The 144,179-nt window shown below is 36.5% G+C and overlaps 4 protein-coding genes across 10 annotated transcripts in view; 1 reads left to right on the top strand and 3 right to left on the bottom strand.

The window, feature by feature from the left end:
- Positions 1-22,117, bottom strand: part of LOC149776398 (uncharacterized) — a 48,127-nt gene extending 26,010 nt beyond the window's left edge. The window contains exons 1-6 of the mRNA XM_089940775.1: positions 21,974-22,117; positions 15,961-16,055; positions 12,456-12,537; positions 5,775-5,839; positions 4,910-5,061; positions 1,453-1,556 (exon numbers count right to left, since the gene is read on the bottom strand). Of these exons, the coding sequence (XP_089796901.1) occupies positions 1,453-1,556; positions 4,910-5,061; positions 5,775-5,839; positions 12,456-12,537; positions 15,961-16,055; positions 21,974-22,045 (570 nt within the window). The 5' untranslated portion in view covers positions 22,046-22,117. The remainder of the gene's footprint in view (positions 1-1,452; positions 1,557-4,909; positions 5,062-5,774; positions 5,840-12,455; positions 12,538-15,960; positions 16,056-21,973) is intronic.
- A 36,986-nt stretch (positions 22,118-59,103) lies between these two features.
- Positions 59,104-104,829, top strand: LOC149776396 (oxidoreductase NAD-binding domain-containing protein 1-like). 5 transcript variants are annotated; one of them, XM_089940771.1, is made up of 7 exons: positions 59,104-59,204; positions 62,436-62,505; positions 74,144-74,250; positions 76,262-76,403; positions 90,075-90,299; positions 96,899-96,989; positions 102,929-104,829. In XM_089940771.1, exons 2-7 carry the CDS (start codon positions 62,452-62,454, stop codon positions 103,093-103,095), a joined length of 786 nt encoding a protein of 261 aa, XP_089796897.1. In that variant the 5' UTR covers positions 59,104-59,204; positions 62,436-62,451; the 3' UTR covers positions 103,096-104,829. The 5 variants fall into 5 exon arrangements, with proteins under 5 accessions (XP_089796897.1, XP_089796895.1, XP_089796900.1 ...); XM_089940769.1 differs by lacking the exon at positions 59,104-59,204 and adding an exon at positions 59,211-59,342; XM_089940772.1 differs by lacking the exon at positions 59,104-59,204 and adding an exon at positions 59,406-59,428.
- Positions 77,314-85,759, bottom strand: LOC149776397 (uncharacterized). 2 transcript variants are annotated; one of them, XR_016416033.1, is made up of 2 exons: positions 78,687-85,759; positions 77,314-77,884 (listed from the first exon to the last, which is right to left on the bottom strand). XR_016416033.1 is itself a non-coding variant. In XM_089940766.1 (2 exons), exon 2 carries the CDS (start codon positions 83,601-83,603, stop codon positions 79,344-79,346), a length of 4,260 nt encoding a protein of 1,419 aa, XP_089796892.1. In that variant the 5' UTR covers positions 83,604-84,500; positions 85,303-85,759; the 3' UTR covers positions 77,314-79,343. The 2 variants fall into 2 exon arrangements, 1 of the variants encoding a protein (XP_089796892.1); XM_089940766.1 differs by having other exon boundaries at positions 77,314-84,500; positions 85,303-85,759.
- Positions 104,830-107,221: 2,392 nt separating the features above from the next.
- LOC149776395 (mitochondrial protein C2orf69 homolog) lies at positions 107,222-120,658 on the bottom strand. 2 transcript variants are annotated; one of them, XM_089940767.1, is made up of 2 exons: positions 120,317-120,658; positions 107,222-111,719 (listed from the first exon to the last, which is right to left on the bottom strand). In XM_089940767.1, the coding sequence occupies exons 1-2, from the start codon at positions 120,506-120,508 to the stop codon at positions 110,949-110,951; spliced, it is 963 nt and encodes a 320-aa protein (XP_089796893.1). In that variant the 5' UTR covers positions 120,509-120,658; the 3' UTR covers positions 107,222-110,948. The 2 variants fall into 2 exon arrangements, with proteins under 2 accessions (XP_089796893.1, XP_089796894.1); XM_089940768.1 differs by lacking the exon at positions 120,317-120,658 and adding an exon at positions 115,064-115,197.
- Between the last annotated feature and the right edge of the window lie 23,521 nt (positions 120,659-144,179).

Here is a 144,179-nt window from a genome sequence, read left to right as displayed (position 1 = left end):
AGGTCTGAAAATAAGTAGAGGTATATCTTTGAATTTTAAGTAGAAATATTTCACAAGTGAAATGAAGACACTGTATTGTCATAAGTGGCAAAGCCACAAGTGACAATATTAATGTTTCTACTTCAAGTTAAATATTTCCATATACCTATAAAAGTTGTTCATCTGCATGAATTGGTTTTCTCCACTCTATAATTGTGATTAATGGCTGAATTACTACATCATTAGAAAGACTTTTTTTAATTTAGCAATCTTTTTAGGACAGCAACTTTTTTTAATACAAATTTAGCTCTATCATATAATTATTCAAATTATTATTTTATCAAATTAATGATTGTTTTCATATGCAAATGGTAGATTTTTTTCTTCCATCAAAATATTTATTTTGTGTGTGGATTGATACAGTAAAATTCATTCAGGTGGGGTACTGTAGAAGCCTGACAAAGTATTATATCCAGCTGACTTAAGACCAAAACAAAGTCAAACAAAATGATAGTAAGTGTCTTCCACTCATGGTGGGTGGGGAGAAACATAGCTTTAAACAAGTTATGCTACAAATCTTGCTGCACTGATAGCTCATTACAAGGAAAAGTTTAGTAGCTCAAGTAGATTTCATGGACATAAGAGATCTACTGTAAATTTTAAAAAAAATCAAGCCTGGATGATTACTATTTACAATAAACTGCATCATGCATAATCAAAAGCAGAGTCAACACACCATCACCCAATTAAGATTATCATATATATTGGTAGGTTGGATACAACTCTACACAGCACCAATTGAGTATTAATCAGTAGAACACACACCACTGACCCAGATGCTGTGTGTGTGATTTGCATTTTTAATGTAGCTTTAACAAGTTTTTAGTTATATTGCTATGTCTGCAGTGTGGCAGTTTATAGTGATGTCTAGCACTGGGGCATCATGCTGCAGACATGTAGCATGATGTCCCACCCAGTCACATTATCCTGACACAAGGCCGACCAGTTCTAACACTAACCTCTTAACGCTGAGCGCCAAGCGAGGCAACTGCTAGCACCATTTTGTAAATCTTTGGTATGACTCGACCAGGTAACGAATACATGACCTCCTGCATCTGAGGCAGACACTTGAACCATTAGGCCACTGAAACGGTGACCCAGATGCTGTTTTGCAGTTTGATCTGACTTTTATGTAAATCAATATGGTACTTAGTGGGGTGGGGAAAATAGTAGTCATCACTTAGAGTTGGATTTCATTGGAAAATTTTGATCATCAAGTCAGCAAAACTTCTGACCATCAAGTCAACAGGAGTGGCCAAGCACAGTTGCTATGGAGGGGTAGTCTTACTTTTGGGGATTATTGCAAGGATGCTTTAGTGAGTATTTTTTAATGAAGTTTTTACTTTCCATCTCCCCCACTCTTCTAAAACATATGCTGAAGATAAATAAATGTACACAGCTAAACTGTAATACCTCATTAGCTGCTGTTGGATCAGACATTTTTCCCAGAACGCTTTGCTTTATTGTGAAGCCATCCTCTCTCATTGCTTCCAGCAATGAGGATGCACTTGATTTGGCTGTAATAATAAGAAAGATCAATTAAGACATCCCAGTATGCTATTTCTATGCAGCTGGGACTCATTAATGAAACATTCCTCTACTATGTACCTTGTGAAGTCGGAATAAATACTGAGGGATATACTGTTTTCTTAAACTCTGAATGACAGGAACATTTTTTTTTTTAGTATTACTGTGAAAAGCATTACCTGCTAATAATAATAACAACAGACAAAAAATGGCATCACTGTATTAAATAAGATTTGAAACTGAAGTGAAAATTAAACTGAAAGATGAAGGCAAGAAAAACAAGTCTACAAGGTTATAAAAATGAATGGTAGGTTTATCAGTCAACTCCTAAACCCGAGACCTTACCCAATCTGGTCCTAAAGCTTTTAGATTTTACCATTTCATTTCAAATGCATTGTTGGCTCTGGAAGTGCAGAAGTGTTATTGTTTAGCAAGGAAATTCTTGAAACTGATGTCCCAACAAATTTAATCTGGCTTCATCAATATCGAGTTGCACACCAAATCTGAATGAAATCTAGATAAAAAAAATATTTTATGGAAACAAATATGGGTGCGTCTGACAAGCAGGGGCTATAACTATGCTAAACAACAACATGGATCCTGACAAAATGAACTCAGCCAAGGGTTTGACAGAGTCAAGCTGCATACAAAATGTACTTGAAATATAATAATTAAGGGAATTATTGAATGGAAACAAATGTACGTGGATCCAACAATATCAGGTCATAACTCTGCTTAATGATAACAGAGTGAGAATCAAATTAAACCAAGGTATCATCAAATACCTAGCTACTTGCCAAATTTATTGTGCTAAAATAAAATCTGGATGGATGGAAGGAAGGATGTATGGCTTAATTTAATAACTTAATGTTCTCCCCATTTGTATAAAATGTGAGTGGGTGATTTTTTTTGGGGTGGGGAAAGGAGATAAGAAGTTGTTTACATCTCCCTTACAGCCAAATGCAAGGCCAGTTGGCCATTACTTCTGGGCCAGTAATATGAGATTTCTTTCAATAATGTTGATAACAAATGATATAAAAAAAACCCCAGTTATTTCAAGCTTTATATGTGCCATCCATATCTAAAAGCACATCAGCATCATTTGTCTAATATTGAAAGGTCTTTAAAGCCATGTTGGTTTCTACCAAAGTTTGCTGATTGGTTTCTTCAGATAAAGTTTTTTAAATGCGTATCTATTTTAAGTAATGGTGACTGTATTTGATGGCAGATCATCAACATATGTGCAAACGTGTAGGTTTTACATACAATGACATTTTCTATCAAATTTGGTCCAGTTCTGACAAGTGATTTTTTTTCTTTGTGTTTGTAACGGTGGTCATTTCTAAGCAGACCAGGGTCATCTAAATAAAAATCAATGCCCTTCATGACAGGATGATTCTGGTAAATTTTGTAAAATTTCCTTCACAGGTTTCTGAGAAGACATCAAAGTGTTTTAATTTTTTAGTAATGGTGGCTATATCTGATGGTGCATCGTTTGTACAAACTTCAAAAACCTTTATGCAAGGATGCTTCCTGTGGAATTTGGTTAAAAAGCTGTTTATCTTATTTTAGCAACACTAAACTAATAGGATGGCAAATTATTATTTGTGTAAAATTTTAAAGCCATATGTCAATGTGTTTTCTCTAGAATTTGATAAAAATTTCATTCAGCAGTTTTTTTTAGAAATGATCCTTCGAAAATTAATATTTTATGTAATGGTGGATATATCCGAAAGCTAACTGTTGCAATTTGTATAAATGTAAATGGTCTTCATAAATCATTTTATGTCAAGATGCTTTCTGTCCAATTGAGTTAAATTCTGCAAAGATGCTTTTTTAGAAGATGCTATATAAATCGTATTTCTATTTTTAGCAATTGTGGCCACATTTGACGGTTGATCAGCTTCATTTATATAATTTTAAAGCCCTTTATGCTAGGACACTTATGGTCCAGTTAGGTGAAATTCTGCTCACTGGTTTTTTAAGGAAGTTTTTCTTCTACTTTTAGTTTTTGTTTTATTTTTACTCATCCTGGCCATTATGTGGTCTAACAAATTTGGTTAAAACTGGTTCAGTGGTGTCAGAGAAGTTGAGAAATAGCAACTGTTGATGGACAGATGATGCACAATGCACTGTGGATGATACATGATGGATGCAGGGCCAAAACATAAGCTCACTTGGCCTTACAGTGAGGATGAGCTAAAGCCAAAAGATAATAACATGATATTGAGACAGTTCATGAGCAATGATGTGAACCTTGGATACTGCAAGCACTTGGGGATGTCTGATAACTAAAATGTGTAAAAACATACCTGCTGTTTTAGAAAACTTTTACAGCCAAAAAATATGTACAAATTAACTTTTCTTTACTTCTGGTAGTATATATGTATTAGATTTATAATATCCACACTTAAATGTGTTCATGGAAGAGAGATGATCTGCCATTTTCTCACAGCTGATCTAACAGAAACACCATGGGTGTCAAACAAATGGCTTGCTAGACTCATTAGTATACATATGGCTCAAGAGTGAAGTTAATATACTTATATCAAATCTGCCATTATAGCAAATTAGTCTGACACCCCTATGTAACACTATATACCCAATTAATATCAGTGGAGCAAGAAAAGAGCTTACTGGCTATACAAATTATGCATACTTTTTACTTCATTATTTGAAGATTTTGACAGTTTCCCATCTATAAATTCCAAACTACCCCAAATTTGCATACCTAGAAGCCAGTAAGAATTAAAAAGGAGTCATGTACCTGATGATGGTATCCTTACTAACTACCACATATACTAGCCTATAAGTCAAATTCAACTTCAAACAATACAAACTCTGATCTGCTGTAGCACAGTGTTAGCAGATCAGGGTCTATGCTGTTTGTTGGAGCATAGTGTGATTGCAGATCTGAGTCTATGCCAGTTTGACTCCACTTATAAGCAAGTATACGTGGTATTTTACTTAGTCCCAGGGCCCCAAGTGGTCTAAAGCATGCTCCGTTATGGATCAATGCCATCTCACCTCTGTCTGCGTGGGTTCGAGTCTCAGATTCGGTCAATGTGGGTATGTGAGAAAGCTTGCCAGTAGCTTCTCGAGGTCGGTGGTCCTTTCCAGGGATTTCCCGGGTTCTTCCTCCACCATTAATACTGGCCACCATGTATAGTCTATCGTGTGCTAAAAAACTGCATTAAACACTACGTCAGCAACAACAACAACTTAGTATCCCTTTATAAACAAAGAATCTGCATGATTATTATTAGTAGTAGTATTGATCTGACCTTTAATATCATTGTTTTGTTGTCAGATAATATCTAAATATAGCTAAATGAAAACTCACGCTGTGGTGGTTCAGCAGTCAGGTCCTTTCCAAATAATGGACATGTTTTATCTGTGTTGACATGACCCCACTTTCTACATTTGATGCAACGAACATTCCTGACTTCGATACCAAATGGCTGATCCTGAATTGCGTCATCATTTTTAGCATACCTAAAAATAAAGTAGCTTGATATATTCTAATATCAACACTAACCAAAAATTTTAATTGTATCTTTATTTATACTTTTCTTTCTATCTATATGTTTGCTGATTAAAGTATTTAGATAATAAGAAAAGGTTGAAAATAAACAATAAAGATTAATAACAAGTTATTACATGAAACTGGCTGCAAGAAATTCAGTAAAACTTCCATATATCAAATATCAATAACTTGCTAAGTCCAAGCGTTATGCGGAGTCTTGTCTCAAATCTCAAACACTTCATACAACTACCACCACAGTGCAACCCCACCCCATGGGGTCTGAAGCACTCTTTACTTCGAAATTGTACTGTAATTATGTATTTGAAAAATTAAATCTACATGTTAACAATAGGTTGATATTTTTTCAAACACATTCTCTCATATGGGTATTCCTATGAAATATAATCATACTAAATTGTAACAGTTTCACACAACAATTTATTTAAAATTTCCATTATCACTATAAGAAAAGTCACTCACTATCATAATGTTTCTTCATGGCTGAGAAGAAATTCAATGTTTCCTTTTTATCCTGATTCATGTTACCCTACTGAAGGACAACTTTGCGTAAAATAAACATATGCCATATTTTCCAATGAAGTCCAATGAAGTCGAAAGAAAAGAAACATCACTATATAAAACTGTGAAATGAATGGTTATTATGATCACAGTGGCTACTTACGCCTCTCTTGGAGCATTGTATTTCCTCTGCCATTCAAACTTGTATTCAGGCTCTCCCTCTTCTTTCTACAACACAAAAAAAAGTTTATTATCAATGTACAAATAACACTATAGTTTTTCTTCATTCCCAAACATGAAACGGTTACCACAAGAAAATTTATTAGTGTTTCACTGGCATATTGCTGTACATGTATCATGCAATCAACCATTATACTGACTTGCAGCATGTACACTGGAAAATAAATTATAATGTAGCATCCATCTAGCATGTAAATTTAATTCCTCCTTTTTTTATACTGCATTCTCAAATCATGAACTCAGTGTCCAAGGGCTACCAGAATTCTGGATCTAAAATACAAAATGTTCAATTCAGTTAGCCTGGTGCCCATGGGCTAGCAGAATACTGGGTCTGGACAACCAAATGTTTAATTCTGTTAGCCCAGTTTCCAGGGGGAATATGAAAGCCGCATCTGGACTACCAAACTGAAATCATACAGATTAGACGACAACACAATGATGGATCTGAACGATCAAATGTTTACATCAATTAAAACATTGCTCGGGATCCATCAGAATGTCAGACTTGGACAACCAAATGATGAATTCAGTAGCCAGGTGCCCAGGGCTACCCAAATACTGGATCTGAACTACCACACATTGAAATCAGTTATCCCAGTTTCCAGAGGCTACAAAAATGCTGAGTGTGGATTATCAAATGTTGAATTCAGTTAACCTGGATATTACAACCTGTAGCTCCACCACTGGATAATCTATCTCCAGATCAGGGTCACTGCTTGATGTATGCTATGCACAGGTCAATCAAAGGTCTCTTGATAAAATTAAATTCTTGTACTCATTGGTCTGGAACTAATTGGGTTTTGCTCAATTTCAATAATGCTCTGTATGAACAAAAACAAAAATTTATGATACCTGGCTTAGTCTCAATGATCAATATCTTTGTCATAACTGTGAGAATGCATCAAGCAGTTTAGTGACCAAAACTAAATCAGGGTGAACTTGTTTATATGGCCCTGTCTGATGAGTGTTCTCAATGTAATGAAGTACAGATATTTATAGGGCTCCAGGTGACCGAGTGGTCTAAGGTGCTCACCTTTACCAATCACTACCATCTAACTTCTGTCCATGTGGATTCACGTTTTGGGCATGGCCAATGTGGGTATGTGAGAAAGCTGCCAGTAATTTCCCATGAGTCAGTGGTTCTTCATGGGTTTTCCTGAGTTCTTCCTCCACCAATTACACTGACCACTGTATATAGCCTTTCTTACACTGAGAAATGGCATCAAACCAAAAAAACAACAACAAATATTTCAAAATACAACATCAGGATAGATTTTGACTAGATGCTTAAAACAAAATCGACTTGAAGTAGTAGCAGTCATACATATGCTAGTAGTAGCAGTCACACATGTTATTAGTAGCAGTCATACATTTTAGTTGTAGCAGTCATACATGTTAGTTGTAGCAGTCATATGTATGTTAATAGCAGTCACACATGTTAGTTGTAGCAGTGATACATGTTAGAAGCAGCAGTCACACATATGTTATTAGTAGCAGTCATACATGTTAGCAGTAGCAGTCATACATAGGTTAGCAGTAGCAGTCACACATATGCTAGTAGTAGCAGTCACACATGTTAAAAGTAAAAGTCATACATATGTTAGTAGTAACAGTCATACATATATTAGCAGTAGCAGTCATACATGTTAGTGGTAGCAGTCATACTTTTGTTAGTAGTAGCAGTCACACATATGTTAAAAGTAGCAGTCATACATATGTTAGTAGTAGCAGTCACACATATGTTAAAAGTAGCAGTCATACATATGTTAGTAGAAGCAGTCACACATGTTAGTAGTAGCAGTGATACATGTTAGAAGTAGCAGTCACACATGTTAGTAGCAGTCATACATGTTAGCAGTAGCAGTCATACATATGTTAGTAGTAGTAGTCATACAAATGTTAGTAGTAGCAGTCACACATATGCTAGTAGTAGCAGTCACACATATGTTAGTAGCAGTCACACATGTTAGAAGTAAAAGTCATACATTTGTTAGTAGTAGCAGTCACACATGTTAGTAGTAGCAGTCACACATGTTAGTTGTAGCAGTCATACATATGTTAGTAGTAGCAGTCACACATATGCTAGTAGTAGCAGTCACACATGTTAGAAGTAAAAGTCATATATGTTAGTAGTAGCAGTCATACATATATTAGTAGTAGCAGTCATACATGTTAGTAGTAGCAGTCATACTTTTGTTACTAGTAGCAGTCACACATGTTAGTAGTGAGTCATACATATGTTAAAAGTAGTAGTCATACATATATTAGTAGTAGCAGTCATACATGTTAGTAGTAGCAGTCATACATATGTTAGTAGTAGCAGTCACACAGATGTTAGTAGTAGCAGTCACACATATGTTAGTAGTAGCAGTCACACATGTTAGTAGTAGCAGGCATACATGCGTTAGTAGTAGTGTTTAACTATACCTCAATGCAATAGTAATTATAAGGTGTCAGCTAACAGTACAATTTGAAAAATGTAAAAAGGAAAAATTGCACAAAAACCCTTGAATGATAAATCCTTCAAAATAAATGTAAACATAAAATATAATAAGTTAGAATAAAAATTATAAAGATGTTAAAATTCAGTAAAAGGTATATAAAAGATAAAAGCAGCATACATACAAATCTGAAAACATCCTGTCAACATTTTTATACAAGCCACATTTCCTCAAAAAGCCCTAAATTTTCATGGTGGTACATAATTATACAATATCTTCATCGTGTACACATCAAAATAATTCTGTCTCAAAAAGCAAAAGTTGACACACTGGACATAAATGTTACACTGTAAGTGGACACACTCTTGTCAAGGCTCAACCTTCAGTAGGTGTGCACAAGTCACGTATATGTCTTATACACAACCACCACAATACAGCCTCATCCAGCCACAAAAAAAACAATGTAAAAATGACAAAATAAGAACTTACGGTTTAAAGAATTAAATCCAAAAATAATCCAAGAATAATCCACGAATTAAATTTTAGAACTCCTAGTAATTAAATGTTCTAATAAATTCAAGTTCGAGTTCCGACGAAAAATCCAAAATGGAAGGCAATGACGTATACTGTAGTCAATATGGCACTGTAGTATCTACAATTCTTTGTTATTCCACAGACAATAATATTCTGGTGTTTGAATTTCCGAACAAAATTTTAAGAAATGTCTTTGTCCAAGAATTCTGTATGAGCATTCAAATATTTCCAGGAAAAAGAATTAACCCAACTGAATCCAAATAATTTGAATAAAAATTAAAATCTAACTCCAAAGTGGTCACAAACAAACTCTTTCCAGTGTAGTTGTTGTTGTTGTGGGGTTTAATGCCATTTTTCAGCACATGATAGACTATGCATGGCGGCTAGTATTAATGGTGGAGGAAGAACCCGGGAAAACCCCGAGAAGCTACTGGCAAACTTTCTCACATACCCACATTGGCCAAATCCTAGACTCGAACCCATGCAGACACAGGTGAGATGGCAGTGATCCATAACGAAGGCACTTTAGACCACTCGGCCAATCGGGGCCCCCATTCCAGTGTAAAGTAAAAGCCCAAACAGATTATTTCTATATAGGCAAAGGTTATAGAGTCAAATAATGCGCAAAACAGATACCCGTATGAGAGTCAGGTGATCACATTCCAGAACAGTTTAAAAGGTATCTACATGTCTAAGGTCACGTATTCCAGCACAGCCAATTTCACTATCATCATTCACACATTAAAAATGTATTAAAAAAAGAAGTTGTTTACTTGATACTCAATCATGGCCAAGAACTAGGTCAGCAAAAAATACAATGTTTGGTGTTTACGACTGAAAGTCATGTCAAAGTGATTTCTGGAAAATATCATATTCGAAGTAAACAAAATTTCATTACTTTGCCATGTAATGAAATGAAAATAAAAGATTTTAAAATTTACAAACAATTAAAGTAAATCAAATATAAATTAAATAAAATATACTCAACAGTTTAATGTTCTAAAGTTTGTGGAGTGTTCATTCCACATATTATGCAAAGTATGAAGAACATGCTGATTTATGAGATATATGAAGTCAGCACATGGAATTTTCCATTCAGAAATAAAGGACTGGCTGGGCAGCTTTGGCTGCTTTATCATTAGGCCTTATACCAAAATGGCTAGACAGCCATTGGTACAGAATAGAGAAATTAATTAGTTGTCTGATATAAGGTTTTGCTATACTCTCAGCGTGTAAAGGAATAAAGGAAAACTGAAAAGATGAAATTTGTTTCTTGTGAGATCTCAATGTAGCTTTGAGTATCGTTGTAACATTTAAAGTAAAATTTAGATTTTATCCGGTAACCAGTTTGAGTTGGTACCACATACAGTGTGACCCAGCTATAGCGCGCTCCATTATAACGCGAATTCGGATATAACGCGGTCGTGGTGTGGCTCCCGAAATTTCATATACATGTATTTTTCGTGTACACAAAAAAATTCTTTCTTAAAAGTACAAGAAAAAAAGCGTAAAAAGTTTATTATCATTTTGGGGAAGAGATCGTGTATGAATAATACAAGACGATCATGGCGTGGCTCCTGAAATTTTGTTTGTATTTTTCTCGTACACGAAAAAGTAGTTTTTTTCTTCTTAAAAGTGCGAAAAATAACACATAAAAAGTTTATTCTGGGATCGTGTAGGTCTTCGCCAATGTCGCAAATTTGGATTGTTTTTCCTTATTGGCTGCAAAATATACCATGTGGCGAGGTTGTTGGCTGTTTAAACTTTAATATACAACCATTGGTTTAGAGTGCAGAAATTCAGAGGCCCCATGAAAGGAAGCCGCAAACTGGATATAAAATGCACTAAAATTTATCTATTGCTACATAAACAAATTCTTTGTCCATATTGACAAACCATTTAAACAGTGCATTGTTATATCATAATCCGCTTATCATGACATCTAGCATGAGTACTGTATGTTGTGAAATATCCGCTTTTTTGTTGCTGACATTACTTGTAATGGAGATCAACCGGACAAGGTATTATCTCGAAATCTATCTTTCTTTGGATTTTCGGCCGCTTGCTAGTAATTAATATATTTACAAAGACTGACATTTGTATGTGGATGGTAAGTAAAATTCCTATTCTTTTCACTCAGAATTAAATCCTTCAGAACACCACATTTTCTGTAATAATCCCAGTCATCAAACCAGAACACCTGCGTCTCTATTGTCGGTTGACCCTTTGTTAATTTTCAGACGCAATCGTGAAAGGCACCACAAAGGTAAAATAAAAATATTAAAAAAAATAAATAAAAACTACATCTTACTTATTGGTTTATTCAGTAGGCATGGAGGGTCAGTAACTAGAATAGCATAAATGACGGCCAATTCCTTTTTAAAAACGTACCCAGATAAAATAGTTTGCTGAAATTTCAAAGGAAACAGATTACCTTTGAAGTACCAATTGTTATGAAAATGTACTTGGAAAAAAATTGGTCTCGATCATGCATACAATTATTTGAAGATGCTGCTGCACTAAGAAATGGGCATTTGTTTGGTTCTCCAAGGCTATCCTTTAGCGGTGACTTCAATAACTCATGCACCCTTCATCAAAGAAAGATGACTACAATCTTTCAATAAAACAAAGAACTTTTCATCAAAGAAATCTGTACCAGACTTAAATGAAAGTGATGGAATCTGATGGATTTTTGCATTTTCCAATATGACTGGAACACGTCAACTGTGTCGTGAAAGTTTTCTTTTTGTAGGGAAAAAGTTTATGCTTATGAACACTACCAACAGCGGCTTAAAACGCAAACTAACTTTTACCAACTTTGGACGTACTGAAAAGTAAATGTGCTTCGTCATTCATTACGTGATTGTGTTACATTTTCCCAATGAATTCAGACCAATACGACCTGTGACAAAATTATTGAATATTTTAAAGATGTGTGTGTGCATATTTACAATGGAATCACTTGTATTGTGGATTCAATGTATATGATGAGGTTCGCGGGTGAGTACACGGTGTTGATACTATTTATGCTATACATTAGACATGTATATATAAACAGTATTCACGTATATATACCAATTCGTGGTTCTCTAAAATAAACTATTATATATGTCTTCTCTGTTTTCACTACAGGTGTATTTCTCATTTAATATGCATCGATTTAAGATGGTAACTGTGCCGTTGAAGCATGTATTTTACCGCCCGTATTTATTACCTACACCCCCTCCCCACGATTTTTTTGGGGGTACATGCATAATTTTCTTCAGCTAACTGACCTGGTTGCCTATAACACAGTTCGGTCTATAACGCAGTCGGGTTCTATGGCTCCCAAATACCGTGTTATAGTGGGGTCACACTGTATTGATGCAATGACAATTATAACATGTCTCCTTCTTTAAAGCCATCTGTATACAGGGACATATGGCTATGAAAGGAGGCCATGATTTCATTGAATTTATTCTGAATTACTCTGAACAAGAACAGGATTTGTTGAAAACTTTTTGAATTGGCAATTATCAAATATAGTCAAACCAGTCCTAACGGTCTCCTTGTCACAATGGCCATTCTAAGGATATACAAGAAATTTATGTTTATTATTTCCAAAGAAAAGAACTGATACGAGTTTGTACCTCCTTTTCTTTCTTCATACCAGGTGGAGCATCATACATAAAACTAAGTCCCATCTTGGCCTTCTCATCTCCCAATAATGCCCTGAAAAAGAAGGAAGTGGATTAAATATTTTGTCAATGTATGCATAGGCATGCTGAGTCATGATAAATATCACTTTTGTGTCAGTCACATCATATTCATCACCATTAAGGTGCTAAAGATTTTGCAAGACAGATATAGGTGATGGGAATACAGATGAGTACAGATACAGGGGACACAATGAACTGTACAGAACAAGTTATTTCCCTTGTATCATCAATGTTATTTATTCAAGACTGCTCCTTTTTGACACTCTCTCATCATGGACACAGTAGTTGTGTCTATTTTAATAAACTAGCCCCTAACACCAAACAACAACTAATCATCCAATTCAACTACAAAACACCTGTTTTAAAAGAACAATTAACATACAATTTTAAAACTAGATTATGTTCATTTTAAAACGGATGGAATATACATGACACAAAGTGAATGAAATTAATTATTTTTCCAATCAATTCTGTATTAATCAGTTTCTTGGCAAATCATTTGACCTTAATATTTTACTAAAAGAAGTTTTGAGAGTAATAAAATGAAAATACCCTACCTATGCCCCATATGCCTATATCTGTTTTAAACCAATATTCAGGATCAGAATCTGTAATTTTTATCACAGAAAATTACTCTTGTCTTTGAGTCAACTGATTCTATGAAAATGATAAACAAAAAATGTGTTTATGGAAAATTGGATGCCCCACCAGAATACCTGAAATGACCAAAATGCAATTTAACTTAACCATGGTGTGATGGATGGACATGTGGTCAAATAGATATGATTAACTATACAAGTCTACCACTTTTGTGGTGAGGCATACAAGGAAAAGTCTCTGTAATGGTAGATTTGAACATTTCCATGAGTGACCTTAACTTATGCATGGTTCTCCTTAGGAATTCAGAACAGGTCTGAAATACTCTTGGTTGTCAAAAGGTGAGGGCAAATTACACTGGACAACAAATTTTTACAAAAGTCATGTTACTGAAATAAAATTAGTCAATTCTTATCAATTTTTATGTGCTGAACACGAATATGACAGTCAAATTGCAAAATTGGCTCTAGTTTTTTTTGTAATCTTCAAGAAATTAATGTTTACATAACGAAATGCATTCCAATAGTAAAAGGTCAACTGTAATAGCCTACCTATAAAAAATCAAGTCATTGACTACATCTTAGATTTCTTCGCCTGTCTCTTGTACAGCTGTTCGGGAGCATCTCTGAGGAGTGTCCAGCAGTAGTCAGCCAGCATTGTAGTGGACCATTTTCCCTGGTATCTTTGTTCCATTGTTGCGATATCTTGATGAAAACGTTCGCCGTGTTCATCACTAACAATACCACAGTTGCTAGGAAAGAAATCCAAATGGGAATGAAGGAAGTGAATCTTTAGAGACATATTGCAGCCAAGTTTCTTATACTTCATCAACATGTCTTCTACTAGTTCCTTATAGTTTTCTGCCCTAACATTTCCGAGGAAGTTTGTAGAAACTAGGCGAAAAGCATTCCATGCTTGTTTCGCGTCACCTTCCAGCAAGTTGTTGAACCGGTCATCTTTGAAAAGCTCTCGAATCTGAGGACCCACAAAAACTCCCTCTTTAATCTTTGCTTCGCTGAGTCGAGGGAATTTTTCATGCAGGTATCGGAATGCTGGCAAAGTCCGGTCAATGGCTTTCACGAAGTTCTTCATCAAACCTAGTTTGATGTGAAGGGGTGGTAGCAAGATTTTCTGAGCCTCAACCAGAGCTGGGTGTTGGATATTCTTCTCTCCAATGGCTACATTCTGCCTGTGAGTCCATTCCTTCCTCATGTAGTGCATTTCCCTTGCTCGGCTATCCCACTCGCATAAGAAACACATGTATTTTGTATATCCTTGCTGCAGTCCCATTAAAAGGGCAACTACCTTCAAATCACCACAGAGGTGCCAGCTGTACTTGTTATACTCAATGGAATTCAGTAGCTGCCTTAAGTTATCGTATGTCTCTTTCATGTGGACAGCATACGCTACTGGAATAGATGGAAGAATGTTTCCATTGTGCAAAAGCACAGCCTTGAGACTCAGTTTCGAAGAGTCCACAAATAGTCTCCATTCTTGTGGGTCATGAGTGATTTTTAAAGCATTCATGAGGCCCTCAATATCGGAACAGAATATCAGATTACTTTCCTTTCTGAAGAAAGGCTCCAATTGCTGGTGGCGCTTTCGATATGCAGTAATTGTGACATCTTCTTCTAGAAGATTCCATTGTTGGAGTCTTGATCCTAGCAATTCTGCCTTGTTCTTTGATAAGTCCAAATCACGAATCAGGTCATTTAGTTCTTCCTGTGTTATTCTGTGTGGGGTTGATGATGCACCACAGTGAAAATCTGGATCACTGCATGCTGATGGACCAGGAGAAGAATAGGTCGACTCACCTTTGTCTTCGTCAGATGAATCAAGAGAATATTCTGCTGGAGGTTCTGGAATAGGAAGTCCCTCACCATGTGGAACTGGTCTCAATGCAGACGGAATGTTTGGGTAGACTATTCTCGACTTCTTTCGCTTCGTTATTCCGCCGGAAAGAGGAGGAACCAAGCAGAAGTAACAGTCATTTAGGTGGTTGCTTGGCTCTCTCCACACCATTGGGACTGCAAACGGCATTGATGACCTTTTGCAATTCAACCACTGTGAAAGCTGTGTTGTACATGTAGCACAGCATATATGCGGAGCCCAAGGCTTGTCTTGGTCACCAACCTTGCATCTGAAGTAAAGATGATATGCCTTCTTCACTTGAGAATTGATACTTTTCTTCTGGTTGGCAAATGTCACTTCCCCACAAATATAGCAAAAATTGTCCGCGGTATTAACACACTTTCGAGGCATTACTGTTCTTTATTGTACGTAAATGGATAAAATAATAAGTTTTATGTAACAGTAGCTTGAACTGTCTCGCACAACGTCTAAAATATTTTAAATGCTGAACCTATCTGATTGGGCTTTATATAGTACACTGCTTACGTCAGCTTCAGCAGCCGCCTGGCATTAGTATAATAGGCCTACACATGTATAGTACACTGCTGACGTCAACTTACTTCAGCAGCCGCATGGCATTAGTATTGCATTGCATCAGAAAATGATGCAATCAACTGTGGATGATGTGAGCATGATGGTATTATGCAATGTTACATCATTATTCCGGATGTTGTTGCAGTCCTACTGGAGAAATTTACACAGTGAAACATAGAAAATGAGGTATATGAATATCTTCAAAACGAGAGCCAATACAAATTTTTCACGGTTATATTCGTGTTCGGCACACCAAAATACTACAGATTAGGGCCTTTTCAAGTCAGTAATGATTTCACTGTTGACCAGTGATTTCTATTGTCTATTAATCCTTGACCAACTTTACTGATCATGGGCCAATGAATATATAAAGCAATAAAAGCTGATTACACACCTGTTGCCATACATCTCCTGTTCTTTCTGATACTGTGCTAGCAGATCTTCCTGCTTTTTCTTATTAAAGGCTGCTTTCTGTTCTGCCATCCATACCTGCAAAAAAAATTCTAACATCCATAGCTGGACAAAGACTGGACATAAGTAACTATCAATTGAAATTTATTAGTACTCTGATACTGAGCATCTAATTGCATGGCATCCTTCTTTAAAGTGTTGAACTCACGGCATCTATATGGTGTATATAATTTAAATACAGTTAACAATTTTGTTTAAATTGACATAATATTATCACCAGACTGTGGCATTTAGTTCTGACACAGACTGTATGAGGTATTCCGCAAAATGACTTGGTTAAGTAACAAGGAATATCTGATGCAATTTCTGTGGAAAATTTGCCTGCCCACCCCTAAACAGCCATTGCTAATGTAAGTAGTTCAGTCCATTAATAACTGACATCTATGACAAACAAATAAAGCTGAAGTTATTTCTCATCAAAATGACATACAGTGTACAACACAAATGATTTTCTGGGCCAGAGTAGCTCAGTTGGTAGAGTGTCAGACTCATAATTTCAAGAGTTACAGGTTTGATACACACCAAGAACAGTCCAGGTCATATGCCTTGGTTTGTCCTTGGTAAAGCACTTAGCTTGCATTTTTTCAACATGATATAGCTTAAGCCAATAATGAGTTAAAAGTGCTGTCAAAATCAACATCAACATACTCTGTTCATTTGAAATTCTGTGCATCCCCAAAATTTGGCAGACAGGGGACACAATGTACCCTGTTTTTGTGATCCTACATGTAATTTTTACTTTCCAACATCAATTTTAAATTGCAAATGCAACAGGTTTACTCAAAATCTGGAGCACTAATGTCTATGCAAAAGTCAATTTTAGTTATCTGAAAGTTGGGTGGCTAAAGGAAAATACTATAATTTTCCAAAAGCAACTAGCGACTTTAGCATCTACAGCATCAACACATACACATGTACTAGTCAAGACACAAATAACAAGTTACATTTGTTTTTTAAGGCTAATTCATATTATAAACACTGTCCATATTCTGCCCTCAAATCTCTATGGAAAGAAACCTTTAACTGTAAAAGCATACAGTAGCTAAAAGGTATACTGAAGCAGATGTCTCAAAAACATGTAATCATGCATATTTGGATTTTTTTATCTGGGACGCAGAAAATCACTGCTTTGTGGGAATATGTGTTGATCAATTAGTTGTGCTGATATTTACAATGACAGAATTCAGTAGCTTGATGTACATGTTGCCAATATAAGAGGACATCAAAAGAACATGATGCAATAGCTGGGCAGCAAGTTCAAAGGTTCTGACTGGCGGCCGGATGGGAAGATGTACTGATACATGTATTTACAGCGACTGAATTCATAGGCATTAAGACCCAGAGATGTACATGTGGTCATTTATAAGAGTACATCAATAAACAACTTTAGCTTTCAATATTGTGTTCATTTCCAAATGTAGTGGAATAATCAGTGCATGCGACCTCAGAATCAAGACATGCTGACTCTTAGACGAGAGGCCCCGAGTGGCCGAGTGGTCTAAAGCGTTCTCCGTTACGGATCACTGCCGTCTCACCTCTGTCTGCGTGGGTTCAAGTCTAGGATTCGGCCAATGTGGGTATGTGAGAAAGCTTGCCAGTAGCTTCTTGTGGGTCAGTGGTTCTTCCTCCACCATTAATACTGGCCACCATGCATAGCCTATCACGTACTGAAAAATGGCATTAAACCCCACAACAACTCTTAGACGAAATGTCATTCACAAATTTGGATACCTAAGTATTTTGGAGTTAAATGGCAAACTTATGAAGATTATAACAAGATTCAGAAGAGTGCTAAAGCTGCTAGAATTTATAGTTAGGATAGGACACTAAATAAGTGTAAGAAAGTGTGTGATGCCTAGCTTAGTGTTTTGAATAAGTCCTTACTTGGATTGACCAAATCTGATGGACAAACAAGAGCTATCTGTGTTATAAACACTGTAGAAATTACACTCAATGGCAACCAATAGTTGTTCTAATTTCCATAGGTTTTTTGGGTGGGCAAGGGGTCACGCTACTAGATTAAGTCGCTTAAAAAATGTAAACTTTACCTTCTTCTGTTAGGAAAGCGAAAACGACTTCACTGTCAATTTTTAAGAGGTATATTGATTGACCTCACTTTTTGAGATGCTTCCTCAACTTAGCCTGGTTAGTTCTAGTGTTGTAGCAAAATGTATTCATCAAGACATCAGTAGCAAGGCCTAGTTTTTATGTCAATTATGTTGACAAACTCTTGTCCATTCACAAGCATGTGTTTTGATAGCTGATTGATCATTAATTCTTTCCTGAGTAAGGTAGCAACTATCACTGCCCAATCTCCACATGCTATCCTTTGATGTTAAAGCATACAAACTTGTGTTTTGAAACTGTAACAATAGTGTATAAGTAGCAATTTGTGTTTTAAGATCAGAATCGGTGATCTGGATATATACTGCCTCTTGTACACTATTTCATCATAAAAATTAGTTTCAAACCAAAACTGAACCAGTAGGTCTAACAGGAAATAATGGCGGACATTGTGAATACAATATTGTTTATTAGAGATTTACCATTGTTAATAATGATGATGACAGAGATGAAGGCAAGAGAAGAGAAACAAGTTTCACTGTTTAATGCCTTGCTCGTGCCAGTGATATAAAGATTTGTACCGAAATCGTAATAGTTCATCTAATACCTGAAGAATTTCTTTCAAAGGTCCAGTAAGGTTACAATATTCAATCTTCAAAACTTCCCCCCTCCCCTCTCTCCCTCTCAAATACACACGTATGTATGTATGTATGTATGTATATATATATGTATGTATATATATACATGTATGTATGTATATATGTATGCATGTATATATGTATATATGTATGTATGCATGTATGTATGTATGCATGCATATATATATATATATATATATATATGTATGTATGCATGTATATATATGTATGTATGTATATATGTATGTATGCATGTATATATATATGCATGTATGCATGTATATATGCATGTATGTATGTATGGATGCATGTATGTATGTATGTATGCATGTATATATGTATGTATCAGGGATCGTCCTGGGCTTCGCCAATGTCGCAAATTGCGATTTTTTATCCTTATTGGCGACAAAAATATCCCATCTGGCGATTTTTTTGGCGACAGACTTTTTGGTTATTTAATTTGTACATACAATCATGGATTTGGACTGGATAAATTAAAAGGGAGAATGAAAGGAAGCCACAAACTTGACTAAGCAATGCATTGGAATCAATCTGTTACACAAACAATCCTTTGTTCGTATTGACAACCCCATCTTTACCATGCATTGTTACATCATAATCTGCTTTTGCTGACATCTGGGCTGAGTACTGTATGCTGTGATACAGTCAATCATGCTACCGAACTATACCTACAACTGACCGACTTCTGAAGACGCGAATAGAACAGATACAATTAATTGAATGGCTAATCCTTCTGTTGTTTCTTTTTGTTGTTGTTGACATATACCAATACAATAGTTTTGCTGAACCTTCATAGAAAACTGATAACCTTTGAAGTACCGACTACTGCGTATAAATACAAAGCAAATGGAAAAAATCTCAGTCACAATTATATCCGTCGCCAGCGCAGCATTTTACTCATTGATCTTTTCCTTTTGCCATCAATCCGTGTTACAGCTGCAGAGACTTAAACTCCGCAACAAGAAATAGCAAAAAAACACAGTTTTGCATAATTAATAATAATTATTTATTTCTCAAAATACAGGAGTGAAAGAATCCCTAAATTGGGTGTGAATTTATGCTTATATATACGGTCCAATATTGCCAGGTGTTGACTCATGTAAGTTTCATTCGTGGGAATGGAGATCCTATTTTGCTTGTCGAGAAAATTTATACAGCATTCAGTGATCATTCTTGGGATTTAGGAAGCAATTCACTACAAGCTTTGTGAAGCTAGCCATAAAGTGGGTGGGGGGGCTGCTGAGAGACTACTGGTGTCACCTGTCAGCACTGTAGATTGTGAACGTGGATTCAGTAAGATGAACCTCATAAAAACTGACATCAGAAATAAACTCTGCATCTCATCTCTCAAGAATTTAATGAGAATCAGCATGTACAGATGTGAAAAATTAGACTTTAAAACTGCATTCAACAAGTGGGCAGCCCTAAAATCACGACGGATCTTCATGCAACACTTTGTAACCTTTTGTTAATGCTTGTTGTAATTAGAGTATTAACTAACTCATCTTTTGTAATTTTCATTGCCTGTTACATTAACAGACTAAATTAACACTTGAAAAAATGTACACTACTTGTTCTGGTGACACTTTTTGAAAATTGGCGACAAAATATTGAGGTTGGCGATTTTCTTGGCGACAGCTTTTTAAAAGCCAGGACTATCCCTGATGTATATATGTATGTATGTATATATGTATGTATGTATGCATGTATATATGTATGTATGTATGTATGTATGCATGTATGTGCTGAGTGAGAGCATTTTATTTACAACTTTTGAAAATAGTAGTAATAGAAATATAACCTGCAAATAACATTTTCATCATGCATTCATTATTCTAAGCAAATTCAACTAATCCACTTATACCACGTTATTAAATTTCCTAAGTATTATAAGATAACACAGATTCTGTGCCGTGTTCAGTACAATTATTAGAGCCCAACACATATTTACTGCAGGGTAGAAACTGGTAGAATGGGCTACTTCCATCTGGTGGATTCTGATAGAAAGGGTTTGTGACCGTAATGGTGAAAATAAAGGTTAATTCATCGGATTGAATCCATGCAATGGTCGTCCGAGAGTTATGTGTTGGTATGTCCGTGTCTTTTGAATGTATATGTGTGGTTTTTCAGTCTTCTTGCGATTCTGAAGCCATAAAAGACATGTGAGAAAAGTCAAATCGAGCAGAGGGTTGTGGTCACACTTGCACTCGTGTTCATTGATATTACCGATAAGTAGTCCTACATGTAAGACATAGCATATGTTGATTTTGTTTAGGTGCTATGTCTTACTATCCAAATAATGGCCTTGTATGGCGTGTTCCAATGTCGTTGACATTGGAATGAGTAATCAAAGTTTCAGGAACATCTCACACGCCTGGCAGCCTATATCAACAATCTTCCACTAATTTATGTGTAATTAATATACTTACTGTGCTGTCTTTATCCTGGCAGAATGAAGATATTGTACTAGCAAATGGACGCATTTTCACGTTCAGTTGACATATATTTGAATTTGTTGCAATACAGCAGTCGAGGTATGCTGAAGTAAGTTCAAGTAGGTATATGTTGGAGATAAGTTTACTTACTGTTCCAATAGGCATAATTTATTTGTATTCGTTTCATTAAAGAAATATATTTCAACTTAACCCGATTTCAGCATTCCCAACTTTCGTTGCTTTCCAGCCAACTGAAATATAGGCCAACAAAACTTGAAAATAGGACCATTTCTTTAGTGAGAATTTGAATTTCTTAGAAAAATGACATCAGAGTAAGTAAAGTCGGACTAAAACATCATGACTTTACTTTGTAGAAAAGCGTCGTTATTTTAGCTGTCAGTTCTTTGAAATATTCCTGAAAACTGACTTTCGTAACGATGTTAGTCGACATCAAAACACGCTACACAGCGCCGTTAGTTAGGCTGTAAGACCCTGACGCCCACAACATAAATATCAGCGTCAGGTCTTACATGTAGGACTAACCGATAAGGTGATTTCATGTTGTCAGAAATTTCGCCGTACTTTATTTATAAAACGTCAGAATCCTGTGAGTATATACACTGTAAAAAATATGCTAACTTTCTGAAGAATTATTTTTTGCAGTGTTATGAGCAAAAACCATGAAAATTTGGCCTGTTTAAGTGTTTTCCCTAACCAATGAACTGCATCACACAAAGTCCACTTCAAAATCACAACAAAAATATTTTATCAGTCTCACCCGCTTGATGTTCTCTTTACTGGAAGGATGGAAGAACTTTTTGGTCATATAATTATTAAACCCTTTCCCCATTTTCAGCAGCTAACTGGTAAATTATATAAGAAAAACGCTCCACCAACGGATACACCGGAAGTTAAGCATATACTGATAGATTCGGAGCAAAGAAGACAAATAAATGTACGGTGGGGCTCTATAGTTTCGTATTTTGCATCTGAAGGGTTAGAATTTTAAAGAAAAATAATTTGCCGGGGTTTCCTCACTGGTTATACCGTCTTTTAGAAAGACCTTGTATATCTTATGTATAGTTCAAAGAACCTTTAATTCCCCTTATTTTGGTGTATGATTGATGGGTGTAATATGGGTTATAGAGTATACAGATTGGCCTTACTCTAGATGTGCATCTTTCAAAAACGTGCTAGCTCTACTTGGTCATTTTCACTTCCTGAACTTCAATTGGTAATTCATTCATTGCACTTTCAGAAGCTGGCATTGTCTAGTCTGGCAAAATTCATTTTCCCTATTGTAATAGTTGCTACGGATGATGTACTTTGGACTAATTCAGGCTGATTTTTTTTTTAGCACAAGGGAGCAGTCATTTTAGTTAACAGCGTACTTAGAACATGCACAATTTCCAAAAGTACAATATATCCTAAGAAATGTAAGCCACAATAAAACAGCTTAGCGGTATGCCAACATTCTCTCCACTGTGCATATTTCAGATGCAAACAACTTCACCTTACATAATTCGCTCTATCAAAAGTACATAATAACTGGTAAAAAGCAAATAATAATAATAATAACAAACGCAAAATAATATATGTTTAATACCATTTGTGTTTTTCTGCAACTTTTGTGGTCTCTTTGATAAAAGAATCAATGAAAGACCAGAAAAAGAAAAAAAGAAAAAAAAAAAAGAAGAAAAAAAAAAAAAAAACACGGACGAGACTTACTTGATGATTTGGCCTGGATTCGTCCCAGATGACAGGCAGATTAGGACCATGCGAAATATTACAAAATTTCTTAACAATGGGATCATCTGATCTTTAACTGGCAAAGCTGTTATAATTCAAACACTTTTGGTGTCATTTACCAATTTACTGAGTTTAATACCATTCTAGAACAAAATTTATTGTCGAATAGAAATAACTGTTAAACTGATGTGTTATTGTATTATATATGTATTAATAAAATCAAATATCTATTCAGAAATCAATATTTGTTGGATGTAATGTGTGATTTCAATTAAATATTTTCATATGTTTTAGAGATTAAAATGAAAACAAGTGGTTTGAGATTTTCTCAAAAGACGGGGAGAGAAATAAAAGAGAACGAAATATCAAAACTCATGCACAAAACAAAAAATAAAACACTTAAGTAAGCATATAAAGAACCACGAAGACTTTATTCAGTGTAGATTCGTTTCAAAGGATATAAGAATGGGTTTTACAAAAGTAGCGATTGTAACTTCATGGGAACATCATAAAAGGGACCAAAAAAAATAACTCATAAAATAGAACTCGGGGCAGATGACTATCAGAAACTCAGAAAACGATAGGGAAAATACATAACACCAGAAAAAGGGAGGGCAGGGATAATAACACATACAGACATTAAATTTAGATCAATGAGGTGGCATCCCATAAACTCTATCCAGTCCTATGTTTTGGGGTGGGGCTGTGAGGTGTCCACAAAAAAAGAGCATTTTACTCAAAAGAGACAATTTCACCGATAACATTAAATTACATTGTACTGTTATGTTAATTATCAATAACTCTTTATAACAGTTATTTCGTTTGTATGGTGGGGGATATATCGCGAAGAAAGCACGATTTGCATGAGAGAAAGAAAAAAGGCATAGGTAAATTTATATGCAGTATTCTTTGATAGTGTTAATAGTCGCCATCCTGGTCTGATTTATGACGCATTTCTAAATGCTTTTAAAATATATTCTTTCAAATAATAACTTTACATTTTCTCTACTGTAAATATTCAAAAGTTATTTCAGTTACAAAATCTAAATGCTATAGCTCATGTCTATTTTGCTCTGAATTCGGCAAAAACATTGCTAAAAACTGTTTTATGTAAATGTAAGAACTGAAACTCAGCCTTTAGATTATCTTAGTATGTTTGTGAAAACAGTAAGAACTGCTAAAATAAAGTAACAGGCTGCTTCGGACAACGGTTGATTCTGACCAGGATTATTTGGCCCAAATTACGGGCCGATTTGGCCCAGATTTAGGTCTGACTGGCCCAAATGCCCTGCTGATAAGAACTGTGTGAAATATTGAGTTTCGTCCGAGATTTAAATGTGACATTTATATTTTTATAAATCATGATATTTCTCGTTATTTCCCAAGTACGTTGACCAGTTCAAATATGCGTTTAAGAAAACAAATCCCAGATAGTACACAAGATAATGGGGTTATAATAATAATAATAATAATAATAATAATAATGAGGACTTTGTATAGCACCTAATCTTTAGAAGCTCTAAGCGCTTTACAACATTAGACAACACCTATAAGATAAGAAACATAATATTATTACAAAAACAAACAACACGAAATTAGAAAAACATTTTTAAAAATATATAAAAAAACATGCTGAGAATATTTCAGGTAGGAAACATTATTAGGTCTTTAAGTTTGTTCTTGCAGTCGAAATAAGTGAGTTTTGAAAGCCCTCTTGAATGTGATCACTGTGTCTTTGTGTCTAAGTTCAGTGGGCAATTCATTCCACGTTGCTGGGCCCTGGTATGCAAAAGAACGCTGTCCATATGACTTTGTTTTCATAGTGGGAATAATGAGTATACATAATGAAATGAAATAACATAAGACAGTTTATAGTGTATCAGCAACATAGTAGTGAGGTATTTTTAAAGTAGCTCATTCACCTTTGTGCAAATTTAAATGGTCGCATTCGGTCAGCATTTGACAAAAACAGTCTACAAAATTGTTAAGCTACGTTAAAAATCCGAATTATACGCACACACACACACACACACACACACACACACCAAAATAGAACGAGGAGACCTTCAATGTTTTCGCACACGAGACTATGATCTAGTATATCGTATGAATATTTTTACCATTATTTCCATCTTTGTCTTTGTCTATTTGTACATTTTGACAATTAGGATTTTATTGATACTGTATGTTAATCCTTGTCCGATTTAATTTTACTATGAAGGCTCTAATTTCCTAACGACCATTAACTGGCCACATTGTCTGAATAGATTTCATTATATAGAGATCATTTAGTGTAAATCAATATTTTACATTTGTCATTTATGTTAAAAAAATATGGTGGGTTTCAATTTATGTCGTTAAAGAAGCAGCAGAGAGGGCGAATCCCACAAACTATTTCGCTTAACAGAGCCTTCTATCGAGAACATTTTAGATAGAGCGGTTCTTTTCACAAAATAAACCCTTCAAGTCAGTAAACATGACAAAATAGGCTTTCTCCGCTGACTTGAAGGGTTATCTCATGAAAATATCTACCTATACAACTATTTCTGCTAATACAAGGGTCTATCTTGCGAAAACACTCGGTGTTGTTCAGTCCTCTCTGCTGCTCTCTAGAGAGGTCGCCGCCTACAACTGCCAAACGTTGAAATAGCCCTTTATAAAACGCATTGATGCTGTAAACATAATTGTCGCCGTTGTTGCTGCGTTTTTGTTGTCGTATTCGTCAGAAGGGTTTCCCTACAACTTCACTGACTTTGTCGCCGTAATAGTGAGTTTTGTAAACACAATTGTCGCCGTTGTTGTTGTCGTCGCCCTCTTTGCTGCTCTGAATTAAAAATTTAATTTAACAATAATGGCCAACATTGGAGAAGCACATTCCGCTAGACTAGCTCGAGAGCGACTAGAAGCAATAAAAAAAAAATTCTTCCTGTGAGAGATTCTGTAAGACAAAAACTTCAAGAACGGCAGCAAGCACAAGCTGAATTTGCAACAGGTGCAGAAGAATTATTTAAACCCGTTACAACAGCTACTGAGAAAGCTGCGATAACCACCGAAAAAGCTGCGATGGTCACCGAAAGAGCTTTACTGGGAGATCCTAAGGATGATATTGAGGAGGAAAAGGAACGAAGAATGGGTATTCTTCCAGTGTTACAAAAAATCGCTAAGCGAGCCAAACAAACAAAAAAGATTCTACGAGGTCTTCCAACTAATATAGCTGCGACAATACCGCCCAAAGAAGAAGTTTTTGAAGATGCTCCAGAAGTAATACAAGAAACAGCTCCAGAAGTAATACAAGAAATAGAACCAGCTAAGGTTAAGGTTGATTTGGTTGATAAATTTATAACGGGTGCTGTTGATGGTTTAAGAAAAATGCCATAAAATCAGTTAGGTCCAATGGCTTATGTACTTTTTGATAAGCGAGATAAATTTTTAAAACCCAAGTATGTAAAGAAAATGGGTCGTGATGATTGGTATAAAGGTATTTTTCGTGGGTGTTATGATGCTAATCAGGTTAGACAAGGAGATCCTAGATGGTCCTATTTTATTGACGGTATTAACAAGTATCTTGCGGGGTCTTCTCAACAACAACAACAACAAGAGCAAGATGTTCTTGTAGATCTTGGGCTTATTGATCCTCCTAAAAGTCTAACGCCATTAAAAACATCTCCGATAGTAACACAACCGACTAGCATAAAAAAAAAAACATCCGGCAAAGGTTTGGAAAGTAATTTTATCCCTTGTCCTAACAATATCATCAATGATGTATCGCGGCTTGAAGTTCTCATCGGAGGAAGACGTGCCGGAAACAACTCACCAGAAATAATTAATGAAGCGGCTGATATCTGTTAGCGATTATTTCGCGGCGGCATCATGGATGCTAGTATATACCGAGAACTTATTGATGAACTCACGGACAGCGTGAATCCTGAACAAATAAAGACAAGTTTGGTGGCGGTAAGTGGTCTTCGTTTTAGACGATAAGTTCGATAATAAAATGTTTAAACGGGAATCTGACCCAGCATTCGACATGGACGAACCGGTTTTTAAAAATGAATCAGTGCGTGATTATCAGTATTATTCTTATGACGCACGAGAACCAAATAAACGAGGACAAATCGAATTACAGGTTCAAGATACAAGTAGATATTTCCTGCCCGCTGAAGCATTTATTGAAGTAAAAGGTGAAATTATAAAAACAGATGATACAGCATACGGGGATGCGGTTAAAATTGGTTTTGTCAATAACGGAATTATGGCCTTGTTTGATAGTGCTATTTACATGATTGATGGAAAAAATATTGAATCGATTCAGAAGGATGTCGATGTTGCTACAACAATAATTGGCCTAGCAAGATATTCTGATGATTATACAAGATCAGCTGGTCCATCAATGATGTTTGCCAAGGACGCTTCTAACTATCCTAACAGTGATCAGTTCATTGATAGACGACCAAAAAACCGTGCTGCCCCTAATCCTGCTGATATCGACGTGGAGGACATGATTATTAGCGCTAATACAGAATTTAATTTAGGTTTCGCTGCACGTAGACAAATGTTGAAAGGTAATCGTAGAAATTTTTCATGTGATATTCCGCTGTCGCACATCTTTGGATTTTGCAGAGATGTCAGAAAGGTAATTTTTGGAGCAAAACATACGGTCGTGCTTGTTAGAAAAGCCAACGACAATGATGCTTTATGGCGACCTCTAGGTGACGCTGGTAAGGTAAACATAACAAAACTATCACTGTGGATGCCGATAATGACTCCTGCAATTACTGAAGAACAGCGACTGCTTTCTTTTATGGATCAAGGTGGTAAATTGCTGTTATCGTGGCTTACAACAACTATAGATAGTATTCAAAGTGCCAATAACGGTTTATTTACATGGCATATAGCATCACAGCAGGGGGTTTCCACGCCGCGACATATTTTTATTGCTTTTCAGGATGCTGCACGAGTAGGTAATGAAACACGTTCGCATATGATATTTGATCAACTTGGTATCACTGACGTTTCTCTGAGAATAAACGGACATCAAGAACCGTCTGAGAACATACTGTTAAATTTTGGTAATAATCATGTTGCACGTGCATATCAACGATTGACGATATATCTTGCGCGTGATCTAAATATCGATACTGGTTTGCAAATATCACAATTGGATTTTAGATCTCATTATCCAATCTATTACTTCTCGTTAGAGCATCTTGATTTAACCAGACAGTCTGTCGTAGATATACACTTTCGGGCTACCGTGAATAGAGACCTAGGAGCTATAGCTAATTACAGAGCAATCGCGGTCATACTTTCCGATAAAGCAATGTTACTTGAAGGTGCTGGCGGCCGAATGAGATTCGTTGATGCACCAGTGGAAAACTTGTAGTTTTCCGACATTGTTAAAACAATGTGTAGACAATTAGATCAATCGTAAAGTTATAAGAAATGTCATACAGTCACGTTAATGTCACTCTGACTCCTGGTCAAGTGAAAAAATTACAATCGAAAAACGCGAGCGCATGAGGGACAACGATAACGCTAAAACATGATCAAATCTCTGGCGGTGGTCCAAACAAGTTATCGCTGACTAAAACCCAACTAAAACATTTAAATAAAGCAAAGCAGGCGAAAACTGGAACTCAACTTGATTTCTCTTCAGCCGCGGTCAAAGATATGGTTAAAACCGGTGGTATATTTCCACTTCTTGCAGCAATACTAGCACTGATAGCCGCTGCTGCCTCACCTGTCGCTAAGGCCACCGCGTTAGGAGCTGTTGGAACAGCTGCTGGAACGGCACTAAAGAAAGCCACAGGGAAAGGATACAAAAAAAGGGAAGATCCGCTCGCGGATCAGGGTTAAGACTTCAAGGAACTCCGGCGTCATGGTACCCAAAACGGTTCTGAAAACCGCTGATTTTCTACCGATGTCAAATTTTGATTTGCTCGATGCTGTTAAACAATTAAATATAAAAAATTTCAGAGGCGTCTTTATGCGAGATCAATTACCGCAACAACCGAATAATCCAGAAACGGGAATTATTAATCTTGATAACAGCGACGGTCCAGGAACTCACTGGGTCGCTTACACAATCGATCCAAGTGGAATTATCTATTTTGATTCGTATGGGTTAGCACCGCCAGTTGAATTTCTCCGATATACAAAAGACATCCATCTGACAAAGTCAGGGTCAAAGTCAGGGAAAGTGTGGTACTCAACACTACCCACACAAACACTGACCGATCCTCCGATATGTGGCCAACAAGTATTGAATGTTCTTGATGCGATATCAGCGTCAACCAAACCACCTCACAAAGTTGTGCACGAGTATACCATGGGTCGATTTAAACAGTTTTCTATCAAATAATGGTTGATATCTACGGAAGATCTCTTCTCAACAGAAAAGTGAAGCGCGCCGACGTGGATTTATCAAAATATGCGACCAAGGATGAAGTCGATAATCTTTTAAGTCTGACCGGAATAGATCCAGATGAGGTTGTTATTTTTCAGGACCGGCACGGAAAAATAAAAACCAGCGATATCAAATGGCATGAAATAATTCGTAGGGTTATTGGAGCTACTCCGGGTAACATCCCTGTGTTAACTGACAGCGAAAAAATCAGAGATTCGCTGATATCAATCGCGGCGTTGGGAGATGATACGCAAAAAGCTGCAGGGGAACGTGTAAAAAAGACCGGTGATACAATGACAGGTGAACTCAGCATGAGCGGTAACAAAATAACCGCGTTGAGAGATCCAACATCGTCGGAAGATGCCACAAATAAACAATATGTTGACACAGGCACTAGCGCCATTGACGGTAAACTAACAACGTTGCGGGCTGAGTATGATGTTCACGTAGGGGGGTTTGCAAGATTTCGCAGAAACCATCAAAAAACCGATGAATCCACAGATAAGTTCTTTGGAACTCCTGCCGTCATCGACATAAAACTTTCTGATATCAAGACCAACATTGACACGATCAAACAAACACAGCAGGATATCGTAACGGGGATTCCTGAGATCGTTAACAAAACCAGTTTGATTAGTCCCCACTGGAGTTACTCCCGGGCATATCACCAACATAGTATACACGGTATCATCGGGATTTGCAACATGGTCTCGACAAAATAATACTATCAAATATACAGCAACAGCCACTGGAGTGTACAGGCTGTCTGTGTTCAGTGCCGCTAAATTTGAAATCTTTACAGCATATCCCTGGAGACATTCCACCGACAAGTATTCCGGGGTTGTGACTATCATATTAAATAGCGGAACCGAAGAAACATTTATACTGGAATCCGCCGACAAGAAATTAACCGCAACATCTTACTGGTGGTGTTTGGAATTTGTAGCTGAAACGCCTCAATTGGTTACTGTGTAAAATAATAAAATGGCATCGGATGCGCAACAATACAGATATGATCAACTACGCGAATGGCAGTCAGAGTTAAAAAATACTATCAACAAATACACAGCAAAGGTAAAAAAATACAAACGGCGTGTAACCATGTTAGACACAATAGTATATTCGGTATCCGCGATAGTTGCATCTACGGGAGTATTATTATCAGCGCTAACACCAGTGACAACTGCAATCACATCTACAGCTGTGGTCACAGTTACAGTTTCAGCATCAACGACAATTTCAGGAGTTGCTAATATTATCGCAAAAAAAATATCCTCGTGTGCGCTAACAAAATTGCACGAGTATAAAAAGTTAAACATCGCGGCCACAAACACTACTCGAAATTGTTGGCGCTGATATCATCCAGTCTTGACGATACAACAATATCAGATTCCGAATTCGCACAAATGGCAAAGATGTACAATGATTATACTCAGAGTACAAAGTACTTCGATTTGAAACGACGGCAGATAAATAACAATGTCAACAACGGAATTACTTCAACAGATAGTCGCAAATACAAGCTCAGCGCGAACATCTTTGTTAACAGTAACCTCAACTAAGCCAGAATTCAATATTAATTTTCCAACTGCGATTCCAGTAAGCGAGATCGCGTTAGCACAATTACGAGTATATCACAGTTGGCCCAATATCAGATCAAAATCATTAGGTGGATTACCAGCAAATAATTCGTTTGTGTTTGCATCCAAAAATAAACCATGGTACACCAGACTGGAACGTCATTGGGTTACCAACCGGGTCTTATCAAATCGAAGAAATCAATGTGGAATTACAACGTCGAATAAAAAATATTACAACAAAGGAATCCAAAATAGCAATAACTGTTCATGAGCCAACGCTGTCGGCGGCCATTGAAATAAACACCCCAGACTACGCCGTGGATATGTATAATAGTTCAATCAGAACAGTGTTAGGATGGCCTGAAGTCGCACCACCGGCACAACCAATACCACCAACACCTAAAAAGTCTGACTATGTCACTGACAAACAATCATATCATGAAATCATGAAATTACCCCGTCATATAAACCGCGTCTGGATGATATAAAAAGTGCAATGTTGGGTAGTGATTTTAGCTTCCGCCGTGCGGACCGTATTCGGTGGAGTTTTATTTATGAACGAGATTCCACAGGAGAAAGCTTTTATTTTATTGACCTAAGAGATATTATTGAATATTTTAGAGAAATTAATGAGTTACATAAAACACAACTAACGCAGCTACGGCGGCTCCTCCAAGAACATCTTTTTTATATAACAAGTTCACGCAGCGAAATTATTACGCGGATTGAAATATTAAATCAGCTTGCCGCCGACATGGAATATATTAACCAGCGAGTAAATCAGGCAACAATCAAGTACATTGATGATGACATAAATCATTATAAGCAACAATTTCTAGCTGCATATTCACTGACGGAAGCTACACTGCCAAATTTTAAATTTCCTGGGTATAATGTTCCCGAGTTGAAAAAATCCGTCACCGACCTCATCAATGAGTCCTTCGACGACATACTTGCACAACACAGAAAAACACTACCGAAACCAACTGTCCTCAGACACAACAATAACCCGAAGGGCAAGGCCGGCATGTATCCCCGGGCATCGTAAACATAACTGAAGTGGTCGCGGTCAATCTTGAATGTGATGTCATTGATGGCAGTTACAGCACGGACACGACAGTATCAAATTAAGCCCAGCAAGGATTTATTCTTTATTCATTTACTCCGAAAGTACCACCTGGATTTCTGATTGTGCAAGAGCCGATCAATCCGGTCTATCTACGATGTCATAATCCGTGGCTGACCAGAATAAATTTCGCGCTGACAGAGCAGCGTGGGAATTTTATTGATTTACGGAATGAAACACTACATATTAGTTTCCTGGTGAAATCCTAAAAATCTTCGATTTTCGGGATTTCCAAGTCATAGACTTCCAACGTAAAATGATTTCTAAGTCATAGACTTCCACGATTTTATTTTATATATATTTTGTGCACACTGTCCGATTTGCTGGGTGTTTACTAGTAAAAGGAAAAAAAAATAACGAAAAATCGCAGAAGACTTCCACGATTGCACAATTAATCAAGCAAGTATTATATAATGTATCATCGCGTGAAATGTTTCATACATGATAAAGAACTTCTTGATAAAGCTGTCAGCTGAGGGGGGGGGGGAGGGGAAGTTACCCCGGAAAAAAATAATTGTTGATGTATACGGTAATGACGATTTTATATTAACTGATGCGCAACTACAGCAACTAACAAAAGATCACGTTGTGATTGCGCATTGCAGTATACATCAAATCCTCGAATATATGCGCGTATTTAGATCTTAGATTAGATTAGATTTATATAAATCTCAAATATGTACCACCACATAAATGTTTTCGTGTATGACAAACAAGCGCTCGAGCAAGCAGTTAGGGCTGCATTTGCACAAGAAGAAATTAACGTTAAGTTCATTATTGACGAATACGGAGACGAAGACTTCTTGCTAACACAGCAACAGTTAGATGGTCTCAGACGCGAGCATATTATTTCAACTGTATGCGACAGAGATCAAATTCTCAATTATGCACACTCCTGCATTAAACCCCACCGACTAATAAAAATACTATCTCCTTGATTTCATCAAGGTGATTTCATCAAGGAAGTATAAAAAAGTGATATATTTTTTTACTTTCGATTTCATTTCCAAGTAAATCAAGGTGAAGTATTTACTTCCTTGATTTCGTGATTGAATTTGTCAAGGGACATACAATTTTTTAACTTTCTTACCCGCATATTTATTATCTTTTTCATTTCATACTCTTGAGCTAATTTCAACCTAATCTTTTCAATTGCATGAGACAATGAAACAAATTCATTTATTTGTGCTTCTTCTACTGTAGCCAGCGATTTATATAAACTCGTCTGTATCCTTTTTATGAATCGATATTGAGCAGGAAGAATATAACACCCTGCACATTACGCTTCATGTAATGATTCAAAATCAGACATAATTGTTTCAGAATTTAGTGATATATTAAATCCGCGCTCTTCTAATTTTTTAATAGCAACAATCACATCACTGATAATTTCGTAATTCATATATATAATATTATATATTTAAAAGAAAAAAATAGACACCACATCTCCTTGAGTCTCTTGCTTATCAAATGATAGGCTACCAAACTCAGGAGCGGAAACACAACCCCCATGTGAGCCCCTAACCTGTCAAATAACAGTCTAGAAGGCCCAGAGGGTGTGTTTGCGAGCGACGAGACATTCCCCATATGAGCCCCTAGCTTACCAAATGATATGCTAGCGGGTTTATATAGGGACAACACAACATATAGTATTTACATGTATTTACATTTGAAAAGCTCCTGAAGTGCCACCGCATTTTAGCAAGCTTACAGTAGGATATAGTAGTAACTAAGGACGGCACAACATATGGTATTTACACTATTTACAATCCCATGTGAGCAGAAGGTTCAACGAGCATATATAACTTAATTCTAACTTATCCTAGGACGGTACAGACATATAGTATTTACACTATTTACAGTAGGACGGTACATACACATAGTATTTATACTATTTACAGTAGAACGGTACAGACACATAGTATTTACAGTAAGACGACTTATCCTAACGGAGTCATTTTCTACATTCAACAGCGGGTATACCATCCCCCCAAAATCAGCCTCTGGATGACGCAAAAAGCATCCGCCATGAGCGGATATGACGAGATGGTATTGATTGCTGTTGAACTTCGAAGACTCCGTCTTCTAATAAGGTCGTATCGCATTTAAGTTGACTGATACTTGGAAGTTCAAAAATTGCTCACTCGGGATTTCGTGCTTGTTTTCTTAAATATAATCGCAGAATAAATACAGATGAACCATAAAACCGAACAAGTGTAATAAAATAAAGATTTTATCTGTGAAAAAAATATTATTTATTATACACCCGCTCGTGTTGACAGTTTTTTGACTAAGTCAAGGTGACTTCGTCAAAGGGGGAGTAATTGGAGATCGTGTTACCTGTACACGGAGAACCGTTTACCTATATATCGTTAACAAATTCTGAACTAAATTTAAATTCTGAGCTGGATTTGAAAAATACCTGTACTTGTGAACGTGGAAGTGTTATAGACTGGCTGTAAAAAAAATAAATAATAATAATTGTATACCGCTCTGCCGCGCTGGATAAATTTACCTGTAATGACATCTCAAGGAGTATTGCAGAATCACATTGACAAAGGGAGGGAACTAATTGCATGAGATATGCCTAACGGAGTTATCTCCCATTAAAAATCCTCGGATTATAGTGAAATACCTATCAATAATGAAAAATAATCTTTTGTCCACATGTTTTTGAGAGGATAGACTTGTGTATTTTTTCTGCGACACGTTGAACCGAACGGGGGTTAATGCCGAAATACTTGGCAGCTGAGTTCATTGAGTGAAATATTTTTCTTCACAGTACTTATGTTGAAAGATCTGACAGCTCTGGGAATTTTTGCAAATTTACCAGTACCACCTCGTGCAGAATTCACGCTCTGCGTGATAGCCTGTAGATTAGATAATCCATTATTAAGTTTTTGTCCATCAATGTGATCAATTACAAGACCGTCTTTGATCTCTCCAAAGAAACACCCGAACACGACCCTGTGATTAAGATACCTCTTTTTCCCATCAGCAAATCTAAGATATGCCTAACTATTCCTTCGCGATTCGCTTCATAATTCTTAATGATAGGATGTTGGACAAATTCTTGGCTCATTTATATAATAATGTATTTGTCTAATTTATAATTTGTCTGAAAACTTAGTTAAGTAATCACGCTCACATTTCAGCGCAACGTCGTTATTTTTTTTTTTTGTTGTAATATCGCTTGAGTTCACGGTATTGCTTTCCTGCGCAATTTGCACATAACTGTGTTTTACTCCTGACCCCAACACCACATCGCAGACACGGTATTGGCCCTAAACTTCCCATTCGGACGCTTTGGGAATGTGTCCCGCAGAATTCTTTTCTGCAGGATTTATTACAAGGAATTACAGATCCAACTTGAAGCCACTTGCATTTATTCCTTCTATATATAATGTTTCTTATTTAAATATTTGTCTTAAATATAATATGGAGGAGTTTAAAAGATTATCCGCCATTGGCACCGGGAGATTCGATCTTGACAGACTAACCCCTGACTCGCGGAGACGAGACCTGACTGATCTGTATGATATTATCAGGAATGCCAAAAGAGAATTCCGCGACGAGGTGCATCTCACGTGTGGTCGTCATTTAAAATTATACCCAACATTGACTTCGTCAATGTCGTTGACGAAGTCATTGATGCTACAATGAATGATGGACGGGCGAAAACAATGATCTATTATCTCTTTGATAATCGGAAATATTTTTTCAGAATAAAACTTATTGTGCAAGCAGATTCCGATACGTGGATTATCCGTGACAAACATGATCCTGTTCTTGCTAGCGGAAAGACCATTCTGTTAAGTAAAGATTCCAAACCAGGAATGCTGACTGGAATTGATAAACCATATTACGCGAGAGCGTATCCTGTGACCGCGGTCATTTATGGAATCTATCCGATAAAAAAACCAAAATTGATAAACCCACCCCGATGAGGACGACTTCGTCGTTGGCGCTGAATTGTGTAGCCGAGCGAGTAATGGAACATTTTAAAAATGCGACGCGCGGAAACGGTCTGACTGTGTTAAGACAGTCCAAGATAGCAGCGTGGGCTGAGCGGGTCAAACACACAGGAGCGTCAATAAACGATGTCGCCGAGCTAGAAAAAGCATTAAGATTTCCCATAACCGTAACAACGATAACAGAGGAAGTGTTATACAAATCGAAATATAATCGATACGGGGCTCCAATAAATATCATTGTTCATAACGCTCACGCTTGGACTAACGCAGTTACGATATTTCCGCGGGATCGTGTTGTGAAATATTATCAGGGGAATATATTTGATTTTATTAAACAGATAAGTTAAACCGACCTTGTGTCGATGTGGTTGTTTAAAAGTTTCGAAGATGGCGAGTATGATCAATTTGTAAAACCTAACGGCGACTTATACCGGACGGAGTCTCTGCAACAACAAATGAAAAAACTCGCAGAAAAATATGCAATCGAAGAAAACACCGAGCAGTTATTAACTGATTGTTTTACAGTTCCGAGTGTTGTCGCCCACGCTGCAAGAGAAAGAAATTCGTGGAAACCAACCCGAAGTGAGTTTCTCTCGGATATACAATTAAGTTGTGTCGAGTATGGACATGGCAGGCTGTGGAATACCTGGTATGACCATCGAGAGATGATTTCCGTGGATATGATTGCATGCTATCCGGGAAGCTTTCTCGGGATGGGGGAGTGTAACGAATATTTTAAGCGATTTGGACATCCCACGAACTCGATGACACGAGTTGCTATAAACGGTCTTTTACCTGATTTTTCCCTGACAGGATTTGCTCGTGTGACTTCGTTTAAATTTGTGAAAAACTTCATCCGTGCTTTTGTTTGGTTTGGCAGACACTTTAGTGAAAAGCGTTGGGCACCAATAGTGTTATTGCGATATATGCTTGACAGCCGAATACTGGTATCGTTGACTGTCAGTGAAGCAATCATATCATATCGACCGCAGACTTTAGTTTGGTTGCCAACACCGGAGTGTATCAGTGTAGATGAAGTCATTGAAGAGTATGCACGAGAGAGTTCAAATACTCCCATGGATGTCATTGTCGGTGAGGCTCCTAATATTCTTAAGATTAAACTCAGCAATAGTGAAAAAACAGCAAAAGATCTCGGACGAAGAATAATCGGTAAATTTACTCAAGGTGGTGCATATCATCATAAACTACATCACTCACGATTGATTATCGATGACGCTGAATTACATTTTATAATTGCTGATGCCACTGCGAAAAAGATATTTTGTAATCCGGAGGACACGCACTTGTCCGACCGGGAAAAGTTGGGCACAATTGTAAGTTATATTAGCGGAGAATCGCCTCAATACACACATTTAAGATCTTCGATGTTTCTATAAATTTGCTATCAATGATAAATCGATTTCCTGACACTGCAGTTAGAGTTGCAACGGATTCATTTTATATCAGTAGCAGATACTCAGAATCACTGGCTCGTTTTACAAGCAGCGACGAATCATGGAGTTCGTGGAGAAATAAAAAGGAAATGTTACATGGATATTGTGAATCCGCTGATATTACGATTAAGGATGATTATTGTAAATCAGAATTATCAGAAATGTCGAACGCACCATCTGTGTATGATCCAATCACTAGACACAAAACTGTTTATTTGAACGGACTGGGTGGTTCTGGTAAGACAACTCGAGCGATTGAATTATTTCGAAATTCAGATATGATTGTGCTAACACCTACACACAGACTCGCCAGGGAGATGAAACAACGAGGAGTTAATTCTTGTACTTATCACAGCTTTTTAAAATACAGCGGTGGTGTATGGACTCCAGATCGAATGGGAACAAAATATATTCCCGGGAAAATAATTTGGGATGAGATATGTACGGTACCGTTAGATATATTAAAATTGTTCCTGGATTGGCTGCTAACAAAAAATACTGCAGTGATAATGTGTGGCGATCACGGTCAGCCACCACCTTTTGTTGGTCCGTCTCCACATGATTGGTTAAAAGGTTTTGTTGATTATTATGAAGAAGTGTCTGATGATCATAGAGCACTTAATGCAACGTTGAAGGAATTTAAAACATTAATCAGATTACAACCGAATAAAATTCAATGTGAAATCATGCACGAGATGATTCCTGAAACTTCAATGAGCGACTTTTGGAAAACATGGAAACCAGACGATTTGATAGTGGCAAGTAGAAAGATAGTTAGAGACACACTTCAACAGCAGCTATTTCAATTACAACAAGAAAAGTTTCCAATGTTGCCAGTGCCGTTATGTTATAGACCAGCTGATACGCGGTTACAGAATATAGATGTTGATATTCCTGTGAAAACAGAGAAACAGAATTTAGTATTGAATGATATTGTGCTAGTTGACATTGATGCTGTCAAAGACGCACTAAAAATGAATAAATCCCCGTGGACGCTAGGATACGCAACGACGATTCATTCATCTCAAGGACTGACTATCAGTGATACAACTGTCTGGATCGTTGATGATCGAATCGAATGATCAAACTTAGTTTACTTAGCTGTGTCCAGAGTCAGAAGAATATCTCAACTACGAAGAATAGTCCTGGAAGAGTCAAACACTGATAAAATTAATAATGAAAACAACAGCGACATAATAAGAAAAAAACTCGCCGGTTACAAACAGAGTGAGAAAAAAAAAATAATTGCGATTTCGACCTCGACAATGACTTCGTCATCGCGCTGAAACAACAGCAGAATAATCACTGTGCGAGCTGTAATTGTATAATGTTATGGCAGTATTCGGATAAAAATTCAAAATAATTTACCGTAGATAGAAAAGATAACAGTCGCGGTCATACACGCGAAAATGTGATGCTGACCTGTCTTGAATGTAATCGACGTAGAGGCGCCAGCGCTAGTTAAGTGATCGGGGTGGTAATTGTGTGTCCTCGGGAATTACTTGTAATTGTTCACGTGTAAATCCACGTTGAGGAGCAGTTGAATCCAACCTGTAGATTGCGGGTCTACCAGTGGATCTAGTTATGTTAGATATCTTGTGCGTCGTTATGCTTCAGATAGGACCAGTCGCTCTTTTTTTACCACCTTCAAGTTCACCTGGTTCATATAAATATCTCACAGTGACATCACCTAATATTGGCTGCGCTGAAATACCACGTCGTTGCACAGGTATATATTTTTTAGTGACCGCGATGGCAGGTTTCATGTTGGTTGTTCGAGTAATTTCATTATTTAGCGCAGCTATCACACTTGGTAATCTTGCAACCCATTCGTGCGATCTCTTATCCTGAATGAATTCCTTCTCATACTGATATCCAAATAACCGCTCAGCAAGTGTTCGATTAAATCGCTCAACAATTGCCTGATCACGATGAATTTCAGTATGCCCTCGTCTGATGATAACGTTATGTCGCTTCATCAGCGATGATACTGCACCCTGAAATTCTTTGCTAGGATCAACTTGTAACAACTGTGGCCATCGTAGAGGTCCTCGTTGATAAATTCGTTCAAAAGCAGAAGCAACCTCAGATGCTGTTTTAGTCGCTAACGGCTCCGCATCTTTGTATCTACTTGCAACATCAACTACAGTTAACGCGTACTTGTATGTGTTTTGACGTCTTCGGATTTTAATAGTATCGTGTGGCAGAAATAATATATCGGCTTGGTGAACTTCATTTGGTACACTAACATTAAAATGTGCAAAGTGAATTTGTTTAGGACGCGGTAGATAAATTTGCCATATTGCTTGTTTGGATAACCAATTTTTAGCAGTAACTCGCGTAACTTTTGCTGCTTCAGCAAGTTTACTAATTGCTGCGTTACCCCTCCAGTATCTTCTTGGGGAATAATAAATCGACTCCATTATAATTACTTACCAGCACCTAGCGCTAATTTACCTTTCATCGCAGATTTTATTAACCAACTAGCTAACTTTTCTTTGAAAGATTTATCAGTGATGACATTTAACGCGTGAATTAATTTCACATCCGCGAGATGTCTATGCAGCAGATCCTTACTTCGGTAAGCTACATCATGCGCATGACATGCCTAATCAATAGCGTTTATCGGATACTCACTGGATTGGGCTGATCTAAGGCATCAAGTCTGATATCAAGTCGGGTTCCTGGGCCGCAGTAATTATATCCTGGAAGATGTTTTTCTCCTGGGTATTTAGCCCACGGAGCTCCTGGTAATTTTCCTAACTTGGCTGCGATATCACCTCCTTTTCATTTTTTTTACTCGACGCTGGCGCTTCACCTGACGGAATAAATTTGAACTTTTTTGTAACGCAACTTTTACACTTTCCTCTAAGCGCTTGTCGATTATTTTTTGTTGTAGTGGTTGTTATGTCTGCAGTTGGGGTACGTGTTCGACATTTCACACAATATAAATCCATACTATTTTATAATATATCTAATGGAGATCACTGACTTTTCTGCTACAAAACGACGAGAGCCAATCAAACGTAACTCGGTGCTACCAAATTCAATTCTAATGATAATTATAGGCCCATCTGGGAGCGGTAAGACGCAGTTGTTACTTAATTTAATAATGAAGTGGATGAAGTGGGATTTGTTGTATTTAGTGGCTCCATCTGTGGACGATCAGCGATGCTACAGCGTGTTAAAAGATTTTAATGAGAGTGCAAAATCGATAAACGACGGTGATGATGTTGTTGAATTTATCACTGACATCGATGAAGCGCCAAGTATTGATGACATTGACGGGAGCATCAATAATTTAGTCGTGTACGATGATGTGATGTTGGATAAACAATCAAACCCTGCCAGGATATTTTCACGCGGTAGACATAAAAACACTGATGTGATTTATGTAACCCAGCGATATACACAAATCCCAAAAGTGATCAGGGACAACTGTAACATTCTTGCGCTGTTCAGCCGCGTTGACACACACGCGTTACGAAATATACATCAGACTTGGTGCAGCGGCGATATGGATGTAAATAAGTTTAAACATTTCTTCAGTCGTGCTCAGGCAAAACCACATGGATTTGTAACGATAAACTTACATGATCCTCGAACACGGTATCGAGTTGGGTTAGATACAGTTTTTAACTAGAGAGCAGCAACAACGGCGACAATTATGTTTACAGCACCAATGCGTTTTACAAAGGGCTATTTCAACGTTTGGCAGTTGTAGGCGGCGACCTCTCTAACTAGAGAGCAGCAGAGAGGGCTGAACAACACCGAGTGTTTTCGCAAGATAGACCCTTGTATTAGCAGAAATAGTTGTATAGGTAGATATTTTCATGAGATAACCCTTCAAGTCAGCAGAGAAAGCCTATTTTGTCATGTTTACTGACTTGAAGGGTTTATTTTGTGAAAAGAACCGTTCTATCTAAAATGTTCTCGATAGAAGGCTCTGTTAAGCGAAATAGTTTGTGGGATTCGCCCTCTCTGCTGCTAAAGATCATTGAATTGAAACATTGAAACAATCAATACCATACTTCTGTCTGAAGGAAGAAAAAAATCAGAACCATCATACTTTTTGTAGAAAAAATCTGGACCATGATTCAGTTTGGAGAAAATTAAGGTTTACTGGTGATTTTGTCTTGAGTTGTTTCACTGGGTGGGAGAAAGTACAATTTCAAACATGAAGAATAAGATTTATTTAATAGTGATATAATTAAACAACAGTAAATATTGTTAAGTAACAACAGTAAATATCACTGCAATAAGAAGAACAATAACAACAATAGAAGAAGAAGACAAATAGTAACTTAAACAATAATAAATATCTTATGTAAATATAAACACTAACTTCAAGCATAAATATGCAAGCAAATTTTGTTTAAAATACAAAAAGAGCAGCAGAGAGGGTGAACAGACCACTTAAGGGAGTGGTCACCCTTGTGTTTGTACCAAAACAAAATAGTGACCACTTATAGAGGTCAATACCACGTCTACGATTATTGTTTGTCCCAAACAGAATTGTAGACGCCCCCTCTCTGCTGCTATCCATGTTGTAAAAGAAATTTTAAGTTTGATGAATATTTTTCTTTTCATCTGAATCATGGGAATCTTCATCTGTTTCATCTTCATCTGTTTCATCTTTATTTGTTCTATGTTTCAAGTAATATTCAAGTTCTGATGGTGGTTTATCTATTTTTGGATTTATGTTCTTTCTGTGTTTATAATATATCATCAAACTTCTGTATCGATCTCCACCGCAATTTTTGCAAATCTGATATAATCCTCTAACGCCGTTGTTACATCCAACACAACTTCGTGGACCAGCATGAAGGTTTTTCTTTAAAAGATAATTATGTTTCTTGCAATATTCTCCACGGCATTTTTTATTACATTTATCTGTTGTTCCTTGACGTAACCACGCACAGTTGTTCATTATCTTTTTAATTAAATTTACACCTCTTCTGCTGATATTAATTAAAAGATTGATATATTATATTTAAGAAATAATGGTACATTCGGAATCTCATACTGCAAGAACAGCTCGAGAACGATTAGAAGCAATTAAAAAATTTCTTCCTGTCAGAGACTCATTCAGAAAAAATCTGCAAGCGCAGCAAGAAGCACAAGTTGAATACGAAGAGGACACTAAAAAACTGTTTAAACCCGTCACTGCAGCTACTGAGAAAGTTACAACTGTCATCAAAGAGGATCTTCTTCCGGTATCAAAACAAACTGCAGCGCAGACTGAAAAAATAGCAAGAAGAACTAGACAGACAAGGGAGATTTTACGAGACCTTCCAACTGATATAGCTGCAGCTCAACCTCCACCTGTTGGTGAGGAAATACTTGAAGAAATTGGAAAACTTCGTACTGATCTCGCCGACGTTCAAAAAAATATATCTAAACCCAAACCAGCAGAAGAAAACTTAAAATTAATTGCAAGATTTAACGAAGGAGTTGTTGATATTATTAGAAATACTGAAAGAGAAAAATTACCTGAGATGATAATAAATAATATATCTGATAAATCTAATATTTTAAAACCTCTTCATAAAAAAACAGATAATGATAATTTCATTAAATGGATATATCGCGTATATTACAACAAAAAACAAGCTAGAGGTCCAGAATTCAAAAGACTTAATGAAGAAGTAGAAAGACTTTACAGAGAGAGACTAAAACAACCAGAACAAGAAGAATTCTCCCAGTATCAGCTTCCTCCACCTCTGCAACAAATAGAACAACAGCAATTGATGTTAAAACCATCTAGAGAGAAAAGGGAGCAGATGGCAAAGGAAATAAAGCAAAAAGTAGAAGAAAGATGGAAACAAGAAGAAAAAATATTTAGAGATATAGAAACTAAACAACAGGAGAAATTACGTTCACTGGGTAAAGAAAGAGATCCTGACGATGATGATCCTCCTGGCGCTGTAGGAAGTGGTTTTCTGACTACATCAGAAAGAAATAATTTTATTTGTCCTGATAATATCATCAATGACGTGTCACGGTTAGAAGTTCTCATAGGAGGAAAACGTGCCGGAAATAATTCACCAGAAATAATTAATGAAGCAGCTGATATTTGTCGGCGATTATTTCAAGGTGGTATTATGGATATCGGAGTTTACCGAGAACTTATTGATGAACTTGTTGATGACTAGTTGTTAGAGAAATGGTAAATAAAAATAAGATGATCATACATAATAATCATCGCAAACCTGTACAGGTCAGAGCGGTAAACTCACGATTACCAATCTATAGAGCTACTTACGGAGATGGACTTGGTGATGTTATTCAGGGATTATTTACAAGGATAGCTCCAAAAGTAGCACCTGTTGCAAAACAATTATCGATGAAGGCTATTGATATTGTTCGTGATAAAGCTCCTGGTGCAATTGTCAATGTTGCTGGTAAGGCGTTCTCGGCGATCAAAGAAAGACTAGCACGATTATTGCAACGAAAACAACAACCACCAGTGAAACTGGCAAGTACTGAGGTGATGCCTGCAGATGTCAGTAAAATAATAAATCAAGCTGTAAATCAAAAACTAGCGGAATTATCTGAAGAAGCGGAAAAAAATATAACAGCAAATTTAATAGCAGGATGCGGTCTTCGTCGACGATGATCATCATTCGGAAAAATGGTAATTATAATAAAATGTTCAAGCGCGAATCAGACCCAGCATTTGATATGGAGGCACCCGTCCTTAAGTATGAATCTATACGTGATTATCAGTTTTATTCCTATGACGCAATACAACCAAATCTGCGGGGGAGAATCGAATTACAGGTTCACGATACAAGTAGATATTTTTTACCCGCTGAGGCGTTTATTGAGGTAGAAGGTAGACTTGTAACGAATGTTGTAGCTAATACGCCATATGCTGCCAATTTGCGTGTTGGTTTTGTCAACAACGGAATTATGGCACTGTTTGATAGCGCCACATACATGATTGATGGAAAAAATATTGAATCAATTCAGAAGGATGTTGATGTTGCTACAACAATAATTGGTCTAGCAAGATATTGTGACGACTTTACAAGATCAGCAGGTCCAACAATGATGTTTGCCAAGGATATTACTGACAACGCTGATCATGTTCAGTATATTAAGTTACAGACACCACAAAATACTGCATCTAATGCACAACCAGCTGATTTTGAACACGAAGACAGACCGGGTGCTGCTTTTGATATTATAAAAAGTGTTAGTGCGACTTACAACCTGGGATTTGCAACACGCCGAGCAGCGCTGTCAGGAGATAATAGAAATTTTTCGTGTTCAATTCCATTATCTCACATCTTTGGATTTTGCAGAAATGTTAGAAAGGTAATCTTTGGAGCTAAACACACAATTGTGCTCGTAAGAAAAAATAATGATAATGATGCAATCTGGCGAGGTGCTGGTGTTGCTGAGGGTAAAGTAAATATATCAAAACTTTCATTGTGGATGCCAGTAATGACACCATCTATCACTGAAGAACAAAAATTACTATCTTTTATGGATCAAGGCGGTAAATCATTGCTATCATGGTTAACAGTAACCACAGATGCTGCTCAAAGCAATATTAATGGCTTATTTACATGGCATATAGCATCACAACAGGGTGTTTCTGCACCACGACATATTTTTATTGCGCTGCAAGATATTGACCGGATAAATAATCAAGAACGTTCACATATGATATTTGATAACCTTGGAGTTAATGAAGTTTCCTTGCGGATAAATGGACATCAAGAACCGGCTGAGGATATATTGTTAAATTTTGAACAAAATCATGTAGCGCGTGCATATCATCGTTTGATGTCATTTATGGGACGTGATCAAAATATAGATACCGGTTTGCAACTATCACAACTAGATTTTAAAGGTCTATATCCGATTTATTATTTTTCGCTGGAGCATCTTGATTTATCCAAGCAATCTGTCGTTGATATACACTTTCGAGCTCATGTTACTAACCCGCCAGGTGGTGGTGCTTTCTACATGGCAATCGCGGTCATACTTAGCGATAAAGCCATGTTACTTGAAGGTGGTAGTTGTCGAATGAGAGTCGTTGATGCACCAGTGGAAAATCTTTAATTATTCAGAAAAAATATGATTTATATAAAAATGTCGTATAGTCATGTTAATGTTACTCTGACTCCCGGTCAGGTAAAAAAGCTTCAATCAAAAACCGCCAACAAATGCGGAACTAAAATATCACTAAAACGAGATCAGATTAGTGGTGGTCCAAATAAATTATCGCTGACAAGTAATCAGATTAAACATTTCAATAAAGCTCTGGAATTAAAAACTGGAGTTCAATTCCATCTCTCCCTGAGCGCCATCAAAGACATGGTTAAAATAGGTGGTATATTTCCACTTCTCGCGGCCATTCCGGCATTAATAGCTGCAGCTGCTCCAGCCGTAGCAAAAGCAGCCGCGTTAGGTGCTGTTGGAACAGCTGCTGGAATGGCACTAAAGAAAGCAACAGGAAATGGATACAAAAAAAAGGGACGCGGCTTAAGATTGCCAGGATCTCGTTGGGGGAGAGGCCTAAGGCTTCCAGGATCACTTCGTTAGACGTTCCAGCATCAAATTTTGATTTACTTAATGCTGCTAAAAAATTAAAAATAAAAGCCTTTAGAGGTGTTTTTATGCGAGATCAATTACCGAAACAACCAAACAAACTCGAAACAGGTATTATTAATCTAGACTCGAATTCAGGACCCGGTACTCATTGGGTATCATACGCGGTTGATCCACGTGGAATCGTTTATTTTGATTCATACGGGTTAGCTCCACCCGTTGAATTTATCAAGTATGTCGCACCACTTCACCAGAGTTTGGTATTCAACGCTACCCACACAAACAATGACAGATCCGCCAATATGTGGCCGTGAAGTAACTAATGTACTCGACGCTATATCAAAATCATCCAAACCACCACATAAAGTTGTGCATGATTACACAAGTAACCGATTTGTTGCGCGTAAAGCGTTTTAAACAACAGGTCTTATTATAATGGTTGACATTTACGGAGGATTTTCTACTAGTAAGAAAATAAAATCCGGCGTTGATCTGTCGAAGTATGTGACTAAAGATGACCTCGCTGATGTCATGAACCTGGCTGGAGTTGACCCAGATGAGGTTGTTATTTTTCAAGATCGATATGGTAAACTAAAAACGAGTAATATCAAATGGAATGATATAGTTCGGCGAGTACTTGGTGCAGTTACGGATAATATTCCCGTGTTTACTGACGGTGGTAGAATTAGAGATTCAAGTATATCGTTTGCAACAATTAGAGATGAAATTGCAAAAAGTGTTGCTAATCGCGTGAGAAATACCGGTGACACAATGACAGGTGAACTTAACATGAACGGAAACAAAATAGTAGCTGTAACAACTCCAAAATCTGACAACGACGTCGCAAACAAACTATACGTCGACGACGTAGACAGTAAACTATCCACGCTGCGGGCCGAGTATGATGTTCACGTGGGCGCGTTTACAAGACTTCGAAGAAATTTTCAAAAAACCGACGAATCCATAAATAAATTCTTTGGTACTCCGCCCCCCATTGATATAAAACTCGTTGATATCAAAACTAACCTAGACACGATCAAACAAACACAGCAAAACATCGTAGAGGGGATTCCTGAGAATGTCAATAAAACCAGTCTGATTAAAATTCCAGCTGGAATAACTCCCGGGCATATCACAAACATCGTATGCACGGTATCATCGGGATTTGCAACATGGTCGCAGCAAAATAATACTATCAAATATACCGCAACAGTCACTGGCGTGTACAGGCTGTCTGTGTTTAGTGCTGCAAAATTTGAAATATTCACAATGTTTCCATGGCGTCATTCCACCGACAGGTTTTCCGGGGTTGTATCTGTTATATTAAATAGCGGAACCGAAGAAATATTTATTCTGGAAGCAGCTGATAAGAAATTAACCGCAACATCTTACTGGTGGTGTTTGGAATTTGTAGCTGAAACACCTCAATTGGTTACTGCATAAAAATATATATGGACGGTGCACAATACAGATACAATCAAGCGCGTGAATGGCAGGCGGCGCTAAAAGATCAAGTCGAACAATATACAGTAAAGCTACAAAAATATCGACGACGATTAGTTATCGTGGACGTGATCGTTTATTCAGTATCCGCTGTTGTTGCTGGAACCGGTGTTATATTATCAGCGGTGACAATGATGGCACCAGTAGCTGTAACTATTTGTATTTCAGCAGCAACAACTATTGCAGGTGTGCTTAATATCATCACAAAAAAAATATGTACTTGCACGAACGAAAAATTATCCGATTACAAAATAAAATTACATACAGCGACGGTAGCATGCTCGAAATTATCCTCGTTGTTATCAGCGAGTCTCAGTGATGGAATTATATCTGATTTCGAATTTTCAATGATGACCAAAATATACGACGAAGGTATCGGTATTAAAGATACAAGTATTAATAATGACAGAATTGCTCCAGCAGATCGTGACCAACACAACTGCGCCAAAGATAACGATGATCTCGGTAAGTTCAACTAATCCTGAATTTAGTGTTAATTTTCCTACCGCAATTCCAGTAAAAGAAATAGCACTAGCGCAATTACGAGTATATTACAGCTGGCCAAATATCAGATTAAAATCATTTAATGGTACACCAGCAAATAATTCGCTTGTATTTGCTAACAAGAACAAACCCGATGCAACACCTGACTGGGTTGTTGTTGGAATACCAACTGGCAGTTACGAGATTGAAGAGATCAATGAGGAATTTCAACGTAGAATAAAATCAATAACGGGAAAAGAAGCAAAACTATCAATTAATGTTCATGAACCGACCCTGTCCTCGACGATTGAAATAAACTCGCCTGATTATGCCGTTGATATTTATCAATCCACGATAAGATCCGTACTAGGTTGGCCTGAAATTCCCCCGGTGTATGAAGGACCACTAGAACCGAAAAAATCTGATTATGTCACAGATATACAATCATATCATGAAATTAATCCATCATACAAACAACATCTACTTAATATAAAAAAAGCAACGTTGTTGGGTTATAGTTTTTTATTTGTTGATAAGGACCGCATGCGGTGGAGTTTTATTTATGAACAAAAACCTGGAGTAGGAACCGAATCTTATGTTATTCACCTGATTGAACTAAAAACATATTTTGAGATCATTAATCGAGAACATAAGATACAGCTAGAAAAACTACAACTAGCTCTTCAAGAGTATCAACTTAATTTGTCATCAGGCAAAGTTTTCCTAGATGAAATTATCAAACAACAAGATATATTAAATCAGCTTGTATCCGACATGGAATATTTTCACCAGCGAGTAATTGATGCAACAATAAATTATACCGACGGCGACAATAAAGATAAAGAAAGATTTTTAACCACATACAATATAAAACAAGCTGACTTAGTGAATTTTAAATTTCCAGGATATAACGTAGACAAACTAAAAAAATCTGTCAGTGATGTCATTGATGAGAACTTTCCTAAAATACATGATACATGGAGAAAAATAGCACCACCTCCAAATGTTCTTAGATATGATAATGATCCACATGGCGGCGGAAGACACGTATCTCCGGAAATCGTTAATATAACACCGACGGTCGCGGTCAATCTGGTTTGTGACGTAATCGATGGCAGCTATCAAATAGATCTCGGAAGATCAAATCAGGCTCAACAAGGATACATCCTGTACACGTTCACACCACCAGTTTCCCCTGGAAGTTTAATCGTGCAAGAACCAACTAATCCTGTGTATTTACGGTGTCACAATAATATGTTAACACGAATAAATTTTAAGCTCACAGACCACCTTAATCGCTTAATTGACATACGTGGAGAAGAACTTGTGATAAATCTGTATGTGAAACCTTAATACCAGCACGTGAGGGTTTTTATACACGAGGATTTCAGGCTCATATTTTCAGGAAAAAAAATATTTTATTACTAGTACAAATTTGTGTTTGGTACAAATTAATCGGCCTTGCAAAAAAAATATTTTTTTTTTCTGAAAATTTGATCATTTTACACTACACGTGGTCAGCGTTGACAGGGACCCCAGTTACCAAAACTTTCATTTTCATTATCACCAGTAACGAAGTTACTCTGGGTCGTTTCATCAGTAACGAAGTTACTCTGGATCGTTTCACCAGTAACGAAGTTACTCTCTGACATAATTTTTCTTAATTGTCTTATACGAGTACTAATCGTTTTCTTTGCCTCATACTCGTGGGACAATAACGATTTAATTCTTTCTACGGCGGCAGAGAGAGGAACGAACTCCTTCACATGATCATCTTCTACGGTAGCTAGCGACTGAAACATTGCCTCCTGAATCCGCTTCATGAGCTTGTATTCAGATGATAGTGTGTGTGTTCCCTGGTTTTTACGTTCTTGTAAAATCTCAAAGTCAGAAACTATTTTTTCAGGATTTAGTTCATCAGATATATTAATTCCATCTTTTTTCAATTTTTTAATAGCAACAATTACATCATTGATATTTTCATGGTTCATTATATAATATATAAATCTTTAAAATAAAAAAAAATTATCCCTAGAACCCCTATCGAGTCTTTAGCGAGTTCGTCGGGATGTTTCAAGGACAGCACAACATATACAATGAATGAAGAGCCCCTATCGAGTGTATTAGCGAGCTCAGATTATGAATGAAGAGCCCCTATCGAGTGTATTAGCGAGCTCAGATTATGCATTGGACGGCACAAACATATAACTTAATTAAGGAAATGGATATATACAATGAAATGGATATATACAATGAATGAAGAGCCCCTATCGAGTGTATTAGTGAGCTCAGATTATGCATTGGACGGCACAAACATATAACTTAATTAAGGAAATGGATATATACAATGAAATGGATATACACAATGAATGAAGAGCCCCTATCGAGTGTATTAGCGAGCTCAGATTATGCATTGGACGGCACAAACATATAACTTAACTAAGGACAGTACAAACATATACGCTCAGCAAAAATCCCACCCACAATAATTAATCCAGTGGGTGATACGAAAATGTATCAACCACCAGTCAATATTGTGGTTGAATTTTGCTGAGCGGGGGGTTTTACGGTTCCCCCATTATTATGAAAATCGCAATTATGCGCACCACCGACAAATTGTCAGCCATGGGGATTCGATCCTGGACCGCGAGCGTCACAGTCCAATACCATACTGATTGAGCTATCAAACCTTGTTACGAACATATGTTTCGGAAGTTAATATATAGCGAAGGAACCAATATTTACACTAAAACAGCGGTTTCTGAATAATAACAGTTTCTGTATTTATAACAACAGTTTCTGAATATAAAACAGCGTTTTTCCTAAACAGACTGCGAATCAATAATAACAGTGGCATGAACACACCTGCAGATCGATTTATACCATGACAACGGTTCCTGTTCTGTACCTGTATTACAGCTTCCCTGCTGATCAATAACATTATCATGATTTCTCGTAATGTTGTATGATGGGAAATATTTAAAAAACATAAATAATACTTCTACGAGTAATTAATTACGATGTAATTAGTTAAACTGACTAATTACGATCATAAAAAATCAAAAATCTACGAAGAAAACTATATATTACAAAGTAATCTCCCTTTTATATAATCAAAAATTCAGTAGTATACAATCAGACAGTACTGGGTCCCCCTCAAATAATGATATAATTCAATGTGGTGATGATAATTATTGATACTGAAAGGTAATTTTCTGTTTATATTTTTTCGAGAAAGTAGATCTGGTTATATTTTCTGCGACGTATTTTACCACACGCGAGTCAATATCAAAATATTTAGCAGCTGAATACATTGAACGAAATATAATTTTTTCGCCAGTTTCTGTGTTTGTAGAATTTACCGCCCTTCTAGAAACTGTCTTACATCTTCCTGTATTACCACATGCAGAGTTCACGCTTCGTGTGACAACTCGAAGGTTGTGCAGGGAGTTATTTTGAGGATCCCCGTCAATATGATCAATAACAAGACCGTCTTTGATCACTCCGAAGAAACATTCGTAGATGAAACTATGACAATAATAATGTTTCTTCCTAACAGTGAACATTAGATAGCCAGTATTAGAAACAACGCCAACTGGTCTCTTCAACTTGCAGTGTCTGATGATACCATTAATATTTGATTCATAGTTTGTTATGACAGGATGTGGGACAAATTTATTTTGCTCCATTATAATAATATTATTTGTTTAAATCATTGTTTGTCTGAAATCTTGATATATAATCCTCCACGGATTTTATAGCGTTTTCACCGCTATTATATTTTTTGGCATAATATCTTTTAAGTTCTCTGAACCGTTTTCCGCCGCACTTTCCACATAATTCTGTTTTTCCTCGCACTCCAATACCACACCGCAGACATGGTATTGGTCCTAGACTTCCTCGTCGTATGTTTTGTAAGTGCATCCAACAAAATTCCTTTCTGCAGGATTTGTTGCATCGATTTACTGAGTCGATCATCAACCATCTGCATTGAGACATTGTATATATAATATTTTTTATTTTAAATATTTGTTTTAATTATATGAACGAATTTGAGAGATTATCCCAAACTAGGCCTGTTAAATATAAATTCAACCTCGACAGATTATCTTCTGACTTGCCAGTGCGAGATTTGGTTGATCCGAAAAATAAAAGTCTGATCTCGAAAATTCACGACGCCAAGAAAGAATTTTACACGGATGGTGCATCTCATACATGGTCAACGTTCAAGATCATACGCCTTGACGGAGTCAAGAAAGCTGACAAAGTCACGGACGCCACAATGAACGACAAGCGAGCGGCAACTATCATTAACTACATCGCTGAATACGAGGGCAATCAAAAATATTTCTTCAGAGTAAAATTTATTGTATTAACAGAAACAGGTAGTTGGATTATCCGTGACAAATATGATCCTGTCCTTGGCAATAATTAAACTGTCATATTAAGTAAAAATTTCAGACCGGGTCTACTGACGGGTATTGGCAAACCGTATTATGAGCGAGCGTATCCTGTAACAGCGGTTATTTATGGAATCTACGAGATAAATAAAAAACCCAACGTTGATAAACTAGCGCCGATGAAATTTTCAAGGTTAAATTGTGTAGCCGAACGAGTAATATAACACTTTACAAACGCGATGCGTGGAAATGGATTAACTGATTTAAGGCGTGAAAAAATAAACTCGTGGGCTGATTCAGTTAAGGATACTGGTGCTACAATAAAAGATGTTGCTGAACTAGGAAAACTATTAAAATTTCCAATAACCGTAGCGACAATAACGGGAGAAATTCTGTACGAATCTAAATATAAATCGAAAGGAGCTCCAATAAGTATTATCGATCATAACGTGCACGCATGGACTAACGCAGTAACAATATTTCCACGTGATCGAACTGTTAGATTTTACTCCGGAGGTATGTTTGATTTTATTAAAGAAATAAGTAAAAACGATCCTGTATCGGTATGGTTATTTAAAAGTAATGAAGAAGGTGAATTTGATCAGTTTGTCAGACCAAACGGTGAAATATATCGCACAGAATCCCTCCATGACGAGATGAAAAATCTTGCGGAGATGTTTTTAGAGTGCAAACACGCGGAAAATACTGAAAAATTACTAACTAATTGTTTTACCGTTCCATCTGTTGCGGCTCATTTCGCTAGAGAAAGAAATTCATGGAAACCAACACGATTTGATTTACTCGAGGACGTACGCGCAAGTTGCGTCGAATACGGACATGGCGGATTATGGAATACCAAATATAATTACAATGATGTTATTTCGGTTGATATGGTTGCATGTTATCCAGGAAGTTTTCTGGGATACGGAGATTGTTCTGTGTACTTTGAAAGATTTGGTCACCCAACAAACGAGATGACGCGAGTGGCAATTAATGGACCATTACCTGATTTTGATCTGACTGGATTCGCCTGTATTGATTCATTCGAGTTTAACGAAAATCTTCACAGGATTTGTTATGCTTGGTTTGGTAGACATTTTTGTGAAAAACGTTGGGCACCTATAGTTTTATTACGATATATGCTAGATTGTATGATACTGACATCGTTGGTGGTCAGTGAGGTAATTATATCATATCATGCACAGACCAAAGTTTGGTTGCCCATGTCAGATTCTGAAGTTATTAGCGAGTTTAAGGATGATATTCCTAATAAACTCAAAACCGCAAAAAGATCTCGGTAGAAAAATTATAGGTAAATTTACTCAAGGTGGTGCATATGATTATAAAAGACATCACGCACGGTTAATTTTAGATGATGCCGAGTACGATTTTATAATTGCTGATACAACAGCCAAAAATATATTTGTAAATCGAGAAAGTGTTTATTTATCCGACGGAACAAAATTAGGTACGATCGTTAGTTACATAAATGACGTCTCCCCACAATATACTCATCTAAGATCTTCCATGTTGGCTTATGTTTCTATAAATTTATTATCGATGATTAATAGATTTCCTGAGACCGCAGTCAGAGTCGCAACAGATTCGTTTTATATTTCAAGTAAATATTTAGAACTTGTTATGAAATTTACAAGTAATGATGAACGGTGGGGTTCGTGGAGAATAAAAAAGGAATTATTACACAATTATGCAGAATCAGCAGATGTTCCAATGAGAGATTTTTATCGTAAGGGTAATAAAATATCAGAAATGTCGAAAGCACCATCGTTGAGTGATCCAATAACTAGATATAAGACAGTATATCTCAATGGACCTGGTGGATGCGGCAAAACGACTCGAGCGATTAATGTTTTTAGAAATTCAGATATAATCGTGCTGACACCCACACATAGACTTGCACGTGAGATGAAACAGCGGCAAGTACAATCGTGTACGTATCATAGTTTCTTTCGGTGGCGCGGAGATACATGGACTCCTGAACGGATGGGAGAAAAATATATACCTAAGATAATTATTTGGGATGAGATATGCACGGTCTCATTAGATACATTAAAAACGTTTCTTGATTGGTTGTTGACGAAAAATGCCGCTATAATAATGTGTGGCGATCATGGTCAACCGCCGCCTTTTGTTGGACCATCTCCACATGATTGGTTAAAAAATTTCGTTGATTATTACGACGAAATAGATGATGATCATAGAGCTCTCGATGCAAATTTGAAGGAATTAAAAAAATTAATCAGATTACAATCAAACACAGTTCAGTGTGAAATAATACGTGGAGTGATCTCAGAGACCTCAATGAGTGATTTTTTAAATTTATGGAGACCCACCGATTTGATCGTAGCAAGTAGAAAAATAATCAGAGACGCTTTACAACAACAGTTATTTCAACTACATAAAGAAAAATACTCAGAATTGCCCGTACCGTTGTGTTATAGACCATCAGATACACGAAAACAGAATATTAATGTTGATATTCCAGGACAGACTGAGAATCAAAATCTCGTATTAAATGATATTGTCGCCGTTGATATCAGTGTGGTCGAAGATGCAATACACGCTGATAAATCTCCATGGGTGTTGGGATACGCTATGACAATCCACTCGTCTCAGGGATTAACTATTTCTGATACACGAGTCTGGATTGTAGACGATCGCATCGAGTGGTCAAATTTAGTTTATTTAGCGGTATCGAGGGTCAGAAATATATCTCAATTACGTAGAATTATAATTCCTGAAATCGTTGATAAATTTAACATCATCGATGATGATATAATAAGAAAAAAATTAATCGGATACAAACAATCTGATAAAAAAAATAAACGTGACTTTGATCTTGATGTTGAATTTATTATTGAGTTAAAACAGCAGCAGAACAATCATTGCGCCAGTTGCAATTGTATAATGTTATGGAGATATTCAAGTAATGATTCAAGACAATTTACCGTAGATAGAAAAGATAATAGTCGCGGTCATACACGAGAAAATACCATGTTAACCTGTCTTGAGTGTAATCGACGTCGGGGTGCAGGCACCCTTGGCGCTAGTGCTAGTTAAGTGATCGAAATCACTGAAGTGATTTTGGCGGTAGTTGTGTATCCGCGGAAATTATTTGTAGTTGTTCACGTGTAAATCCACGCTGAGGAGCAGCCGAACCTAATCTGTAGATTGCAGGTCTACCTGAGGATCTTGTCACGGTAGATATTTTGTGTGTGGTAACACTCCAAATAGGATCAGTCGCTCTCGCTTTACCACCTTCAAGTTCACCAGGCTCATATAAATATCTAACTGTAACATCACCCAATATTTTTTGTTTTTCAACATCTTTTCGTTGTGTTGGTATATTTTTTTTTGTAATTGCATTAATGGGTTTCATGTTGGTTGTTCGTGTGATCTCATTATTTAATGCAGCTATCACGCTTGGTAATCTTGCAACCCATTCGCGAGATCTTTTATCCTGAATAAATTCCCTCGCGTATTGATATCCAAATAACCGCTCAGCGAGTGTTCGATTAAATCGCTCAACAATTGCCTGATTACGATGAATTGCAGTATGACCTCGTCGTATTTTGGTATTATGTCGTTTCATCAGCGATGATACTGGACCAAGAAATTCCTTACCAGGATCAACCTGTAGTAGCTGTGGCCATCGCAGACCACCTCGTTGATAAATTCGTTCAAACGCATCGGCTACTTCAGATGATGTTTTCGCTGATAGCGGCTCTGCTTCTTTGTATCTACTTGCAACATCAACTACGGTTAACGCGTATTTGTATGTTTTTCTACGCACAGTATCATGCGGTAAAAACAGAATATCAGCTTGATGAACTTCATTAGGAACACTGACATCGAAATACGCGTACTGAATTCGTTTAGGACGTGGTAGATAAATTTGCCATATTGCTTGTTTGGATAACCATGTTTTAGCAGTAGAATGTTTAACCGCTGCTGCATCAGCAAGTTTACCAATTGCTGCTTTGCCTCTCCAGTATCCTCTTGGTGAATAATAAATCGATTCCATTATTAATTACCAGCCCCAAGCGCTAATTTACCTTTCATTGCGGATCTTACTAACCAATTAGCTAATGATTCTCTAATATTTTTATTTTTTATAGAATTTAATGCATGAATTAATTTCACATCTGCAATATGTCTATGTTGTAGATTTTGACTTTTATAAGCTACATCATGAGCATGACAAGCTCGATCAATAGCGTTTATTGGTTCCTCGCCTGGTTTTGGTTGATCTTGATTATCGAGCCTGATATAAAGTCTGGTACCAGGACCGCAATAATTATATCCCGGTAGATGTTTTTCTCCACTGTATTTAGCCCATGGAGCACCTGGAAACTTTGACATCAAATTAGCAATATCACCACCGCGCTTATTAGGTAAAAACGAAAATTTCTTTCTACCGCATACAGAACATTTTCCACCGTACGCTATTTTTTTATTTTTTGTTGTAACCGTAGCTAAATCAGTAGTTGGAGTTTTAACTTTACAGCGTAAGCAATATAAATTCATGTTATAAAATATATGGATATAATTGATTTCTCAGCAACAAGAAAACGAGAGCCAGTTAAACACCACCCTGCGCTACCGAACTCCATCAGAATGATTATCATAGGACCATCTGGATCGGGTAAGACGCAGTTATTACTTAATCTGATAATGAGATGGCTGAAATGGGATAAATTGTATTTAGTAGCACCATCCGCTGATGATCAACGATGTTATGATGTACTTAAAGATTTCAATGAAAACGCGCGATTACTGGATGAAGGTAATGATTTTATAGAGTTTATAACCGATATTGATGAAGCACCATCCGTAGATTCCATAGACGGATTTATTAATAATTTAGTTGTATACGACGATGTGATGCTAGATAAACAATCAAATCCAGCCAGAATATTTTCCCGAGGGAGACATAAAAATACAGACGTGATCTATGTTACTCAACGATATACACAAATTCCGAAAGTGATCAGAGACAACTGCAACATTTTAGTTGTGTTTAATGGCGTAGACACACACACACTTAGAAATATTCATCAAACTTGGTGTGGTGGTGACATGGATATAATTAAATTCAAAAATTTCTTCTCACGAGCGCAAGTTACTCCACATGGATTTATAACAATAAATCTACATGATCCAAGAACAAGATATCGTGTGGGTCTTGATAAAATATTTGGGTAACAGGGGTGATGATAAAATTAAATTTAATTAAACAGATATCATTAATATAATGAACAACTGTGCGTGGTTACGTCAACGAACCACTAACAAATGTAATAAAAAATGCCGTGGAGAATATTGCAAGAAACATAATTATCTTATAAAGAAAAACCTTCATGCTGGTCCACGAAGTTGTGTTGGTTGTAACAACGGCGTTAGAGGATTATATCAGATTTGCAAAAATTGCGGTGGAGATCGATACAGAAGTTTGATGATATATTATAAACACAGAAAGAACATAAATCCAAAAATAGAAAAACCACCATCAGAACTTGAATATTACTTGAAACATAGAACAAATAAAGATGAAACAGATGAAGATGAAACAGATGAAGATTCCCATGATTCAGATGAAAAGAAAAATATATTCATCAAACTTAAAATTTCTTTACAACATGGATAGCAGCAGAGAGGGGGCGTCTACAATTCTGTTTGGGACAAACAATAATCGTAGACGTGGTATTGACCTCTATGAGTGGTCACTATTTTTTTTTTTTTGGTCCAAACACAAGGGGGACCACTCCCTTAAGTGGTCTGTTCACCCTCTCTGCTGCTAAAAGCATAGACGTAAAATTCCATCTATCACACAATAAAAATAAAATGTATTAAAAGATTAACCCAAATTAAGCGAAGAAAATGAATTAGATGATTCTAATGAAAATTAAAAGTATACTTTGAATAACATCAAGTTGTCACACTTATATTAAGACGCACTATTTCGCTGTTTTGACCTAAAGCAGGGAGACAATAAGAAAATACATACGCTCACACAACCACACGTTGAATGCGTATCCACGCACAGTGACATGTGTAGAACAATAAATATTTAGATTTTGGCACAGAAAAGAAAAACTGTCAAGAATATTGAATAAGTCTCAACAAAAGAAAAAGAACAAAATAGCACAAGACACAACTACATGTACCGCGGTGGACCTTAAGAGATCGTCCAGATTTAGTGATGACATTGACAGCAAAAGGGTATGAACACTGGAGCAACTCCGGCACTAATTTATCCGCCAAAGTAAACACATGGAAACATCACGTTATTAAAATTTCACTAGGTTTAGATATCTGATTGCTCATGATCAAACATATATTTGTTAACAGAGACATATCATTCATGCAAACTTCTGACTGGAGAGAAAACAATATTGCTTCGCACTATTTTTGGGATTTACACGTGTTTGAAACGTGTTTTCAGTTCTGCACCAAAGAGTCAACAGCTAATTTCGGTCATGATTTTTGCAAATTCAGGTCTATACAAGGATTAAAATTCCATCACCAAAATGCTGTCCATATGCTCTCAGTTGAAACTCTGATACGCAATCAAAATATAATTTTTACAAAATTTTATTTTTCATTATCAACCAATTATGGCAAGCCAAACTCTTACTTCATTTAATGGGCACTAAGTTTAGACTGGTTGACATTGTCCAAAATATATCTTTTAGTACAAAATGTCTTTCAAATACTTGGAGTAAACGTCTCCCCCAAATAAAATCAGGTAGCAGACGTGAATTTTGGTACACAAGGATGTTGACTTTAACTTAAGTGATAACATTGTAAACATGCAATGTCTCTGTTTCTTAAGACTGCATTTGCTGTCAGAATTACGCAGTTGTTTATCTGCTGAACATAAAAGGTCTCTCTCTCTCTCTCTCTCTCTCTCTCTCAGTACGCCTAATAAGGATAACCACCGAAAAGTGCACCTTGCAAACTTTCGCAAAGGTAGAATGCCAAAAAAAAAAAATGTATTTTGGGTAGTATGACTTTCCTCTGATTTTGGCAAGTTTTCATTATTTTCATCTAACGTTTAAAAAAAAAATGTGTTTAATTCCTTACCCTAAAATCTGTTACATGTTGACTTGAAAAAAAACTAAACTTTTCCTCCCCTTTTTGACCAGCAAGTAGTTCTCTGCCTTTTTTTCCCCCTGACATTACTGGTTGCTGTCAGACAAAAAGTTGGAAAACTATTTGTTGGTCTACGTTTTTTTTTCTCTCATCAGTTATTTAAGAAATTTGTTTAAAACAAATACAACATTATGCAACAGTTGACTAAGTGTACTTAACACAATAATCACTATAACAATTATATCAGTATTGATTGTCACTGCCTTGTACATTAGATGCCTGATTGGAAAATTATATTAAGATACAGAACATCTCAAATAGGAGATGATCTGTGATTCTACAAATAATACACTTTATTCTAACACATACTTCCAGAATTTAATACATTTATATTGGAAATATTCAGATTTAACAAAATTGCCTAATTCACAAACTTACTGAGTTTGCAGGTTCTATGAATCCATCGTGAGCAAGAACTTCTTTTATGAACAAGAGATACGCATGATGTTGAAATGTCAGACATGACAGAATATCAGTAAAAACAATGAAATATGAAGAAAAACAATAATCAAATGTAGAATATGACTGCACTATCCACTTTGAAGCATCAATGAGCTTTTCATTGAAAATTATTGGAATGAAAGTTTCCAAAAAATCTAGATTTATTCTAATAACATACTTTTCTTTAGTTAATTTTATTGATCTCTTTGTTTAGTGGTCATATAAAATGGCATATACATCGTTTAATCTGCATCTTTGACCATTGTTTAACATATGCAGGAACATTTCAGCATTTATTGAGGAACAGCCGCAAATGTACATTCTTTTCATTGAGCAATGATAAATCAAATTTGCCAAATGTTTTAGATTTCTTGTTTGTGTATTTGTGAAAATAATCTAAATGAAGAGTACTTGTTTTCTCAGAGAAAATATTGTTGTAAAAGCAACAGATACCAATATGAAATAATCAATCATTAAATACTATTGTTTTTATATTTCACATGGCATATGGATACATATAATTATTTTATCAGGGCACGTGGAACTTGTAATGTATTTATTTTTCATTCATAAAAAAATCTATAAAAAATATGTCCAGATTTGTTTGGCTGCCACTGTCTCTAGTCAGGATATTAGACTTACTGTTAATTAATATTATAAATTTTTGTTCTTAAAAGCACAGATAAAAGAAGTGTTTAACATTTTCCATTACGGTAACATGTTCACCGCCAAATTGTCCCTACCATAGTATGAACAAATATTGTACCGAAGTATGTGAATCACACAAACACAGGATGAGGGGGCCCCGAGTGGCCGAGTGGTCTAAAGCGCTCTTCGTTACGGATCACTGCCATCTCACCTCTGTCTGCGGCGGTTCGAGTCTAAGATTCAGCCAATGTGGGCTTGTGAGAAAGCTTCCCAGTAGCTTCTCGTGGGTCGGTGGTTCTTTCTGGGGTTTTCCGGGTTCTTACTCCACCATTAATACTGGCCGCCATGTATAGCCTATCGTGCTGAAAAATGGCGTTAAACCCCACAACAACAACAACAACAACAAACACAGGATGAATGTATGACAGTGGGAGATGTGTATATTCTTTGCTTGTGCAAAGGAACTGTTTCTTTGTTGCAAGGAATATTAATTTCTGAATGAATATTGAAAATATATTGAAAGCCATGAATTTGAATGAGGAACATTTAGTCTCTCTGCATTTTTTAATTCTTGTTTTCAAAATTACATTCTCAGTCGAGGTACTTGTACTCATATTGTCTTCCATCTCTGTCCTGTATACTGGTATTGTCTTAAACTTGTACTCATATTATGTCTAATCTTGTATACTTGTATTGTCTTAAACTCGTACTCATATTATGTCGAAACTTGTATACTGGTATTGTCTTAAACTCGTACTCATATTGTGTCGAAACTTGTATACTGGTATTGCCTTAAACTCATACTCATATTCTGTCGAAACTTGCATACTGGTATTGCCTTAAACTCATACTCATATTATGTCTAAACTTGTATACTGGTATTGCCTTAAACTCATACTCATATTATGTCTAAACTTGTATTCTGGTATTGCCTTAAACTCATACTCATATTATGTCTAAACTTGTATTCTGGTATTGCCTTAAACTCATACTCATATTATGTCTAAACTTGTATTCTGGTATTGCCTTAAACTCATACTCATATTATGTCTAAACTTGTATACTGGTATTGCCTTACACTCATACTCATATTATGTCTAAACTTGTATACTTGTATTGCCTTAAACTCATACTCATATTATGTCTAAACTTGTATACTTGTATTGTTTTATGCTCATATTGTCTTCCAGCTGTGACTAATATTATTTAATCTCTTGACTAAGGAGTTGTGCATTAAATTCCAATGCAGATCATCCTGATTCAGCTGCCTTGGTGTGTCCTTGCAAAAGGTGCTAAGGTCCCATTTCCTTGGCATAATGTAGCTAATAAAACATTGAAAGTGGCCCTTGAAAACCAAGCAATCGTCCTATATTGGCCTGTATTTTTATTGTATCTTCCAACTCTGACTTGTACACATATATTGTCTCATCCAAATCTGATTCATGCACATATATTGTGTATTCCAAATCTCACAACATACACAAAGTTTGGTTTTCAAAAAGATATTTGAAAACGTAACCGTACATGTATTTGAAATTTGTTTTAAATTTGCTCTTTGATGCCTGCACAGGGACCTCAGGAGTGTTAGTCTGATAAATCAACCCAAACCTGTACTACTGACTGTTTATCTTCCTGGTGTATTATTCTTTAAAGTCATGAATAGTTTGCATAATTCAAGGACTGTCCAGATGTTTATTTCTCTAGAATATTCATAAGATCATTATTTGCATTTCAGACATTTCACGAAAGCCATGGCTGCCAGAGGAGATCATATGGACAGAACTGCTTGCAATTCAAGAGAAGAAGTGAGTGAAGAATGTAAACATTTAACCACTTCGTTGGCCGAAGTGGTTAGAGCATCTGCCTTGGATGCGGGAGGTAGTGGGTTTGAACCCTGGCCGAGTAATACTAAAGACTTATGAAAATGGTAATAGCAGCAGCCTCACTTGACACTCAGCTCTAAGAGGTTATTGTTAGGATTGGTTGGCCTGGTGTTAGGATAATATGACTGGGTGGAATAGGATGCTACATGTCTGCTACATGATGCCCCAGTGCTAGACATCACTGTAAGCTGCCACACTGCAGATATCATAACAATAAGACTGGAAAATTGTTAAAGCTACATTAAAAATCCAAATATCATGTGATGTGTGTGATTCGGATTTGCCGCATATATGTAGCATGATGTCCCACCCAGTCACATTATCCTGACACCAGTCCTAACACTAACCTCTTAATGCTGGACACCAGGTGAGGCAGCTGTTAGTACCCTTTTTATAAGTCTTTGGTGTGACTCGGCTGGGGATCAAATCCATGACCTACCGCATCCGAGGCGGATGTTCTAACCACTAGGCCACCGGAGCGGTTCCAAATATGACACACACACACGCACACATCACAAGGAATATGTGTACAAGGTTGAATATTCTGGTTGAACATGAATTCGTTTGGCTGATTGGAAGGGTTTATCTTTAGATTTTACTTTTGAGAGTCCACCATCAAGGTGCACAAGGTAGATTAGTTGCACAACACAAATTGTTTCACCCTCTATAAATAAATTAATTATTAGTAGTTGTATTAGCGTTATAGTTGTATTAGCTTAGCAGTACACCACTGTTTCTCTCATTACATATGTTTCCTAAGATAAGACCAGAGAATAATGATTAATCACAATGTATTTAATCACAGGGCTGGATATTGAAAATGGTTGTCAAATTCGCAAGTCCAGACATAGTTGTCACATGGGAAGTGAAACTCAATAAATTTTATTTGTAAGTTAGAGCCAAGTTTAACTGCTTTGCAAAACTGACAGTAACAGTTACAGCTAGTAGTATTTCTTAAGTAGTTAACTGTAGAAACTTAATTTTTAAAAATTTTTAATAAATAACTAAGTGGTTTAGCTCTTCAGAACACTTGCTTGATCAAATAGGTACGATATAATTTTATTGTCCAAATTCAAGTTTCTGGCAACAAGACAACTGTTGATTACCAGCCTCGAAATGCTGCTATACTTCCAATAATTAAAATCATTAAAACAAGTTCACAAGTCCAATCACAGTCAGTGAATGTATTGTTCTGTTTCTTAAAAGCAGTGGTCAACGGCATTCAAACTTACAAACCTCCAATACTGAATTTTTGGATCATAATATGAAATAATGGCATTTTCTCAGAGGACCTGGTGATGGTACACTGGGTTTTCAGTTGGGGCTGGAGAAGAAAAAAAATTGTTTGAGTCAGGGCTGGAAAAAAGGTCTGTTAGCTAGGGACAAATTGTAAATTTTGACAGGGAATTAAAATGTTTGTTAACTGTACAAAACATTTTAATTCACCTGGCCATAAGGACAATTGAGCCTGCTGTATGGCCCAGCATGTGTCAGGCATTTTCATTATTAGTCATCATTGTTATTTTGTCTGTTCTTCAACAATTGCTTGTTACCAATCAGGAGTTATATTTCTGATCCAATATGAATCAGACTTGGAATATGGGTTTATATCATAAAATTCTTGCATGAGTTTGATACAGAGCATGATATATGCATATTAATGACTTGATCTTGCATCTGATTGGCTGATTTTGTTACCGCTCTGGAAGCCATATTTCAGATCAGATGTTAATAAAACCTGGAATATATGCTTATATCATCGCAAACTCAGATGAGATTAATAATCTTCAAGAACTGAGCATTGGTGATTGGCTGGACTTGTTACCACGCTGAAGGCCACATTTCTAATCCAGTTTTGACCAAACTTGGAATATGGGTTTATATAATCATAATCATGGACATGTTTGATAGTGTGCGAGAAACACAACTTACAAGGAAATAATTTATCTAGTTTATTATCTGATTTTGAACAATCTTTAAATATGAGATTACATCATCAAGATCTTGGATGAGTTAAAAAATGTACAAGGTCCATTCATGCTAATGAGGTAATCTTGCAGATGATTTGTTTGCTTTTTTTACCACCAAGGAGGCCATATTTCTAGACAGATTTTGATCAGACTTTAAATTTATACTTACGTCATCAAGCTCATGGATTGCAGTTGTGATAATGATCAAGATGAACTTATATTAATGAGATGATCTTGCATCTAATTGGCTGATATTGTTACCACCACCTGAGAAGCGATATTTCTGATCTGATTTTGATTAAATTTGAAATATGGGCATATATCATCAGTATCTCAGATGGATTCCATAACACGTGAGAATATCCACACATGTTAATGAAGTGATCTGTGTCATATTTTGAATGATTTTATTATAAGCAAGAGACTTTACATAGTGATTTTGCCTTTTTCTTATAAAAGAAGTTTTATCAGTATATAGTAAACTAGGCAAAATAATCATGACAACATTTGGGATACAGTATAGATAAGTATAAATAAAAATGGTTATGCAAGACAGGTAAGTAGATCAGGTCAATGTGGACTATGGGACTCTTTTTATTCTTCTGCTTTACAGTTGAATAATTTGCATGAAACTGATTTTCAAAAAAAAAAAAAAATTCCATGTTGACCATGGGACTCTTTTTATGCTTCTGCTTTACGGTTGAATAATTTGCATGAGATTGATTTTCAAAGAAAAAAACAATTCCATGTGGACCATGGGACTGTTTATGCTTCTGCTTTACAGTTTTATAATTTGCATGAGATTGATTTTCAGAGAAAAAAAACAATTCCATGTGGACCATGGGACTCTTTTTATGCTTCTGCTTTACAGTTTTATAATTTGCATGAGATTTATTTTCAAAGAAAAAAAAAACAATTCCATGTGGACCATGGGACTCTTTTTATGCTTCTGCTTTACAGTTTTATAATTTGCATGAGATTTATTTTCAAAGAAAAAAAAACAATTCCATGTGGACCATGGGACTCTTTTTATGCTTCTGCTTTATGGTTGAATAACTTGCATGAGATTGATTTTCAAAGAAAAAAACAATTCCATGTGGACCATGGGACTCTTTATGCTTCTGCTTTACAGTTTTATAATTTGCATGAGATTGATTTTCAAAGAAAAAAAACAATTTCCCATATTTTCATCACTGGTAATCCAGGTTGTTTAAAAAGGGCCTTTTATATCTCAGGTATTGTTAAAAAAGTTTCGGTTCTCTTTATTTTGGTGTATGATTGATGGCTGTAATTTGGGTTGTAGAGTATACAGCTTGGCCTTGCTTAAGATCTGCACCTGTAAAAAGTCTGCTTGCTCCACCTTTTTACTCTTTCAGAAGTAAATAATAAATGTAAAGTGGAACCATACAGGACAAGGTTTCTGGAAATTTCTTGTCAAGGAGTGGCTATTTTTATAATTTATGTGCAATAATGATGTATAAATGATGAAATGAATAAGGAATATTCAGATTTGGTGATGTCACCAAAATTCACCTGTGAATAAAGGTAAACGATTTGCTAATTCTTCTAACACCAGTATATAGAAGTGTGTTATAAGCTGCTTTGTCATAATTTTTTCCTTAATTTTTGTTACAAATGATTCATAAAAATCAGTTTTGTTAAATTTGCGTTTGATTTAATCCAAATGTTTTAAATACAACTTGATTTTTACTTCTGTGTTTTGAGACTTTCATTTTTGCCACATTTCACACATGATACTTCACAAGGCATGTTGTGTAAGCTAGAGTAAAATATTAGCTTATTTTCATACATATTGTAAATACTGGTGTACTATGTGATAGAGAATCATACATAATGATACAAAACTGAGAAAAGCAAGTACACAAATATTAATATTTTTGTTAATTTTGATTGGATTTGATTTTTTAGAAAAAATGAACATCCCAGATTTTCTGTGTTAGTAATCCTGACTGTTTAAAAAAGACCTGGCTTGTATTTCTTAAGCATCATTCCAAGAACATTTAATTCCCTTTATTTTGGTAATATTGATGATAATAACTACTTTATTTAAAGAAGTAACACAATTAGAAGAAGAACTAATCTACCTTGAGGCCCTCACACAAAGGATTTTTTTTTTTTAACTGCATCTCTGAGGACACGGAATATATTGTATTTGGAAGAAGGAAATAGATTGGATATTTCTGGTGTCAACTTGGATACTATTCCAGAGCAAAGTTCCAGAGTAATTCCTTTTTTGGTTTGGGAATTTTATACTGTTTGGTGGACATGGATCGCAGGTATTACCCGGTAGCCTATACTGGAATAGTGATTGTAAATATTCAGGAGCACTATTATTGGATATCCTGTACACTAACTTGGCTTTTCTCAACCAGGTTCAATCTTAATAAATAATATTTTTAACTTACCTGCTAAATTCCCTTGCTTTCTTTCTGGATTGATATTAGCCCAAATGCTCTTTTTCTGAAGATGTGGTAGCTTTGCTGTTTTTATCATTAGACTTGCCCCTTATTGTATTACAGTAGTCTAAATAGGGTTGTATGTAACTGGTATAAAATAGTTTTCTATGCCTTTCAGGGAGACATTGTCCTATCCTACTGAGAAACCGTAAACTTAATGTAACTTTTTTTACTGATATATTTGATATGTTCAGTCCATGATAGGTTATTATCTACCCAAACACCAAGTAGTCTATCATGACAGACCATTTGCAAATTTGTATCCTTCGATGTTAGACATAGTTAATCACTATCAAAATTTGTTCATTTTTGCCATGTTGAGATAAGTAATATTTTAGTTTTACCAGTACTTACCACCATGCCATTGCATGTGCACCTGTTGTCCTGTTTATTTATATAAACATGTTGTATTCTTTCACTTAAGTATGAAGTAAACCATCAAATTGTGCTCTCATCACATTGGTAAATTTTCAATTTCTCCAAAAGGATTTCATGATCCACCATGTCAAAAGCTTTCCTGAAATCTACAACACAGATCCTATTATTCTACCTTGGTCAAGTGCTTAAAGCCATTTATCAGTTAAGGAGATCAAGGCAGTCTTACATGAATGTTTCTGTCTAAAGCCTGATTGATTAGGGTAAAACAGCAGTTGTTTTGTTAAATATGACATGAACAACTCATGGACATGTTTTTCAATCAATTTTGACAAATATGGTAGTATTGAGATGAGCCGGTAGTTATCAACATCATCCTTAGAACCAGATTTGTGAATAGGCATTACTTTAGCAGTTTTCCATATTTCGGGGACAGATGAGGATTCAGTAATTGATTTAAATGTTTGATGTGATCTGCAATAACTGAGGCAGAAGTTTTAATGAGTCCTGAACCAATTTGATCAAGTCCTGTAGCTTTCTTGGTATCAAGTTCACTGAGACATTTTTTTAACAGTTTGTTTATGCTGGTGGTGTAGAGAAACATACCTCCTTAGAGATTTTGCTGCTGCAGAACTTTTTCAGTTCAGTAAAGTTGTTTTCTATCACTGGTTTCTTTAACTTTGTTGTAATGTTGGTCAAAACATGATTAAAAACATTTGCAATGTCAGTGTCATCGGTGACTATTATGTCATTTACCAGAAGTGAATTAATTTTATTTGTCTGATCTGTGTGTGTTCCCCCAATGAGTTATTTCAAAACTTTCAGTTGGAGTTTGTGTTGCTCTTGTTGTTTACAAGCATTGATTGATAATAAGTTTTTTTAGCTTTTTTAATCATTCTTGTTATTTTTTTCCTCCATACTTTATGCTGTGCATGGTTTCCCATAGCCTTGAATTGGTCTCATGTTTTCATAACATCTATGATTTCAGTAGCAAGCCAATTAGGTTTGATTTCATACTTGAGGTGCTTGCAGTAGTGCATGCTTAGGACTATATCCATAAATAAGTCAGTTCACACTCAGAGTTTTGTGTATATCATCATAATTTTGGATTATATTCCATTGGAACTTTAGGTAGGTCATCAAGAAATTGTTCTTCATTAAACATTTTGAACGATCTGTAAGTGATAGTTTTGTGTGTATTGTTCCTATTTCTCTTGCATTTAACTTTTCTTGCAAAAAAACAGTAGGATTTTGGTCACTAAGACCATCATTCAGTACATAAACATAAGCCATATTGTCTGGCAGGTTGGTATAAATGTGATCAATAAGAGTGCTTGATTTTTCTGTTACCCTTGTAGGCTCATTTACCAGCTGGTCCTAATGTTTCAATAAATTCCATCCAGTTGTTCCTTATTTGAGTATTGAGTAGGTCCTTATTCTCATCGCCAAGTATATATGTTTCTTTCTCCTGTGCAAGAACATTTTTCATTTGTTTCAAAACATTATTATTCCAAATTGCTTTGGAGGAAGTTGGCCTATAAATGAAACAACTATAAATGATTTTGCATTATTTTGAGAAATTTCCACCCAAATGCGCTCAATTTCACGTGACTCCGAGTCAGGTTGCCTTTCTGCATTTCATCTTCCCTAATGTATACAGCAAGTCTGATGTGTGTAACTTGGGTTCGTGAGTATACAGCTTGGCCTTGCTTCAGATGTGTGTCTGTCAAATGATGGCTAGGTCTGCTTGGTAATTTTCACTTCAAAAGTGAACTGGGAAGAAAATAAGACCATAACTTTTTATTGTTTGTTATGTAGTTTATAATTTTATTATTGTTCTTTCAGATGCTGGTATTGCATACAATGGAAAAAATTCATCTTCCCTAGCTTTTGTAACGCTCTTAGCGTACTTTTTGGTCTTGCTCAAGCACATATGAGCAGCCATTTTGATCAACTGTCTGCATTAAATGGTGCATAGTTTCCATAATTACCACAAGTAAAGAACTTTCCATCATAGTATATAAAAGGGGTATGGCGGTAGGTCAGCTATCTTTCCAATGTACATGTTGCGGAAATGCAAACAGCTTTACCTATACCTGTTTTTTCTCTTCAGTAGTACAAAATAAATGTAGAGCAGAATCGATAGTATATGAAGGGAAGTTTTACATTTTCACCTTTTCATTTAAACTCTCCATTCAGGGCATAATGACGGACTGTAAAAGTACAAGAAGTAAATGTAGGTTATGATTCTTGTGGTATGTAAATTATCCAGTATGGAAAAAAATCAAATCTTTGTAGAAATATAACTGATTCCAGCTTTTTTGGAACAATATGGGCATCTGAGCGTAGTAAGGCAAATATATAACCAGCAAAATGAATAAGTTATGGCTCTTGGAAATTTCCAACTGGCCTCCTCAGCCCCAGTTGACATATCTCCTAACTTTTTGTTAAACCCATTAAACATGGGGTCAAGGTCACAATCATAGAAACCATGCTTTAAGGTTTTTTGTTAAAGGTTTTTCATTTGCTACTATTTCCTTACTCCCTTGATAGAGATTTATAATACTTAGAATGAATTACTATGAAGCAAAGCCAGTTTGTTCTGTGACACATTTGGGGTCAAGGTCACATACTTAAGAACTTTAATTAAGGCTTTGATTCAAGTATTTTTGTTTGCTTATATTTTGATGGATTTTCTTTATACTTGTTATCCTTAATGTACTGGTTTTTCATTAAAGTAAAAAGTTTAAGAATTGTTTAAACTAGTGTGGAATTTTGCATTTTTCAGAGAAAAAGATCCAAAAACTAACTGAAGAGTTGCACTTGTCACAGGATAAAATTTACATATGTATTACTAAGAGTTGAGGAGTATTCCACAGACCCAGTATACCTTGTTAGCTTCTGTTACATATTAACTCAGCTACACTCCCAAATATTTTTCACAACACATGCCCATATCTGCCTAGACAGAGATTACTAATTCTTACTTGATTGCTCTGGTGGCCTAAGGTGTTAGAGTGTCCACCCTGGATGCAGAAGGTTGTGGGTTCAAACCCTGGTCAAGTCATACCAAAGAAAAAATGTTACTAACAGCTGCCTTGCTTGGTGCTCAGCATTAAGAGGTTAGTATTAGGACAGGTTGGCCTGGGGTCAGGATAATGTGACTGGGTGGGACATGATCCTACATGCCTACTGCACGATGTCCAGTGCTAGACATCACAAGTCACACTGCAGACATCGTAGCGATATGACTGAAAAATCATTAAAGCTATGTTAAAAATCCAAATCACACACACACACTTAAAAATATGGTAACAGTCTCCCAATCTAATAAAAATTGATATCTGCTTATAATAAGTAGATCTAATGTGCACCAATAAAGATCATAGTCTGTTGACCTTTTGCTTAACCAGTCAAATCAATGCTTTCAATTTCCAAAAGTGACATGATATGCAGCAGTTTATTTCATAGGCTTCTAAAAATAGATAGACCAGAAATTCCAAAAGGTAACAAAACATGAACTTTTATTGGTGTCTGACTGGTCTCCATTATCAGACTTTGAGATTTAACCATTCTACACAGATTCTGTTCTTTGCACTTACACAAATGCGATTTTTTTTGCAGGCTGTACAAAGTTATCCTGTTCAAATTGGGCGTGAGAACATTGATTAAGGTGGCAGTTACTGGTATCCACTTTAATTACCCTGTCTAATAGGTTTAAGACTGTTGATTTAGTTGGCTGTTGCTAGACTTGAATTGCCCTGTGCCTAATGCATGTGAGACATTTAATTAAGGTGGCTGTTACTGGTACCCCATTTTGGAAACATTCATCTTGGAAAATATGTTGCAAAGCATCCATATTCCGCTGTTTTGAAAATTTATCTAACTTCCATATAGAAATACTTGTACATCACTCCTTCATTATAATGCTGTCCATGGCAGTCATAGAGTGTACTGCCTTATAATAAGACTACCTTAAAATGAGGTACATAATACAGTATTCCTTCATATTAACGCTACTGTCCATGGCAGACCTACTGTATACTGCCTTAAAGTGAGACTGCCTTATAATGAAATACCTTGTACTGTATTCCCACATATTAATGCTGTTATTGTTATGGGGTTTAACACTATTTTTCAGCACACAATAGGCTATACATGGCAGCCAGTATTGATGGTGGAGGAAGAATCCTGGAAAACCCCGGAAAGAACCACCGACCCACGAGAAGCTACTGGCAAGCTTTCTCACATACCCATATTGGCCGAATTCGAGACCCGAACCCACGCAGACAAAGGTGAGATGGCAGTGATCCATAACGAAGATGCGCTTTAGCTGTTAATGGAAGCTAGAGTATACTGCTGGTCATTGACAACATTTATGATTCTAATGTTTATTTTGCTTATTTTGTTCTGTAATGATGAGCAATTTCCTAGCATGTAATAAAATCTGATCACGAAAATAAAATCATGTTGCTGTTTATTTCACCAAAACACCCACTAAATATAATAATTACATAAATGATTTAGCAAACAATAAACACATCAACATGAGAGAAAACACCTAACAGCTGGAAACAAAAATTTGAAGCAGAGTTGCAGTATTATTTTGCTTGATCAGAATGGTTTTTTGGGTCAAGAAACTTAGATGATTAAATTAAGGTTCATATATTGCAGTCATGGCAAGAAAGAAAAATAATTAAAAATACATGTATTCATAAATTTGCGCACTGAGAGATGTATTACTTTGATTTTAAAAATGAATAAATAATATAGTAAATTAGTAATGTCAATGATTCCAAACCTTCGAACCCAACTGACTAACAACTGTAGGTTGTTAGTGCAACTTTATATGTGAGGGACAAACATGATTTTATGTCCTCTTCAGTGCTTCCCTTTACCCTCATTTGTGCTTCAAGAAACTCCAAACTTTTAATCTGACCCTCAGTTTTGATGCCAAAGTTTGTTTTTACTCAGTCTGACCCTCAATTCTGACACAAAGGGGATTTGTTTTACTCTCAGTCTTTCACCTTTAGGGGATACACTGCCTCTTTGACTTTTAGATACATATTTGGGATAATTTTCTCAAAGAAATTGTCTAGATGGTACAACAAAACACTGATGCCATGTTTAAGAATCCTTTTTTTAACTCAACATTGTATGCCATGAATGATAAAACTGGCAACGTTATTAGTGATATCTGTGGCTGTTTGTGGTGAAGATTTGTATTTAGCCTGTGCAGCTAGCATACTCACATTCGTTGGTTGCTGACTTGAAGCATTCGGTATGTCTTTTGCAGGAACTTTCAGCTGTTGTGCCAGGGATTATCTAATGTTGTACAATAATGGTGAATGGAACCGCAAATGAGTTGAGAGGTTTGTCGTTCCATTTGTGTGTTTGATTTCAGTTTTGCACATGCTACACACAGCGATCATTTCGTCAAGGGTTTTGGTGCCAAGCTCCCTTTTTATTGAAAAGTTATTCTAAATAGAACTATTTGCTCATGGATTCTTTATGAACTTATATTTAGAAGCTGCCATGATGGTAATGATGCTAAGCCTAATGGAAGACAGTGGTCTACTCAAAGTTAGTTCCACACAGTCTAGAGTAGGTGAGGGAGAAACCCAGCAATACTGGTATTTCTGTACTCATATCATGATATATCATATTGGGCATTAGTATTACAATTTACCGGTATATTGGTATATCATTACACCCTTAATAATAGCTGTGGAGCACTACCAAAAAGTTTGGATACAAGCTGGACCCTACTATCTTGACGAAATTACTTTTCCAGCCAGAATAGACAAAGTTTGCATAAATACAGTGAAGTGGGTGTAAAAAGTTCAAATTAGACACTTTACACTCATGTTTTTTGTGCATATTTTCATGTTAGATTTATTAAAATGATGACAGAAAATTATTAGCACTTTATGAAAATGTTAAAACGGTCAATATTTCACTTTACCGCAGTTGTTGTACAATACCTTCCATAATACATGTCACACAAAAAACTAAATTTGTTACTCCCAAACCCATGATACAGTCATGTATCAAGAAACATGTATTTTAGTAACAAATAATCAGAGAGAGAGAGATTTTTACAAGTACTTTGTATGACCCTAGGATGTACTGTCTATATAAACAGTAAACACTCCTGCTGAAAGCCCATGTAAAACTGTCCTTGGGTCATATATAATAATACATCATCACAGAGGCATTTAAAAGGTAAGATGCACACATAAGTAACAACCATTTCATAGATTACTTACATAGCTAAGAATAGATAGGTCAAAGCCATGGTGACTTCTTTGAAGACTGCTGTGTGAGAACCTGTTAGGCTAATTTGCATATGTTAAGTGGAACAACCCAATTCCTTTGAAACTATATAAATCAAGGAGATGCATTTTGAAGAACAAAAGTTATTATGCATCGTTGCCGCAAATGAGAATGTTCAAGGCACCTTTGAACTTGGATTTTCACTCCGTCGACAAATGCAAAACATGAGCATGGTTAGAATAGTGAATAAGTGTGATTCATTTTTGAAGACAAGATGTTTGAAATGCAGCTATTCTGGAAATTATGAACCATCTGCAAAGCAAGCAAAGTCCAGGAAACTAATTTTAGAACTCCTGCATGGACTTTGACTTTGTACAGTGCAGCAGCAAGAGGGAGCATTTTGTATTTTACACATACTGCACACACCATGTTAATATAAGTTAATCTGTATATAATTTGTAGGTTGTTTCCATTGCCACAGTGATAGACATGAGAGAGGAGACTAGGACAGTAAAGGGTCTTTCCCTGAAAATCCATGATAAAAGGCTGAAATTCAAAGCTGGACAATGGTAAGGTAAATCATGTTTCTTTTCACAATTTATGTATTATTTAATGATTGACTGTATAGTTTTAAATAAGAAATAGCATATTCCCATATTTTTTCAAGTCCCTAATTTTCACCACTATTCATACCATCTATCAGCTACTGATTGGGGCAGGTGCAGTAACTGATGTGTACACCTTCATACATCCACCCAATCACCTCAAGACCATGTCAGTATAAAGTCTGTTTTATATACAGGACGTGTACCTTATACCACACTCCCTAAGATGATAATTATGGCCCAGGTGTTGAAATAACTTGACAGGACCCTATATTTGTATTTTCAGTATGATGAATTGGATCTTGAACTGGTGATGTCTCTACTTCATCTCTGGTCAGTGAATGCCAATTTGCCATGTGACAGAACAGAGGTCAGCTAATAGGACAGATCAGGACATTTTCAAAACTTGGTCAGGAGTTTTTATTGCAAATCAGAAAATTTTCATCGACCCATTTTTGATTACAAATAGATGAAAATAACAAATGTTCAACTAATTACCTTTTTCTTTGTTATAATTCCATTTATATATTTATAAGTCAATCTTTTGTACTGAAAATTTGAATCATGCAGAATAGGGGTCATCTTATAAATGTGACATACCCAAAAAATCAGTAATCTGCAGGTAATGTTGGAAACTTGAGATGTTTGCAGTACATAAAAATACTGTGAATTCAAATATTTTTATGTTTCTATGCCATTATTCCAGTTTAGAAATGTGTATATGGTATTTGCTTTGTTTATTTGTTTTTTGACAGTATTCATTAAACATTACTTGTATGTACAATTATTTGGATTTTAAAATATTAGGGGTAAACTAGATACTACCCACTGCAAAGAGAAGTGTCCATCATTGTTGTTTCTCTTGGGTATTTACTAGCACATATATTGCCTCCATGTTTGTGGAAGTCCTGACAACCTGTATTTTTATTAATATTTGTGTTTTGCTGTATAAACACTGTTTGGTGCAATAACACTTTTGATTTAAGTTGTATTTTCTTTTTCCATTAGTTAGATTTTTAAATTCCCATGTGATATTTCTGCCAGTGCCTCACATGAACAGAGAAACCCTTGGCCTCACATGCCAATCCTGAAACTTTTGTTGAGCCACCACTTTATTACATTACTTGTTCAGTGCCAGGTAGAGTTCTACATCTTCCAGTGAATGTTTGACCATAATACCTTGTAGCTTGTAAAGACAGCACTCTCATTATTTTCCCACATGACAGCCATTTGATTGAGATGCTAATGAGACTTGCTGAGTGCCAGGTTTGATTCCTTGTTCTAGGATGTGCCCATGCTTATTCAGAGTTAGTGATTTATGATGGATTTTCCAGTTTCTTCTTGATCTTTTGATCTGAGATCACCATATGCTAACATCAGTCATCAAGAGAACCAAATGTTGTTGTTGTTGTTCTATGGTTTAACACCATTTTTCAGGACAAGATAGGCTATACATGGTGGCCAGTATAACTGGTGGAGGAAAAACCCTGGAAAACCCAGGGAAGAACCACCGACCCATGAGAAGCTACTGGCAGGCTTTCCCACGTACCTACGGTAACCAAGCCTTGGACTCGAACCCACGCAGACAGAGATGAGATGGCAGTGATCTGGAACAGTGAGCGTTTTAGACCACTCGGCCACTTGGGGCCCTAGGAACCAAATGTAGACAATAAAATGATTTTTTTCACAATTAATGACAAAAGCTGTAGTTCTCCAGTTATAAAATCCAGCTTGTTGATTATATCAGCAGGTGAATTTTTAATTGTATTTATGTCTAGGACAAGATTTCTCCAGTAATAAGCCCCTCTCTCATCACATTTATGATGCTGGCCACCCCCACCTCCAAGGCTTATAATGGAATAACGACCATAAACTTACAATGTGGGATGGACATGTTCTAAAAGTGGATGGATTCTGGATTTGAATGTTAATTATCTATTATCATGTTTTGACTATACATCTTTTGAAATCGCAGGGTGGACATGTTTATCCCAGATGTTCCAAAAGTGGGTGGATTCTCCATTTGCAGTTCTCCAGGCAAGTTAGAGAGGGAGGGGATTCTAGACCTGGCAGTGAAGTATAGCACCCACCCTCCTGCTCATTGGGTACACACACAGGTGAGTACAAGGTGTTGACTTACTGGCTGAGTAATTTTTTGTATTCATGGTACTGTAGTATACAGTATGCAACAACATAGATTAGTAACTTTTAAAGTCTTAAAATTCATGATAGTTTAATTACATTTTAACCTGGTCTGTCTGTATATAGTGACCACATCATGCAGTAATCATTATTTTGGTTTCCCTTAGATTTCCGTACCCTGTATATGTCATTCACAGCCTTTTTTGTTACCTTGAACTACATTGTACTGTATGAGGCAACCTACAGCCTACATTGTAAGAATATTTTTCTGGTCCTTTGTAGAAATACATTCATTTGAATCTGTCTATTTAGCTACCTAGCTAGCTAAGTAACTATGTAGCGATCTGTGTTTTGACTGTTGTCCATTACCTTTTTGTAATTCTCCTTCTGTCTCCTAATCTACCTAAATATGCTTACCTGTATATATTATAATTTAATTGATTAAGTGTAGTTGAAGTAATACACACAGCGCATCCTTCTCTCTGGCTCCTAGCTGGGCCTCTCTTTGTCTGCTATGGTTTCTCTGCCCAGACATGATGCCATTGCAGCCAGTATATGTTAATAGATACATTGTCGTGTTGAACCAGTCAGATGACTGAGTTGGATCAGATATTGTGTCAGTTAGGGTGGGTATTCTTATAGCAACTGGGATGCCTGTAGAGATGCATTCTCCTCAGTGTAGATACTGCATTTAATTTTTAGCATAATTTGCAGAAAGAACCACCTGCCTCCCCTCCTTTCACCATGTTTATTTGTGACATTTCTTGCATAGCATACCCTTCCAGCTGTTCGGGGTGGGGGGTGGGGGGTGGGGGCATTGCCGAATTGGCTGATGTTTATTATCATAGCAGTCCTCAGGATCAGAATTTTTGAGTTTCCGTTTGTGGGGGTGTAGTGGTTGTCTAGGGGTGGGGTTCTTCTTATAGACTTTAACGAATTATGAGAAGTTCCCCTGGTCCTTATTCAGAAGGTTAATTCTGGACACTATATTATTTATTGACTAAATATATTTATGGCTACGAGCCCCCAGTCAGCAATGCCGACAGTTAAATTAAAAGAAATACAAAGATGAAATTTAAACAATAACAATTTAATAAATGAAATTTAAAAGAATTTAAAGTAATCAATGTCTCTCTTTCACCCAATGATCCCTTTGATCATCATTTGAGTTCACAGTGTGAGGAGATTTTTCCCTTCTTGAGTGCTACTCATCTAAATCTCTTCGTTCCCTTGTCTTTCTCTCCTTTCGTGATCTCCACTTCCGCTTCCTCTTCTATAATCCTTGTTCCTTGCCGTTATCTTGACTTCCGGTTCCTCTTCTAGTATCCGGAACCCTTGACGATATCCCTTGAGGTCACCCGAAATTCACTCGGTATCTCTCACCGTCACCCGAAATTCTCTGAACTTCTCTCGTCCCCCGAAATTCTCTGAAATTCTTTCGTCCCCCGAAAGCTTCCTGTTGAAAGGTATAATGCATTAGCATAGGGTTATAAAAATCTTCCTTCACACTACGTCACTGAACTGAACCATCAGTTTAAGGCGGGACATTTGGGTCGCGCATGCGCACACATCGAAATTCCCATACACTTCCGCCGCTTACAAAAATGGCGCCATAACACAATCACACAAAGGATTCAAATATCTACATACTGAGCCCTATCAGTATATACATACAAAATATTTCAAATATGATTGTACTAAAATATTACTACGATTAGTAATATGACTATCTATATATTTATATATATTTATATATATTTCCTACACAAGCGTACCAAATCCACAGTATTCACATTCAAATGGTGATAAACGGCAATCCGTTACTCAATGGCAAAATCTATCATTACGTAAACAAATTTCTTGTCTACCAAAATATAACTACGCAAAGAATTACAATATTAATTCTTATAGCGGCTAGCGAGCAATACAATTCTTCACAAATACAAATCGTCCTTTCAAAAGGGCGTAAACGTAATAATCCACGAAATAATATGCACACATATTACTAGCGAAAGAAGAGAACATTTTCGCCTCACAAAATAAGGTGTACATAGTAACATTATGAATAATGATGCAACGAATCAACATCGTAATCAATCGTAAACAAAAGTACTAGCTAAAGTCATGAAAAAAATGCAAAATATTAAGGTCATAATTAACTATTCATACTTCAATACAAGTAAAATGTATACATACGACAAATTCTCTTCAATTAACAGCAATCGTATCAAGCAGAATCAACGTAACATCAAACTTACCTGATCGAAGCTATTTCATGAATTTCCTAAATTCCGCCAATTTTTACGAATGGCTAACGGAGTGTGTGTCACTGCGACTCTTAAACACCAACTGACGAATTTCAGGCTTGTACCAGTCTTATGTCAGTTTCTCGAATCAAGTCCCACCTACAACGCATCCCGATTGGATGGCGACGGACTCTGGTCATTTGATCGAACTGTCAATCATAAAAATGTCAGTCTGTGTGTCCCCATGTACTGTCCAGCCTACCATTGTCGGCTTCCGGCTCTTTGAAGTTGTCTACGTCACGTGTTCCCATGTACAAAGATTCCCGCCAGATTTCCACTCAAGAGCTCAAACAAAGACTGGGTTACGTAAGAGGATTAGCCAACTTAGGCACTTGGAAAAACAAAGCTTACCTGGCTCCACTTACAGACTTATAAATACATGTATAATACAAGGGGTTGGGGTAAAACATCACATCCCCCCACGCTTGAGAATAAAATCAGGATTTTATTCACTCAAACTAAAAAAGCAAAAGTGTTACACGATATAAGAACAAAATCAGCAAAATGAACTAAATGCTAAACTGAGTATGAACACGAAAATATAACAAATGATCTATATCATTTCGGCGCTTCTACTCATGAAATCTGCGCCTACGTTTTCAGATCCTTTCACGTATCTGATCTGCATCTGGTACTGCTGTAAAACAGCGACCATCGCATCAATCGACCATTGGACAACTTTGCCTGCGCCAGATAGGCGAGTGGTTGGTGGTCAGTCTCCAATATGAACTTACGTCCATATAGGTATCGCTCGAACCGTGATATGCCGAACACGATTCCGAGACATTCCCTCTCCGATACTGAGTAATTCTTCTCGGCAGCAGACAACTTCCGGCTGCCGTATGCGACAGGAAAAAGCGTCTTGTCATGCTCCTGGAGCAGTACTGCTCCCAGTCCCGTGTCGCATGCATCGGTGCGCAGAACGAATTCTTTATCCAAGTCCGGTAGACGAACAACTGCGTCGGATGTAAGTCTATCCTTTAGCGTTTGGAATGCGTGCTCACACGCATCTGTCCAAACGAACTTACTCGGGGTCCGTTTCTTGGTTAGGTCAGACAACGGGCCCGCAATCGCGCTGAAATTAGCGACATACCTCCGGTAATATCCGGCCAGTCCCAGGAATGACCTCACTTCCGTTTTCGTGGTGGGGCGTGCGGCGTTTCTCAACTGCTCCACCTTCGACTTCTCTGGAGACAGCGTGCCTTGGCTCAGGGTATGTCCTAAATAGTCTAATGTCCTGAAACCAAGGTGACATTTGGAAGGGCGGGCTGTCAAGCCCTCCTGACGTAGCCGCTCCAAAACGTCAGCTAACAGAGCGAGGTGTTCACCCCATGTCTCTGTAGCTAACAAGAGGTCATCCATGAAGTTGTGGACACCCCTATCGCGCAAGGGCTCCAACAACTTCCGCATCATTCTGGTAAAGACGCTGGGCGCGTTTTGTACCCCGAACGGCATCACCAACCATTGGTATGTCCCGTCGGGAGTAGCAAAAGCAAGCTTCGGTCGGTCTTCTTTCCTTACCGGAATTTGCCAATACCCCTTGGACAAATCCAGTTTGGAAAAATATTTCGCTTTCGAGACCGAAGCGAAGATATGTTCGGGGTCAGGTAGCATTTCAACTTGAAATTCTGTCACCTGATTCAGCTTCCGGTAGTCGACGCAGAACCGATGGGTGCCGTCCTTCTTCTGCACTAAGACTACTGGTGAGCTGTACGGAGAGTCGGCAGGTTCGATTACTCCCAGAGCAATCATCTGCTCGATTTCTTCCCTTACAACTTGTCGTTTCGCGTGGGGCAAGGGGTAGGGTTTACGCTGAACTGGTCGGTCGTCCCCCATCTTTAACCCGAACTCGACAAGCGTCGTCCTCCCGGGTTTTTCTGTTAGCACGTCGGAATATCCGGCCAGCAAGGTCTCTATCTCGTTCCGCTGCCCTTCAGTTAACATGGGGTCACACTCCATGTCCGACGGAGTCTCGGCCCTCGTTAATGGACAGCTCGGGACAGTGTTAGCACCTTCCGTATCGCCTTCGATATCCTCGGTGACTATCGCTGCGACAACAAAATCGCTGGCGGTCTCCCTTTCCCGGTACCTCTTGAGCAAATTGGCATGGTACAATTTCTCTTTCGTCGGTAGCTGTATCCGGTAGGTTTGACCTCCGACCTTCTTGGTGACGACGTATGGACCCCTCCAGGAAACTTGCAACTTGTTGTGTTCCTGGGGCAACAACAACAACACTTTGTCCCCTACTTCAAACTGACGTGGTTTTGCGCGCTTATTGTAATTTTTCGCCTGTTGCGCCTTAGCTCGTTTGAGGTTTTCTTGCGCGAGAGAACAAACCTCTTCCAGTTTGTTGCGCAAGTCCGCGACGTATTGGTAGGTAATGCGTACTTCCTCTACAGCGTGGTCGTCTGTCCACAGCTGTCTCAGTACGGCGATTGGGCCGCGTACGGTTCTCCCGTACAAGAGTTCAAAGGGAGAGAACCCCAAACTCGCTTGCGGTACTTCCCGGTATGCAAAAAGCATGGCCGGAATATACCGGTCCCAATCCCTGGGGCGGCCTTCGCACAATTTCTTGAGCGTGTTTTTCAAGGTCCCATTAAACCGTTCGACCAATCCGTTACATTGGGGGTGATACGGTGTAGTCGTGAGGTGTTTAATCGACATGAGGCGATTCACCTCCGCCATCACACGACTCGTAAATTGTGTTCCTTGATCGGTCAAGATCTCGTCGGGCACTCCGACTCTTGACCAGATCGCAAACAGAGCTTCCGCGACGGTTCCCGTGTCAATGTTACGCAACGCAACGGCCTCCGGATAGCGTGTAGCATAATCGACAACCGTTAAAATATATCGATTTCCGTGCGCAGACGCGGGTTTTATCGGTCCGATTAAATCCATGGCAACACGTCTAAATGGTTCATCGATAAGGGGCGTACTCCCCAAAGGGATGGGTCGCTGATCCGTTTTCGGTGCCATTCTCTGGCATTTGTCACAGGAGAGACAGAACCGTTTTACGTCTCCCTGGACCCCTGGCCAGTAAAACTCTTTTACAAGACGGTCACGCGTCTTAGCAATTCCCATGTGTCCACCCATGAGACTCTCGTGTGCAAGTTTCAGTACTTCGCAACGCTTTTCCTTTGGCACGACGACTTGCTTGAAGTGTTCGTTGTGTTTCCTGGCGTGTCGATACAAGATTCCCTTCTTGTAGACAAACTTCACCGCGCCGTTCGGAGTTTCCCTTTCTGTTCCCGCTTCTGCGTGTTTGTGCAACTGCGCCAGAGTTGCGTCCTCCTGTTGCAGCTTCCTTAACTCCGCTGGAATAACATTACTAACCGGTGTCGATGTAACTTGGATTGGCTTTTGTTTCGGCTGTCGACTCATGGCCCTGGTTTCAACAGCACTCACTGGCATAGGTGTGCAGGTTTCGGGGTTCGGCTGGGGTAACACGTAACGGCAACCCAATATGACGTCATGTGATAGCCCCTCCAAGCAAGCAGCTTCAATTTTCCCCTTCACGTATGGTGAATCGAGGTCAATGACAGCTACTGGTAATGAGTCACGCGCGCAGTTCGCGTACTGAACTTCTATTACCTCCCCTGTATAGTCCTCCGGCTTGACATATTTCTTGTCGACAAGCGCGGGGACGCTGCACCCAGTGTCATACAAGATGGTGGCGCCTTCACCATTGACAGTTGCGGCCGCAAGGTTGGCTGGGTTGCGACTCGCTTCCGGCACACCTTCCTTCTTAGCTACGACATTCACCTGGGTCTGCCTGCCCTTGGGACAGTCCCTGGCAAAATGCCCCAGGCGCTTGCAATTAAAACATGTCGGCGGCCCTCGCCGACTTGCAAGTCCTGGTTTCGTGGGTGAGGCCTGTCCAGGTTGATAGGCGGCAGCCCTACCTGTAGGTGCCCCTCCGACCTTCCCGTCGCCCTGACGGTTACGGACAGCCGGCTCAACCTCCCCCATACGACGCGACTCAGAGGGTCGGGGTCGGTCAGTAACCCCGGAACCTCCACTCTTCGAGTGCGCCTGCTTGTATCGCTCCGCCATGTTAGCGATCTCTTCGAGCGTCCGGTGTTCTCTTTCTGCTAAGAAAACTGTCAACTCGCGACGGTAAGTACCCAGGACATGTTCCTTGAGTATTACCTCGCGTAGCCCTTCGTACGTGCGTTCGACTTCGGCCATTTTCATCCACTTCTCAAATAAACCTCGAACACGGTTGTGGAATTGAGAGTGGGTCTCTGTTACCTTTTTCACCGAGTCCCGGAAAAGTTTCCGGTAAGTCTCGGCGGTCAGCCGATAATGGCAGAGAAGCGCCTTCTTGAGGGCAGTGTAGTCATCAGCCTCTTCTGCAGTTAAGCCGTGGTAGACTTCCCGAGCTGCACCTTGCAAAAAGGCTGAGACATTAATGGCCCAGTGCTGTTCAGGGACCTGATGAGCGCGTGCGAGTTTCTCAAACTGGACGAGAAAATCGTCAATAGCCTCCTCCCTATCATTGAAGCGTGACATGTTGATCTGGACTATCCGGTGGTCGATGGAAGGTCGGCCGGTTGTTCCAGAGCTTGTACTGGCGTCGTCCCGTCCGTTGGTCCTAGCTTCAACTCTGACCTTTTCCATCTCCAGAGTGTGAGCGAGTCTGGCTAGCTCCAGCTCTTTCTGGGCGTCTCGGTCCGCTGCTATCTTGGCTAACTCTTGGTCCGCTGCTATCTTGGCTAGTTCTCTCTGGGCTTCTCTTTCCGCTGCTTTTTCGGCCTTCCATTCCTTGATCCTTTCTTCTATAAAGGTTGCCAGGCGATCTCCCTCGTATCCAAGATCTTCCGACCCCATGGCGCGGTATTCCTTTATCATTTGTCGTTCGGTAGCCATTATATTAATGTAAAGTGATACCTTGTCTCAAAATTCAAACAATATACAGATATTTGTAATACCAGTTTAAATACTTACCTGTCGACAACAACTAGTTTCGTTCAGGTAAGATATTTGTTCGATATCTGCTTCACACGTACTGCTATGAATGGAAGATCTACAAAGCCTGCACATATGACAATAAAAATACAAGATGAGAAAATCACAAAATTTCAAATACAAAGAATGGGAAATATCTCACACTGTTCACTAATACTTCTACCAATAACTTTAAGTCCCAAAATAATATATATGTCTAATTCATATCCCGGACGAGCGCCCACTGTGGGGGTGTAGTGGTTGTCTAGGGGTGGGGTTCTTCTTATAGACTTTAACGAATTATGAGAAGTTCCCCTGGTCCTTATTCAGAAGGTTAATTCTGGACACTATATTATTTATTGACTAAATATATTTATGGCTACGAGCCCCCAGTCAGCAATGCCGACAGTTAAATTAAAAGAAATACAAAGATGAAATTTAAACAATAACAATTTAATAAATGAAATTTAAAAGAATTTAAAGTAATCAATGTCTCTCTTTCACCCAATGATCCCTTTGATCATCATTTGAGTTCACAGTGTGAGGAGATTTTTCCCTTCTTGAGTGCTACTCATCTAAATCTCTTCGTTCCCTTGTCTTTCTCTCCTTTCGTGATCTCCACTTCCGCTTCCTCTTCTATAATCCTTGTTCCTTGCCGTTATCTTGACTTCCGGTTCCTCTTCTAGTATCCGGAACCCTTGACGATATCCCTTGAGGTCACCCGAAATTCACTCGGTATCTCTCACCGTCACCCGAAATTCTCTGAACTTCTCTCGTCCCCCGAAATTCTCTGAAATTCTTTCGTCCCCCGAAAGCTTCCTGTTGAAAGGTATAATGCATTAGCATAGGGTTATAAAAATCTTCCTTCACACTACGTCACTGAACTGAACCATCAGTTTAAGGCGGGACATTTGGGTCGCGCATGCGCACACATCGAAATTCCCATACACTTCCGCCGCTTACAAAAATGGCGCCATAACACAATCACACAAAGGATTCAAATATCTACATACTGAGCCCTATCAGTATATACATACAAAATATTTCAAATATGATTGTACTAAAATATTACTACGATTAGTAATATGACTATCTATATATTTATATATATTTATATATATTTCCTACACAAGCGTACCAAATCCACAGTATTCACATTCAAATGGTGATAAACGGCAATCCGTTACTCAATGGCAAAATCTATCATTACGTAAACAAATTTCTTGTCTACCAAAATATAACTACGCAAAGAATTACAATATTAATTCTTATAGCGGCTAGCGAGCAATACAATTCTTCACAAATACAAATCGTCCTTTCAAAAGGGCGTAAACGTAATAATCCACGAAATAATATGCACACATATTACTAGCGAAAGAAGAGAACATTTTCGCCTCACAAAATAAGGTGTACATAGTAACATTATGAATAATGATGCAACGAATCAACATCGTAATCAATCGTAAACAAAAGTACTAGCTAAAGTCATGAAAAAAATGCAAAATATTAAGGTCATAATTAACTATTCATACTTCAATACAAGTAAAATGTATACATACGACAAATTCTCTTCAATTAACAGCAATCGTATCAAGCAGAATCAACGTAACATCAAACTTACCTGATCGAAGCTATTTCATGAATTTCCTAAATTCCGCCAATTTTTACGAATGGCTAACGGAGTGTGTGTCACTGCGACTCTTAAACACCAACTGACGAATTTCAGGCTTGTACCAGTCTTATGTCAGTTTCTCGAATCAAGTCCCACCTACAACGCATCCCGATTGGATGGCGACGGACTCTGGTCATTTGATCGAACTGTCAATCATAAAAATGTCAGTCTGTGTGTCCCCATGTACTGTCCAGCCTACCATTGTCGGCTTCCGGCTCTTTGAAGTTGTCTACGTCACGTGTTCCCATGTACAAAGATTCCCGCCAGATTTCCACTCAAGAGCTCAAACAAAGACTGGGTTACGTAAGAGGATTAGCCAACTTAGGCACTTGGAAAAACAAAGCTTACCTGGCTCCACTTACAGACTTATAAATACATGTATAATACAAGGGGTTGGGGTAAAACATCACACCGTTATCAATGTCCCAATATTCCTCATATCAGCCCCTTGCAGCTCCACAGAGGTGTCAGACACTATTCACAACCCTACACACTCCCCCACGTCTCTCTTCCTGAATTATCCCTATAGAAACAATTGCAAAGCTGGGCCATTGCCAAGTTTCATGCATTCACAACTTTGCTTTTGACCCCCAATTTGTGTCAGTACTTAAATGTACTCAACTATTATGTCCATATACTTCATACCCGCTTCCTACGGTGCATGTGTGGAGTATTGGCTGATGTTTGTTATCATAGCAATCCTCAGGATCAGACTTACTGAGTTTTGGTTACCAGTGTCCCTATATACAGTGTGACCCCGCTATAGTGCGCTGTTATAACGTGAATTCAAATATAACATGGTCATGGCGTGGCTCCCTAAATTTCGTATACATGTATTTTTCTTGTGCACAAAAAAATAATTTTAAAAAGTACAAAAAAACGTAAAAAGGTTGCTTATCATTTTGGGGAAGAGATCGCTTATGAATAATACAAGACAATCGTCGCTTGGCTCCTGAAATTTTATATGTATTTTTCTCGTACACGAAAAAGTATATTTTTTCTTCTTAAAAGTAAGAAGAAGAAAAAACGCATAAAAAGTTTATTCTGGGATCGCGTAGATCTTTGCCAATGTCGCAAACTTGGCTTGTTTTTCTTTATTGGCTGCAAAATATACCATGTGGCTTTTTTTATTTGTTGGTGACATGGTTGACTGTTTAAACTTTTATATACAACGATTTGTTTGGAGTGCAGAAATTCAGAGACCCCATGAAAGGAAGCTACAAACTGGATATAAAATGCAATGAAATTTATTTATTGTTACATAAACAAATTCTTTGTCCATACTGACAAACCATCTAAACAGTGCATTGTTATATCATAATCCGCTTATCCTGACATCTAGCATGAGTTCTGTATGTTGTGAAATAACCGCTTTTTTGTTGTTAAAATTTCTGGTAAGAGATCAACCGGACGAGACATTGTCTCGTAATCTATCTTTAATTCGATTTTCGGCTGCTCGCTAGTAATTAATATATTTACAAAAATTGACATTTGTATGTGGATGGTAAGTAAAATTCCTCTTCTTTTCACTCAGAATTAAGTCCTTCAGAACACTCATGTTTTCTGTCATAATCCGTGTCATCAGAACACCTGCGTCTCTATTGTCCATTGACCCATTGTTAATTTTCAGATGCATGTGTGGAAGGCAGCATCACGCTGCTACCACAAATGTAAAAAAAAACAAAAAATAATAAAAAAGTCTTGCTTTATTCAGTAGGCATGGAGGGACAGTAACTAGAATAGTCTAAATGACAACCAATTCCTTTTTAAAATGTACCGAGATAAAATAGTTTGCTGAAATTTCAAAGGAAACAGATTACCTTTGAAGCACCGACTGTTATGAAAACATACTCAGCAAATGGAAAAAATACCATTCTCAATCATGCAATAAAATTATTTGATGTTGCCGCCACAATAAGAAATGGGCATTCGTTTGGTTCTCCAAAGCTGACCTTGAGCGGTGACTTCAATAGCGCATGCACCCTTCTTCAAAGAAAGCCAACTACAAGCTTTCAATAACAGCAAAGAACTTTTCTTCAGAGGAAGTCAGTACCAAACTTAAATAAAAGTGATGGAATCTGATGGATTTTTGCATTTTCCAACGTGACTGGAACACGTTAACTGTGCTGTGAAAGTTTCTTTTTTGTAGGGAAAAGGTTTATGTTTACGAACGCTACTAACAACAGCTTAATACGCAAACTAACTTTTACCGACTTGGAACCGTACTTTAAAGTAAATGTGCTTCGTCATTCGTTACATGATTGTGCTATGTTTTCCCACTGAAATCAGACCAATATGATCTGTTACAAAATTAATAAATATTTTAAAGCTCTGTGTGTGCATATTTTTGATGGAATCACTTGTATTGTGGATTCAATGTACATGATGAGGTTCGCAGGTGTTGATACTCTAATCATGCTATACATTAGACATTTATATATAAACAGTATTCACGTATATGTACCAATTCATGGTTCTCTAAATAAAGTAAACTATTATATTATGTCTTCTTTATTTTCACTACAGGTGTATTTCTCATTTAATATGCATCAATTTAAGATGGTAACTGTGCCGACGAAGCACATATTTTACTGCCTGCATTTATTACCCACACACACACCCACAATTTTTTGAGGGGTACATTTTGTTCAGCTCACTGACTTGGTTGCAGGATTCGGCCCCATTATGCCAAAGATTATTTATATTTACAATAAAGTTAATATTGAACCTGTATATTGTGTGTTATTTAAAATGATGACTTGTTTATTAAGACCTTTTTCATCTGGTATCCTGAGTGGTTATATCCCCTGCAACTGAAGTATGCAGGAGTCTGTTTTTCCATCTGCACATGGTACTATTAGTGGCTTGGTATCACCTGAAGCCATCAAGATATCTTCATGAAACTTAGTATGCTATTGTATTTTGGCTTGGCATAACCTGTAAAAAATGCCTCTGATCAACATTTTATGACTTGTCTACATCTTGAATAAAGATTGTGTGCACACATCTTGTCCAGTTATTTGACCAGAACCCTTTAAGATATATTCATAGACTTGATATACATTTGTATTATGAAAACATTTTGTGTCCCATATAATGTTTGGCTTTGTAAGATTATCACTTTTATAGCTGTTCCATTAGCACTCACTGACAGATCAAATTATGTATAAGTTTCACTATCAGCATTACCACAAAGGTTTTTAATAAAAATCCAAACTTGCCTCAGTTCTGAAGTAAACATATGCACATGTTTGTATAAAAGACAGGGAATCAAAAGGAACAGCACCAATCAACAAAATTTGAACACTATTTGCCATTCTTTGAAGATTTTGATCATAGCTTTTGCAGTTTTATGGAACCTTTGGAAGAAATATTGTCATAATTTGGAGATGAAAAAATAAGTAGTAGAAAAATATTTTGTCTTTGAAATATAAAATATCCTGATTATTTCAGAAAAATTTGTCTATGCATCAGACTATTGCACTGTGAGGCATATGTAAAACTTGTGTCAATAATGGCATCGTCATCATCAAAAGTTTGTGCTAGATTTTGTCCAGCCTGCTTAGAAACTTGACATTTTACTTTAAAATCCATCCATATGATTGTTCACACCTTAAATTCAAAAATGTTGCACTTAGCTAAATATACATGGGCTAAATAAAAAAAGGGATCTCTTCTGTTAAAGTTTTTGCAAGTCAGAAAGGGGAAAACAATTTGATAGATGCACTTGAGACACCGGATTCCACAAAACACTTATTTTTTAAAAATGGATTGGATACTTTCTCCTTAGAAACATCTCATGAACTCATTTGCCCAGTAAATGTGTTTAATTTTTTATTACCATCAATAAATAATTGCTATTCCAGGGGTATGTTTGGCATTTAAAATAGATCGCCATTAATTAAATGAAATTTATGTTTTTCTGGCTAGTATTTGTTTTTGCCACATCTTAATCTCAATGTAATAGTAATTCATTTTACTATTTTTCATGGGGCCCCCGAGTGGCCGAGAGGTCTAAAGTGCTCACCGTTCCAGATCACTGCCATCTTACCTCGGTCTGCGTTGGTTCGAGTCCAAGGCTCGGCTAGCGTGGGTACATGGGAAATCCTGCCAGTAGCTTCTCGTGGGTCGGTGGTTCTTCCCTGGGTTTTCCAGGGTTCTTCCTCCACCAGTTATACTGGCCGCCATGTATAGCCTATCTTGTGCTGAAAAATGGTGTTAAACCCTAGAACAACAACAACAACAACAACAACTATTTTTCTTGGGATACTTGTTTTTGTGGATTTCATGGTAGACTTCTTTCTGTGGATTTCACTGGTCACTAGTGTTTTGTGGAATTCATAGAGTACTTGTTTTTGTGGAATTCATTGCATACTTGTTTTTGTGGATTTCATGGCTGATATAAACCTTGAACACAGAGACCTGTGAACAGTTATCATTATATGAAACAATGGGACTACTTCCCCACTCCTCAAATTTCAATGCCAGCAAATATATTTGTTTTAGCAAAATGATAAAAATTTCTTCTTATGCACACAAATAAAAAATTAATTCACATCATTAAATCCTAAGTATATTTTTGGCAAAATATTTCAGTATTTGATAATGTTTCATCAGATGCAAAAATTGCATTTTATTTGGAGAACCTTCAGCAGTTAGAGCAATAGCTGAATAATGCATGTTAGATTAATGATACTACACTTTATGTTATATGCTTACAGTGTCAGGTGGGAAATACTGTGTCTCTGAGAGTTGGTGGAGATTTTTACTGGAACCCTAACCCTAGTAATGTGTCGGAGGATTTGTTGTTAATCGCTGGTGGAGTAGGAATCAATCCTGTCTACAGTATATTGAATCATGTGGTAGATCTAGCCTCAAGTTCCAAGACCTTTGGGAAAGTGTTTTTACTTTACAGTGCTGGACAGGTACAAGAACTTCTCTTCAAGGTAATGAACAATCTGATACATGTTAACACAGATCCGATATTGCTTGATGATCACATCAAACTTTTCAAAACAAATTTTGTTTCAGTGAGATCATGTCTTAGAGGCTTTTTTGTTCATAAACAGCAAGGATGTTTGATGTTATGATACTTTGAGATTGATGTACAAAATGACAAATTTAGAACAAGTTTATTTAACAATTTGTGATTTTCTGCATGTCAGAATTTCGAGTCATTGTAAATAAAATTGATCATGTTTATGTAATACCGCTTTAGACTAGCATGTCTTTGTGTATATATATTCCTTAAATGCATACAGTTAATCATAAATTGTCAAAATGCAACATCTCCATACATCCTTCATTCAGACCAGATGCATAATCTATTGTGCAGTCATTATTCTGATGCAAATATCTGCTGACTCACACAATTTCAACATTTGCGAAATTTGCATTAATGTGATTTCATTAATTTTTGGTAATTTTATCTTAGTGAAGATTAACAAAATAATGAAATTATTGTCTAAAACAAACAAATTAGAATTCATAAATAGCTAAGTGAATGGGTTTAAAGTTAATTGAAATACATATTTTCCAATGACAGTTAAATGCAGTGAAACAAAAACTTTTTGAGTTATGTAATTTGAGTTATGAGACTTCACTTAGGAATGCAGCTATCACATAATTGGTTGTTAACTAGATAGGCAACCATTTAGTGCTGTTCAGGATATGGGCTGCTTGTAACAGATGCAACCTAATGAATTTCTAATTTGATTGTGCCAACATAAGAGTGTTATCTTTTTCAATGACATAAAGTGTGATGTTTTTTTATGCAGGTGAAATGCTCTAATTCTATTCTAATATTCAGTGTTAAATGAAATAGATATTTAAAAACATTTATTGTGTTATGGTATATTCTTTTTAACTGCAACTTCTAATTAATCGACTTTACTGTAGCATGCATGTATCTTACATCTAGACATAGTGCTTAATGTTAGTATGGAACTGCATCACAATTATTCACAATCCTTTGGAATATCATCTGATTCAAATTCAAACCTCCTCTGAATCACAAGAAAGTAAGTAAACAAATATCTCTGATTCCTCCAAGATACAGTCATCATCAGACTCTAATGTAACATCCATATTTGGCAGTACTGAATCATTTCATAAGGACAAGTCCTTGGATCCATTCAGAGTTTAAAATTTGTTATGAGGCATGATTTTTAATGAGCTTTGGCCTCTCAGAAATATAAATGGAACCCCATGCTTTTGATAAATAATTTACTATCATCTGTCTGGCAGGAGACTTGATCTTCTCTTTCCTATTTATGCTTGCTGGTGCTGATGTACGTACTTCAGCTACTCCTTTCTCATCAGGGGATTATTGTAAGGCTTATTCATAAATACATCAAGGAGTTGCAGCTTACATGTGCCAACCCCAGAATCGGTGTTGGTATTTTTGTGTCCGTTTTGAAATTATGCTCTGTGTCATCAGAGATGTGGCATCAGAAGCTACTCAATCTAACATGTTATGCTGATGCTTGGTGTACTTGTACCATATTTTCATTGTCCAGAATTTCATATTGGTTGTGTCCTACCACCCATTTTCTTGGAACTGGATGAGCACTTTTGACGGTAGCTTTAGTAGCCTCACTCTCTTCCTCTTAAATATAGCACATACTGGGAGGCAGGTACCATTAGTGGTGACACTCAGAACTGTTATAAGGTGTTTTCTCTACAAACTTGTTGCTATACGTGAGAACGGACTTCAATCCTTTTGCATCTTATGTTCTTTTGGAAATCAGATCAAAGAAGGTCAGGTGTAGAAGATAATCATATTTCTTGTGCTGCATGTATACGAATTGTAAAAAAAACTTCGTTTCATTTCAAGGTTACTGTGTAAATTATGGACTTTATAAATTTGCATTCTGAAAACCAGGTTTTTATACAATATCAAGTTCTGCAACCAGCCACTAAAAGCACAAAAATCATTATTGTACTATTTATTTGCACCATGGACATTTGCATTATCAGCTATTCACTGCTTTTAAGCGATTGTATAGCAAACCATTCACCTCCAAATTCCAAAATTTGAATGGGTTTTGTTAGCCATTTATTCTTCAGAATGAATGTGGCAGCCAGATATTTGTGAAATTTCAAATTAAAATATTCAAAGGAGGTGTAAAATGTTGGAACGAAACACAAATATAGTTCTCTATCAGTACTTTATTTCTTAAATGTATCAGAAAATCATCATTTTGCTTTGAGTTTTGCTGTTGCTTCAGTTTTAATGTTAACCATCCATGCTGAATTATTTTCTCATGTTTTTGTTGCTAATATTTTTGTTCTTCCTAATTAAAGCCTAGGCTAGACATATTTAACTTTAAAGGTTTTTAATTGTTGACACACTGTGTCCAAATATATAGTTAAAATGCACATGGTGTGAGGGACTGATGTAATTATTTACAGTGTAGACACTGGGTTAAATTGTTCAATAATATGCTTTCAAAGTCCAGGTGATAAGCTTTCAGATCTCTTTTCTCTTGTGATTCATGGCTATAGAGTATTTATGAGTTGGGAAAGAATAAAGACCAAACAATTGAAGTGGATAATTTGGAGCATCTTATAGACAATGCAATGCCTAACATGTCAAATTTGTAAGCAGTCAATTGAACACACACACACACACTATATTTATGTATGTATAGCACTTTCCATTATATTTGGTGTTTATCTGTAATCCTCTCTCTCTTTACATACATACATGTTGTTGTATGTTTTAACGCCATTTTTCAGCACAAGATAGGCTGTGCATGGCGGCCAGTATTAATGGTGGAGGAAGAACCCAGGAAATCCCCGGAAAGAACCACCGACCCTCAAGAAGCTACTGGCAAGCTTTCTCACATACCCACATTGGCCGAATCCGAGACTCGAACCTACGCAGACAGAGGTGAGATGGCAGTGATCCGTAACGGAGAGCGCTTTAGACCACTCGGCCACTCGGGGCCCCTACATACATACATACATACATGTATGTATGTATGTATGTATGTATGTATGTATGTAAAGAGAGAGAGGATTACAGGTAAACACCAAATATAATGGAAAGTGCTATCCCTGGATTGCACTGGAGAATGACTCATAGTACTAACATAATTTTTTTTAATGCAAATATACAGCATTATCATACAGATTGGAAAATTTAATTCATATTCAATGGAGATTTGAACCCAGGTCCCCAAGTAAAGAGCATCCATTGCCTTACATGTAAGCACCAACCCCTAAACCATCTCAACCATGCACACATCACCAAACAATGTTACAGAGTCCGTTATATAGGCATCTGTGAAAAGCAGAAACACCCACAGGAGATGGCTTTCCATTCTTTTTAGTAATAATAGCCAGTAATTTCTAAGTGATAAAACCTAACATCAGACGAACACAGTAAGGATAATCAGATTAGTTACCTCTTTGTACGGATTAAATAGTTACCTCCTCGTATGGATTAGAGTTACTTTATCAGCATGTTCGAACAAATGTCAGCAGTTTGAGCTGGGAAATCAAATATTAGTGAGATTTCTCTCTGTCAACAACCATTACATGGCTGCTTGTGAGTTGTAAATATGAGTTTTGCACTAATATGCAAGCTGCTGGCCATGTCAGAAGAGTAACCATCTTTGAAGGATATCTTGGAACACCAACTCGGCAGTGCCATGGAGTTCTGGCTATATAAAGTGGGTGGCTACTGGCTACTGTTCAGAGGGATCCTTCAAGAGTGAGATCAATAATATATATATGCATTGTGTTTAGCATTGTGCTGTTTCTGCCTATCTAACATAAAAGAACCTTCTGTCAGTAATTGCTTGCTGGGCTTTTCTAAATACTTGAACTCTTGTCCTTTCTCTTTCTACCAGCACACCACAACACTTGATGGTCATATACGTTAATTAATGTTACAATTCCTTTCTGCAAGGATTATGTAAAGGTGATGTCGCTTGCTATATGCCAGTTCAGTTTACATGCTTGCATTTTAGCATAACTTATAATAAGATATAACATTTTTGTTTGTGCCACTGTGCTCATTTTTATGCCATTGCATGTGCCATATGCTATGACTCACATGGACAATGGATTATTATATGTATTAACACGTTGGAAAATTATGCATAAATAATCATTGCTAAAACGTAGGAGTATAGTTAGCCCAAGAACTATTGTAATTTACAAGTGTCCTATTGGAAAAATTACTTTTGATTGAAGCAAGTTAATATTTATGCCATAACCTCATTAATGCATCTGTGGCATAAATCCATTGTCACCTGTGTGTAGTAAGCCTTCATGCACTATGCACAAGATCAGGACTTAACTCAGTGTTTATTTTATGAAGCTTCTGATGCCTCTCTCCTATTTCAATTCACTAGTAAAATTGGATTATGATTTGTATGCATATTATTTCTAAATAGTTAAAAGAGTGGCAGTCCTTAATTCAGTTTAAAGTGTTAGTTTGCTTGAAATAAATATAGCATATACAGTAAAACCTGTCTTGAGAGACCACTGCTATGAGAGACCACCTGTCTTGAGAGACCAGGTTCTCCATGTACAGATTTAGAGATTATATAGTGTTATAACCTGTTATGAGAGACCACCTGTCATGAGAGACCATTATGTTTTGGCAGAAGGGGTGGTCTCTCAAGACAGGTTCCACTGTATTCAGTTTAAAGTATTATTTTGCACCAGATAAATGTAGCATAGATTCAGTTTGCATTGTCTGAACTTAAGCCAGATTTTATGCAAATAGTCTTTGTGAAAATATATGAACACAATATAATGTCACATGGCCTCATCAAACACTTCATATATTCAAAAACTTAGTTGTTAATAGTTTGGCCGTTTTATCCTACATTCTTTTCATAAGTTTATGAGTAATCTTGCGTGTGTGTATTCCTCAGTATTTGTTTATCTTACTGTACTTTTTTTTCTTACTAATGGTGAATGAGAAGAAGGGCAAGGTGTGTGTGGCATCATTGCTGTGTATTTCCTCTCAATCTGTGTACCAACACTTCATGTGTATTCTATTGCTCTGACCTAGTGACCATCATGAATCGGTACCTTTTGCTTTCTCTGACCTAGTGACCTACAATAGTCAGTGCTTTCTGCTTACAGAACAAAATAGTGCAAAGTAGAATGTGCACTCTGATAAATAGTACTGTGTTAACATTTATTGGCCAACTTCCAGATGTTGGGAGATACAGTTATCTCTGAGGCTATTTCTGAGTAAAGTACATTTGACTCCATTTGAAAAAGACAAGGATGTTCCAAATGTTATAGCACATGATTCACCTTGGATGATATGGCATATCATCTCAAGGTGGCATATCATCCAGGGTGAGTCATTATAGATGGTGGACTGTTAAAGTTATTATGTGGAAACTAAGTTACCAACAGACAGATTAAAGTGGTAGATATATGTTTTAATTTGACAACCTGCTGTGTCATGTATTTATGGTATTTCCCATATTTTTCATGGTTTTATGTTTATATAGCCTTGCAATATACATAAGAGGTATTGTATAGACCAATTGGAGAAAATACATTTCACAACAGAACTTCAAGGTTGTATAAATAATTTTGGTTAGTACTTGTGCAAAAAAGAAATATCACAATAGCTATTTTTCATAAACCTTTTGTGCTTGCTGAGAAAAAGGGACTTAATTTTTGCACAACTAAAGCAAGTTAAATCCTTTGATGGGAGCCATTTCTGAAACTTTGCAAATCAGGAAAAAACAGTTAAAATGAAGATCAAATTAAAGGTTTTTACATATTGATTTATTGTTTTATGTTTGTTTAATTTATTTGCATATTTGATTATTTACCTGTAGTATATATTACAAAATAATAACATGCATGAAAGTTTTTTGTGTGCAAATTTAGCATTTAATATTTTGATGACAAAATCCTAATTTATCAGTTCATTGCCAATGAGCAATTTGACAGATGGTTTCAGAAGTTTTAACCAAGGTTAGATTGTAGTAAATGCCAATTTGTAAAAACACATAGGATGTTAAAGCTACAATATGTACTTGCTTATATGTCAAGTCCAACTGCAAACTCCACAGATCCAGATGTCCTGTAACATAATGTGCTGGTAGATTCGTGTCTGTGCAGTTTGTTAAGAGTGATAAATAGAACAAGCACCATAGATCTTGATCTGCCAGTGCATTATATGATGGTAGATCAGGGTCTTTAGTGTTTGCATTTGGACTCAACTTATAATCAAGCATATATGGTAACTTGTAAGATGGTGGACATGTTGGTGTTGTATTAAAGGAAATGCTGATGATTTATATTTTGTTTTAAGTTTATTGGAAAATCCCATTCTTTTGGCTGGCATTCCTCCTTCCTGATAATTGTTGTGTGATATTCACTTAGGAAATAAAGTTTCTTACTTTTGTATGTCGTCATGAAAACCATCACAAGAAAAATATTATTATTCTTAAATTTATTAAAATTGTATGTTGCTGATACTGTGTAATTAAGGATTAACTAAAACGTAATGATGCTAACATAGTATGATTTAATTTTCCTCTTATTTTTGTATCAGATGAAGCTGTTAGAGATCAGGCAAACATATTCTCATATCAGATGCCAGTTCCATGTAACACGAGAGCAGAGAACAGACAGTGGATTTCATTGTAAGATATTTATTTTGAGCTTTGAGGGATTCCATCCATGTCTTATGACATAAAGTCCTTCCTCTTTTGCCAGATATAATTTGTATTATTAATGCATTGAATGCATTATGAAGCAGTACTTTTATAATTCATCTTGTTCACCAGCAAAAATGGTCTCCATTACTAAAAATAGATACACATTTAAAAGTCTGCAGGATGTAACTTCTAGTATGGGCCCAAATGGTGATCCCCAGGAAGCTCCTGTATTGTAAGCATTTCTGAGGTATAACTAATTATTACATTATATTGTTTCACGACAATATAGTTTAGGAGAAGTAGACACAACAAACTTGTACTAACAATGAACACCAGGCATATGCTTTTGGTTTTCTTGGCTTGTACCCTCCTCCCTTCAGGTATAAATCTTGTTGGGTGAGTTTTTGTGACTTACTTTCATGTTTTTTTTATATATAGTTTTAATCACTGATGACCTTTGCCCTTGAGACTGATAAGTTAGGTGTAGTATATTGTGTCCCCATAGATGTGTGGGGTGCATCAGTATGTGCATTGTTGCCTGTGCTTGGTTTTGTGTAACTCTCAGGAGATGGGCTTATTTAGGTTAAATTCGTTTACTTTTATGACATATCCTACAAGAATAAAAGGTAGTCCAAGGGCAGTAAGTTGTTGTATTGTATGCAGATGTCTGCATTCATTTTTACTTTCATTTACATTAAGTTTCTTTCGCAGTTTGAAGCTTTATTTCAACATGGTTGTGAACATTTAATTTTCATGTTGAGTTGGTTGAAATAATTTAAAAAACTGTTCTAAGATGTTATTTTAAGTGCTGAATTATAATTCTATGTATTTATTTTCAGGTTTTTCCGGTTTTGTTTTGAAAGAGTTTTTGTTTTGGGAGTTTCGTTTGTAAATCTTTTAATTATTATTTATCTGATTTGATGTTCCATATAGGATAGTTTCATTTGATGTTGTTCCATATAGGATAGTTTCATTTTGATGTTGTTCCATATAGGATAGTTTCATTTTGATCTAGTTCCATATAGGATAGTTTCATTTGATCTTGTTTCAAATAGGATAGTTTCATTTTGATGTTGTTCCTTATAGGATAGTTTCATTTGATCTTGTTCCATATATGATAGTTTCATTTTGATCTTGTTCCATATAGGATAGTTTCATTTGATGTTCCATATAGGATAGTTTCATTTTGATGTTTTCCATATAGGATAGTTTCATTTGATCTTGTTCCATATATGATAGTTTCATTGATGTTGTTCCATATAGGATAGTTTCATTTGATGATGTTCCATATAGGATAGTTTCATTTGATCTTGTTCCATATAGGATAGTTTCATTTTGATGTTGTTTCATATAGGATAGTTTCATTTGATCTTGTTCCATATAGGATAGTTTCATTTGATCTTGTTCCATATAGGATAGTTTCATTTGATGTTGTTCCATATAGGATAGTTTCATTTGATCTTGTTCCATACAGGATAGTTTCATTTTGATCTTGTTCCATATAGGATAGTTTCATTTGATGTTCCATATAGGATAGTTTCATTTTGATCTTGTTCCATATAGGATAGTTTCATTTGATCTTGTTCCATATAGGATAGTTTCATTTGATGTTGTTCCATATAGGATAGTTTCATTTGATCTTGTTCCATATAGGATAGTTTCATTTTGATGTTGTTTCATATAGGATAGTTTCATTTGATCTTGTTCCATATAGAATAGTTTCATTTGATGTTGTTCCATATAGGATAGTTTCATTTGATCTTGTTCCGTATAGGATAGTTTCATTTGATGTTGTTCTGTATAGGATAGTTTCATTTGATCTTGTTCCATATAGGATAGTTTCATTTTGATCTTGTTCCATATAGGATAGTTTCGATTGATCTTGTTCCATATAGGATAGTTTCATTTGATCTTGTTCCATATAGGATAGTTTCATTTGATGTTGTAGCAGACTTTTGTTTTCTTGGTGAATCATTTTCTACCCCCTCCCCAGAAAAAGTGTTTATTTTTGTTCCTGCATGGATATTGTTATGAAAATAGATTTCTTCACAAGTTTCAGTGATTGCCTAGTGAATTGTGGTAGGGGTGGGTCTCTGTTCTTCTCTGAACAACTTAGCCTGAACATAATGGTATTGTTTATCTTCATACATTCTTCATTAATTACCTGGTGTTTGTATGTTCATATAACCATCTTTTCCACTCAAGATGAACTTTGTGAAGTGAGTAAGCCAATGTTATGTAATATCCACTGTCCTCCCCTTGTTTTTGTGTGGCCATATTTGATTACTTTCACGCGTGGTGTAGTGAGCATTTTGATTGTAAATATTTTAATTATTATTTTTCTGTTCTGATGTTCCATATAGCATTCAGTTTGACATTTCCATTTCAGTCTTTATTTGCACCTTCTGAAAACCCACCATGGCTAAGAAAGTTCCTTTAATAAGGATGCAAAATACTGAGATGGTATGACTCTGTGGAAATAATGTTGTAAACACAGAGGTGTGTTTATCTCCAGTGAAGGTTGTGACTGATACACTGAATCCTCAGTGCAGTTGTTTATGCACCTTCAAAACTTGCTCTAATTAGAAATTCTTTAATTAGAAAGGTAAATCTGACAAATGTTTATATGAGAGGTGTGGATGTACCATGATTACAATACAAACAGGAAGTACATCTTGGAACCCTATTTTTTATACACTTAATTTTCACCACCTTTGAGAATCAAAGCTGTACCTTTCAGCTTTAGTGAAATCTTTGTCCTTTATCAAAAGATCTGAAGCTGTTTTCTTGACCAATTGCATGTTTGTATCTGAAGTAGAAAGAGATCCACTAAAAATAAAATTAGGTAAACATTTGAGAAAATGGATGGAAATTAGGAAAAAATCTAATTTTTAACTTATAAATTAAATGCTTATATAAGTTACAGAAACAAAATATAAAACTTAGTAGATAATGATCTTGTGACCTCATTTAGTGGTCTTTTTTTTTTCTTTCTTCAGTACATGAATGTTGACAAAATGCATTTCACAGCATTTCATTAAGCTATCTTACAATGCTTGTTTTTAAAATCTAGCATTGCTAATGATAGGTGTGGTAAGTAAAAATATATACATCTTACACGGGGCCCCGAGTGGCCGAGTGGTCTTTGGTGCTCTCTGTTACGTATCACTGCCATCTCACCTCTGTCTGCACTTGTTTGAGTCTCAGATTCAGCCAATGTGGGTACGTGAGAAAGCTTGGCAGTAGCTTCTCGTGGGTCAGTGGTTCTTTCCGAGTTTTTCCCAGGTTCTTCCTCCACCATTAATACTGGCCGCCATGTATAGCCCATCATGTGCTGAAAAATGGCGTTAAACCCCACAACAACAACATCTTACACAATAGACAACTTATTCCTAAACTTTAAGAACAATTTCAACCTAAAGTATGTAAGAAGCAGTTTGACATAATTTTTCAGAGTCCTTTTCTGTTTCTCATTGTTGCCATAGGGCACAGACAACTAATTAAATTCCCGTTGACCATAACGTTCATGTTTTGCAAAATGAATATAGTTTGTCGATAAGACCAGCAGATTATATCTATCCATAATCAGGTAATCTATTTTTGCATTTAAATGTTCATACCAAATTTCATTGTCTACATCATGTAATTTATTTCTTGCTTAATTGAGCTAACAGAGTTTTTGTCGTAAAACAAAACGAGTATAAAAGTTACAAGATGTAATTCTTGCAAGGTTGCTGTAGTGACCTGAATATATAACCAGGTTGTCTACATATCGTTAAAATATCAAATATTTTGTTTGCTTACTTCATTATGCTAACAAAAATTATGTCAAAAAGTCTGGCATAATTTATCTGAGTCCTTTTCTGTTTCTCTTTGTTGCCTTAGGGCACAGACAACAAATTCAACAAATTGAAAAAGGGCTGTAATGACCTGAAAATCTAATGAGGTCATCTAAGTGTGAATACATATATGCTTACAAACTTTCTTTTGTTTACCTCATGTGGTTTTGCTTAATTATTTTTATTATTATTATTTTTGCTAACAAGATTTTTGTCAAAAAACGTACCTCTAAAAAGTTTACAAATTTGTACAAAATTTAAAAATTGTTCTAATAACCTTAAAGTCTAACCAGATCACTTACCGATGGCCATTGTAAATTGTGTAAATGTATTTGCTCAAAATTCTGTAGTTTTTCGTGCTAACATGCTAAATTGTTTTCAAGATGGATATATGGGTGGGTGCCAGGAAAACAGTATGACTCCTTCTGTCATAGATGGGGCATAAAACATATTTCTCTTTTTTTTACTTTCTTTTAAAACAATTAACTTTTCCATTATTAATTTATTGACCCATGGAGATGCTTTTTGTTTTTGCCTGAATGGTGTAGGAACTGAATTTTTAGGTTATTTCTGAATGTATCCAAACACATCCGGTATAAAGATACCAACTGAAGGACTTGTACTGATGATATGGAAGAATGAGAACAAAATGGATGAACATAAAATAGAGTATGTATGGATTTAGCTGGTTAGGATCAGTTGATATTGAAAGAAAAAGCTTACGGAAAAGAATCTTTTGACTTTATCCTAGTTGTAACTGAAAAGAATAGAGCCAATGTTGATGGAATATCAGTTCTTTACAGATCTGAATTCAGAAAACTCATTGTTAAATTAGTACCCGACTCTTTGGTGTGGAATTGACAATTCATTTTAAACATATGTAGATCCAAAACTTGCAGCAGCTCATAATTATGGTGTTCTCTGCACAGAACCTGTCATCAAGAATATCTCTACGCTGATAAATATAGGTGCTGATAAATATAGGTTCAAGTCCTGAACAACCCCACTGGAGTGGAGCTAATAGTGTCCGGGTTCAAAAATAAACAAAATGAGTAGCTGTGATTGGTGCATTATGTAAGAGTTATAGTCTCTTTCAGGCTTAAATAAAAGTTTAGTCTCATGACAGCATGTGAAATTATGTTAATTCATATCTAGATCCTGTTTTGTATTTCATGATTTTGTTAAAAATATTATACATCTCATTGAAAATGTATTTTTTTGTGACAGGACAGCTATTATCTGTTTTGTTCCAGCAGAGTTATTTCTGTTAAATGCATTGGAATACCTGGTTCTTTGGTTGTTAAACTGACATAACATTGCTTTCAATGCTGTTGTGTGACATGCATACTGAAATAGGATAGAAAGTATATTTATTTCGCCAAAAGTTAACATTGAGGTCTATTGCAAAAGAGTAATTGGTACTGTGATACCATCTGTTTCCAAGGGATTTTCATTTAGCTGAATGCTTAGGTGCTTAAAATATATTGTTTTTTGATTGGTTATTTCCCCTACACATGTGCAGAACAGTTGAAATATGACCCTTTTTATTTCATTGGGGTCTTTTTGCATATTGGACCCACAAGCTTTGAATATAGCTCCTCTTCACTCCAAATATCAAATTTATTCTGCCTTTGCAAAGGTTCATTGATCTGCAGTTTGGACTGGCCTGCTTTAGATCTAAGACCAAAAGAGTCAAATGTCTGGACATAAACTTGGTTCCAAAACTTGAAAAATTTTAGGTAAAAATATCCAAACCCATCTCATTTTTTTTCTGCTTTAATTTTTTTTACACAAGTAGAAAGCCTACATTATTTGGTATCACTGCACCCTTCTCCTTCTCTGTAATACCACCAATTTATATTGATGTTACAGAGCTTGGAAGTAAGGTGAAACCTCATTATACATAAATGTGGCAAGCTGGGTTAATGAATTAGAGTTCTTGGAGAAAAAAATTCAAAATTGTAAAGGAATGACTATTTTGCAATTTCTGTACAGTGGTAATAAACACATGATCAAATAAGCAAGGAATTTTCAGATGTGTTGATGTCATCAAATTCACCCACTAATAAATATTTATATTTGTAGACAGAAGAATTAATCTTGAAGACATAAGCCAAGCATTACAGTGGTTAAACAAGAAGAATGTCAAAGCATTCTTGTGTGGTCCAAGTCCAATGTTGGAGGATATGGAGAGACATATACACAGTCTAGGCATAGAAAACAGTGCAATAATGTATGAAAAATGGTGGTAGACTTAATAAAATTCAGTCCTTTTCCAGACAGGCTTCCAGATTTTCTTTCTGAATATAATGACTTTGATTCAACAACTATTGCAGCATTAATAGCAAATCCTTTAAAATATAACCGGTTAGTTCCAAAAACCAGGCTGATAGTGATTTCAAGTGCTGTTTCTAGATTAATATCCTACAAGAAACAGGGATCAACTAGAGTTGAATTTTAGGGAGAAGTGACTTCTCCTTTTAGACAAATCAGGGAGAAGTGAGAGTTCAACAGGGAGAAGGGGAAGCAAAGCAAGAAACATAGTATATATATATATATATATATATATATATATATATATATATATATATATATAAATAATGTGCATGTTCTCTTATTTGAATTATGCCCTCTATTTCCCAGTATTCATATTCACATTTAACATTGGATTCAAGCAATAATTTATTTTCAAGTATAAAATTTTCCAAGTTATTTTGACCATTTTACTTTAACTCGTTAACCAGTTTGGCACCTGGTTTACCTGTTAGGAGGTAGTAGCCTACTTCCAAGCTCTATAGCATCAAGGTCATTTAATATACACTAAAATGTGTGGTATTATAGAAATGTAGACAAATGTAGCTCTACAATGATACCAAATAATCTGGATTTTCTAGCTGCACTACAAAATACAGTGGGAAAAATGTAATTTTTGGACCCAATTTTTTTCCACCCAAAATTTGCCTGTGGTCAGAATCTGATTTTGTGTTTGGATTTTAGACTTTTTGGCCTCATATCTAAGGCAAACCAGTATGAATTGCACACAGGCAAACCTTTTCAAAAAGTAGGATAAAATGGATGTTTGGAATAAAAAGTGGTCTGGATATGAAAATGATGGGTCCATTAAGCAAAAAAAACTTTTACCCTTCTGCTCATGTGTGAGCAAAATAGCCAATGAAAAATGATGTTTTTAACACAACTAGGCATTAGGTTAACCAGAAATCTCTTGGAAGTCAATGTATTAAGATGTATTCAGAATTAGCCCCCAAAATGTGTTTCCTACTCACATTTCAGATGAAAATGACAAAAGCCTCTAGGGTTAACGAGTTAAAGGAGAATAACACAAACTACAGTGTAATGAATTGTAACTGAGTAACCAAATTATATTATGTTTTATTTTTTTACGACCCATGTACATGTGGGCAAATACGCACGTGTCTTCAGATCATACTGTTTGTCACAATTTATTTGTAGCAAATAAAACATTACTGTAACTATTCATACATAACACACTGAAATATATAAAATTACAGACATGGCTCCTTTATTGTCAGTATATAAACTAAACCTTTTCTTTCCAACCGAATCAACAGACATGTGAGTGCATTTATTTTTAGATATTTTTTATACAGATTCATTACAACAGTCGATTGATAAAGTTGTAAATTTGAGGTTTTACTTTTTGTCTACTTACTTGAAATAATTTTAGGCATCAGCTACATAGTATTTGCTTCTGTGACTGCTTTTTCCCCCATATTTTCACAAATACAAGTCAAGTCAAAAAACAACCTTGACCTTACAGAACTTATTGCAAATTCCACAACATAGCATTGTCCCATATGTTTCTGACCTACATAATTGCATATTAAAGCTAAATCTTTGAAAAAAGAATACCTCGGCTTTGCTTTCTATGAATTGTGTATTTTTATGAATATATTTGCCCCATTGTTTATGAAAACAGACAATCTAATAAACTGGTACTTCCCAGACACAGCGATGTCCGTCATTATTTCCCCATTATCATAGGGGCCTGTGACTGGTTCAGTTACAGTTTCAAACTAATTTTACGATGAAATAGTGTACAAGAGGCAGTTAAAATCCAGATCACCAATTCTGCTTTTCCAACACAAATTGCTATTTACATATTATTGTTAAAGTTTTGAAACACAAGTTTGTATGTTTTTATCATCAAAGGATAACATGTGGAAATTGCAGTTATAGTTGCTAACTCTGGAAAGGGTTAATGCTCAATCAGCTATCAAAACACATGTCTGTGAATGTGCAAGATTTTGTTTGTCTGCATAATTGATATCAACACTAGCTACTTGATGGCTTGACGAGCACATTTTGCTACAACAAGACACTTGAACTAACCTGGCAAAGGTGAGGGGGAATCTAAAAAAAATTACGGTCAGTCAATAAACCTCTAAAAAATCACAGGACAAACTCGTTTTTGCTTTCTTAACAGAAGAAGGCAAAGTCTACCTTTTTTAGGCAACTTAGTTGCCCACTTCGCATAGTAGTGTGACCCGTGAAGAAAGATTTCAGCTTCTGGAAATTTGGAGAACATATAAAAGTAAAACACCAATATTTACTAAATGAAACTCGGCAGGTTTAAGGCTTGCAATTTTGTGACATCAGCTTGTTCCAAATAATGGAATTTTACATTCTAATTAAAACAGTTTAATTTTGCATGCTAATCACAAACAATTCTTATTTGATTAAACTGCTCTTTCTAGAGTCAATTGATTAAGTATTTTTGTATCAATTATAACCCATCATTGAAATGTTGGAACCATGCATTTTTAAATGCACCTTTCTCTCTTTCAGTCCATCTATTTGCAACGCTTTTAACAAGTATAGCTCAATAAACTTTTGATATACCATTAACTATGTGCCATTTGATAGGTAAACTATATAAGGACATTCCAGTGATACATTTTCTTTTTCCAACACTATTTTTATTGTATGACCCTTTCTCTACCATGTATCAAAATTTGGTTGTTACCATCATGGAGACCATATTTCTGACATGACTTTGATCAGACTTGGAATATTAGCAAATGTCATCAAGTAATCTGGCAAGTAATCTGGTAAGTTCAATAATGAGTTGAGATCAATGCGTATTAATGAGGTGATCTTGTAAACAAATTTTCTGTTATTTGCTGAACCTTGGAATATGGGCTTATATCTGAAAAAATCATGCAGAATTCTGTAATTAATGAGATCCATACATATTAATGAGGTGATCTTGCAGCTGAGCTAATTACTACTCTGGATTTCACTTCTGAGTGTGATCAAACATGGAACAAGGGCTTATATAATCAAGGTCTCAGACAAGTTTGAAAGTGAGATCCATACATTTTAATAAAATTATCTTGCATGAGGTTGGCTGAGCTTCTAGCAATGTCGAATCCAAAATTTCTTATTCAGGTTTGATTAGACTTGGACTGTTTGCTTATATGATCAAGATTTCACATGATTTTAATAATGAGTGAAATCCACGGACATTAAAAAGGTGATTTTGCATCTGACTGACTGAGCTAGTTACCACTTGAGGAACTGTACTTCTGATATGATTTAATTAAACATTAGACCTAAATCAGATTGCTGATATCCTGAACAAACAAGTTCAAAAAGGGTTTGACTAAAATGTTCCTCTGATTTACAAATCCAAGAAACCAGCGAATCTACAGTTCGACTACCTGTACCATGGGAATTTCTACTGGATATTATTTCAAAGCTCAACATCTGCCTGAAGCAATTGCTGCTATTTTTAATGACCACTTTGGCAAATCCCCAAAGAAAGACCATAATAGTTTACTGACTGAGTACCATAACATTGCTCATCTTAAAATGCATTTGACTCATGGCAGAATAATATCCATTAATTTTTGTCCTGGTTTGTTTTCCGCTTCTCCCATGAAAGACATTTGCAACAATGATAAATTCTACAAGCATTTTTCTTACCCTATGGAACTGAATGAAGGGCTCAATGCATTGTTTGTGTACTTCAACATGGTCGAGTACAATATGGTGGTAAACACAGCCACTCCATTACTTGGATCATTCTTTTCAGATTCCGCTACTTATGAGGTAGATGGAAACAAGAATCACTAATTTATACATCCTCACTATCTTCCTGTTAGTAAATCATAATTTGACAGTGTCAATGTTAGTATAAAAGGAGATCTTGGACAAAAGATTATATTCTTGAAAGGAAGATTAACAGTACAACTACGTTTTCAAAAACGACTATTAAATGTCATAGGTGCTGGCATAGTCAGTTTGTTTGCAGGTGAAAAGGGTGCTAAACAAGTAGATTGCACTATCACAGGAAATTTAAATATTCCAGAGACTGATATTTTCTATAACTGTATGACATTTGTACCAGTAAAAAAGGGTGGTTTGCTAAAAGTGCACGTGCATATTGCACATGACCATGATGATGAGACTAGACAAGGTCTGCCTGTCATAGAGTTATACTGTGTGATTATTGTATTATTAGAAGAACTAAGATGGACCATCATTTTTGCAAATGTGAAAAAATAATCAAAGTGGAACAAAGCTGCAAGATGAAATCGCCCACCATAAGAACAGTGCTGATCATAAAATACAAGTGTTTGTTCGGTCGTCAAATCCTTTTGTCATCTTTCTGCAGCAAGGACTGTTGGTCTTGGTGTGACTGGAATCACGGCCTCATCAACCATTGAAGGTGCACCAACTGGTAATATTGTCACAGCTGTATCGAGAATAACCAATGTCTTTGTTGATGCTAGTAAATTAATTTTGATGCGACTGCATTTTTGAAAAAGCACCTATTCCGAATTGTTAGCTGTCACAAAAAGCTGTCTCAATACAATCAGTAAAGTGAATCTCGTGGCTATTGAGGGTAAAATAATGTGTGTAGCTGAGTTTGAGACTCCGCTGGCATAAATAGAATATCACAGACAATTATGTGCACAAATAAGAAACAGCACAGATTTACACACAAAGTCAAATTAAAAAATCTTCATGTACAAACATGATTTTCGATCAAAACAAACTAGCTGTGCTACTGTTACAGTAATTAATTCACTGGCAGTACCATTATTGATCGGCACCACACTTGTGACAAAGCATGACCTGAGCAGTATCAAATGGCGGGATTTGCCTTTTTTTGAAATCCTTTGTGGACACTGACATCAGTCATACTCTTCCCCCATGACTGGGTCATGTGTATGCAAAAATAAAAGTTATAAGCATGCAACAGTCACATATGGGCAAACTATGTCATAGGGGTTAGAAACAAGGATGGATCTCAGGGACCCAAAGGTGGGCAAAAAAAAAGCCAAAACCTCTATTTTCAAACTAGTAGAATTTTGGCATAAAATCTTTTACTGAAGTTTATAAGAATCCAGACAAAGTAAGACTCAGGGAGTCGTATCAAGATTCAAGGCATGGTTGGAAATGCCCCACATTTGGAGAAAGCCTCACAAGTTTAATAACCAAGATACATTCCACAATGTAAATAATGTAAAATACCAAACTTAGCTAAAGAATAACATATTATGGACAAGAAAAGAGAACAATATAGCAATATTCTTTAGAAATATTTTTTCTAAAATATATCCAAATGATTTTTAAAAAATCTATTTCTCATGTTAGAAAGAGACTGAATCTTCGATTTCTTCAAAATGTATTCTTATCACTTTAAGTTCATTGCATCAATAATTTGTTGTGTTAAATGAAATTATAAATCTTTGACAGGCTGGACTGTAAACAAAGCAACATGCAATGGAACACTGATTTCACTTATGGATCATCACCAATGCCTTATTACTCACTGTGCACTGTCACCAAAATACACACACACAACCACACCATAAGCTCATATTCACAAGAATAAACAATTACCTTTAAATCCCTACCAAAACTGCATAAATATAACTCTTGTATGACCACTAAATTGAGAAAGGAAAAAATACTCTAAAAATAGACTAGGACTACTTTCATGGGTATTGAATGGGAAGAACTACTTGTGACCTGATTTCTTCTGCTACCTGAACAAAATTGGCACTCCTCTGATTGGAGTCACATTTGATTTCACATATAACAACTTTGGTTATATCAATATGCAGTTTTCAGTAAAAGACTTACGATGTTAAGTTAGTTCTTTAAAAATAATGGAGCTGATCTAACATGGAATATGGCCACCATGGCATTAATCTTGAAAATTATCTTGTTACTCCTGAACAGAAAGTTGTAAGAAGACTTCTTATGATATCTAGTTGGTCTTAAATAAATATATTGCTTATTTGATGTCATCTTTAAAATCTTATCACTAATCTTCCTGAATGAAGCATATCAACAGGAGGTATTTTACTAAAGACTTCTAATAATGTCTAGTTTGTCCTACAGGAAAATGGTACCGATCTCATTTCTAGTTGTTGCTAAATGAAAATGGTGTGAATCTGATATCCAGTACAGCTGCCATGGGAGTCATCTTGAAAATATTATTATCATAACTCATCCTGAACAGAAAGTTATACAGACATGGGGTCTTAACTAAAATGCATTTATATTGGCTAAATTATGCAGAGGAAATGGGAGCTGAAGTACTTTTCCCCAAGGATACACTGAGGCAGCTGGGTATTAAACCTGCAACCCTTTCATTAGAAGTCAGATGATCTACCAACTGAGCTATTGTGGCTAGAGGGACAGTTTTAATTTTGTGAAAGCAGGTTCAGAAACACCGATATAAAGCAGAAACCAAATGTACTAAGCAAAAACTAAAATGATGCACTTTGTTATCATCTCTCTTGTGAGAATTATATTCTCTCATCATAATCTAATGGGATATATGGAAACCTCGGATAGGAACTGTCATATTTCGACCAAAACTAAGGAGGGGAGGTATAGCAAGTGTATCTATTGGGCCAGGGGTGTCAAACTCAAATCACGAGGACTAGGACATTGGCCCAAGGGTTACGTCACTGAATCCTTTTTAATACAGTAAAAGCAAACTCGTATAAATGATAGCCAGTTAAAACATTGGAAATATGAAGTACATTCTGTAACAGTTAAATTTATATCAAAAGTGGCTGGCTGTGAAGAAAAAATTTGCATTATTAATTTTTTTAGAAATTCTAGGTGTTCTTGCAGGCCACAGGAAACAACATAACGGGCCATGTGTTTGAGACCTCTATAAGGCACAATATGTTATTGGTTGCTCCAAAGTATTCATAATATTCTGAATTCTCTTTGGTAAGAAACAGATTTAGTCCCGTCAAATACATCAATCATTTTGTTACATTTGGCTTATTAGTTAAACCACAAATGCATGATTACAATATATATATATATATATATATATATATATATATATATATATATATATATATATATATATATATCACATCTGGCAGATGTGGCTTATTTTGAAACCTCTGTGCGTCTTTGTATGCAGATGTGCAAAGGCAGGCACTAATATCATTACCTGGAATGGTGTGTGTGTGTGCATGATCTGGAATTTTAATACTGCTTTAACAATTTTCCAGTCATATTGCTATGATGTCTGCAGTGTGGCAGTTTATAGTGATGTCTAGCACTGGGGCATCATGCTGCAGACATGTAGCATCATGTCCCACCCAGTCACATTATCCTGACATCAGGCCGCCCAGTACTAACACTAATCTCTAAAAGCTGAGTGCCAAGCAATGCAGCTGCAAGTGCCATTTTTGTAATCTTTGGAATTACTCAGCTGGGGTTCAAACCTGCGACCTCCCACATCCAAGGTGGATGCTCTAACCACTTAGGCCTCTGGAGCAATAACCTGGGATTCTTATCTATTTCACAGATCGGAGGATGTGGGTTAAGAAATCTTTGACCTTCTTAAACAGTTTTAATAAAACTAATTTACATGTTCAAAGTAACTAATTAACAGAGTCAACATTTACATGGTTGCTTTGTTTTGGAGGTAATAAAATTTTTAAGTACATTTAAGGTATATGCATCCATTCATCCATCATTCTATAAATTGATCTGTCCATCTACCCATACTGAAACCAGCTGGAATTTTTTAGCTAAAATTGTGATTCATGTACTATTATAGTTATGTATTTTCCACTCAGACTGGTTTTACCACAGTCAAAACTTTAAAATGATTTGTTATTGATCTGTCCTCATCATCAAAGTGAACATGCTGCTCAATTCTGGCCCCTAACTTTTTTAGCTTTGCAACAAATTTGGATTCTTCTTTTCCAATCCAGGCTCTCATGGGATCCCTGATTTGGTATGGGGTGACATGAACAACAATTTTGCAACCTAGATTTTTTAAACGAACTAAAACATCATCATCTGTTATCCAGGCATTACTTCCTCCAATGTGTCCTCCATCAAGCCAGTACATTGCATATATGTTCGATGAGAAACTTTCTAATTCTTCATTTTTGTCTATTTGTTCTAGTTCATATACAAGCTGATTTAGAACAACACACCCTTTACTAAAACCCATTATGGAAATTGGCACCCTTGCTGACATCAAACATGCAGAATTTTCATCAGTTACACATCCTGGCTCTGCATTATTTCTATGGCAACTACCTTCATTTGAAGTGCTTTTGTTTTCATCGTCAAGAGCTAATCTGCATGCATTTGAATAGAGTTTCATCAAATGTCTAAAACCACCAAATTCACTTGAAAATGTTGGTGTACCCTCTTGGTTGCTCTCAACAAAATTGGAGAAGATACTAAAAGTCTGAAGAAACATTTTGGATGGTTTCACTACAAAAATAACTGCATCATTAAAATTCTTCTGTAGAAGTTCTGCTGTGTTCTCAAGATTCCATTCTAGGTAATGGATGTTGTCTCTGTGAGCCTTCATTTTTTCAGGATAATCCTGGAGAAAGAAAATAATATCTTATTATTTTATCATTCATATCAAATCAGTTATATAGATAGGGAACCAAATTTTGGGATTTCATGGTCAACTCAAGCCATGAATTTCCAGACCTAATGAAACATTTTAACAAACATAATTTAAAATCAGTAACTCTAAATCCATAACTCTAATAATCCATTTTTAAAAAAAAGTTACAAATTAAATCGTACAAGAATTCATACAAATTAATGCAGTTTTCTATAGTGTGTAATACTGTAAGTGGGTAAATTTGTGCTTTGTTATAATTTTTTCAATTTCAAATGTTAAGAATTATACATGTTATTATTTCATTATTCTACCATTTTTTATTACAAGAATTGGTTTACTTTCTTAATTTCATGATGCTAATATTTTTATTTTTTTATCAACTGTAAATATTAAGGTCTGTGGAAACTGGTATATATATATATATATATATATATATATATATATATATATATATATACACACACACACACACACATGCACACAAGTACAAGTCACTGTTCATATGCTCTGTGAAGCGTAACAATGCAAACAATGTCCTTTGACTTGACCCCAAGGTCAATTACATTGACATCTTGTGTTCAAAACTCCTTTACAGAGGTGTGGATATGTTGGTGTTCAGATCTCTACCATTTTCATTCAGAATTAATAGAAATACTAAAGAAAGTGTTTTGTTCAAAACTTTAATGCAAAAGTACAAGTGTTAACAAGATTTTCAAACTGGCCACAATGGTGCCATGTTGGAGGTCAAATGGTCGCCATTTCCAGATATTTATGCTAAATTATAAGTGCAAGAGTATTTTAATGAAATCCCATGTTGAAAACAACCATCCATTCGGGAGAAGTAGCCGTGTCAAAATATTCAAGATGGCCATGAAGGTAACTATTCAAGTTTCGGTCAGCCTCATTTTCATATATAGGTCATGAAAGTGTTTGGGTTTTTTTAAATAAAAAAATAAATATGGCAATCTGTTCATGAGAGGAGACTGTTATAAAAATTATAGTATGTTACATAGGCATCATTTCATTTGGGGCCAACAACATATAGTGTGAAATCTTTTTAGTGGAAATGCCATGTTGATATGACCATTCCATAAAAAGAGTAGTGACCGCAAAATTTTCAAGATGGCTACTAGTATAATAAATGAAGTTCTTAAGTTCTGAGGCAAATGCAATAAGGCAAGACCATGGTAGCTGATTTGGGATGATCCAGTGGTAGGATTCAAACCCTCACCCTTTCAGTTGTTGAGTCTGGCACATTTCTCACTGAATCACCACAGCTCCCGCTTCCATCAATCACCCCATACAACTGGCTTGTTCTACATCCCTATGCCAGCAGGGGGTCCATTATGTTGGAGGTCTGATCAGCACCAGTTTTATTCAGACTCAACAAAATGTCACAAGAATTCTTGTCTTTAAACCCTATGCCTATATGACCGTCTTTTCTTCCTAAGTACCTCTGGCAAGATTCTCAAGATGGCTAACATGGTGATCACATTAGGGTCTGATTCCATTTTTGTTCTGGATCATAAACACATTCTATGAAGTCTTCAAGTGAAAATCCCCTGTCTATATGACCATTTGTTAAGAAGTGGTAATAAGAATTTCTTTTAAGATGGCCAACATGGATGACATGTAAATACATTTGACTGGTACCATTTTCATTTATGATTAACTAGACATTATAACTCGTGTAATAAAAACCCCATTACATTATAGCCACCCATTTAGAAAATGTAGGGATACTAACAAGACTTATGACAAAAAGTCTTATTTGACTTTATGCTTAATGTTAGATTGGCAACACTTTCACTGAGGTACAACTAAACATGATTGAAAAGAAAATTGTTTCAGTGAAAACCCATATCACTCGACTATCCATTTAGAAGAATAAGCAATAACATGATTTTCAAGATGATGGATACAGCACATCAGCACCAATCTCTTTTCGGACCAACTAGACATTAGAAGTTTTAGTGAAGAGAGAAGATGTAGAGATATTTACAAGATTTTCAAAAATGGCAAACATGTTAGAGGTCAGAATGACACCATTTTCACAGCAGGAGTGGAAGTCCCGTTCTTTGCTAGTGTGACAGATATACTTCAATATCTTCATCTATCTGCCTGTGAATCTGAGCTATCTCTGAAGAAACAATTTGTCACTGAGAAAATATGTGAGTTGTATCCCTTTTCATTTGGGTTGGGTAGTGGGGAAGGAGAGGAGGTTAACCTGATTCAAAGTAAATATTACATCATGGTCAGTCTATATTTAGGAATTCCAATGCACAAATGTGGAATGTAATAGAGAGTTAGGAAACCATACAATAATTAGATTAAAAATAAATGACAAAAAATATAAATGACAAAAATAAATGACAACATTTCTTAAAAAGAGTGTGATTTATGTACAAAAATGCACATGTCCAAGGTGCAAGAGTGTGAGACTTGACAGGAATGCAGGGGCCATGCAATATTTCAAACTTGTCTGAAAACTCGGGTGAAGTTTCAGTTCATGGGTCACAAAGAATAGTCACATATGGTTTACTAACTGTTTTGCTATGATCAATAATTATTTTAAGTTGGTGATGATTTATTTTATGGAATGGATTAAAGGTAATCTTTTGTTGAACATACATTTGGGAGAGAACAACATAATACATATTTTATGATTTTGATGAATTATGCACATAATAAATTTGGTAATGTAATAACAATGGCAACAACAACAACAACAACAATACGTGTAATAATAATAATAATATTAATATTATTATTATTATTATTTTTCTGTGGATGGTATCTATAAAAAACAATTTTGAAATGTGAACCTGTGTATAGAGATCCTGTGTACCAGGGCCTTTTGCTATGGGTGGCCGCTATTGACAGGTTTTACTGTATTTGTTCAGGAGAATTAGTGATAAGATAATGAAAATGATGCACTGATGGCCATATTAGGTGTTGGCACCATTCTCATTTATGACCAACTACATAATAAATCATTCTATTAAAACCCTTTGTCAATATGACCATAAATTTAAGAGCAGCAAGAACAAGATTTTCAAAAGAACGCATGTGATCGCCATAATGGATGTCAGATTGGCATCATTTTCATTCAGGACCAACTAGATTACATTTTATGTACTTTAGTGAAAACCCCATGATGATATGCAGGCGATGCAATAACAAGATTTACATCCTGAATGTGTGAGGGGCACTGTTTTCATTAGGACTAACTAGATGATTGTTGGTTGGTTGGTTGCCAAAGGTACTTCTGGACAAATTACTGGCTATATCATATTCATGAAATATGAGCTAACCGTCATTTCCAAATCTGGCCCCGGAATTTATCGACCTTGTGATGCTTGTTCTTCTAGTCCAATGCTGTATCAACGGAGCTACCATGGCTAACAGATCTTTGCCTCAATATGTGTTTAAAGTTTTATAGCAATCCTCCCTGTAATTCAGACATCAAAGGGCAGATGAACAGCAAGTTAACGCATAATGCCATTCTGGTCTGTGATCAGGAGAGCAATATTTTTTTACCAACTCAGATTTTTCCTTGTTATAAAGGACCAACATTTAAGCAAATAATGCAAAATGATAAAAGGTACAGGTGTCAATGGTTGAAATGTTTAATTTTCAATATGTCCAAACATTTGTCTTTACATGTTTCTTATACGGTGGGAATGGGGCAATGTACCTAAACAAACAGGATTTAACTGTATCTTTAGAAACTGTTTTATATATTATTATATACGCTTTTAATTAACAACAATTGATCCATTATCAGTCTGAATGGGCTACCTAAGATTGACCAACTCTGAGCCTGCAGTAGGTGGTGGAGTATGCTTGACTGTACATATATTATGAATTCTCCAATTTTATTGGCCAAGTCCCAAATGAAATACTGTCACCAATTTTGCTGCCAAACTTACAATTTTGTTCACAATTTTAAATATGTATCTATTAGGGTTTAATGGCACATCAAATGGTCAAGATGACAGAATTCTGTGAAATGTATATACTACAAGCTACAACCATAAAATCATTAAAATATGATGGCAACATTTTCCATATAAACCATATTGACCTGAAAAAGTAAAGATTTTTTTGTTATTACATCATAATAAAGTTCCACAGATGAATTCACGTAAAAAAAAAAACTCTGAAAAAGTGATGTCAATACATTTGTCAAGAATGTGATCCAATGTCAGTGGACACTGGAAGGTATACACTCTAGTCAATGTTCATTCTTCACGAGGTATGCACAAATCAGAAAGGTATGTTCTATGGGCACAATACCATCTCATCTCTGCAGTCTGTTCTACATGAGGGACATAATTCTCATATGCTGTGTTTGATGTTTCAAAGACTGCTTATGGACTTTTGATTCTATACTTTATATATTATTAAGTCTATAGAGAAAGTGGATTTATAATAATATCTTCAGTCAACATATGGAATTGCCAATTTGGAAACAGGTGATAGCAAGGCAGATTTGGCTGCTTTATGTACCCTTTTTTGATCCTTAATACCAAAAGACTAGACAGCCAACAATACAGGTGCTTTTTCCAGATTGTATGAATAAATCATGTTTCTGTATGATCTGGGATATTGATGAGATGTCAAATTTAAGCTCTTACATGACTTTCAATGTGGAAGGGGAATCCAAAAAGAGGTTTCAATGTAGTTCAAAGAATGAAAGTATAGGTTTAATTTCTGCAGCAAAAATGGAGGACTTATCTGGTAACATACTCAAGATGGTACCATTGGGTGTTGCAATGGCAGCTCCAACCTGTTCTGTATATTTGATTTAATAATATCTAAATTAATATATACTTATTTCAATTTAATTGTTTGTCAGTTTTAAAAATTTTATTACATGATATTGTAATGTAAATTTATTCACTAGAGATGATACTTTTTTTAGAAAATAGTTCGACCTTGACTGTTAGTTTATAAACACCAGGTGTTGATCTAAATCCTAAACATGTTTCAGAATTTGTAGCAACCTTTGTAAACAAGTTCTATTTTATTTTAAAATGATTGGTTGTTTCCAAGGTCATGATGGAACCTTTTCTTTAAGATATAAACAATTTTTAAAAAAAATTTTTATTTCTTAAGAGTAAAACTGATTGGTTTTCGTTGGGTAAACATGAGCTGATACAAGTACTTCTATAAACTTCTAGAAGATGATCACATGACCCTTGTTTATGTTTTAGAAAGCCCATATAACCCATGTTTTGGAGAAATAATCAGTAGAAGTTGGGCTGTTAAATTGTTAGTTATACGTTGTGCTGTTTGGAATTATTTCAAATTACTTGGTTTGGAGTTATTTCAAAGTACATGGATTCAAAAGGATTAATTCTGTTACTTTTCTGGAAAATATGTGCTCTTGTAAAATTGTGGGACAAGAAGTTTTTTATAAAAATTTATTCACCTATCAGAAAATGGAGTGATAATTCTTATTTCTACAAGGAACTGTAGACTTCAACACTACAGATTGTAGCATACATAGTCTTCCATCTTGGATTCTTCGTCGGGATTCAAACGTGAATTCAGAAGAACATTTTGTTATTAGGACTACTAAAGTTTTATTCTCCGATTATTTTTGGATCATTTTTGGATTTGATTCTATAAAACCGTAAGTTCATATTTTTTTTCATTTTTACAGAATTTTTCCTGAGAAATAAATTATTGTACTTTTTAAAAGCTTTTTGTTTTCACTCGTCTTACTGTTTATTCGAGCCTAAACAAGTGACATAAGAAACCTTTTCTTCATCTCTTGAACTGTCTTTATACAGGGACATTTGACCTCTGATTTAATTGAATTTACTCTGTAAACAAGAGAATTTGCTGATGACTTTGAACCGGCAACGATTAAATATTTTTAGGCGATGGGGTTTGATAACAGAGATGGCGATTTTGGAGCAGAATTTCGCAGTATTGGCAGGACTGATATGGCAGCTTCCAGATGAGGATGAATTTGTATGCCAAAAAGTGGAATAAAATTTGTTTCTTAACATACAAGAGTTGGTATTTGGGTCTAAAGTCTATGTCACATGCAGCACCAGGTGTCTTAGAGAATAGTTTGGTAATATAATGAAGAGCTAACTTTGTCTCGTATAAAATGATGATTAATTCACTTAAGGGGAAGTTCCAAATGTTCCATGACAAAGTCCGTGAATGTGTATCAGACCAATATCTCCAAGTAAAATTTAAAAGCTATCTGTTGACAATACAGTAGCCATAGTCAAGTTTATATCTTACTAAAGGCCCGCATCTCCAGACTAAGGCCTCAATCTGTTTGCCACGACTCGTATCAACACCAGGGCTTTATGACATTCGTTCCGGAGTTATCTAAAATGTGGAATGAAATTTAGTTTATGGTGAAAAACATAACCCTTAAAAGTTGCTCTTCTCTGCAATATAAATAAGAGAACCATCATGATAAAGTTTTGGGTCTTCATGTACTCTGTAAAATTTGCAGAAGTTAAAATTATAAAGTGAAAATAAAGTTAAAATATCATAACTTGTTCTCGTCCAACTTCTGACTCTCTTTAGGATATCTACATTTCACATTCAGTAGTATATGTACACTTTAACAAAAGAAATCTCTGACATATAATGAATGGACAGTTCCTGGATAAAGGTATTCATTTTGATGTTGAAAAGGGTGACTGACAATATGCTGCCCTGTGGGTGGGGGGATACTAAGCAAAAGAATATGTATGCAGGGGGAGGGGGTTAGAAAATAGTACACCATGCAACAAGGGCAATGGGGAACCAAAATGGCTGATATTTTGCATTCAATAATAATGATAATACACATTACTGAATAAATGGAATAATTTTGAGCAAAAATGTTGTGTTTTTAACATTTTCATAGCAAACAATAACACGCACCCAGGTTTAAAAATTCTTGGATCTGCATACGCCAAAGTTGAAAGGAAAAGGGTATTTAGTGACATATTATTTCTGCTAAATTAATCTTTTACCTGGTGATAATCCTATCAAACCCAACACCTACCATTAAAAAATCTAATAATTTATTTGTTAAATACTGAATATGATCAACCAAACTTTTTCTAGGCCAACTTTGCTATAGGCTAACTCCAGAATGGGGTGTCTATAACGGTCATGACTTCTAAATTAAATTTGTATGGGCCGAATATGTAATGGGCCTACTCCAGAATGGGGTGGCCGTGACAGTCATGATTCCTAAATTAAATTTTATGTTCCACAGATCTAATGGTACAAAACCAGAATGGGATGGCTGTGACAGTCATGATTTCTAAATTAAATTGGTCCACAGATCTAATGGTACAAAACCATGACTGTGATAGTCATGATTTCTAAATTAAATAAGTATGGACTGAATATGAAATGAGCCAGTTACAAATCTGAACAAGTATGTTATGGGCTGTGAGGTCCAGTCACAATTTGATTTATGTTGAAAGTCTTTATACTGTATATTACACATTATATATACTCGTAATACTAAATAAAACTTCATACGAGAAAACTACACTGGGGCTATGTTAAATTCATGATTTAATTTAATATCATTCATATAAATTTTGTGAATCCTTTGGATCGCTTATTAATTATCATAACAAATTATGTTTGCAAAAACAGTATTAACTACAAAATAAAACATGTACAGCACATGTATTCCATTATTTTTCATTATTATATAATGCTTTACATATCTCCAAATCCACCTGGCATTTGGTCTGAATCAACCATCCATTCAACGTAAAATTTCATTATCAGTTTGATTTGTTATTATTTTTATTTTTTATAACTATGAATCTCAGTGGATGAGAAAATATAGGCTACTAACATTCTAAAAATTATCTGACAGTGACAGAAGGTCAGCTCCAGGCTCTAGTCCTACTACGTACGACATCGACCCTGATATTTATGTCTTTAAGTAGTCCCAAAACATAAAAATCTGGTTCGATGTCTTACAATGTATGACTACTCCAGAGTCCAAGTTCTACATTCAGTCCTACATGTAGGACCTTGACGCTGATATATATGTTGTGGGCTTCAGCACTAAAACAAAACCAACATGTGCCATGCCTTACATTGTAGGACTATAACCCTATGTGCCTTATGAGCTAGACCAACAAGTTGTTCTCCACTTTTTTTATTTGTTTGATTCCGCCGCCAGTCAAACAAATAAAAAAAGGTGGAGAACAACTTGTTGGTCTACTTTTTGAGCGTGATAAACTAGAGTGAGCGTATTTTCTGTTTGGGTTGTCATCTAGTCATACAATGTAAAACGTTTCCCCTGATATTCATGATTAGGTCCTCTATGTTTCCTCTAAACACAAATCAGATGAAACGTCTTACATCGTATATGTAGGACCAAGTTGTCGTCTAGCCATTCATTTAATTTGATGTAGTTAGATACAACCTTTGTGTTGTGTTACCATGCAAAACGTAACAAATGAATAAGATCAATTTATTGTATAATTTCAATACTAAAACTGTGTCGTTTTATATAATTTAACAATGAACTGGTCGAACTTAACCCATTCTTTTATAGATCTAGGCCTAACCTGAACATCCCCACCAAAGAAAAGCAGGTGGTGCTTGGCCGTATTTATAGACCCACAGACGATGACATCATTCTGTTTGGTGTCTGACCCTTGTACACTTGGAAATCGACGACACTTATTTGATGAAAGTACCCCTGCCATGGTAAAAATAAGGCCTGTCCCTAAGAAATTTCTTACAACTGTCAACAACATAGACAATAGTTCACCGTCGACCGGTTGGGCGACAACTTGCAATAATGCATCAATTTGGAATCTAGCGCTCTTACGCCCTTTTTTCACAAATTGTGTCACCGTGTATATCTGTGAAATTTGGCTGTATAGAGTGATAATAACAGTCCCTATAAACTAGAAAACTTTCGAAATATTCTTTTGATTCTAAAATTGCTATATAAATAGCATACATGGGTCATGCAAGAATCATAGGCACTTGATTCATTGGGAAACCAATGATGACACACTCCCAATTAACTGGGAGTATGTCATCATTGGTTTTGCCCATGAATCAAGTGCCTGTGGCAAGAATGTAGAAAATGCTTTATAACTGTGAAATATGTTTCTAATGACTGATAATAGCAATATCTATATACGTTTCCTATCATTACAACAATCCCTATAATGCTACCTATCATTACAATGTCCTTTTCAGTCCTACATGATTGAAAATAATTAATGCCACTGAACAGATAAATAAAGGAAAATAAAGAGATGCACACAATTTATGTTTAAAATATTCTTTTTAGGTCTAAATTCCTAGAAGTGGCATGCAGACATCATTCAATAATGTGTAGTAATATTCATATCTGTGAAACTTAAGTCAACAGGGAGAGAGTAATGGTCCCTTACCTACCTTTAAACTTTTAGGAACTAATGTTTTAAATCTATGGTCATAAATTATATTGTAAAACATAACAAATTGCTGCAACAGTTTTATGAATTCAATCCAAAATAATCTTGAAAAAGTTCTATTAATGTCAAAATGAATGAAGAGTTTCATCTAAATTTCAAATCCACAAACAGTCCTAATGTGTCACAATGGTGTTGTACAGAACTCCTTTGAATAATCCACAAACAGTCCTAATGTGTCAGAATGGTGTTGTACAGAACTCCTTTGAACAATCCACAAACAGTCTTATTGTGTCAAAATGGTGTTGTACAGAACTCCTTTGAATAATCCACAAACAGTAATAATGTGTCACAATGGTGTTGTACAGAACTCCTGTTAATAATCCACAGTCTCAATGTGTCACAATGGTGTTGTACAGAACTCCTGTTAATAATCCACAGTCTCAATGTGTCACAATGGTGTTGTACAGAACTCCTGTTAATAATCCACAGTCTCAATGTGTCAATCTAAAGACCAATGAGCACTTTCTATTTCTGCTGAGTAATCCAAATGAATGTCTCCTCTTAAATAACATCTAAATACAACTTAAAACTATGTCTGCAGACTTGATGATGTAACAAGAACACAAGAAATAAGAATGATAGAATTGTCCAGTCCAAGGTACTTATATACAGGTAAAAGGCTTAAACACATAATGTCACTTCTCATACATGACAAATTGCAAATCTCCAAAATTGCAAAACAACTCGTGTCTAATCCAACCAATAGAAAGTAACTTAATTCTTCTAAGAACCCACCTGATCAACCTGTCCAATGAAAAACAGTCTGAAACATGTGAACATATTTACTGATAATTACTAATAATTTTGTTATTAATAACTATAAACATGTATATAAGCATCTATTAATAGATCATATGCACTTTTATGTTCTTAATAACTTAAAATAAAACCTATGCATGTACTTAATTTCAGCTTAGAATATATATATATATATATATATATATATATATATATATATATATATATATATATATATATATATATATATAAAACACTGAATTCTGATAATTCTCTTAAAGCATCATTTAACAGCCAGGAGTAGCCTTCGTAACTATGAAATATGCCACTGTTAATCAATTAGATTTTCCTCAGTGACTGTCTATTTTGCAAACTTGAACATGTTCTGCTTCAGACTTTTCCAGGAACATACTCAGAACTACATTTGTTACAATTAGTGTAAATAAAGTGAAAATAATATCAACATTTACGTAAAAGCTAACTGAGTACATACATTAATAAATATATAAATAAAGAATAAAATAAATCTATTAAAATGTAACTATATTATTGTATTAAATATATATTTATTTTTGAAACTTTTGACATAAAATAGAAAAAATGATGCAAATATATAAATAAATATTTGAAACAAATATGAAAAAATCCGATAGCTGATACATATGCTAAGAATTCAATCTGAAAAATAGAGAAAACACATTGTTGAAAATATCAAAGAAGCCGTCTGATGCTATTGAAATTTAAAAAGTGCAGAAAAACCGACCATATAATACATGGAGAAAGATCGCAACAATTGGGAATTTTGAGCTGTTGTGACCGATTTCTCAAGAAAAGGATTATTCCAAGTTGTCGTCCAACACTGTTAGAATCCGGAATTGGGTCACCATTAGTACTTCCAGTTCACGAATGTAGTTCTATTCTATTTTTAGAACATTTTTTTCTCTCTCTCATTTTGGTGGTGATAGAAGAGTTTTATTTATGCTTGTTTGGTAGGGTTTTAACGGTAATTGTTTATTCTTGAGCTCAGGGTGTGGTTTTCCATGTGTATTTCGGCGACCTGCTTCTAGAAACCTCATATGTTATGATACAGAGGGTCATATGTCAGAACGGGTCATGGGGGTAATCTAAGGTAGTTTTGTCACTATGTATGATTTTTTTTCCCCCTTCAGATATTTGTTCTTTTTCTCAACATCAAGTACGCTTCGAGCACCAGTGTTATAATACATGGCCATTGCTTCACATTTCTGATTGTCTCTCTGTCAAGTTTAATATTTCCCCCCATGCTTGCAACCTTAATGTTATTTTGAAATCACCATATCTAGCACATTTTAACTTCATTTATCTAGATCTTACTGTTTTCTAGAATTAAGTTAAACATATTGTATCTTGGTGTCTGGAACAAAGTGTTCGAGTAGCAACAGGGGACGCCGCTAGAGGGCACTGGCGATCAAGATTAACGTTTTCCTCATTACACCCGGTACTTTCCCCACTTTAATATTTAAAAAGCCGAGATTATTACATCCGAATTTATTCATGGTTGAAAGGTCAAATGTCTATATTTAGCGATATGACACTGGGCCAATTCTACAACTTGTTCAGCGGAAAAAAAAAACGAAAACCGAATTTTTCAAAACGCCGAAAAATTAAATAAGCGAACATATACGCTCACCGACACCTACTTTTTAAATACTTTGGAGTTCGTATTACGAGAATAATGGTATATTGTATGCGAATATTTGCGGAAAACCCACGAATTACGTCTTTTTAAAATGTCACCCATGCCAGCAAGAACGGTAACTCTTGCCGGCACATGGGTGCGTAAAATGTAAACAATGACAACAATACGACATAATTTGGGTTCAAAAACACACGAAAACTTGATTGTATGAAAAGGCAGACGCTTATAGCAAGGAATCGGATTATACACACGTACTGTCATTCATTATACCAAACTTATTACAAAATATTTGTACAACTTTTGTTGTATAATATATTTTCGAGGTTAGAGACTCGACGGGAGTATCACTCAGTGATACTAAACGTATTGATAATATGTATGTGATTGTGATCACTGAGATATTATCAATATCGTGTCATCTGCTATACGTACGATTCTTATCTAGAGGCACTGGTATTAAAAGTAAAATGTTCATGTTTAGTACGGACGGAAAAGAGATCAGAGTTCAACTATTTTTCAGAATTTTGAAGACTGAAAACAAATTCATTTAAAATTATCATGCCATTTTTTTGTGAATATCAATTTGAATATTGTCATCATAAGCCAAGGAATAGAGAATCAATCTGTAGTATTTCTCCATTTAAACAAATACATAATCATCAATATTTCTTGAGAACCAACATGGTGCTAGTTTCTTGTCTATCTCTGATACCACAATTGTCCTTACTTCATGAACTATGTAACATTGCTCAAAACGATGGTCAGATTTATTATAAAAATATCACAAAGTTAGGACATCCAAAATTTAATGTTGCACCATCCTAAGCTAACACTATAGAAATCCTGACTTACTGTATTGAAAACTTAATGGAAAACCTTTTGTCATTGATTTTATTGTATAGATATGAAAACTGACCAAATATATCTTATGATAACTAAATTCTAAAATAGTAATTGTTATTTTCTAAATTGTGATTTCAGATAAATGTATATATGTACAAGAACATTGTAATGAATATGTACTATTGGTTTTAAGAGTAACATACAATTTCAACTTGGTGTGACTCCTGATTATGCTATTTCATGCAAAAATATAAGGGGGCGATTGATAAAAAGGCACAGAAAGTCTTCATAAGTACCTGGAACATAGAAAAAGTGAATTTATTCTTGAAGCTGAATGTTCACAATACATTTATATATAACCATATGTAAAATATATGCAACTTTCAGCATGAAGTAACATGATGTCAAGAATTTTAAAAAAGTGACCAAAGTCTGTATCAACATGGTGGATGGTACATGTGTTTGAATGCTTCCTGTGGATTTATTTGAAAAGATATAAAGATGGGCTCATTTTTTAAATCTGCACACTCAAATTAAGCAGAAAATATCCCATTTTAAAAGTAACATATAATTTCAACTTGTGTATGACTCAAAAATATAGCATTTCATGCAAAAATGTAGGGGGGGGTGATAAAAAGACATGGGGTGGGGGTGGGGGAGCGCCTGAATTACCTGGAACATATAAAAAGTCAATTTATTCTTAAAGCTGAAAGTTCACAAAACATTTCTATATAAAATATATGTCAGAAATATGCAAATTTCAGCTTGAAATAACATGAGGTCAATAATTTTCAAAAATTGCCAAAGACTAATATTAAAATTGGTGGATGGTAGATGTGTTTGAATGCTTCCTGTGAATTTATTTGAAAAGATATCATAAAGATGGGTTCATTTTTTGAAATCTGCACACTCAAATTAAGCAGAAAACATTCCATTTTAAAAGCAGAATATAATTTCAACTTGTGTATGACTCAAAAATATAGTATTTCATGCAAAAAAAAAATTGGGGGGTTGATAAAAAGGCACAGGGGGGCTCATGAATTACCTGGAACATATAAAAAGTCAATTTATTCTTAAAGCTTAATGTTTACAAAACATTTCTATATAAAATATATGTAAGAAATATGCAAATTTCAGCTTGAAATAACATGAGGTCAAGAATTTTCAAAAATTGCCAAAGACCAATATTACAAATGGTGGATGGTACATGTGTTTGAATGCTTCCTGTGAATTTATTTAAAAAGATATCATAAAGATGGATCCATTTTTTAAATTTGCACACTCAAATTATGCAGAAAACGTTCCATTTTTATATATTCTATAATTATTAAAAAATCATCCCCTGTTGCTACTTAATAAGTTAGAGCTGCTTGGAAGCTCTCCAGTAGTCCTGTGGTTACTAGCAAGGTTTCATAAGGGCATGTGCAGTGTACTGCCAAAGTGACCAAGATTAGTTCATATCACCACAATGAGATATATAACACCTCAAAGACATGGCTCAGGTCTTCATGAGAGAGATTAGCACCATTTTTCAGAAAGGTAGAGCCTCCCTAGAAACTATTTTCCTATCCCATTTTCACCTTTTATAGTTATCGACATTGAAATGGAATGCATTTTTGCTATCAAACATGGTAGTGGGCCCATCAGAACTTTAAATCTGAATGTGCTATTAGTTATGCAAACAACTGCCTAAGTACCTGACACAATAAATGTGGAACAAAGCACCTGTCATTATTTCTTTAGTGTGTACACCTATATGCATCTGGACAGGCATATTGCAGTTTGCTGCCAAAATCACTATGAGCTATATTGCTTCACTACCCCTGGGAAAAATGTTATCAGTTGTACAGACCCAAACTACCAATTATTTTAAATACCATTCATTAGTCAACTTTGCTGTCTAAAATTTGTCAAACTGTGTTTTAAAACTTGGTTGAAAAATTTAAGTTTTCAATAAAATTGTTTTTAAAATTGAAATGTTTATTTAAATTGCCATTAAAATTTAATTTATCAATAATTTTAAGTTTCAAACATATTTTCAGATAAGCCTTATCTTGTATTATAATTATGTTTTTACTGCATTAAAAAATTCCTATAATTAAGGAAGATATAGCAAATTTAGTTTTGGTTTCTCAAGAGCACTTGGACCAAAACTTGTACCCTGTGGAACACCAGCACTAAATACTTTCTGACAGGTGTCACATGTTTTGTTTGCAAGGAAATTCAAAAAGATTTCATGTATAAAGTTGAAATAGGTGTAGCATGCAAATATAAAACTTTGACTAAAATTGGCATAAAAAATGGGGCCTGTCAGGAATCGGGTCACAATTAGTACTTCCAAGTAGAATATCTCAAAAACGGCTTGGAGGACAACTATTTTCAATAGCATCAGCCTGTTTAGTACACACTGTTTTGCAGAATTGTCATATTGTTCACGTGGTCAACAATGACCTTTGGACATGAAAATTGCAGGTAGAATTTTTAAATTGGGTTGCATAAACTTCTGCTATGAACTGCCATTGACTTCTATGGTCAAGTGGATAATATTCTTATGCTTTGTTTTAATATAGGTATTCAAAAATATAGATCTTTTTGACCTCACTTGTGTGTTTGATTTTTTATACTAGGTCGCTGATTGCTGCATTAAATTTGTACATAAAAACTGGCCCCTGCCCCCTATAGCATTCAGGAAATGACAATCAGCCATGCTTATCAGCCTTGGAATTGAGTCGCAATTACTTCCGGTTCACAGTATGGTCCCAGTCTATTATTAGAGCATATTTTATTATACCTTGATGTTTTGTTGAGGGACAACTTGAAACAAGCCTCTTCTGGAGAATATTTGCCCAGCAACTCAGAATTCCAATTGTTGAGCTGCTTCTCAAGAACTGAATGGTGTGGTTTTCAGATTGTTTTAATGGTAAACTTGTCCAGAGAGCAGCTTTAAAGATTTTCATTAACATAGTCATAGAATTTAGGTTTTGTTTACTGTGGATATTGCATTACCTAATAGGAAACACTATTTTAAAAAAACTGGAAACAATATTATATTTAGTTTATTTTAAAAAATCTGACGTATACAATTTTACATGCATTGTAAAAAAAATTGCATGCCCCCTTCCCCAATTTATAATTTATTTTTTAATAATCAATCAATGCAGTAGAATGATTTTACATAAATAGAGTGTGTAATGTACAGTGATTTGCATCGTTAAAATGCATATGCATAATGCATTGCTGATACACCCTTACGATACCCTCTGCCCCCCCCATTGAAACTTGTTATTTAAAATTGAAATACATGTATTATTTATAGGCTTTCAGTGTATATTAACACTTATTGTACATGGGTGGTTTATGTATGTAGAATTCTCCATATATATTAAAAATCAGTATGCATGTAAAATGGTATGCAACAATGACTTTATTTTAACCATTATATTTCAGCAGTGTGTGTAAATGTGTAATATAGTCATGTGCATGTAAATGGAATTCTCAGTATTTCATTTTTGTTCTCAGAAATAATAAAACCAGTTCGATTATTTATTTCATCTTCTTTTACTACATAAATGCATACATTTTTTAAATATTTGTTTCACAATAAAATAAATTAATGCACTATAAAATAATATTGTATGATACATATATTTCCTATATATTTAAATAATTTCATTTATTATATACTTAAATGTGAAATATAGAACCTTATTGGCATATTCATTTTCATACTGTTTCATTCCTATATTTTGACATGTGGAATATATGTCATGCATCATGCAATACTTGACTGTGTGCTCTTATAAAAGTTATACCTGAAGTAACAAAAACAAGCACTTTGTGAGGTAGAACAGATAAAAAGAAACCATTACATTACAGACATGGAAATGATTTTTTGCTGAAGTAATTTGACTGCATGTAGTTTGCATCTCCTGTTATTTCCCTTTACTTCCTTGACAACAACAATAAACTTGCAGTGATGTACTGTTGAATTTGACTTGCTTTGTGGTCAGATATGATTAGATTGTTTACAAAATGTCAAAGATGTAATTTACTGCAAGAGACTGTGTGTGTGTATGTTGTTCATGCATTGAGTTGACGAGGACCACTCCTTTCATACAAGAATTGGAGGGGCTAGTTCTGTTCTGTGCATGCACAGGTGGCTGATGAGGCCAATCCTTGCACAGAATGTTCATTTGTATAAGGGACATTGGATGAGTGGGACATCTCCAGGAGAGTTGATGGCACACGTTTTTATGCCTTGCCTCTTCAGCTCTGCAGCTGCTGTCATGCAAGATTAGCACAACTTGGAACCTTTGTGCACAGAGCAATGCCAAGTGACTCGATCACTTGCTGTAGGCTCCCAGAAATCAGGGTTTATGTTGAATGCTTTCAGTGCAGCTTTTATGTTGTCTTTGAAGCATTTCTTCTGACCTCTGTGGGATCGCTGTCCTTTCTGTAGCTCGCCATAGAAGAATCTCTGGTGGTCTGGCATGCATGCAACATGTCCCGCCTAGCGTAGCTGGAACTACATCAGGTTGGAGTGGATGCTGTGGAGACCTGCTTGGGCAAGAACCTCAGTGTCTGGAACCTTGTCCTGCCACTTGATGTTGAGGATTTTCCTGAGACTTGTGGTGTGAAAATGGTTTAGTCACTGATGTTTATATGATCACTCTATGAAAGTGAGGTTCATTTACAAAAAGGGTGGAATTGGGTGTTATGTATAAAAGGGAATTAGATCTTCTAAGTTTTGATTATGTAAAAAAAATAAACTTTTCCTTTTCAGCATAAATACCAAATATATTTCATCTTGTGGCACCAAAAATGATATTTTTTTACTTGTGGCTTTGCCACTCATTAAAATATAATATTTTTTGTACCACATGATGACCAAGTGGTCTAAAGCGCTCACCATTATGGATCACTGCCATCTCACCTCTGTCTACATGGCTTTGAGTCTCGGAATCAGCCAATGTGGGTATGTGAGAAAGCTTGCCAGTAGCTTCTCGTGGGTTGGTGGTTCTTTCTGAGGTTTTCCTGGGTTCTTTCGCCACCATTTATACTGGCCACCATGTATAGCCTATCTTGTGCTGAAAAAATGGTGTTGTACCCTACAACAACAACCACATGATGAAATATACCTGGTATTAACAAAGGAAAAGAACACATCCTCTACATATTTAAATTGTAATGTATTATTTTTATTGTCTTATTTATGTAATGAAGTATTGTATTATTTTGAATGTATTATATTTTTAATAAGTGTAGCTCCTTGTATGTTGCTGGAAAAGACTGAATCAAACGTTTTGTTTAAGAACCTTAGAACAATTGATCAAATAGTCACCAAGAAAAAAAGTTACAGGGGGTGAAGACATATTTCATGAAAGATCTACAGGGACTATTAATATTGCCCTGTGGATCCATACAGTGAGCAGCAGGGGGGGGGGGGGGCGAATCCGACATTTTGTCCAATCGTCATTTTGCTTAATTATTACTTTCTGCACTCAGCGGATCCGGTGTAGTCAGCGCCTGGTAAAAAAAAAACGACGACGGTCCATCCTACACGACGGTGACGTCATTTGGTTTAATGCGCGCCGATCCCAGTTTTGTCAGCGTCCGGTAAACACAGCGACGACCGCGTCGATGTCATTTCCCCCCCCCCCCCCCCCGCTGCTAAGAAGTTATTTACAATGAAAATTAGTTACAACTAACCGAATATTTGGTCAAGTCCGATACGATATCGTGTCCGAGGATCATGTAAATTTATCGTTACAAATCCATGTGGGGTCGACTGAGCATGACTAAAAAAGTTTCGAAAACCATTAAAGTCCATGTCACCGCCGCACCATGTCTGCCAAATATTTCGTAGCGTGTGTGTATCAACGCCGTTGAACACAGCAAGAATATTACAGTTGTCTCTGATTACTTTTGGAATCTGAGTGTATCGTTGAGTGACATATATCACGTCGGTGTTTTTATGCCTGCCTCTGGAAAATATCCTAGCTGGGTTTTTTTGATTGTCTAACATAACATCATCGTACACGACTAGATTGTTAACGTCGCCATCAATATCATCAATACCTGGTGCATCATTGATATCTGTAATAAACTCAATAACATTTTTTTCAGCGATCGCTGATGCATTCTCGTTAAAATCTTTCAACACCTCGTAGCATCGTTGATCATCCACGCTAGGGGCGATTAAATACAACTTATCCCACTTCATCCATCTCATTATTAAATTGAGTAACAATTGCGTCTTGCCGGATCCAGATGGTCCGATGATAATCATCCGGATCGAGTTTGGTAACGCTGCAACATGCTTAACTGGTTCTCTTGTTTTAGTCGCCGAAAAATCAATTATATTCATATCTCTATACATAAATTATGGATCTATATTGTGTGAAGTGTAGAGTACGTACTGGCACAAATGATATGACAACCGTTACAACGAGAAATAAAAGATCGGCGCTTACTGGTAAGTGTGTACAATGCGGTACAAAGAAATTTAGATTTATTTCTGCTAGACCCGGGGATGTTTTAAAAAAAAGCGAGGAGGTGATATTGCAGCCAAGTTATCAAAACTCCCCGGAACACCGTGGGCAAAGTATCCAGGAGAAAAGCACCTCCCAGGATATAGCTACTGTGGCCCCGGAACACGATTAGATATCAGACTCGATGATCAAAATCGGCCCAAACCCGGTGAGTATCCAATAAACGCTATCGACGAAGCATGTCGGATACATGATATAGCTTATCGTAGCGGTGATCTGCAACAGCGTCATATCGCGGATGTAAAATTAATTCACGCGTTAAATGCTATTCCTGATAAATCATTCAAAGAAAAGTTGGCTTCATGGTTGGTAAAATCGGCTATGAAAGGTAAATTAATGATTGGAAGCGGAGCTTCTCGCGCTGGTAATTGAAAACGCTAGCGTTTATAATAACAACATGGAATCCATCTATTATTCTCCGAGAGGATACTGGAAAGGAAAGGCCGCAATTGATAAACTCGCAAGCGCTGCAAAAGAACAAAGGCCACTGCGGCTAATTGGTTATCCAAACAGGCTATATGGCAAATTTATCTACCACCGCCTAAACAAATCAACTTTTCGCGCTTTGATGTCAGCGTACCTAATGAAGTTCATCAAGCTGACATATTATTTCTGCCGCATGACAACGGTTACAAATACGCGCTAACCGTAGTTGATGTTGCGAGTCGATACAAACAAGCGGAGCCGTTAAAAACAAAGTCAGCAACTGAAGTAGCCGATGCGTTTGAGCGGATTTACCGAAGTGGTCCTCTGCGCTGGCCAAATCTATTACAAGTTGATCCTGGCAATGAATTTCGCGGCGCTGTTTTATCAACGCTGAAACATCATAGCGTCGCGATACGACGAGGTCATACTGCGCTACATCGTGATCAGGCAATTGTTGAACGATTCAATCGGACTCTTGCTGAACGGTTATTTGGGTATCAATACGCGAAGGAATTCATCCAGGAAAAACGATCTCGTGAATGGGTTAAAAGATTACCAGGCGTAATTGCAGCGTTAAATAACGAGATTACCCGAGCAATCAACATGAAGCCCAGCGACGCGATTAAATACGAGTACATACCCGGAAGATCAAAAATAGATAGCGTTTCCAAGCCGATTCTCGGCGATGTCACTGTTAGATATCTGTATGAACCAGGAGAGCTTGAAGGCGGTAAAAAAAGAGCTACTGATCCTATTTGGAGTGTTACCACACATAACATATCAACGATAACACGATCAACTGGTAGACCACCGATCTATAGACTGGATTCAACTGCCCCACAGCGGGGGTTTACACGCGAGCAACTACAAGTGATACCTGACGATACTCAATTGCCCCCGCGTGGTCTTAACTAGCGCCGTTGCGTCTATTGCACTCAAGACAAGTTAATCTCACATTGTTTTTGACATGACCGAGACTGTTATCGATCCTGTCCACGGTAAATTGGCGAGCGTCTTTATCCGAATAACGCCAGCGCATTACACAATTGCAACTCGCGCAGTGATTATTTTGTTGTTGTCGTAACGCAATTATTAATTCGGCATCAATATCAAAACGCCGCTGTTTTTTTTTTTATCCTGTTGGCGGTAACCCGAGAGTTTTCTATCAATGACGCTAGCATCAATAATGTCATCGTTGTCGCCGGCTTCGTCGGTGGCTTCGTCAATAACAATTCTTCGAAGCTGATTCATTCTCCGTACTCTGGACACTGCAAGATAGACTAGATTTGACCATTCGATGCGATTATCAACCATCCAAACAATTGTATCCGTGATAGTCAGTCCCTGCGAGGAATGTATTGTTGTTGCGTATCCTAGCGTCCACGGGGATTTATCAGCACGTAGCGCGTCCTCGACGACGCTGATATCAACGAGCACAATATCATTCAGCACAAGAATTTGTTTTTTTGTCCCTGACGCTGTCGGGCCCGGGATTTCAACTTCAGTGTTCTGCCGCCGTGTGTCCGCGGGTCTATAACATAACGGCACTGGACGCGTTGGAAACTTTTCCTTATGCAACGTAAACAACTTCCGCTGAAGTGTGTCTCTGACTATCTTTCTACTCGCTACAATCAAATCGTTTGGTCTCCATGTTTCCCAGAATTCATTTAACGGCGTTTCCGGAATCACCTCGCGGATTATTTCACATTGAACTCTATCCGGCTGTAATCTGATTAATTTTTTAACCTCGCGGAGTTGTTCATCAAGTGCTCGGTAATTAGTATCGGTTTCTTCATAATAGTTCACAAAATTCTTTAACCAATCATGTGGACCCTCGCCGACAAATGGTGGTGGTTGGCCATGGTCGCCACACATGATTACCGCTGTATTCGCGCGCAGCAACCACTCAAGAAACATTTGTAAAGTATCTAATGAAACAGTACATATCTCATCCCAGATGATAACCTCAGGAATAAATTTTTCACCCATTCGATCAGGAGTCCACTCACCGCCGCTGTATCGAAAAAAGCTGTGATAAGTAACGGCGTCAACATTTCGTTGTTTTATCTCTCGCGCTAGTCTATGGGTCGGTGTAAGCACGATTATACTTGCCCGCGTTCGAAATAATTCAATTGCCCGAGTCGTCTTTCCTGACCCGCCACAGCCGCTTAAATAAACTGTTTTGTGTCTACAAATTGGATCAGAACACGGTGGTGCATTAGACCATTCTGATAAATTATCACCGCGTAAGTAATTGTTTTCAACGGTGACATCTGCTGACGGGGAATAATCGCGTCGTATTTCATTTTTAATTCTCCATATACCCCAACTCTCGTCCGGACTAGTAAACTCTGCTAAGTTTCCCTTGTACTTTACGTCTATATAAAATGAATCAATCGCAACTCTAACCGCGGTGTCGGGAAATCTATTTATCATCGAGAATAAATTGATAGCGGCGTAACCCAGCATAGATGCCCTCAAATGCGGATACGCGGGGCTGTCTCCATCGCTGTAGGTAACAACTGTACCCAACCTTGTTCCATTGGACAAGAAAGCTGTTTTGCAGTTCACGTATCTATTTTTTGCCACTGCGTCCTTGATTACGAAATCACATTCTGCGTCATCTATAATCAGCCGTGAGCAATATCGTTTGTAGTCGCAGTTTTTTCCACCTTGTGTGAACTTACCAATTATTCTTCTACCGAGATCTTTTGCCTCGCGGTTTCGTTGGTTGAATATCTTTTTGGACCATTCGATGATATATTCCTCGTCGGCATCAATGTGTTTTCTGGACTCGTCAATTATGCTATCTAGACGCTCTGGTTCTGGTAACCAGACTTCAGTCTGCGCCCGATATGATATAATCGCGTCACTGACAATCAACGATACAAGCATGCTACAATCAATCATATACCGTAGCAGCGCTATTGGCAGCCACTTCTTTTCAGCCATGTGTCTACCGATCCAAATATAACAACAGCGATGAAGTCCTGCCACGAATTCAAATGATACTATGCGAGCGAATCCGGTTAAATCAAAATCAGGCAGTGGTCCATTAATAGCAACACGAGTCATTTCATGTCTGGGGTGTCCAAATCGTTTGAAGTACCCAGCGGCGGATCCATATCCGCTGGATAACAGGCAACCATATCAACGGAAATCATAGCGTCGCGGTTGTATTCAGTGTTCCATAGTCCACCGTGATAGTATTCCAAACAACTGGATTGTACATCCGGTAGAAACTCCTTGCGCGTTGGTCTCCACGCATTTTTCCTTGCTGCAACATGAGCCGCAACCGATGGAATCGTAAAACAATTTGTTAGCAGTTGTTCATCATGCTCTTCAAATTCCGTGGCGGTTTTTTTCATTTTGTTGTGAAACGCTTCAGTGCGATATAATTCACCGTTTGGTCTTACAAACTGATCAAAGGTATCCATGTCGTTTTCAGCGCTGCGAAGTAACCACACTGATACAGGGTCGTTTTTACACAAGCAGGCAATAGCATCAAATAGTTTCCTCTTCGCGAGAAAACCATCCTCTCCCAGGAATTCCCCCGGGATATACTTTACTGTTCTATCCCGTGGAAATATTGTGACCGCGGGCGTCCACGCGTGTTCGTTATGATCAATAATTTTGATTGGGGCTCCATTTGATTTATACTTTGATTCATATAATACTTCACCGGTTATCGTTGTAACGGTTATTGGAAATCTCAGCGACGTTTCTAATTTCGCTATGTCGCTGATGGTTGCTCCTCGCTCGCGCACTGTCTCCTCCCATTGGTTTATTTTACTACGTCGTAAATCAGTCAATTTGTTTCCTCGACACGCATTTGTAAAATGCTCTATTACTCGTTCTGCTACACAATTTATCCCCGTTGACTGTTTCATCGGCGCTAGTTTTCCGATATCAGGTTTCTTATTTAACGGGTATATTCCATAGACAACTGCTGTTTCAGGATACGCTCGTTCATAGTATGGTCTGTCAATTCCGGTTAACAGCCCTGGCTTGGAGTCGCGGCTAACAATGACTGATTTCTTGTCGCTGAGAACCGGTTCAAATTTATCACGTATGATCCAATTACCTGATTCCACCCGGACAATAAATTTTACTCTGAAGAAATACTTGCTGGAGCCAAGTTGTGATATTATCGTTGCTGCGCGGTTGTCGTTCATGGTAGCATCAACAACACCATCAATTCGAAATGTTGACCAACTATGAGATGCACCATCGCGCTTGAATTCATTGATACAATCGCGTATTTTATTCAACAGGGTTCTATCGTTTATTAACGCTTTTGGTGCGTCCTTGAGGACTCTATCGAGATTAAACTTAATATTTTTCCAGGGCTTAATTGCTGCTAATCTCTCGAACTCCTCCATATAATTAAAACAAGTATTTAAATAAAAGAATATAGTATAATGAATCACTGCAAATGGTTGATGATTGGGTCGATAACCCCGTGCAATAAATCATGTAGAGGTGAATTCTGCGGGTATCATTTACAAAGCGTTCGTAATGGTTCAAATGGCCCCCTACCGTGCTTGGTTTGCCACGTTGGTGTAAGAGGAAAATCGCAATTATGTATCAATTGTGCGGAAAGCGATACAGAGAGTTAAAACGCTATTATGACAAGCGAATAAAAAACGCCGTCATTGACCCCACCGCTGACTCAGTCATCAAAACTCCTCAGGACTACATTGCAAGGTTTATAATTAAACCAAATAATGAATTAGACAAGTAGTATTATTATACAAATGAACCAAGAATTTCAGCCGCATCCTGTACTCGTTAATTACGAGGCATCTCGCGACGGCGTTGTTAGAAATTGTAGACTGAAGAAGCCGGTTGGTACCGTAAATAATCAGGGATACTTGCAATTTACTGCGGGAGGAAAAAGCTATTATGTTCACAGGATTGTATTTGAAGCATTCAACGGATTAATCGAAAATGAGCTTGTGATTGATCATATTAATAATAATAAGACTGATAATTCTCTTATAAACTTGCAAGCTATCTCGCAAAGTCAGAATACCAAAAAAGGCCAAACTGGTAAGTTTTCAAAGAAAGCAAAAAGCGTAAAGTCATTTGATACAACAACGCACGAAGAAAAAATATTTCAGTCGATGAATGAGGCAGGAAAATATTTTGACATTTGTGGAGCCTCAATACGATTTGTTGCAGAAGGAATACAGAATTCAGCGATCTCAAAAAAGACGGGTCACAGAATTCGATTTTCATATGTAACAGAAATCAGCGAGTGACAAGGTCACCGTGACGAAGTAATCGGCGCCTATGGCGCTGACGAAGTCGCCATGACAGTGCGAACGCTACAATAAATTGTCTCTTCCGGAAGAAATACCGGAAGAAAACGAATTATCCTACGGTTTCATCGAATGTTAACACACCTCGGGATTGATACGCAGGGTTCATTTTGTAAAACATTTTTTTTTTAATTAAAAATAAGATGTTTTATAAGAATATGAATATCGAAGACATCAATAATATATTAACCGAGATTTTAAAATTAAAAAATCAAGGAATTGAATTATCTGATAAGCTTGATAACCAAAAAATATTGTCCGATTATGAAATTATTAACAAGCAATCAAAGAAAGGTCGATATACCCTGCCACGCGAGTATTCTTTTATAAAGCGATTACAATATACGATCAATGAAAACTTGTATGGTAATGACGTAAATGCATTTATTGGACTATTTACTGCCGTTGAGACAGTACGAAAAAAACTCGGACAGGCTTTTGAACGACGTCGAGAAATCTCTAGTAAGATCAAAAACATTAGAAGGATTATAGACGAAAACTCCGTGGAGCCCCTGGGACATATCCCCCCCCCCACACTCGGCGGGAAATTAGAAACTACGGAGCAATTGCAATAATGGTAGGCGAATCACTTACTACTCGGCTAGCCAGAGAGCGGCTAGTAGCGCTTAAAAAGTTCATACCGTTACGAGACAGGGTCCGAAAACAACTTCAAACGCGGCAACAACTACAAACTGATTTTGCTGTTGGAAGCGAACAGCTCTTTGCTCCGGTAACTAAAGCGACCAAAGATGTTACGGCGGCAACTGTGCCCGTCCTCGGTGCGCTTGAAAAGATAGCGGCTCAGACCGAGCAAACAAAAAAGTCTCTGGAAACACTCCCTGCGAAAATAGCGGTTGCTACAACACGGAGGCCGCCACCACTCGCTGTAACGGACCCACAAGAACCTTATGTTACAATGGCCGATGAAGAAGAACTAGGCGCCACCGCAAGAGAACCAGAAGAAGAAATACCGGAAGAAATACCGGAAGAAATACCGGAAAAAAAAGAAAGAGGGGAGAATATACCCCGTAATGTGCTTAAAAAGGACACAATAGATCAAATTAGAGCCTTCGACAGCGATGAAGAATTAGTTAATTTTACTGTTACAAATTTTGCTAAGGGCACACGAGATGAGCATATCAATAGCGGCTACGAGAAAAATATAAGGTCGTTAAAGGACTGGACAAGAATAGTGTATATAGCAGGTAGATATAAAGATGCATTACCACATCGTGGTGATCCCAATTACGACGCATTCCACAAGGAAGTTGAAAGTAAAAAATCAAAACACGGAAAAGGATACTCTGTTGGTAAAAACGTTACTTGTCCTGGTAATGTTCTCAGTGATATATCACGGCTAGAAATACTAATCGGAGGAAAACGAGCCGGAAATAACTCTCCGGAAATAATCAATGAGGCCGCTGATATTTGCAGGCGGTTATTTGCCGGTGGTATCATGGACATTAATGCATATCGAACGCTCATAGACGAGTTAGTGGATGATTAAAAAAATTATAAAATTGTCGTTTTTTGTCAGTTTTTGGTCGTTTTTTGTCCGTTTTTGGTCGTTTTTTGGTCGTTTTTGGTCGGTTTTTACGGGTGAAAACCCCAGGAAATCATTTAGAGAAAATCGATGTTTTTTACCAAAAACCGGCAAAAACCAACCAAAAATGACAAAAAATCGACAAAAAACGACAAAAATTGACAAAAATTGACAAAAACCGTGGATTTTTACCGCCGATGAAAACCCCAGGAAATCATTTAGAGAAAATCGATGTTTTTGACAAATTTATGATTCGGTGGTGGGAAGGGGGGTGATCAACCACTAATTGGAAAACACTGGTGTTTTTTATAATAAAGATGATTATACACTACAACCATGATAAACCAGTCAGCGCCTACGTGGTAAACTCACGATTACCCGTATACCGCGCGTGGTACGGAGACGGTCTCGGTAGCACCATTGCGGGGTTATTTACAAGAATGGCTCCAAAAATGGCGCCGTTAGCCAAACAATTAGGAATGAAGGCTATTGGTGTTATCCGTGATAAGGGAATCAGCGCTATTGGAGATGTCGCCGGAAGGGCGTTTTCTGCAGCAAAGGACAAACTAATGTCGTTGGTAAAATCCAAGGGATTTTCACGAAAAAGAAAACAGAAACCACCGGTGATGCCATCAACGACAGTGATGCCTGCAAATGTCAGTAAAGTAATAAATAACGCCGTGGAAGAAAAACTAGCGTCGTTGGTAAACAATAATCAAGATGACATCGCAAACATAATAGCGGGAAGTGGTTTAAAACCACGACAAAATTCGAAGAATTTAAAACGACGACGATGATTTAGATGCATCAGCGTATTATTAAATAAAATGTTTAAACGAACAGCTGACCCGGCGTTTGATATGGACGCACCAGTGCACAAGGATGATTCTGTCCGTAATTATCAATTTTATTCCTATCATGCAGTACAACCCAACATACGATCGCGAATTGAACTTCAAGTCCATGATACCAGTAAATATTTTTTACCGTGTGAAGCGTTTATTGAAATCGAAGGAGAACTTGTAACAGAGGCCGATACTCGTGCTGTACCAGCACCGTATCCAGATGGTACCAAAGTTGGCTTAGTCAATAACGGCGTAATGGCGCTATTTGAGAGCGCAAAATATCTCATTGACGGGCGAGAAATTGAATCAATAGAACGCGATGTTGATGTTGCTACAACAATAATCGGGCTAGCAAGATATTCCGACGATTATACAAGATCAGCGGGTCCATCTATGATGTTTGCAAAGGATACTAGAAACACTGCTGGAAACTCGCAATTTGTGGTAAGACAACCAAGAAATAGTGCTGATAGCGCTAACGCTGATGTTGAGAATATGATTATAAACAGCGATCCTAATTTTAACATCGGAGCTGCAACACGCATATCAATGTTAACAGGGCCGCGTAGATCTTTCTCATGCGCGATTCCACTGCATCATATATTTGGATTTTGTAGGAACGTGCGAAAAGTTATCTACGGAGCAAAGCATACCGTGGTGCTTGTGCGAAAAGGTGATGATAGAAATGCAATTTGGAGAATTTCAGCGGATCTTGCGAATCCAAATAATGACTCTGGTAAAGTCGTTTTAACTAAAATATTATTGTGGATGCCAGTAATGACTCCATCCATTACCACAGAGGCACGATTGCTATCCTTTATGGAGCAAGGAGGAAAATCATTACTAAGTTGGCTAACAACAACAACAGATACTAAGCAATCAAATATCAATGGTATATTCACATGGAACCTGGCATCACAACAAGGCATTTCGGCTCCGCGTCATATATTTGTTGCGTTGCAGGATATGACAGAGTTGATAATCAACTATCCAGCCATATGATATTTGATCGATTAGGCGTTACTGACGTCTCGCTGAGAATAAACGGACAGCAGGAACCATCTGAGGATATACAACTTAATTACGGTCAAAACCATATTGCACGCGTGTACCATCGGTTGCTGTCGTATATGAGTCGTGATCAAAACGTCGACACTGGTTTGCAAATATCACAACATGATTTCAAAGAACTATATCCGATCTATTACTTTTCGCTGGAACATCTTGATTTAACGAGACAATCCGTCGTTGATATACACTTCCGAGCTAATGTAACTCGCGGCGTTATTGCCGATTATAGAGCGGTTGCTGTCATTCTCAGCGATAAATCAATGCTGCTAGAAGGCGTTGGTGGACGAATGAGAATCGTTGATGCACCAGTGGAAAACATGTAATTGAAAACATAAACGCGTTTACAATAAAAATGTCGTATAATGTTGTCGGTGTAGAGTTGACCGATGGTCAAGTCAAGAAATTACGATCAAAGTCGGCTAAACAATGTGGAACCACAATAACGTTAAAGCCGTCACAGATGGCAGGTGGTAATCATAAGATATCGTTGATGGCGCGTCAAATAAAACATTTCAATGATGCGATGAAGAATAAAAAGGGTGTTCAAATAGATTTTTCAGCCGCAGCGATTAAAAACATGGAAAAGACCGGTGGGATATTTCCGCTGTTAGCTGCGATTCCAGCGTTGATTGCCGCGGCGGCCCCAGCAGTGGCGAAGGCGGCGGCGTTAGGAGCCGTTGGTACCGCGGCGGGAATGGCATTGAAGAAGGCAACCGGGAAAGGCTATAAAAAAAAACGACCCGTAGCAGGAAAGGGTCTAAGACTACCGGGAACCCCGTATTCATGGTACTCGGGGAAGGGTCTAAGACTACCGGGAACCGTTTATTAACTCCTATGTCTAATTTTGATTTAATAGATGCCGCAAACGCGTTAGCGATAAAAAACTTCAGAGGTGTTTTTATGAGGGATCAATTACCGACAAAACCAAGGAATATTGAAACCGGTATAATTAACCTCGATAAATCCTCCGGAGCGGGAACTCATTGGGTTGCATACGCAATTGATCCGCGTGCGATCGTCTATTTTGATTCATACGGGTTAGCCCCGCCAAACGAGTTCATGCGGTATATCCGGGCGTGTTCAGCCCCGGTTTTTTATTCCACGCTGCCAACACAACAATTAAGTGACCCACCGATATGCGGCCGTGAGGTATTGAACGTACTCGCGGCGATTTCATCATCGCGGAAACCACCTCATGTGGTTGTAAACGAATACACTAGTGGGGTCGTAGAGGCCCGGCGGGTTAATTAAAAACACTGTTTTTTTTACAATAATAATGATTGATATCTGGGGACGACCGGTTTCGGCGTTGAAAAAATCCACGGAAACGCTCGCCACCGATGACATAAAAAAACTAATCGAGGATGAAATCGCTGATACGTTAAATTTAACCAGTGTTGACCCGGGCGAAATAGTTGTATTTCAAGACCGCCAGGGTAAACTGAAATCCAGTAATGTGTCGCTGAATGACGTTTTAATACGAAATAATGATGCCGCCGAGAACAATATCGTGTTGTATACCGATGACGGACGACTTAAATCAGGTGAATCCATCTTGACGATAAATGGAAAAATAAGTACACTTGGCGACAATTATATATCCGTGTCGGCGTCGTTAAAAAATTTGTATGATAAATTTAACGCGCAAGCAAATCAGTTCGAGGGGATACAAAAGTCTGTCACCGATATACAACTCACTACTGCTAGTTTTTTTGGAACCCCGACGGTAACCGAACCGAATCTTGTGGGGATAAAAAATAGTATTTCGGAGTTTACAACGCTGTCGGGCCAATTTTACACGTTACGAAAAAATTTTAACAGGGCTGATAACACCATTGATAAATTCTTTGGTAAAAAAAATACCAGACCGGATGAAATTACAATAACTATAAATGATATCACTGCGTATGGACAGGAAATAGAAACAATCAAAAATGATGTTGAAATAATCAAAGTGGGTATAGAAACGCATACACTGGAAATAGGAACAATCAAATTTGATGTTGAAACGATTAAAGACAGACTACCGGAAATGACAAAAATAAAAATCCCTCATTGGAACACCATCAACACAGTATACACGATTCGGCATGGACCATTAACTTGGACTCCTACACAGAATATAATAAATATCACCGCAACTGTTAAGGGTATTTATCGATTGACACTGGTTTCAATGATGCAGTTTAATATATCATCGTCAAGTTCATCCGGGTTTAACAATACAATATCAACAATTATAGACAAGGACACAATTGAACAATTTACAATTGAAGCCGTTAATAAAAATTTAATCAGGACAAACATTACATGGTATGTGGAATTTGTAGCGGATCTAAGTAATTAAAAACACTAGCTCTTTTAAAATAAAAATGACCACCAAGGTAATTGAATCAGAGGTATCACCGATGTCACATCAATATCGATTCAATACCGTAAAAGAATTCTCCGCGAATTTGAAAACGCTTTCCGAACAATACCGTGTAAAAATAAAAAAATACCGTCGAAAAATAACCACCATCGACGCGGTCGTGTACTCGGTGTCGGGTATAGTAGCCGGTACCGGTGTTATTTTATCCACGGTGACCATGATAGCCCCGATCGCTGTTCCAATCGCTATCTCCGCGGCGACAACAATTGCTGGAGTCGCCAACGCAATCACTAGAAAGATATCATCGTGTTCTCAGAAAAAACTCAACGAGTATACAGTAAAACATCAAATAGTATCCGACGCGTACTCGAAATTATCCGGGTTGATCTCGTTGGCGATAGATAATTCGTTTATATCCGATGCTGAATTCTCCACGATGGTCCAGTTGTATGACTCCGCGATATCAAAAATCGAGGATTTTCAACTGGAAGCTGGAAACCACGTCGCTGAAACAACTTCAATGGGCTTAAAACATTCTCCTGAAACAACTTCAATGGGCTTAAAACATTCTCCTGAAACAACTTCAATGGGCTTAAAACATTCTCCTGAAAACAAGCAGGTTGTTAATATTCGGTGTTGAAATTAAATACTAGAAACGACGAATAATAATAATGTCGCTGAACCCCGAAGGGTTTCAATTGCTTCAACGGATCGCGGAGAACACCACTCCGGTACAAACAAATATGATATCGATAACATCAACGAAGCCAGAATTCAGTGTAAACTTCCCTTCTCCGATTCCAGTGAAGGAAATAGCGCTGGCAAAATTGCGAGTATATCACAGTTGGCCTAATATCCGAGCGGAAGCATTTAACGGACAACAACCTAATAACTCGCTGGTTTTTACATGGACAAATAAACCCGATGGGACCCCAGACTGGAATGAGGTTACAATACCAACTGGGTCATACCAAGTAGAACAAATCAATAAAGAATTTCAACGCAGGATAAAATCGATCACAGGAAAAGAATCAAAAATCGCTATTACGGTTCATGAACCGACGTTATCGTCGACGATTGAAATAAGCACACCGGGGTATATGGTTGATATTTATAACAGTTCAATAAGAACCATACTAGGTTGGCCTGAGAATCCACCTAATGAAATCTCCGCGGATTTGCACACAAATGCGCAATCTTATCATGAAATTAATCCCAGTTATCAAGATAAATTGTCTATTATGAAAAACGCGTTATTACCCAGTTGGTTTATATTTCAAAACAGGAATGTCATGCAGTGGTATTTTCGGTATGACAAAACCCCTGAATCGATCGTCATATTAACAGTTAATTTAGATGATATCGATAGTTTTTTTACCGAAATTAATCATAATTACCAATTGCAACTAGAACAACTACGGAAAACAAAAGCACGAAAACACGTCGAGGTGTTAAATCAACTTATATCAGACATGGAATATATCAATGAACGAATCGTTAAAATAATATCCGATAACAGCGATGAAAATAAACAAAAATTCCTAACCGAGTATAATATCACAGAAGC

This window comes from Sinohyriopsis cumingii, chromosome 18 (assembly GCF_028554795.1).
Source record: "Sinohyriopsis cumingii isolate HCF-2022 chromosome 18, ASM2855479v2, whole genome shotgun sequence".
Lineage (NCBI taxonomy): Eukaryota > Metazoa > Mollusca > Bivalvia > Unionida > Unionidae > Sinohyriopsis > Sinohyriopsis cumingii.
The sequence above is the reverse complement of the archived record's forward strand: the minus strand, read 5'-3'. Positions and strand labels throughout refer to the sequence as shown.

Bases quoted from the DNA above. Each gene is read 5' to 3' on its own strand.
- LOC149776396 (XM_089940769.1), top strand. From the start codon at position 59,269: ATGCAATGTCTCTGTTTCTTAAGACTGCATTTGCTGTCAGAATTACGC. The intron at 59,343-62,435 runs GTCTCTCTCTCT...TTTGCATTTCAG, and splicing joins TTATCTGCTGAACATAAAAG to ACATTTCACGAAAGCCATGG. The intron at 90,300-96,898 runs GTAATGAACAAT...TTTTTGTATCAG, and splicing joins TACAAGAACTTCTCTTCAAG to ATGAAGCTGTTAGAGATCAG.
- LOC149776397 (XM_089940766.1), bottom strand. From the start codon at position 83,603: ATGGCTACCGAACGACAAATGATAAAGGAATACCGCGCCATGGGGTCG.
- LOC149776395 (XM_089940767.1), bottom strand. From the start codon at position 120,508: ATGTTGTTGACAGTTGTAAGAAATTTCTTAGGGACAGGCCTTATTTTT. The intron at 111,720-120,316 runs GTTAGGCCTAGA...TTCTTTCTCCAG, and splicing joins TCTTTGGTGGGGATGTTCAG to GATTATCCTGAAAAAATGAA.